The sequence below is a fragment of the Quercus lobata genome, chromosome 10 (assembly GCF_001633185.2).
Source record: "Quercus lobata isolate SW786 chromosome 10, ValleyOak3.0 Primary Assembly, whole genome shotgun sequence".
NCBI classification, from domain to species: Eukaryota; Viridiplantae; Streptophyta; class Magnoliopsida; order Fagales; family Fagaceae; genus Quercus; species Quercus lobata.
In genome coordinates, this window is record NC_044913.1 from 21,843,837 (window position 1) to 21,988,015 (window position 144,179).

General features: G+C 35.0%; 6 protein-coding genes, 1 long non-coding RNA gene and 1 pseudogene across 8 annotated transcripts; 6 read left to right on the forward strand and 2 right to left on the reverse strand.

Moving 5' to 3' along the window:
* Window positions 1-17,262: 17,262 nt before the first annotated feature.
* On the forward strand, window positions 17,263-29,813 carry LOC115963621 (inorganic pyrophosphatase TTM1-like). 2 transcript variants are annotated; one of them, XM_031082699.1, is made up of 14 exons: window positions 17,387-17,563; window positions 18,723-18,880; window positions 19,128-19,198; window positions 19,432-19,798; window positions 20,929-21,043; window positions 21,404-21,599; window positions 21,721-21,834; window positions 21,951-22,124; window positions 23,327-23,521; window positions 25,407-25,529; window positions 25,599-25,711; window positions 26,937-27,060; window positions 27,889-28,161; window positions 29,190-29,813. In XM_031082699.1, exons 4-14 carry the CDS (start codon window positions 19,459-19,461, stop codon window positions 29,406-29,408), a joined length of 1,986 nt encoding a protein of 661 aa, XP_030938559.1. In that variant the 5' UTR covers window positions 17,387-17,563; window positions 18,723-18,880; window positions 19,128-19,198; window positions 19,432-19,458; the 3' UTR covers window positions 29,409-29,813. The 2 variants fall into 2 exon arrangements, with proteins under 2 accessions (XP_030938558.1, XP_030938559.1); XM_031082698.1 differs by lacking the exon at window positions 19,128-19,198 and having other exon boundaries at window positions 17,263-17,563.
* A 6,508-nt stretch (window positions 29,814-36,321) lies between these two features.
* LOC115962684 (H/ACA ribonucleoprotein complex subunit 2-like protein) lies at window positions 36,322-39,539 on the reverse strand. Its single transcript, XM_031081568.1, has 4 exons — window positions 39,315-39,539; window positions 38,297-38,366; window positions 37,367-37,472; window positions 36,322-36,750 (listed from the first exon to the last, which is right to left on the reverse strand). The coding sequence occupies exons 1-4, from the start codon at window positions 39,448-39,450 to the stop codon at window positions 36,589-36,591; spliced, it is 474 nt and encodes a 157-aa protein (XP_030937428.1). The 5' UTR covers window positions 39,451-39,539; the 3' UTR covers window positions 36,322-36,588.
* Window positions 39,540-48,116: 8,577 nt separating this feature from the next.
* LOC115964507 lies at window positions 48,117-48,842 on the forward strand. Its single transcript, XM_031083805.1, has one exon. It carries the CDS (start codon window positions 48,117-48,119, stop codon window positions 48,840-48,842), a length of 726 nt encoding a protein of 241 aa, XP_030939665.1.
* A 391-nt stretch (window positions 48,843-49,233) lies between these two features.
* Window positions 49,234-49,746, forward strand: LOC115964508. Its single transcript, XM_031083806.1, has one exon. The coding sequence runs from the start codon at window positions 49,234-49,236 to the stop codon at window positions 49,744-49,746; it is 513 nt and encodes a 170-aa protein (XP_030939666.1).
* Window positions 49,747-58,588: 8,842 nt separating this feature from the next.
* On the forward strand, window positions 58,589-76,231 carry LOC115963647 (phenylalanine--tRNA ligase beta subunit, cytoplasmic). The gene is made up of 21 exons (XM_031082737.1): window positions 58,589-58,808; window positions 59,235-59,313; window positions 59,421-59,476; window positions 59,568-59,665; window positions 61,925-62,054; window positions 62,161-62,276; window positions 64,597-64,663; window positions 65,325-65,366; window positions 66,305-66,346; window positions 66,517-66,593; window positions 66,893-67,019; window positions 67,112-67,279; window positions 70,500-70,628; window positions 70,732-70,866; window positions 71,040-71,174; window positions 71,841-71,915; window positions 72,637-72,744; window positions 73,823-73,912; window positions 73,999-74,082; window positions 75,645-75,731; window positions 75,845-76,231. Exons 2-20 carry the CDS (start codon window positions 59,256-59,258, stop codon window positions 75,711-75,713), a joined length of 1,806 nt encoding a protein of 601 aa, XP_030938597.1. The 5' UTR covers window positions 58,589-58,808; window positions 59,235-59,255; the 3' UTR covers window positions 75,714-75,731; window positions 75,845-76,231.
* A 3,925-nt stretch (window positions 76,232-80,156) lies between these two features.
* Window positions 80,157-83,690, forward strand: LOC115964509 (annotated as a pseudogene).
* A 39,920-nt stretch (window positions 83,691-123,610) lies between these two features.
* Window positions 123,611-129,667, forward strand: LOC115965400. Its single transcript, XR_004086050.1, has 3 exons — window positions 123,611-128,724; window positions 128,818-129,112; window positions 129,212-129,667. It is a non-coding gene; the product is annotated as an uncharacterized LOC115965400 (long non-coding RNA).
* Window positions 129,668-138,027: 8,360 nt separating this feature from the next.
* LOC115962909 (protein MIS12 homolog) lies at window positions 138,028-142,481 on the reverse strand. Its single transcript, XM_031081789.1, has 7 exons — window positions 142,164-142,481; window positions 142,036-142,096; window positions 141,732-141,851; window positions 139,752-139,847; window positions 139,517-139,655; window positions 138,397-138,531; window positions 138,028-138,295 (listed from the first exon to the last, which is right to left on the reverse strand). Exons 1-7 carry the CDS (start codon window positions 142,298-142,300, stop codon window positions 138,234-138,236), a joined length of 750 nt encoding a protein of 249 aa, XP_030937649.1. The 5' UTR covers window positions 142,301-142,481; the 3' UTR covers window positions 138,028-138,233.
* Window positions 142,482-144,179: the final 1,698 nt, after the last annotated feature.

The window sequence follows — 144,179 nt, forward strand, 5'->3', positions numbered from 1 at the left end:
GTTCTATTATTTTACCACTTCATTTAAATATTCTTTTTTATTCTTTCTTTATGTTTTCCTTTAACTACCATGTACTTGTCTAAATAAACAAATAATTTTTTTAACACCCTGCTACAATGGGTTGCTCTCTAGCAGCCCACTATAGCTGGGTGTCAAAATTTATAGCAAATAGCATATTTATTATTTAATGTAGTGTGCCTTTTTGGAGTCAGATGTTAAAAATAACATTTTTAGCTTTTGAAACCTTTAAGTATCAGCATCAGAGAATTTTATCCTATTCAATTTTACCATCTCAAAAAGTCACTTTATTACTTATACCATACCATTTTACAATACCTCCAGCATCCAAAACTCTATTTTTATTAAAATATTATTTTTTAATCTTTCTTTATTATTTATTTCTAACCGTTACTTTTTTTCAGACTAGGCGTGATTCGTCATATTTTCCTGGGCTTTCCAACAGTCATTTTTTTTTTTTCCTCCCTTTCTCCCTTAACCTCTAGCACTGGTTTAACACACAAAGCCACACACAACAGAGACCCATGATGCACCGATCAACCTATCCAAACCCATCACCATACACACACACAAACACAAACCATCAACAAAGCCACACATAAACACAAACCACCAAACCATCAATAGAGCCACACACACACAAACCATCAAACCAGTTGGAGCCAACAACGGCCACCAGACCCGCCACCCAAGCCATCAATCAGCAAATCCAAACCACCGATTAGAAACCCACGCCGCCGATTTGAAACCTAAGCCAACGAAAATACCCAGAAAAACGCCGATGATCAACCCAGAAAAACGTCAAAGCCACATCGATCGGAGCTTGACCCATGATACACCGATCAACCTAGAAAATACCCAAAAAACATCGATGATCAACCCAGAAAAAGTCGAAACCACTTCAATCGGAGCTTGACCCATGATACACCGATCAACCCAGAAAATACCCAGAAAAATGCCCAGATCAACCCAAATCCAAAACCCATAACCCACGGCCCACCATGCTGATCCACCACTTGACCCATGATACACCGATCAGAGCAAACCACACCCACATCGGAACAAACCCATCGAAGCCATCGGAGCAAACAACATTGAGAGAGAGGAAAGGGAGAGGGAGAAAGAGAGAGAGAGACGAGGAGGACAGAGTTGAGAGAGTGGGAGAGTCAGAGTAGATGAGAGAGAAAAGGAATAAAAAAAATATATATATATATTTAGAATACTGCTACAGTACAATTCTAACTTTAGAATTGTACTGTAGCACTATTGAAAAAATTTTGCAATAGTTGGGTTTACCATTCTCTGATGCAAACGGTTTTGAGGTTTAAAATGTCAAATTGTCCTTAGATTTGGCAATGCTAATGCTCATGTGAATGCTCCAATGTGCTAAAATTTGAATATTTTATTACTTTTCCTCTCTTCTATTAATAAAGAAATAATCAAAATAATAATAATAATAAAGTATAAAAATAATAATAAAGAAAAAATATTTAAATAAAGTGGTGAAAGAATAGAAGTTATGATGTAAAGTGTATTATTAAGTGATATATTAAAATAGATAAAGTAAAAATGTTTTTTTTTTAACACAACTAATGCTAATTCTCGGAGGAAATAGCATATATTATGTAAGGCAAAGGTTGAGTGGATTGCTTTAAGAGGAATCATATACGCTTGAACCTACTGGCATGGGAGTTGGGACTAGTGGAGCTGGACCATGTCTTCCATGATGTTGACTGCTACCTAGATCCATCTTTTGGCTGGGAAATGGTGGATTCTCTTTGTATCAATACCTATTATGGGACTTTTCCCGTTTGAGTAAATCTGTGTACATAATTTATGTTATAAACTTTTTAACAATTCATTGAAGTGACAAAGATGTAATTGGTGAAAAAGTTATGATAATAACTCCACGACCAAATTGGCAACATATTTAAGTGTTATTTTGTGATTGGTGTATTCAATTTTTTTTTTTTTTTTTATATATATATAATTAAGTTCCTATAGTAGTCCCATGTATAAGTGTAGAGATCTACAAAATAATACCTAAACAAGTTGTGAAATTGGGTATGGTTGTAGGCATTTTGTTGCTAGTTCGGTCTTCCTCTACTGTGTTATAAATAACAGTTTGGCACCTATTGTGTACTGTCCCTTGGCACCTATTCATGAGCCCCTCAACCAGTGAGATAATTAGTTTTGATCCCAATTTTTTGGTATAACTAACTATAGAATGGACAAATTCAGGAGGCTAGTTATTTATTATTGTCACCATCTATACCTAATCTTATTGTACTTATCGATTCTACTTTGGAAAAGAGTTTGATCCATCCATTTTACTAGTTGCTACAAGAAAGGGAAACTGATGTTACTCAACCAGGATGGCCATGTAGATGATAATCTTAAATCCTCTGCACAAGCAGCTGAGGAGTTCTCATAATATATATTTGTAATTTTGGATAAAATTGTGTGATAAGTTTTTTTTTTCCCCCTAAGCATCGGCAACCATCTAATTTGGTCAATGATTAATAGTAAATAATAATCCAAATGGTGACATCTTCACCATTGTCTTTCCTATAAACAAAGGCTTCTTTATATGAGAAAAAATAGACACTTAAAAGCAATATTCTGCTGACAAGGATCGTCATCTCTAATTTAAAAGGAGTGTCTTTGCTCATTCAAAAGTTTAACAATTTTTCTTTAACATTCTTTTAATTTAGTTCAAGATCAAGCCACCAAACATCCGAAGTTTCTTTTAAAAAATTCCACATTAAATTAAGTACTAAGAACTATACATCCAAATTGGAAGTAAAAAAAGAAAAATGTTAATGCCACAATAAAATACATAATTTTTGCCACAATTCACTCAGGACGATAAAAATTATGCATTTTATTATAGTCCTAGCTTTTTTCTTAAAGGAAACAGTTCAAGATTAGGGTAATTATTAGGTACTCCCAGAGTACCATAAATGCATACTCCCTCTTCTCACATAACTGTGGGTCTCACTAATTAAATTTATAGTGGGACCTATAATTCATGTGAGAGGGGGGAATACGCATTTATGATACTCCCGGAGAATTCAATAATTTTCCTCAAGATTAAGCTATATAGCCATTGGATTGTAAAGCATCTTAAAAATCAATTAAGAGAAACTCCTTATATTAATGTTTTTAATAAAGAATTCTATGAAGATTTGTACCCTCTTTTATACCTGTGGGGCCCAATAATCTATGGGCCAGGCCCATTTGCTCGTGGAGAGTCCGAAAACCCAAGCCGAGGAGAGCTATGGTCCAAGCCCGATAACATAGAGCACAAGACTATTTTGGAATACAGCTGAGGACAGTTCAGTCCTCGGCAGATCCAAAATCCCACCGGAATAAAGGGGTAAAACTGGTATAGGACTAAACTTGAAAAGAGACCTAAAATATCTTGGGAAAGTTACCCTTATGACCCTTCCCAGATAAGACTCTGCACCTAGCAGAGCCGTATTCTTCAGCCTTATCAATCATCCCCAACAATTCTGGGATTAGACTGATGGGACAAATATCAGTCTTGTAAAGGTTGACCCTACACGTGGACGAAGGACAGTTAACGCAGACGAGTATAAAAGAAGAAAGTAAGTAAATCTAAGGGGAGGCCCCATTCCACCTCCAAAAAACAAAGACTCCATGGGGGAAAATATCAGGAGAACACCTGCACATCACAGAAAAACCCACTGTCGGGTAACCGGGGTAAGACCTTAATGACCCTCAGATCAAGTCCGAGGAGTCCAACCCCATAGGATGCGACCCTGCAGAGCTTAAATATTCAAACCCAACTCCTCTTGCTATATGAATTCCTCTAAAATCAAGACCGGAGCATCGCCCCGTGACCAACGGCTAGTTTTTCAAGTCCACTCTCTACAAATCATATTGTGAGGGATCTTTCATGTGCGAGCCCAACATCCTTATTGGGCCGCCAAAGAATCGTGTCCTTACAATATCTATCAATCAAAATTGATAGTTTGATACACTCTTTTTGTAGCTTTGCGATTTATCAATGCTAAATTTTGGGTGTATAGTTTGGTTTGTCAATATATGTTAAAGCCTTATTATGTTAGCTATGAAAAAGTGAGTGGGACATTTCATTTTTGATGAGTGAATTCTTTTTTTTTTTTTTTTTTTTTTTTTGAGAATGAGATGAGTGAATAATTGAGTGTAATTTAATGGAAAAATAAATTCTATGGTAAAATGTTTTTCAAAGAAAAAGTGTAAGGACAATTTTGCTTTTATTTCTAATGCCATTCTTGTTGTAGTGTAAAATGAAAAAGTAAAAACATGGAACACAACATGTGGAAACACATTGATAAAATACACAGAAAATGTAACTTAAAGTCATGTTTTTAGTGTATTTGGGCAATATGTATTTGCAAATAGTGTGTACAATAAACAATGTCCAATGAAAAAATGTCCATATATTAGCGAATGTATGATTATTTGTGAATAATAATAATAATACATGATGATTTGTGAAACTTTGACATGGGTAGCTCCAAGATGGGGTCAAAGATTTCAATGCATACACCAAAAACTGATTAGTATCTTGGTTGGATGATAAAAAACTATTATCGATAACGGATGTTATAAGTTGAAACTCTAAAAAAAAAAAAAAAAAATCTCACGAGATTTTAGAAATCATTAGCTCAGCTCTTAAGGGCTAATAACACTTTTACATGCTAGTATTATATTAGATTAATAAATAAGTAATGCTACATTCATAACATATTTTAAACAACAAGCTGTTAGTGGATAACATTACTCTCGTATATACCAACATAACTTTTTTACCTATTGTATGGACGCGATTTGTAACGACCCGTAACAGTATTGGGTTTGCACGTGAAAAGGCCCAAACAATATGATTTGTAGAGCGTGGGTGTACAGAACTGGGTTAACTTTTGTATAATAAAAAGATTCACTCTCACGTATATTGAAAGTCTAAAGTTGGCACAATGATCGCTTTTCTTTGGTGATCGGTACAGTTTTGTTTCCTCTCTTTTTGCTTTTTTTCTTTGTCTATCTTTTTCTTTTTCTTTCTTTCTATTTCGATCCCCCTCCTGCATGTTCTTCTTTTAGTTTATATACCACCCTTTGCCTTCCATCCTCACCGTACACGTGTAGGTTGGGTTCGGAGGATTTCTTTCTGTCCCATCCAGCACCTCTTAGAACTTCCTATGGGCAGCTGTAAGGCTGCCTCCTTACTGTTTAGGTATCACCTCCACATTAATGCGGCCAGAGAGTTGGTTGAGAAGTCATTAATGCGGAGGCAGCTGTGGTTATAGATATTTGTTTATCTTTTCCCTTTTACCCTTGGTCTGTGATCCTATCTGCATTGGTGACATAGTTCTGAGGCCCGGCGACCACAAGACCTCGCCCTGTTCGTTCTCGGACGCACAGTGCCGAGGAGCATGGCATCCTCGGACGAATATAGCGCCTCACCCTCGTGATATTGACTACCACCCCCTTCAGTAATTACCTTATGACCTGACTTGGCCTCTTCGGATGGATATGCATTCTCGGATGGGCCACAGGCCCAACACCCTTGACCTTAATGGGCCTATTGATCGAATGGCCCCCACAATAACCCCTCAAAATCCTACTTTTCGACTCCTCGGGAGAGAAAAGTGGATTTTGACGTCATAAGCCCGTACCTATGTGTGTTTTGGGGCATGCCCCTGACGCTTCAGCATCCCGATTTTTGCAGTATTAAATTTTGACAACGCTCCTGTCTCCCACGTTCGACGGTGAGATCTAAATCGAACGGTAGAAGGCTTCCCTTGTTTTGTGAGCGGGAACTTCACCGCTCACAATCCTCACATGACTATAAAGGCGTTCCCTAATTAAACCTGTACTTTACCTTCGATGATTACATGGTTCCAGAGCTCATACATTGAACCTGCCTTTCTCCAGTCTTCGTTATTCTCCTGGTGACTACAAATAATCATACGTTGTCCGAGGTCCTTCCTTTGAACCTGTAAGTCCTCTTGAAGTTTTTACCACTTTCGTTTCAAACCCAATAGTCCTTTCTACTAAGTTTTTTAGAAAAATGGGGAAACAAAAGAATTCATTTCGATGTCTCGTTGAGTCCGAGAAGGGTATTAGAAACTTTCGCTCTAAGTATAAAATCCCTCCAACGGTAGGGATGAGGTATGCAGCTTAAGGGGAGTAGGTTGATGCCAGGCAAACTGGGGAAGTAGTTATCCCCATGATTGCCTTTATAAAAGGCGGGATGACTATCCCCATGGGTAGTATTACTAGGAGTTACCTCAACTTCTTTAGGCTATCCCTCACCCAGTGTGCTCCAAATATGTTTAGGGTCTTGGGAAGCATAGATGCTCTGAATAAGAGAATGGACCTAAAGCTAACCCATTATGACGTGAATTGGGTGTACAACCTTCATCGCTTAACTGACTAGGGGTATTATCTCAAGTCGAGATATCCTGAAGTAAGGCTAATTCAGTGCCTCCCCACTTCAAATAAGAACCTAAAGGAGGATTTCCTTATTCTCTCTGAGGAATGGCACGATGGTTTGCCTTGTCCGACAGTAGAGGGAACACCAGGTGGGCGCGTAGTTATAGATCTATACTATTTAGTTCGTGAACACATTTCGTTTACTTTTATTATTTTTGTCTCCTACAATTTTAACCCTAAAATCAACGATTTTGCAGATATGCGCTACACGAAGCCCAATCTCAAGTTGGTCAATAAGGCGAGCCTAGATAAGTTATTGAAGGCTGAAATATACATGAATGAGGCTGACGGTTAGCTTCGGGCAGCACACTTAATTCTCGGCTATACCCCCCTTTCTTTTGCTTTCCAGGCGCCAAAGTGCATGATTAAAGCACGTGATCCTCGGCTTCACCGTATCAATGTTGCTTACGAAGGGTTCATTGTTCTAGAGGGTATTCCGCTTCCCCAGTACACACCTCGCACAGTGCCTCTTTTCGTAGCCAGCGTCTCGACGGGAACTTCTTCACCCTTACCTTCCCCCAGGAAAAAGGGAATAAAAAGGGGAAGGAAAAAGGAAAGAGGCGAGGAAACCGTTGTAACAGTATCTGAGTCCTCGGACGATTTTGGGATTTTTAATCAACCCACAAGCCCCGAGGAAGACCCTGACGAGATGGGGATACAAAGAAAACCCCAGAAAAGCTTGTTGGAGCTGATGGAAGGTCAGCCGGGAAAGACTGTACCTGTAAAAACGATACCATCCCAGGCTTTATCTCTTCCAGCTAGGTCTCCTCCTCCTGCTCCTCGCCACCCTCCTCGGTCATCTCCACAACCAGTGCTTCCCAACGCTGCTGAGCAGAAAAGGCGCAGAGAACAGAAGGGCAAGGAGGTGGCGGATACGAGCAAGTCTCGTCCCACTCGAGAGGAGGATGTCCAACGAGCTGCAAAGCAGCAGAAAACTAAGCACCAAGCCACGCGGGGCCAAGAGAAATCTGATTCCCCACATCCTGAGCCACAAGCATGGTTGCCAGCACCTATGCACGATGGGGAGCCCCTGCGAGATGATGCCTCTATAAGAGACTTTAACGGTGGCATAGGGTGTCACGTAGCCTTGGCCATAGAGGAAGCCTTATTGCTCCCGAAAGATATGGCCGAAATAAAGAATATGAGGAAGAATGAACTCGTCCTCGACAACAAACGATATTTGGGCATGGTAAGAAGCTATCTTCTATCCTTTTTCATTCTATGACTGTTACTCACCAATATGCACTTTTCATTGACTATAGTGTTAAACTTTTTTTTTTTTTCTACAGATCATCCAAAATACTTTCAAGTTAGATGAGATGCTCAATGCCTGTTCCGATCAGCTAGATGGCGAAAGGAAACGACGGGCAACAGTTGTACAGACCTTGACCAAATCTGAACAGGACTTGGCCGATGTAAGGAAAAAACTACAGGTCGAAGAGCAAGCTCGCAAGAGCGCCGAGTCGGCATTAGAAGGCTACCAGAAGCAGGTCGAGGACCAAGCAAGGCTTCTGCGCGAGGCGAATGCCGAGCTAAAGAAGACTTAGGAGCAAGCTCTTGTTCTTAAGAAGCACCTGGAGGAAACTCAAAAGCTAAGGGAGCGAGCTGAAAAATTCAAAGAGCAAGCCGAGAAAGCGAAAATCAACGTCGAACAGGCAATGAACGAAGCTGAGCAGAGAGGCTACGAAGTTGGTATAACTGAAACTGAGAAGGTTTTGAGGGCCGAGGTTCCGGAGGTATGCCGTATCTACTGCGCAAGAACTTGGAGCGAGGCTCTTAACCGTGCTGGGGTTGAAGCCTCATCTAAGTTATGTAGGCCAGAGAGCATATTCTATCCCGAGGCGATACGCCCCTCAGTTCTTCAACCCCATCAGGCTGATGCTCCTTCTACAGTTATTAACCTAAACGAGGAGGTTTTGCCTTACGATTCTCCTCCTCGCGGCCAACCGGAACCAGCTAAAGAGAGACTTACCCCTCCAGGAGCTTCCCCAAACAGGACCACCACCGCTTCAGAGGCAGAGACGGCCTCCCAGGGTTTTCAACGGGAATTGGACTCTACAGTTCTATCAACTGGGGGCTTTACCAAAGCCAAAGATGGAATCACAACTTCAGAGGCACACCTACCCGCCAGCCAGAACCCATAGATCCAGTCGAAATTAAAAAAGTAGAACCTGTTTTGTAACTTAATTAGACACTTAGTAGAGGACTTCCTTACTTATTTTCTTATCGCTCTTGCGGATCTATGTTATCTTTGCACTCGTACACTTTGTCATTGTAATTTTGGATGGGTTCATTTCAACCACCTTCTTAATTGTACGCCAACTTGCGTCCCAAGACCTCCCTCTGAATCCTCAATGAATGTTACGGGGCATTATTTCCCGTCAAGTTTATGATTAGAAGACCTATCACAACTCTGTTACTGTTCAATAATTCAATACATAACATAGGAGGTTAATTTCTACCAAGTCTGCGGTCCGAGGACCTGGCCTGACTTAATTTCTGTTCACCTTTTTAATATACATTATAGGGTGTTAATTTCCACTAAGTTTGCGATCCGAGGACCTGGCATAACTTAGTTTCTGTTTAACAATTCAATATAAATCACAGGACGTTAATTTTTACTAAGTTTGCGATCCGAGGACCTGGCATAGCTTAGTTTATGTTTAACATTTCAATATAAATCATAGGACGTTAATTTCCACTAAGTTTGCGATCCGAGGACATGGCATAACTTAGTTTCTGTTTAACATTTCAATATAAATCATAGGAAGTTAATTTCCACTAAACTTGCGATCCGAGGACCTGGCATAGCTTAGTTTCTGTTTAACATTTCAATATAAATCATAGGACGTTAATTTCCACTAAATTTGCGATCCGAGGATCTGGCATAGCTTAGTTTCTGTTTAACATTTCAATATAAATCATAGGACGTTAATTTCCACTAAGTTTGCAATCCGAGGACCTGGCATAACTTAGTTTCTGTTTAACATTTCAATATAAATCATAAGATGCAGGAGTACAGGATGTATGGTTGACGTAAGTTAAAAGAAAATATTTGAATTGAAACACTTTTATTAATAATAATACCTCTTGAGATTATTTACATTCCAAGGATGGAGTACAGATTTTTCATCTAGGTCCTCTAGATAGTAGGCTCCTATTCCCGCTACAAAAGTGATCCGATATGGCCCCTCCCAATTAGGTCCCAATTTTCCCCAATTTAGATTCTTAGTGGCCCCCAGGACTTTCCTCAGCACCAGATCTCCTATGGCTAATGGCCTCATCCTCACATTACTATCATAGCCCTGCTTGAGTTTATGTTGGTAGTAAGCTAGTCGAACCATCGCACTCTCCCTTCGTTCTTCAATCAGGTCCAAACTTTTCTCCAACATCGCATCATTGCTACCCGAAGAGAATGTACTGGTCCTTAACGTTGGGAATCCAGTTTCCAGGGGAATGACGGCCTCGGCCCCATAGGTCATGGAAAAGGGAGTTTCCCCCGTTGAGCGTCGGGGTGTTGTCCGATATGTCCAAAGCACATGTGGCAGTTCTTCCACCCACTTTCCTTTAGCGTCATCCAGCCTCTTCTTAAGCCCATTGACTATCACTTTGTTAACAGCCTCAGCTTGTCCATTGCCTTGTGGATAAGCCGGAGTGGAATATCTGTTTCTTATGCCCAGTTCTGAACAATACTCCCTAAAGGCATTGCTATCGAATTGGAGTCCATTATCTGAGACAAGAGTTCGGGGAATTCCAAATCGTGTAACTATGTTCCTCCAAACAAACCTCTTCACATCTACGTCCCTGATATTCGCCAAGGGCTCAGCTTCAACCCATTTAGTGAAGTAGTCTGTGCCGACTAGCAGGTACTTCTTGTTTCCTATGGCTTTAGGAAAAGGGCCGACAATATCCAGCCCCCACTACGCAAAAGGCCAAGGGTTAGAGAGAGGGTTAAGAACCCCTCCCGATTGGTGGATATTCGGAACATATCTCTGACACTGATCGCATTTCCTAACGTACTCCTGCGCTTCCCTCCGCATATTTGGCCACCAATAACCCTGTGTGAGGGCTCAACATGATAGAGACCTTCCCCCTGTATGGCTCCCACAAAGGCCCTCATGCAATTCCTCCAATATCGACTCTGCTGTCTCAGGAGGTACACAGAGCAGGTATGGCCCCGAGAAGGACCGTTTGTATAACTTTTTATCCTCGGATAACCAGTACTGAGGAGCCCTCCTTCGTATTTTCTCTGCTTCCACCTTATCATCGGGCAATACGTCACTTTCAAGGAATTTTAATATGGGATCCATCCAGCTTGACGACGGATTAGTTTGTCTGATTTGGCAAACCTCCCTTTCTGGTGAGGTCGAGGTACACAGGTCTTCGATGATAACCATCCGAGGAAAATTTCGTACTGAAGAGGTGGCAAGGGTCGCCAAGGAATCAGCGTGGGTATTTTCACCTCGAGGAATATGCAACAAGTCAAAAGATTCGAACTTCGTTCGTAGACTCCTAACCCGGTTCAAATACTCTTGCATCCTCGGGTCTCGGGCCTCCAATTCTCCTCTCACCTGGCCGACTACCAACCTCGAGTCTGAGAATAACTTCACTGCCTTTCCGCCCATTTTATGGACCATACTCATTCCCATTATCAAAGCTTCGTATTCTGATTCATTGTTAGTAGCCAAGAACCCTAGTTTTAACGACTTCTCGATGATGACCTCTTCGGGGGATATCAAAACCAATCCCAATCCTGCTCCCCGCTGGTTTGCGGCCCCATCCACGTACACTTTCCATAAAGATTCTCTTTGTGCGGATATTAGGCCAACCGATTTTTCATCCATGTGATCTTGATTCATATTAACTTCCTCTGGGCACTCGGCGAATTCAGCCACCAGATCGGCAAGGACTTAACCTTTTACAGAGGTGCGAGGCATTTATTTGATATCAAAAGCGTCCAGGATTGTGCCCCACTTGGCAATTCTTCCGGTGTAGTCAGCACTTCTGAGTATGGACTTGAGAGGCAGTTGGGTCAAAATAACCACAGTGTGGGCTTGAAAATAGTGCAGAAGTTTTCGTGTTACGTGGACTACCGCTAGTACGGCCTTTTCTAATGACAGATATCTCACCTCGACTTCATGGAGGGATTTACTTACATAATAAACCGGCCTTTGGACGCCATTGTCTTCTCGTATCAAGACGAAACTAACCGCATGAGGGGCTACCACCAAATAAGCATACAACACCTCATCCACTTCAGGGCTAGACATAATAGGTGGCCTGGACAAGTAATCTTTCAACTGCTGGAACGCTTCAGCACACTCCACGGTCCATTCAAATCCTTGGCACTTATGTAATAGGTGGAAAAAAGGACGACACCTTTCAGCTGACCTGGCGATGAACCGATTCAACACAGCAGTCATCCCAGTCAGTTTCTGCAACTCTTTTGGATTCCGAGGTGCTTGCAAATCATTAATGGCCCTAATCTGGTCTGGTTCACCTCAATTCCTCTATGGGTCACCATGTACCCCAAGAATTTCCCGAAACCTACACCAAAAGAACACTTCAAAACATTCAAGCACAACTTGTGTTCTCTCAGTATCCCAAAAATACTCGTGAGATCTTCCACGTGTTCGAACACTACTTTACTTTTCACAACCATATCATCAATATAAACTTCAATACTTCTACCCAGTTGTGGTTCAAACATTTTCGTCATCATGCGTTGGTAGGTGGATCCAGCGTTTTTCAAGTCGAAGGGCATCACCTTGTAATGGTAATTCCCAATCGGTGTCACAAAAGCAGTCTTTTCCTGATCGTCGGCGGCGAGTGGTATTTGGTGATACCCTTGAAAGGCATCCAAGAAACTCATCCTGGGGTGACCCACGGTCGCATCCACCAACTGGTCGATCTTCGGCATAGGAAATGGATCCTTGGGGCAGGCCTTATTAAGATCCGTAAAGTCCACGTACACCCGCCATTTTCTAGTCTTCTTTTTTACTACCACCGTGTTGGCCAACCATTGAGGGTAAAAAACTTCCTTGATAGCCCCTGCCTGCTTGAGCTTGGCAACTTCACTTCTAACCACCTCGGCATGCTCCTTCAATGGTCGCCGAGGAGGTTGTCTCCTGGGCATAACGGCAGGGTTCACGTTTAGTCGGTGACAAATGAGATTCGGGTCCACCCCTGGCGCTTCATACGGGTCCCATGCAAAAACATCTACATTGGCTCGGAGGAATTCCAGCAAACTCGCTTTCTCTTGCAAAGGCAATTTGGCCCCAACCTGGAAGAATTTTTCTGGATCATCAGCAACAATTGCCTTCTCTAAATCTTCACACTCTATCCCATTGGCTGGCATGTCTAAGCCTGATACTGGGAACTTTAATTGCTATAATCATTGTCGGCCGTAGCCGAGGTTTCTGCTTCTGGCCGATGCTGTATAGCCGCTACTAGGCACTGCCGAGCAGCCGCCTGACTCCCTACTATTTCCAGCACTTAGTCTCTGGATGGGTACTTCACCTTCTGATGTAGAGTGGACGAAACCGCTTTAAGGGTGTGAAGCCAAGGTCTGCCCACAATAGCCGTGTACGGAGAAAAAACATTCGTGACAATAAAGTCCACCTCCACCACATCCGTACCTGATTGCACGAGCAGCCTGATTAGCCCCATGGGAGTGACCAACCTTCCCTCAAAACTTACTAGAGGGGAATTATAGATTGTTAAGTCCTTTGGTTTCAAACCTAACCCTTTGTACAAATCTGGATACATCACATCCATAGCACTTCCCTGATCAACCATCACTCTTCTGACATCGTACTCGCTAATCCTCAACGTTACCACCAAGGCATCCTCATAGGGCTGTATGGTCCCAGCCATATCCTCATCTGAAAAGCCCAAAATCAGGGGGACATGTCTCTTGGCTCTCTTCAATGCTTGAGAGTGATCTTCGGCTGGGGATCGGGACACCGACAACACTCTGGAGGGGCAAGATCCAGTCCTTCCCGGGGCCGCAAAGATAACGTTAATCGTACCCAGGGGGAGCCTTGATGAAGTGTCCCCACGCACCTCGGAACCTGCTTGGCTCACCCTTCCATTGGAGTGATGCAAGAGTTGCTTTAATTTCCCTTCACGGACCAACTGTTCCAAGTGGTCCCATAAATTACTGCAGTTGTCCGTCGTGTGCCCATGATCCTGATGATAATGGCAATACAAACTCGGGTTGCATTTCCTAGGCTCTCCCATCATCTTGTTCGGCCATTTGAAGAATGGCTCGTTCTTTATCTTCTCCAAAACCTGTTGAACGGGCTCCCAAAATACTACATTAACAACCTGGGCGTCCGCCGAGCTCGACTACCCAACAAAGTCCCTTCTTGGTCGGCTGTTATTATAACGGTCCGACCTGAAATCGCTCCTCTCCTGAGGGATCACCTTGGCCTTTCCTTTCCCTTGAAGTTGATCTTCCTCTACCCTTCTGTACTTATCTATTCTATCCATCAGCTGGTGCACACTAGTGACAAGTTTACTCGTCAAGGATTTCCTCAAATCGTGATCAGCTGGGAGACCAGCTTTGAAAGTGGTTATAGCCACAGGATCATTCTTTCCTTCTATTTCGTTAAACATTTCCCAGTACCTATCCGAGTAACTCTTGAGAGTCTCGCCCTCTCGCATAGACAAAGTCAACAAGGATCCTAAAGGCCGAGGAGTTCTGCTGCACGTAATAAAGCGAGCATCAAAAGCCTGAGTCAGTGTTTTGAAAGATCCAACAGAATTGACCCTTAAGCCATTGAACCACCTCATCGCCGTCAGACCCAAACTCGATGGAAAAAACTTGCACATCAAAGCATCATCCCTGGAGTAAATAGCCATCTTCTGGCTGTAATAGCTTACATGTTCCACCGGATCTGAATGACCATCATACAGAGAGAATGTAGGCTGATTGAACCGCCGAGGATGGGTAGCGCTGTCTATGTTTCTCGTAAAGGGTGACTTGGAAATTTGACTCAGGGCTTTGTTCATGGCATCGTTTCCCAAGCCCCTGCTAGTTGGACTTCTACGCCTACGTCGATGGCGATGCTTCTCTTCATAGGAGAAAGTCTCGCTTTGCGGAGTTCTCGATCTCCGCCTGTAACTAGTTCCATCCGACTCCCCAGATGATGGTTCGGAGCAAGGTGGTGAACGTTCCCGCCGTACATGGCGCAACTCTCTCTTCAAGTCTGCAATCTCACGTTGCAGATTCCCATCATGCTTCGCATGGGAGACGTGACTCTTCCCCCATGAGTGGCTCCTGGTGGTACGAGTTATACGTACACTCCCTTCCCGGCCTTCTCTCCATTCGGGACTCCTTCGAGGACCACCATGCTGAGAGCCCCTTGACTCCGCCTGATGCAGGTTGACATCCTCCTGATGCGGTCCCACCGCGGGGTGAGGTGGACCCACTTCTTCCATCGGAAACGTTGCAACGAAAATCCTCTAAGCTAACACAAGCTCTCCCCACAGACGACGCCAATTGTATGGACGCGATTTGTAACGACCCGTAACAGTATTGGGTTCGCACGTGAAAATGCCCAAACAATATGATTTGTAGAGCGTGGGTGTAAAGAACTGGGTTAATTTTTGTATAATAAAAAGATTCACTCTCACGTATATTGAAAGTCTAAAGTTAGCACAACGATCGCTTTTCTTTGGTGATCGGTACAGTTCTGTTTCCTTTCTTTTTGCTCTTTTTCTTTGTCTATCTTTTTCTTTTTCTTTCTTTCTGTTTCGATCCCCCTCTTGCATGTTCTTCTTTTAGTTTATATACCACTCTTTGCCTTCCATCTTCACCGTACACGTGTAGGTTGGGTTCGGAGGATTTCTTTCTGTCCCATCCAGCACCTCCTGGAACTTCCTATGGGCAGCTGTAAGGCTACCTCCTTACTGTTCAGGTATCACCTCCACATTAATGCGATCAGAGAGTTGGTTGAGAAGTCATTAATGCGGAGGCAGCTGTGGTTATAAATATTTGTTTATCTTTTCCCTTTTACCCTTGGTCTGTGATCCTATCTGCATTGGTGACATAGTTCTGAGGCCCGGCGACCATAAGACCTCGCCCTGTTCGTTCTCGAACGCACAATGCCGAGGAGCATGGCATCCTCGGACGAATACAGCGCCTCACCCCCGTGATATTGACTACCACCCCCTTCAGTAATTACCTTATGACCTGACTTGGCCTCTTCGGACGGATATGCATCTTCGGATGGGCCACAGACCCAACACTCTTGAACTTAATGGGCCTATTGATCGAATGGCCCCCACACCTATTAATAACAACTTACTATTTATAATTGTTGTAAAAATATTGTGTCTTAACATTACTCTTAATACATTGTTTCAAAAGAGTATTTTTGGTCTTATAATATCTTTTTATGGATAAAGTAGAATTTATTTATTTTATAGATAAATTAACTAGAACCAACAAATAAAATAAGATTTGAACGAATAGAAATAAATTAACACAAACAATAAATAATTAAAGAAAAAAACATTTATAAGATGCTATGAAATGGAGCGGGTCGAAGCTATTTATTTACTGTACAGATCTATTGCCCATGTAGAGCTAAATATCTAATCCATTACCGTCATCTTTTCAAGCTCGTTTCAGGGGAAAATAAAATAAAATATTTTCAAGCCCCAAAGCTAATAAATAAATAATAATAATAATAATAATAAAAGTTTATGGATAATGTTCCATACTTCCATTACCGTTGGTTTAAAAAAATGGTCACTCATCACTCAGTTTTCATCACCCATCATTCATCACTCAGTTTTCATCACTCATCACTTATTACTTATCACTCATCACTTAAAACACCCCACTCTGTTTGGCACCATCACTCACTTGTCATCACTCAATATTTTTCAATTATTTGTGAGTCCCATACTTATACTTTGGGTAGCTTTTACTCTCTTTTTTTTCCTTCAACCCCCAGTAGCTAAATTCACCGAACCCAATGAGAAAAAAAAATTAAAAAAAAAAAAAAAAAAAAGATGAACTGAAGACCGAACAGTGAAAAAAAAAAAAGAGGAGAAAGAGACGCAAAAAAAAAAAAAAAAAAAAAAAGATGAACTGACGAAGAACTGAAGAAAGAATCAGTGAAGAGAAAAAAAAAAAAAAAAAAAAAAAGGAATGAACTGAAGACCGAATAGTGTGAAAAAAAAAAAAAAAGAGAGAGAGACGAACCAGTGAAAAAAAGAGAGAGACCGAATAGTGAAAAAAAAAAAAAAAAAAAAAAAAGAGAGAGACGAACCAGTGAAAAAAGAGAGAGACCGAATAGTGAAAAAAAAAAAAAAAAAAAAAAAAGAGAGAGAGAGACGAACCACTGAAAAAAGAGTGAGTCCGAATAGTGAAAAAAAAAAAAAAAAAAAAAAAAAAGAAAAGAAGAAAGAACGGAAGACCAACCAGTGAAAAAAAAAAAAAAGTCAAAGGTCAAAAGTTGCGGTTGTGGGTCCCTCCATGTGTGTATAATTACAAAAATGCCATTGAGTTATGAGTTATGAGAATTGAAAACAGCTAAAATGTGTTTTCAGTTTCCATAACTCATAACTCAAAAATCAGAGAATTGAGTGATGGAAACTGAGTCACGAATTATGAGTGATGGTGTCCAAACAAAAACTTTTCTGTGGGTCCCACAAATTTTGGATGATAAGTGATGAAAACAAAATCATATCACTCAAAACTCACTCATCCAAACAACACCTAAATTTTTCATCATTTATTTATACAAGTAATAAATTGTGATTTAGAGTCATATTCCCAATTTTTATATCAATCTCATGTAAATTTTTATGAAAAAAGTTTTTTTTTTTTTTTTTGGTCTTTAATTTGTACCATATCTAAATTTCACACACACTTCTTGGTTGGACCCATAACATCTCACCACGTGTCAGTCCCCACTCTCTGATGAGAATCACAATTAATTCCATCCCTATGAAGAAGATCTCCAGAACCATCTACTCCTGCCTGTTTTGATTTCAAGAAAACTCGAAGAGCTTCATTTTCATGGTAATCTCAGTTATTCTTTGTTTTTTTTTTTGTGAATTTAAATTCTGGGTCATTCTTATTTTTTGGATTCTTGTTCTGGGCAACTCTAGTTCCAGCTTTATTGCTGTTAAATTTGGCTGCTTTGGCTTTTAGCTTGATCAATTCCATAGAAATTTATTGGTTAATAATATTCTGACTATGTCACTTTCTTTTTTCTTTTTCTTTTTTTTGATGAACGACTATGTCACTTTCAAGAATAGTGTCATTGAGATGGTTTCTTGTGAAATTTTAGTTTAGCTAAGTAATACATATTGGGTCTTAAGCTGTGACGGTTTCAGTGGTACTAAGAAATTTTCTATATTGGAATCTACACGTGGGTGTATTCTTTTGTAAAAAAAAGGTGATTTTGTGCAATGTTTGAATCTTTGTTCTGCTTTGACAAGAATCATATCAATGCAAGAAACACCATATGAATTTGATTGGTTTTAGTTGTATCTGTAGACAATTTATTTTAATCAAGTGTTACTAAGTAATAATGTGATTTTTGAGAACTCTGGTGGATGAACCATTGGTACTTTTGTGGATCATCCGAGACATATTACCATTTTCTGTTTTACTAGTTTCTGAACTGTAAGAATGGCTGCATGTATGCCTCTCCTGAACATGGTATGACAGGGGGTTTGGTTTACTTCATCAATAATGTGGCACCTTCTCAATCAGTCCATTACAAGATTCACATTAATTTTGATTTTTTTTTTTAAACTAAAAAATTCATTAAAACAAAAAAAGGGCACTAACCAAAAACACAGGCTGCATACAAAGAGTAAAGCATGAAAACAGAAAAGAAGGAACTATTAGAGAAAGAGACATGATAGAAAGCATAAAAATAAAAACACAACTAGTGGAAGCTTCAAGGAATCCAGAAATTATAAGAATCCCACGACTGACACTGCAAGAGACTCCAAAGTCCAATCATAGAGAGACTGCAAAATAGATATTTCAGTTTCGCCACACTGTGATATCCATTTTAATTGATTGAAGATGACTGGTAGAAATGTCTCTTTTGTATGCTCAAATTCTTGTTCTTTTTTAACCTTTTAATGTGCTTTTGGTTGTTAATTGATGAATTTCCTTAACTCATGATTGCTAAATTACTATGCTGAATTTGATGTGGTAACAGCTTCTTGATTCATCTAGTACAAAAAGAAAGAAAGAAAAAGGGAAGAAGGCTTCTTGATTGTATTTTTGAAAGCCATTGGATACACAACTGGTGACTTCTCTGGACATCTAATTGATTAAATTCTCACTTTATGGATGAAGGAAGCAACCAAATCAATGGTGGGTGTTATTCACCATTTGCCTTTTATAAATATTTGTTAATTGTTTTTTGTGCAAAGTTTGTATAATTTGGTAAAACGGTATACTGGAATGCAAAATTCTATATATTTTGGTAAGAAGGTTACTAGGAAGGTCAAAGATGGAACAAGTCATCAATTTTAAATTCTCCATACAGTTATTTGATTGATTTTAGTTTGAACCTGCAATAAAGTGTTAAAGGCTGCATTTTCCAATCCCATCCTAATAGGCCCAGAAGAACATTGATACAGGAAGGAGGAAGTTGATACCAATATTTATTCACACTAGCCTATTATCAATGTATGTGGATGCTTTATACTTCCTCTATACTTATGGAATAGATTCCATGTATCTACTGATAAGTATGCATTCTGATATTCAATTAAGAACTTATATATCTTAGCCATGTATTTAAAATTACACTATAGTTTTCAGTTATGCAATTTCAATTGCTGTTTGATTTGCATATATTAAATACATTCTAATTTTAGCTTTTTTATTTTATATACTTCTTCTTTTCTCTCTTTTTGCAGCTTGGAAGATGTATGTTTAGATTTTAGATGGCTCTAGATCCTTCTTCTGGTGCTGTTTCACCTCGGCGACGTTCGGGTCTCTTGCGGGATCAGGTCCAACTGGTTAAAAGAAAGGACTCTGACCGCTATGAAATCATCCCAATCCAAGATCAACTATCATTTGAGAAAGGTTTCTTCATTGTAATTCGTGCATGCCAGTTGCTGGCTCAAAAGAATGATGGGATAATATTAGTAGGAGTTGCAGGTCCTTCTGGAGCTGGGAAGACTGTGTTCACTGAGAAGGTGCTCAACTTTATGCCCAGCATTGCTGTCATAACAATGGACAACTACAATGACTCTAGTCGAATTATTGATGGGAACTTTGATGGTAAAGTTGAATTTCTTCTGTTTTTCCCCCCCGTAATTTTTGTACGTTGAAGTGACCAATAATTATTGATGGGAAAAGTTGATGGATGCCCTAAGGACATTAGTTTAGGAAATATTTTTAGAAACTTTTTATGGGAAAAGAAAAAATCAACTGATTTTTTTGACAGCTTTCTAAATTTCCCATGAAATATTATCAAAACTTTACTAAAATGGTCCATTAACAAATGCCCTAAGGGCACCCATTAACAAGACCCTTTATTGATATCTGTGGATTTCTTACTGCCAATTCTCTTGAAAGTACTTATAGGCATTAATTACTGTTGCCTCTCAAGCAATTGCATTTTTATTCTACCATATTCCCATAGAGTGGGTGAAAATAAATGACATGCTTACTTTTTTTACATCTGGTTGAGGAACCCTCTAATTATTGGTGAAGTTGACTGTTAGGACTTCATAGATTCAAAGAATATGGGTGTACAACAAATAAATTAAAATTTTTAAGGATATCCCCAAGCTTACAGACTATTCAGATTGTTATTTGCCAATACAAAATTTGCATGATTGATTTAGAATCCATTTTCATCACTCTTGCTCCTACCATCTTTTTGTCCATCCCACTATACTGAGTGGCTGAGATATCAGTAATATAAACAGGTTGTATACTCCTGGATTTGAAGGAGCATATCTCTAGTTTGAGTTTTACCCACAGTTCATGATGGTAAAACACTAAAACTGACTAGTTAACTTCCTTTACCTGGATCTGTGGTTATGACTTACCTTCATGCGTGCCAATTGTATGGTAAATTGATTTTATTCTATTTTTTCATTATTTCAGCAACACATTAAGATTAAATTCCAGTTGAAGTTTTCTTAAATACTTGCAGTGAAATATGTTGCAGACCATGGGAAGGATAATTTTGATCATATGCCTATCACCTGTTGTTTAACTTTGTGGAAATGTCATTCACTTTCCTTTATTTTAGTTCTCCTAAATGTGTGTGTTTGTGTGTATTTTTTTTCTCCTCTTGGTCTTTCTCCAGAGCTTCTTAACTGCTTATCATTAAATTTGATGATTCAAGATGAGAAAAGAATGCATGATAGGGCTCTAATGGTTATCATGTTTTGTTACAGACCCACGCTTGACGGATTATGACACCTTGCTCGAGAACATACATGATTTAAAAGCAGGGAAACCTACTCAGGTCCCTATATATGATTTCAAGACTAGTTCTCGCATTGGATACAGGTTTTGTATTTCTCCAGTCTCTTTATCATAAAAACTCTTGTCTAGGAATTGTGCATCTTCAGATCTGCCTGCATGGAGAGGGAAATATGATTTAAGGAAAAAAAAAACTTAAATTAACTTCACTGTTTCCTAGTTGATTATGATGCATGACCAGAAAAGCTTGCCATTTAAGAAAATCTTTTGTGTTGATGTGTTATTTAGAGTTCTACTTATTTCATCATTCATGCATGAGCTCATATAATTTTCTTTGCTCATCATCATCATCTCTCTCTCTCTAGCTCATGTGCCTTTATAATTTAAACTAAGTCCAACATCTACATCTTAGTTCTCATTGCTTAGTCATGCTGATACTTCTTATAGGACAGTTGAAGTCCCCAGCTCCCGCATTACAATTATTGAAGGCATCTATGCCTTAAGTGAAAAATTGAGGCCTTTGCTAGATCTTCGCGTCTCTGTCACGGGTGGAGTTCATTTTGACCTTGTCAAACGGGTTTTACGGGACATTCAACGTGCTGGCCAAGAGCCTGAAGAAATAATTCATCAAATCTCTGAAACGGTTTTTTCACTGACCACATGCTAATTATTTTACTCAAGGGCTTTGACTGAGTTGCCTCAGTAACTAGATATTGAGCATTTGAAGCATCTATAATAATTCTTATAAATGTGTTCTTATACAGGTATATCCAATGTACAAGGCTTTTATTGAGCCAGATCTCCAAACAGCACATATAAGAATCATCAATAAGTTTAATCCTTTCACTGGATTTCAGAACCCCACTTATATACTAAAGGTGAACCTTTAGTTTACTCATTCAACCTGCAGTTTTTATAGTTTATTTGTTAGAAGTGCCTCATGAATTTGTTTACTTCATCTAACTATTGCACTGAGGGCTTTCTATTATTGTAGTCAACAAGGGATGTGACAGTGGATCAAATAAAGGCTGCTATTTCTGGAGAATATAAGGAAACTACAGAGGAAACATATGACATATATCTTCTACCACCAGGTGAAGATACTGAAGCGTGTCAGTCATATCTGAGGATGAGGAACAGGGATGGCAAGTACAATCTCATGTTTGAGGTAGGGCAATTGTAAAAGATATACATATAAGGGTTTGATTTAAGTTTTAGCTAAATCATACCTTTTGAATGCATTGTATTAGATTCTACACCTTAATTAGTTTTTTTTTTTTTTTTTACATTTCTACTGATTCATATCTCCTGTCCATTAGTCAACTTCCTACTTTTACATTTTTACTGTTTTGTCCCTTCTGACCATTAGTCACCTGTTGTATGTTCGGCCCTCACCTTTTGTATCAGTACATTAACAATGGGTCTCTATCAGACTTCTAGGGGCTACTTTATATTTTCTTCCTCCTCTGATCAGGAAAAAAGAATCTTCTGGACAGGCTTGAATTTAGGCACTCGTATGAAATTTGTGACACTTCAGACCTTATATGGCCTTTAATTGTATTATCTTGGATGCTACGCCTTATTTAGCTATTTGTTTACCTACTATTTGGTTTTATTTTTCTTCCATCCTAGCTGTTAGTTATGTGGTAGTCAACTGACGGACTGTTACTAAAGGCTGCGATGCCCTTCACCTCTTGTATAAAAGACTGCACCTGGCTTCAGTGGCTATGCATCACTTCACCTTCTCCTCATTGAGAAAGTAGATTCACTCATTATAGAGCCATGAAAGTTGTAGCATATACCATATATCATACCTAAAGGCCTTCTGTTTTTTCCCTGCTTACTACAAAGCCAGTCTACTTAAAAATTAAGCAGTTTTTTTCTGTAATTATACCTTGGTATTCATATTTCTCCATTTCCACTGAAAATATTTGTATATTGGTGTTTAAGAAATGTTCTTATATTTTGGATTGTTTGATATTTTGCAATAGCAAACAATCATCACCTTTTGATAAGAAATTCTATAAAGCTTTTGGACCTATTTGTGGAAGGAAGTACGCCAAAAAAACTGAAGCAGGAAATCAAGATGAAAAAGTTTAACATTGCATTTTGGGAGCTAGATCCTGGGCACTTTTGTATTACGTGTCGAAATTTCATTCATGACACCATATGATTGTATTGAACTTTAAGAATCTATAAAGTATTGAACATGAGCAAAACTAATTTCATAAAGTGATTGTGTTCTTGAGTGGCCAACTGGGCTTTCTGATATGTTCTAACTTCATAATTTGAGTTTTTCTGAGAGACCTGTGAAGATTGTAAAATGTAGGAAAGTTAAGTGTTCTCACCATTTCTGCTTGTTGTTTCCAGGAATGGGTTACAGATAGTCCATTTATAATATCACCTAGAATCACATTTGAAGTCAGTGTGCGCCTTCTTGGAGGGCTCATGGCCTTGGGGTATACAATTGCAGCCATTCTGAAACGGAGCAGCCATGTCTTCTGCAATGATAGGGTGTACGTGAAAATTGATTGGTTAGAACAACTTAATCGCAAATATGTTCAGGTATTCTGCCAATTACTACATTTGTTTGTCTGAATTGATTTTGAGTCCGTTATACTAATTCCACTCCTTATTAGTGTTGTGTTAGGTTCTTTTCTTGGTACCTGTTAATCATGCAATGATTAGTCTGGTTGAAATGTTTATGATAGTAAAATTATTGCATGACTTTACTATGATAACGGCTGACTTGCACTTAACCTATATGAGTTCCACGTCAAGTCCTTGTGTTTGACATAGCTATGTTGTACAACTGTCCTTAGTAGCTCTCTCTCTCTTATGCTGCCTCATATTCACACACATGCAAATTACAAGAACTGGGAGATATTCAAAATTGTACAAATTATCGTGAAATTAAGTTTATGAGTCATACTTAAAACTTTTGGAGAGAGTGATTGAACATAGAATAAGACATGAAACAACAATATCAAAGACACAGTTTGGTTTTATGCTAGGGAAATCTACCATGGAAGCTATTTTCTTACTTAAATGTCTAATGAAAAATTATAAATAAGCTCGTAAAGATCTTCATATGGTTTTGATTGACTTGGAAGTGTATGACAGGGTACTTAGAGAGGTTATGTGGTGGGTTTTAGAACAGAAACAAGTTCCTCTTAAGTATGTTAAGTTGATTAAGGATATGTACGACAAAAGTGTAAATAGTGTGAGAACAAGGCATCACAACTGAGGTTCCTATTATAGGTTTGCATTAATGATTAGCATTAACATCTCTATGCATTAGTGATGGATGAGATCACAAGATCGATTCAAGATGAAGTCTCTTGGTATATGTTTTTTTGCATATGAAATAGTTTTGGTGGAAGAAATTAGACGCGGAGCTAATGAAATTTAGAAATTTGGAGAAATACTTTAGAATCTAAAAGGCTATCAGCTAAGTAGGACTAAAATTGAGTATATGGAATGTAAGTTTAGTTAAAGTTAAAAAAAAAATGATGTCAATGTAAGCCTTGATGGTCAAGAGATACTAAAGAGCAAGGGTTTTCAATGTCTTGGCTCAATAATTCATAAGGATGGAGAGATTGAAGAGAATGTAAATCATAGAAAAAGCAATATGGATGAAATGGAGAAGTGCATCAAGAGTCTTACTGCTATAGTATCAAAGTTTATGTACTAAATTGGCTAAAATAAAAGAATAGGGAGTAGAAGTGCAGCTACCCCAAAGTTCAAGGGGTGTAAGTGCATTCACCCAAAATTTTATTGGACTGTTATAAGACCAGCTATGTTTTGTGGTACTGAATGTTGGGATGCTAAGAAGTAACATGTTTATAAAATAAATGTAGCTGAAATGAGAATGTTAAGATGGATTATTGGAAATAGAAGGAAAGAAAGGATTTGATTAAGGAAATTTGCTTAAGATAGAAGTGATCCTTGTAGATGGAAAAATGAGTGAAAGTCACTTAAAATGGTTTGGTCATTTGGAGAGGAGATAGATTAGTGCATTAGTGTGGAAGAGTGAATTGATTCAAGCCAAGGGAACAAAAAAGGTTAATATTTACCTAAAATAAGATTAGTAAAAGTAGTAAAAAAAAACATATCACTGAAATAGGTAACAAAGATTATGATTTTGGATAGAATAGAATGTGGAAAAGAATGCATGTGACCAACCCAAATTAGTCTATTGAGAATCCATAACTGACTCAAAAATTTTGGAACAAAGGCTGGGTTGTTGTTATTGTTCGGAACTACTTTGAGGGGAAATATTGAATATCCTTGGCATAACAGTTGGACAGTTGAAGCCTATTGTATTAGTAATATGCAGGATTGGATATATTTGTGCTCAGCTGTAGAATTTTATGTATGAATTGTTGCTAATAGCTTATTAGGTGAATTTAAGCTTAGCAATAATGTTCTGCCTTTTCTTTGTATAAAGGTGCAGGGAAAAGATCGTTCATATGTTAAATATGTTGCAGAGCAACTGGGTTTGGATGGTTCATACGTTCCTCGCACTTACATAGAACAAATTCAGCTGGAGAAGCTTGTTAATGATGTCATGGTACGACTCTCTTAGCTTTGTGTGCATATATACCTGACTTGTGCATGGTCTTAACTGGTCAGTTTACAGGCATTGCCAGATGATTTGAAGTCAAAGCTCAGTATAGAAGATGATTTGGTTTCAAGCCCTAAAGAAGCCCTTTCTCGAGCCTCTGCAGATAGAAGAATGAAGTATCTCAATCGGTATTCTCTAGTTCTAGCAAAAATTTTATAGATCTGCAATATGAAATGGGAGATGTTAAAACATATAATCAAAAAATTACTGAAGTAGGGAAAGAAATCACACAAAGAAGACATCTGTGTCGGTATTGATCATCTGTGTGATTAGTGATTTGTTACAGAACAGCCAGTGGTTCTAGTGGTTGCAACCAACTGGTTAATTACAAGTGATCATGCTTTTAGAAGCTCACATTCCCCCAAATTGCTCTATTTATATATTTCTCATTTTATTGTTGGGAAAGTTTTCATAACTATTTCATTCATGAAGAACTGGGACTGGTGAGGTCTCCTCTCACCATAGTTGTTAATATTTTATGATACATGTATCACATTTTTTATCATTTTGATACATATCTCATAAATGTCCATTAGTGTTAGTGTACTGCACAATACAATGTACGTATCTTATGGTCCAATACATAATATCGATACGTGGTGTATCACCCAATACACTCAACATGCTTGATATCACCTTTATGTTTTTGTCTGCTTCTTTTTTATATAAAAATTAATTAATTGTTTCTTTTGGAAAAATAAATTCAGATTAAATTATCACGATTAAGGTATTAAAATGTTCATTGTTAATTGTATAAAGTATTTTTAAAATTACTAAACATTTAATTTTACAATTTATAATGATTGAGAAGTATACAATAAGTAATTTCATACACGAGCATGTCATATATGTTATTATATGTAATGAAAGATAAATAGGAAAATAATGAAAAATATAATTAATAAAATTAAAAGAGTAAAACATTATAAATTGTGAAATGCTATTATTCTAATTAGTATTACGATGTTATCATTGTTTAAATTAGACACTGTCTAACATTAGTTTTGAGAGTGTTTGTATATTGTACAAAGAATCATAAAAACTGAAAAAAAAAAAAAAAAAAAAAAAAAAATCGAGATTTGCTTTTTATGAATTATCAAAGTTGACAAGAAAAAAAAAGGAAATGAAGCAAAATCTGAAGCTACAAAAAAGAATTTAAGATATACTAAAAATAATAAGAGTTGAAGGCAGCATGAATGCTTTAATTTCTTTATATATATTATTTTATTAATTTTCAAGGTGCCTGTATATCTTACTATACATGATACAAAAAGTAATTAAATAAAGTCAATTCTTGGTATAGTTCACGAGTTTGCAACTATGCCTCATGATAATACGTTACGTGTTGAGCAGAAGTTTATCACATTCGTTCACAAGTCAACGGGACAAGAACCTGCCCAAGCTGACAAAACTTGCTATCAACAATAGAAGGTTTGATGGGAGAACTCCAGAATCACCTGCAACACTTGGAAACCAAGTGAGTGTTTTTCTACCTTTAGAGTTGTCCAATGCTATTATTTCAGTCTCTTCTTTAACCACTTTGCAAGAACCTCCCAGTCTGTCTAGTTGTAGAGAATGGAATTGAGAAAGTTCTAGAAAAATGTGGATTCTTATCATTCTATTGTGTGGTTACCAAGAAACTAAAAGAGAAAGAAGCACAGACAAGTTTAGATCAATATTTCGTTGCCAACGAACTCTCTAGTTCAAACCGCACTCCCTTCCCCCATAATCAAGGCTGGATATATATATATATATGAGTATGAGTTGTGTTCAAGTTATATTTAGTATAACTTTAAGCAATATTACACCACATAATAACCTTTATCGGACATATTTTGAAATCCCACCATTGAATTACATGTTCTCTATGTCCTCAATACACATGTCAAAGTTCAAGATCATCAAAAATCAATAAGTATGTCATCTATCAAATATTTAAATTTGAAGTTTTTGTACTTTTGAAACTACGTATAAAAGATGAATTTAGGGATTGAATAGTAAATAACATCTAATTGGTACGAAATTTGGCACACATGTTAAGCACATAGAAAACATATAATCCAACGGTGATTTATTAAAATTTTAATTCAACAAAAGTTATTAGGTGGTGTAACATTATTTAAAGTTATACAAGGTATAACTTGAACCCCATCCACCCACATGATTGGTAAAAATATATTATTTTTTCCTGCAGATGGTTTTATTTCTTTTATTTTTTCCTCCCTAGTTCTTTCTTTTGCTGCCTGCATGACATCTATACGTGGCATTAGTTTTCACCCATCAATTTGTTTTTCGATTCCTTTAGGGAGTTATTACTCAACTCTCGGAACAAATTTCTACATTGAATGAGAGGATGGATGAGTTTACATCTCGTATTGAAGAGCTGAATTCGAAGATCTCCATCAGGAAAGTTTCAGCTAGTCAACAAAACTTGACTATGCAGGCTGAAGCTTGCAATGGCTCTGGACCCACTTCTCTTTTTGCGACTGGCTTGGGGAATGGTTCATTGACTGGCACATTATTGCCCAATTCTTCATCTTCTTCCCAATTGGCTAGGGAGTCCCCACAAATGGAAGAGGTATGGTGAATATCATCTGTCTCCATACTTGGTGGAAAAAAAAAAAGGAAAGAATATGTGACTATAGTTTCATATAGTATTTATGAAGTTCTTGTTTAATGAAATTTTAGCTGCCCAATGTTAAAATGCAGTAGATAGATTACAATCAGAACCTTCCTGAAAAAAATAAAGAAAAATAAAGTATTCTGTTTGAAAAGGAAAATCAAGGAATACTGAATATATCATAATAATTTTAAAGCAATGTGGTGAATAACTCTGTAAGGATGAGAGTTTAAAGTATTCCTTTTCTTATCGATAATGGAGATAATATGCAACATTGGATTCAATATTGCTAATAGTAGGCAAAGCAATTGTTTGGGTCAAATCATTATTGATATGTTCTGTTCTATGTGTACTTTTCTCGGAACATGACTTTTCTTTTGTTAAGTAATTAGAACATGAATCAAACGGTAGAATGACATGTAAAAGATTCCTTTTAATGTGGAAGGATGGAAGTAAACACATATGACTTTGAATTTGTTATACTAATAGAAAGCATTTTGTAATGAAATCTTTATTGGTTCATTCTATTCATTTACAAACAACAAAGCCATAAAAATGTAATAGCACCTATAGAATAACCTAAGCGGTCCCAGGTTTTTAAGTACCACATTTGAGGTTTTTTTGTGCTCCACTTCCCAAAGGAAATTGATAGAGAACATTAGCAGACATTCAACAAGGACTTTTGTTGTCAGCCATTATTTATCCAAGAATTTAAGCATATAGGGAATTTCTTTTCTCTGGTTGTCTCTTCATCCTTAGACAATCAGGAGTAATGGGCATTAAGTCTATTTGTCTGTCTGTCTATGTATCTATCTAACTACCTGTGTGTCTAGAGTCAGATCCATCCATTGCATCAAATCCTACATGCCCAAGTCACAGAAAAATGCTTTCCTTGGATGAATTTCTGTCATTGTTCATGTCTAAAATATGACTTTAGTTTAAATTTCCCTTGAACACTTGTGATTATTGGAACTGTTCCTGAACAGATACTTCTTATTGCCCGATCACAACGTCAAATCATGCACCAAATAGACAGTCTGAGCAATCTTCTGAATGAGTCCTGGGGAGAAAGGTCACGAAATGGAAGATCAGATCAGACAAACAGAATGATTGATGTTGATTCCATTGGCGTCCCTCTTATTCTAGCTTTGGCAATTGGTGGTTTAGGTGTCTTCTTGTTCAAGGGTTTGACATCACAGAAATAATTTTCTTGTCAAGTGCTTAATTATCTGTGTATACAATGAACATTGACATTAGAACCCATCATGGTAGAGAGATATTTGAACATCAATAGTTCTAAAGTTTGAAAAGTTATAGCCAAGTCACATTTTTTTAGGTTTTATAATAGGGTGGTCCTATAGTATTATTATAAATGTTGAAAATCTTGCCCCAAAAAGAAAGAGTGAATACCTGTAAGTTTCTAAATAAGTTCCTTCTTTTTCTTTCTTGCTGAATAAATGTACTACTGATGGCTGTATAAATATCACTGGTGACTTGGGGAGTGTTGTAAATATTGTATCTTCTCTAGTTTTCTAATACGGTTGTGAACTCTCTTCCCTATCCTAGGCATTGCTTGGGCATAATAAAGCCAATATGATCTTCTTTGATACTTTTTTGTTGTTGTTGTTGTATGGTACGGAATGAGTAGACTAGTATCTTACTTTACTTTTATAATCTCTCTCTCTCTCTCTCATTTGCTTTGTTGGATTTTTTTTTTTTTTTTTTTTTTTTTTTGAGAAACATTTGCTTTGTTGGAGTTGATTTGATGGTAATGATGAGAGCTATTAGTTAATATTGTCAAGGCGGCTCAATAAGATTTAAGGTCTGAGACAATAAAGAAACCTTAGCACATTAACTATCCAAACGCAACGGAAATAACTATGTAAAAAAAATATATATATATATATATATATATAGCCTTTTACTTTTTGTTTTATATTATACAAATAAACTACCTAAAATAATAATAATAATAATACAATTACAAAAGCAAAAATATATCACTCATGCAATTATTTTTGTTTGACTAAACTTTGCTTTTATCTAAATAAGTGATACTATAGAATACTTCTAATAAAACTATTAAGAGTACTTTCTCTACAAAAACTACAATTTTGCCTACCTAAAAGGATAAAAATAAAAAGTAAACGAAACTTAATCAAATAAAAAATTTAAGAAGATAGTGATTGGAAGAGATGAAAAATTGAACTAAAAATACAATGGTTGAAGAAGATGAAAGTTTAAACAAAGTAAAAATTTCGAAAACTAAATAATAAGAATCAGCTTTGTAAAAGTTTTTTTTTTTTTTGGGTGAGAAGAAGTTTTGTAAAAGTTATTGCAAAGCTTCCATTATTATATAACAGCATAGATATATATGTATAGATATTGTTTGTGGTTTTAGATTATTCATTGATTTTATTGTTTAGGTATAAATATCTAAATTAATGTAGGTGAATATGTAAATGCAAAGTTATACATAAAGTTAAAACCGTTAAAGTTGAATATGTAAAGTCAATATATATATATATATATATATATATATATTGTTAACAAAATTTAGGAATAAAAAATAAATAAGAAAAATAATAATTATGTAACCAATGACATGGCGGATGAAGTGGCGCAATATGAGCATAACAACAATAAATGCTATGTTTCAGTTTTTAGATATATATAGAATAGACTAGCCTCATCACATGTGCGAAGCGCAAGTGATGAGGCTCTTGTTTTTGGATTTAATGTCATAATTTTTCATTCACAACCAAATTTTCTATAACATATTTTATATAGTCGGGCATCACAGAAGGTAAAAAAGTTACCAATTCACAATATATGTAGTTGATAAAGTACAATACACAATATGATTCAATTGAGAAAGTAGTATATAAATTTGTTCAAAAGCTTACCAATTTTGACATGAAAATGTCTTACCATTAAGAAGAATACAGTATATAAAATAGTGAGTGTAGAAGAAAACAGTGTCGGTTGGAAATAAGATGAAAGAATGAAAAAGAGACTGGATGAATATTATGAGTATATAGTTTTTGGGATCTAATGTTATTAGCAGTTTTTCTTATGCATTCCATACTGTTGGAAAGGAGAAGAAATGAATAAATGAAAGGATAAGTTTTAGGAATTTTTTTATTTTTTGTGTTTTCCATAGAACGTGGGAATGTTTAGACAACGTCAAATCATGCATCAATTAGAAAATCTGAGCAATCCTCTGCATGAGTCCTAGGGAGAGAGGTGGCAGCATGGAAGAACAGAGTAGACAAACAGATTGGTTGATGTTGATTTCATTGGCGTCCCTCTTAATCTAACTTTGGTAATTGGTGCTTTAGGTGTCTTCCTACGTAGAGATTCTTTACTACTATTTGTTTTTGGTTTTTTCATGTCCTTTACTTTCCCTACATCTTTACTATTCTGTCTTTCATGTAATTCTTTCAAACTATCATCATAATTTCTAGGACTATCATCTTTCTTTATCATGTTTCTCTATTTTACTATGTCTTTTCCTATATCTAATCCTTTACGTAGAGTTCCATCTTTTCATTCACAATTCTGTCTTTCAAACATTTCTTTCATCTCTTTTACCATTCCTTTTTTTATTATTTCTTTCTCATTATCTATCAACTTCTCATGTAGAGATTCTTTCTTGTCTGTCTCTATTAGGCTCTTCTGTCTATCTATGTCTAGCTTTTTGCATATAATTTGTACTGAACTAGAATCTTGTCTATTATTTTGCTTTTCCACCATTTCTTTTAGTCTGTCATTTTCTATAGTACTTCTATCTTTTATACGTGTTACTCTTTCCTTAAAAGGGCCAGTTTCTTCGTCAACTAATCTGTCAGTTGCTTTTAATGTCTGTAAATTCTTATCTACAACTTATTTTTAATTACTATTTATAAACCAATTATCTGTCATGGTTTCTGTAAAAGATAATCTATGATGAGGTTCAAATTCTATTTCTTTTTCAAAATGTGAATTTAAAGCTTTCATTCTTATTTCTTTTTCAAAATGTGAATTTTTAAGTGGGTTGGTTGATTTTAACTCTTTCTTTAGTTGATCTGTCTCTTTTTGACTAACATTAAATATTTCCATTAATTTATTTATAATATCTTTCTTAAATTCTAATTTACTAATTTGTTTAATAATTCTATTATGTCTGTCACATTGTTTTTTAGTATGTCCATATCCTTTGCATTTATGACAAATAGTACTATTAACATGTCTGTCAGTTTTCTCATTATCTGATAACTCTATAGTATTTAAAACTGTTATGTCTCTTAATCTGTCTGTTTCTAAAGGTAAATTTAGAATTTTCATTTTTTTAATTAATTCTGTCAAACTATCATTTTGGGTATCTATTATAGATCTTTCAATTAATTCTAGTCTTTCATCAATTTTCTCTTTAAAACTATTACATTTTCTATCTTTTCTATTGACTACTTCTTTCACTATTCCTTCTTTTGCTTTTACTACACTATCACTATTTGCCTTTTCTTTTAAATTACCATAATTATTTTTCCTACCATTGTTGACTTTTTCTCTTTCATGTCTTATCTTTTCTTCTACTTCTATCTCTGTCACATGTCATAGGGTCTATCACAGGTCTGTCATCTGTCTTCTTTTGTCTTTTCTGTCACATGTCATAGGGGTCTTGGGAATCCCGGAATGCTTCCGGATGAGTTCTGTAGTTTGGAGAAGAGGATTCCATTACTGTGTCATCTTCATCGTCTGATATTTGGGATGCAGCTTCAAGCAGTTGCTTTTTAAGTTGTCGTCTGTCTGAAACAGAGGCAAGCTGGCACTGAACTTGACTCTTTTCTAAAAAGAAATTAGAACTTTCTGTCTGGGAGGAAGGGGTCTTTTTCTGTAATTCTTGGCAAATATGATCAAAATTAAACTTATTCCACCATTTTAATTTAAACTTTATGGCGAGCATAGGAAAAGGATACTGGGGATGCTTTTCTATCTTGTTTCCCATCTAATGATCCATGGGAGATCTGGAAACCTGTAAAAGAAGTCCAAAAAGCTATCATTTTTCTTTTCAACTTTAGTATATATAGCAAATCTGTCAATATTTTCCAAGGATTCCAATTTTCTATTAATTTTATCCAAAAAACTATCATTGTGTTTATTAGTCTGTCGGTTGATTTTATCTCTTGTTAAATTACTCCAATTATTTATGTTACCATTATAATTATAATCATCAATTTCACTGTCAGAATCAGTTTCATAATCCATATCACTATTAGACCAATTTTCATCTATATCTTTCATGCTATAACCTTCATCATAAACTATATCATCATAGTCCATGTTTCAATTAGTGTGTGCCTAGCCTAAGTGTGAACAAGCAAACAGATGATGAGCTGATAAATGTATTTATTCTCTTTCTAAGCAATTAATAATTACTGGCGGAACTATTACTAAGTCTTCAGAAGTAACCTGAGTTAAATAAAGTGGATTCAAGTTAATCTGTCGGTAGAATCTTGAACAGTAAAAGTCTATCTTAGAATCTTGAACAGTAAAAGTTTATCTTGAACAATAATAGTCTGTTTGCATGTGAATAATATTCTGTCAAAATATCTTTCAAAATATCTTTCTGGATCTGTTTGTATCTGTCTGGACTGTAATGGATGTGTCTGGAAGCTATTCATGCATGTCGGTGAATAGTGATCTGTCTCCAATGAATAGTGATCTGTCGCTGGTGAATAGTGATCTGTCGCCGCTGTCTGTCGGAAGAGTATTCTGTCTGCCTGTGCCTTCTGTCTATCTGTCTATCAATCTGTATCCGCGTAGTTATCATAATCTAGCGGATCAGTGTTATCCTCATACTGCTCATGCTCGTGGAGCACTCCATAATCATTACATAGGGCACAGTATGAAATAGGAATGAAAATAGGAACATGATCTTTGGTTGTCATCAATCTGGGATCTTTAACAATCCTTCTTTTCCCAATGAGCCTTCCTGCTGAAGGTCTTGGGCCATACACAACTATCCTGTCGGTGTAGCCATATAAATGAAAACCTCTATCTAATTCTTTCTATTCTTCATAAATCTTATTACTCATGAAAATAAACCATTCTTGAGCCAAAGCACCTGGATCATCAAGTGATAAGTAAGTATCACCTGTATACCAGTTATATTCAAGGATACCACACCAATCATGGATAAGAACTAAAATGTGTGCTGGCTGAGCTTCCATATAATAGCTAGTGTCCCAAATTGGAATCCTTGGAAAATATTGACAGATCTGCTATATATACTAAAGTTGAAAAGAAAAATGATAGTTTTTTGGACCTCTATGAAAGAATGAAAGCTTTAAATTCACATTTTGAAAAAGATATAGAATTTGGACCCCATCATAGATCATCTTTTACAGAAACTATGACAGATAATTGGTTTATAAATAGTAATTCAAAAGAAGTTATAGCTAAGAATTTACAGATGTTAAAAGCAACTGATAGAAAAGTTGACCCAATTAAGGAAAGACTAACACGTATAAAAGATAGAAGTACTATAGAAAGTATCAGAAAGGCAGACAGTGGAAAGATAGCTTAATAGATAATGATAATAATACTTTAACGAATTCAAAAGTAACTGACAGAGCTATATCTATAACTTACAAAGACAAAGAAAATGACAGACTAAAAGAAATGGTGGAAAAGCAAAATAATAAAGAAATAATAAAAAAAGGAATGGTAAAAGAGATGAAAGAAATGTTTGAAAGATAGAATAGTGAAGATGTAGGGAAAGTGATAAAAGGACAAAGAGGCCTAATAGAGACAAATGATAGAAGAAGAATTGAAAGACATAAAGATGAAGGTGTTATACGCAGAAAGCTAGAAAAAGAAATAGGAAAAGATGATAGTCCTAGAAATAATGATGATAGCTTGAAAGAATTGTATGAAAGATAGAATAGTGAAATAGTACGTAGGATGTTAGATACAAAAGAGATAGAAAGAGATAGTGAAAAAGTAGTCAACAATAGTAGGAAAAATAATTATGGTAATTTAAAAGAAAAGGCAAATAGTGATAGTGTAGTAAAAGCAAAAGAAGGAATAGTGAAAGAAGTAGTCAATAGAAAAGACAAAAAGTGTAATAGTTTTAAAGAAGAAATTGATGAGAGACTTAAAACAATTGATAGAACTGAAAATAACAGTTTAATAGAATTGGCTAAAAAGATAGAAATTTTAAGTTTCAAAGGTTTGACATCACAAAAGTAATTTTCTTGCCAAGCTGCTTAGTTTTTTGTATACAATGAACATTTACATTATAAGTTTATAACCCTTGATGGAGAGATTTGATTGTCAATAACTCCATAGTCTGAAAGTTATAGTCAAGTAACCCATTTATGTGTGCGTGTGTTAAGCTACTAAGCTAAGATGCTCGGCAGAAGCGATTTGCCACTTCCGTCTCTCTAGGCTTCATAATAACCTCCTATACAGAATGAAAAATGGGTCTTCTCCTCTCACCCCCTCCACCATATGAAATAGTGAAATACAAAAGGAATTTTCAATTCCAAAGAATTGCCCTTTTGTTTGAGGAGGGGGCTTCAAGTCCTGCATTGACAAATATCAGATAGGATCCTGCTGTGATCCTTCGGAGCCAAGCATCGTCCATTGGTTCTATTCTCGATTCATGATATACAAATTATCAAAACAAAATGGCTAAACAGATATCAACGACCCTAAGATTTTTGGCTTGAATGCATGCTTGTTTCCGGCATATTTAGAGTTATGTTACTGGCACTAATAAAATGTTTTGTTTCCAAATAAGGGGAACAAGAGCTGCAGATTATTATGAAATTGCAGAGGAGACCTGTTGGTGCAGACATTCAAAACTGCTAGTACAATCAAGTTGATGAGAATACATGTAGAATAGTCATGGTACATTGAAACTAATTTGATTAAAAAAAACTGAATCAAAACAAAAAAAAAAAAAAAAAAGGAAATCAGTATCAATAAGTATATATTATATATATATTTTTTGATAGGTAATAAGTATATATTATATAATAAAAACAAATTCGTGCAACTTGAGATTTTCAGGTTAGAAATAAGAAAACTGCTTCTTGGGCTGTGCAAAATAGAGAAGATAACAAAAAGGACTGAAAAAATGAACATAATAAAGCTTTCTAGCCTCATATTTAAAAGTACGCGTCCAAGACAATTAGCTAGCACCAATGTGTTTATCTTAGTGATTCAAAAGTTGGATCTAAGCTCTATGAACCTACATTGCTTGCTCTTAACACACAAAAGACACCCCAAATGCTTGGACATATGGAAAACATCTCTACCTCTACCCACTTCAAAAGATTACATGAAACAGCAAGATATTCTACCAGCTTAAATAAAGTACAAATGCTTTGTTCTACTTCAGAAAATAGTTGATGCAAGTTCAGACACTTCCGCAGCAACCTGCTTATAGTCTTCATTTAGTTTTTCCTGTTCCTCTGCACCTAATTCTCCTTTTGTAGGCTTGGTTAGCACGAGAACACAGCATGTTGGCCTTTTAGTGGCCCCTGCATTTGCGAGGTCCTGAAAAACCATTAAATAAGAACGGTTAATGACTTAAATGTAATTACAATCAACAAAATCACTACACATTCATATGGTAAGATATACTCAATAACCAAACTAATCAAAATAATTAAATAAAAGACTTAGTGATTTATCTGAAGGAACAAAAATGAGAGAAAATATCCAATTCAAAGAAAACCAGAAAAACCAAATCCAACCAAGGATACAAAGCATTTTACCAAGAATTCCTAATGCTAAACTTCTTTAAACCGGATTTGGTTCAGGAAACTTCTTTGAGCATACCTAAAGGCCTAGTCTATAGGCAATATTAAAACAAACAAGGTAGTAACATTCAATGCAAAGGCCAAGATTCACCACTGTAAACAGAAGAGGACCATTCACAACAACTTCTAGTAAAAATTTGAGTTTTCAATGATATTTTTGAATGAAAATAGAAATAAATGATAATCCTACCGTAAAGGAAAATAAAACTTTCCCAAAAGCCAGAGAAGGAACAAGTAGAACAAATTATTTGGACAAGTTTGCCATTCTCAAGATAGGAAGAAAACCACAAGGATGCAATGCCATGAAAAATATAGAGAAGAAGAAATTAAAGGAAATGCTGCAAACTTACTTCTTTTGAGGTAACGTATATATAGGGAATGTCAGCCTCTTCACATAAGATTGGAACATGAGTAATCACATCAATAGGTGATATGTTCCCGGCTATAACACATATTCTGCACTCAACATTGGGGACAACAATCAGTTACAACTTCCCTGTAACAAAAAAATAAATTCCAGGAAACAATTTTGCATATCAAGCTAACTTTTGACTATGCAAAATCAATCAGCCGAGATGTCTTTATTTAGCAATAATCTGAAAAGTAGGGAACCATCTCTCCCCACCCCACCCAAAAAAAAAAAAAAACTCGTTTATCTTAACCTCTACACCCATTTTATGTGCTTTGCAAGATTTCTCTATCATCAGCAAAAATTCCAACTATCTTTGAACGGTATGTCCACCACTTACATTCAATTCATGTATTTAATCTCTCATATCTCAAGAGATCTCACCAAGCTTCCACTTTCAATCTTGTTTTATGATCACATAAAAACAAAGTTGTAAAATTTATTTACATGCTATATAAAAGACTGATACAGTTCTCGCACATTTGAACAGAACTGTTATCAACAGAAGTACTGCAAAAAAAGTACATGCAATTATGCATGATACTAAACAAGAAGAATCATTTATATCAAGGAGATAACTAATAATTAAAGGGGAGCATGAGGTTTCTAACTCTTTAATTGACTTCACACACTGATCTTTTGCCACATCCTTTTGTTATTTATATCCTTAGAATAATTTAATGTCTTGGTAAAAGACATTTAGCTATGTTGAAGTACCCCTTTTCTATCGAAAAATGAGACTATGACACAAGGAGATGAAATGCAATCAATTTCTGTTCTTTCACTTTCTTTTTGAGAAAATTAGGCACCCTTCATTGACTTGAATTTTGAAAAGCCAACAGGAAGAAGAGGAATTTCACAGAAAACTGACCCTTTATGACCACGCCTGATACTCTTAACCACCTCCTTTACTCCTCTCTTCAAGCATTTGTGCTCAGCAGCTGGAAGAACAAATGTGAAATCAAGATAAATACAATAAACAACATACTAAAGAAAAACAATCAAAGTGAAGTTAAAAACACACACATTGACTGGAAAATTACATACACCTTGTGCATTTCGATCTTGTAGGAGAAAGAGGTGATATTTTTGAGCTAAAGCTCATTGGCTTAAAGTCCATAACTTTTTTTATTTTTGGGTTAGTAAAATTCCACAATTTCATCACCAAATTCCTACCCTATAAATAAACTATATCTCATACAGTTGCAGAAAATCAAGCAATAACATCTGAACATATGATAAAGGATTGTCAAGTGCCTTCATAAGAATTGCTGCAACATCTACCAGATGGGCTATAGCACAATGTTACATTGAAATCATTTTCAATTAGGCTTTTCAATTCACAATTTGGGCAAAAGATAAATTCCATAAATCTAATAACAGTAATCTTCACACTCCCAAACCCGAGGTTAACACAAATTAACCGCCTGGCTTAGCCTTATAATACCATTTTCCATGTACTCTTTTCAATTAAAAAGAAAGAAATAAACACAAAACCACAACAATTAGATCAATAAACACTCCTAAAAAGAAAATAAAATATAAGAACAACATCTTCGTACCAAAAACTATCTGAAAAATCAAACAAAACCCACATCTCCTTAATTTTAAGGATATAATAATTTCCAATCAGGCTTTTCAATCATCCAATCAAAACCCACATCTCCTATAATAATTTTCAATCAAAAAAAAAAAAAAAAGGATTTTCACATTGTTTAAAATACAAGTGTTCAAAAATACAACATGTGTTTCGATGTATACTAATTCTAAAAGGAACCGGCACAAAAGGAAAACAACCCATGTCTTTAGACCCTAAACCAAAAACAAATGACACAAGCACACACACATATATGTATGTAGTAGAGTTACATATATAGAAAGATATATACCTCTGCGGACGAGCTTGAGGGTGCGCTTGCAGAGCTTCTTTCCAGCAAGGGGTTTGGCAATGGGGGCGAGGGCTAGAAGTTTCTTCCTCTCCTTCTCCTTCTGCTGCGTCTTCTCTGCTTCGCTATCGCTTCCCATTTTTTTTTTTTTTCCCTCTCTAAGGCTATGCTTGGTGTGTAATGCGTTAGCGGAGACACTGAAACTAGGGTTTTTGTTTCACCACCAACTGGGGTTTATGTTACGAACTAGGGTATTCCTATTGCTTCCCACGTGTGTTGGGTCCACGCACGTGCTAAGCTTAGTTTTGTGCTTTACAGAAATTCTTTTAGGGAAAAATGAGAAATAAAAATAAGTTTATATATTTCTACAATTTCAATTATATTTTAATAATGCTTGGATATGCAAGATGGCTTCAAACACTCTGATTATTTCATTGGAAAACCTTTAATAAAGATAGTTTTTCACATTTTTCAGTATTTGGCAATATAAAAAAAAAATTAATCAACGAAAAACTATTTTTAATCAATAGAAAACTCTTATAAAAATAAGGCTTATTTTTTATAAGTTGTTTTCCAAAAAAAAAAAATTTGAAAAACAATATCTCTCTCACACAGTGCATAACTCTTATAAATATTATTTTCTTCTGACATAAGAAAAAATATTTTCTTTTACTCATTTAGCCTTTCTCACAATAAACTCTCTCACTTCTTCTCCTCCCTTTGTTTTTTCTCTTTTCTCACACCCTCACTATCACCCCCTCTGACTTTTCTCTTCCCACATACTTCTCTCTCTATCTACCTTTCTTCTCTTTTTTTCTCCCCTCTATAACGCTGTTCTTTAATAAGGTTTGTATTTTTTTTTTCTCCTTACATATCGGTCAACGGTTCTATAACAACTTTTGGCATATTTATCAAACTATTTGTACTGGATTAGTTTGTTAGTAAAACTATTTAACCTATGTGGCATTTTAAACTATTTAAAATGGAACTTAAGGTTATAATGGTTATTTTGAATTATGAGAATTATTCTGTAATCATAGCCACTAAAGGCTCTTCGGTTACATTAGCCTACGGGACAGATTCACGTTTCTGAAATTTGCAAAATCGAGCAATATGCCCTTGTCACAGACAAAACAGAATCTATTAAATTGATATTGTGAATGGGGTCCTTGGTTCTTATTGTAATTTTTATTTGAGTTTCCACTTCCTTGAGGTCTATTATTATTTTTAAAGGCTTTTTTTTTAGGCTTCAATTGAACATTTCTAGGAAAATGATTTTTGGGCATATTATTATTGGCTGAAATAAGGTTTACCTTTGTGGTGGAATTACCATTGCTCTCTTGTGTCATGAGTGCATCTTGTGCTCTAGCCTCCTCCTCCACACGGATGCGTGTGATCAAAGTCTCCAAGGATGTCTCATTTTGTTTGTGCCGCAAAGTCTTTTGGAACTCCCTCCAAGATTGTGGTACTTTATCAATTATGCCAGCTACCACCAAATTGTCTCCAATCTTTATGCCTTCAGATCTCAATTCTGCTACAATCATTTGGAAGTCTTGTGCTTGATCCACCACCGATTTTCCATCCACCATTTGGTAACGAAAAAATCTACTAGCAACATACTTTTTTGCACCTGCCTCCTCGGTATCATACTTGCTTTGTAAAACTTTCCAAATTTTCTTAACAGAATTGTAAGTTGTATCGTAATAATCATAGAAATGATCGGCAAGACAATTCAATAGATAAGAGCAACAATTATATTCATCTTTTGTATACTTATCTATTTTTTCTTGATGGAGAATATATTCTTCCTCACTCATCTCATCGGTAGGAACTTTTGACGAATTCTTGTCAGTGAAGATGTAGGAGACTTTGAGAAGACTCAAGTAGAAGAGGACCTTTCCTTTCCACCTCTTGAAATGGGCTCCCTTAAAGTGAAAGGGCTTGTTGAGATCTCCAACAGGCTCATTTGATTTCTCTTGTGTAGGTTCCATGTGTTGAATCTCCTTAAAATTGTTGGTGCAAACATAATAATAATGGAAATAATCTACTCTTCACCTCCCCCTTGCGCACGTATCTAGCCCAATATCTGAGACAATTCATGTTAGCCCATTAATCACCACAATTAAAAAGAATAAAATAGTCTCTCTCCTTTTCAATGGGGGATTAAACATTTTCACAACTCCTCATCTTCCATATTCACTCCCACATTTTACATTTATGTTGTAACATTTATTCATTTTAATTATTTAATATTAAAATGCCCCAACATTAACCAATGGCGGGTTGGGAAAATTCCAATCCGCCGTCAATCCAGCGATCTATAAATCTGGTTGATCGGTTGAAAATCTTAACTGTTTTAACTCAATTGGTTAAGCAGGTTGGATAGGTTGGCAATCTTAACTGTTTTCCTAGAGAGAGAATAAATGAAACTATTTCAATTAGGATAATTGTTTTCTCCCTCAAATAAAAAAAGGAAAGAAAAAAATTGTAATTTTTATTAAAATTAATTACAAATATTACATTTTTTTATTAAAACATTTCATAATCTGAAATTAGACGTGTACATAGAGAAGAATAATAACAAAGTATTAGAGAGTAGTTAGAGTTTATTATGGAAGAGAAATGTGAAAAAGAAAAAAAGAAAAAAAAAGGAGAAAGAGAAAGAGATGAGAGAAATAAAGTGGGAGCATATGTAAGGTAGAATTTTGCAACATGACAGATTACATAAAAATAACACACACACACACACACACACAAGTGGATTGGACAGGTTGGCGGGCCTTTGATTCAATTCGAAGACTCAAGGCTGCTTAGGATGATAACTCAAGCTGAAGAGGACGTGTTCTGAGAAACCAGCAATGAATCAGTCATGGAGATGGGTCAGTGGCTGTTGGTTGGAGAAGGATGTGTGAAGCAGGAGGCTACCGTCTTCAGCAGGGGGCGGCGGCGTCGCCAGTGCTAGGCCTTGGAATTGTTCATTCTCTTGTGGTTTGTAAATCAGATTGCAAATGGAGATTTTGTATTGGGTTATAAAAATTTGAATTGGAATGGGTTTAGTTTCTTTCTTATGTGTAAATTAAATTTTGTAATCTATATATAAAATAATAGGTGAAGCAGAGAGAGTGTGAAATTGAATTCCAAATTAGAACTCTAATTTTGTGCCATGTGTCTAGAATCTGAAATTGAAGTTGAATTTTGCATCATGTGGCTAAATGTATGTGGGCTTATTCTCATTAAAACCACTTCTATGTATCGGGTCAAGTGAGTTATTGTGCTAATTAAGTTTTTTCTTGATTTTGTAGTCAAACGCGAAAACCAAAGAGATTAACATCGGTGATAAGAACTTGGTTTGGGTACATTGTATAATTTCCAAAAATATAGCAAAGCCAGAGTTTGCATCTTTGTTATAAATTGCTTACAAAGTTTGCATTTTTACATTTGCACTGAGTTTCGGACTAAACTGCTTTCTTCTTGGTTCTGACATTGAGTTTTGTTTACTATTCACTTACAAAGTTTGCATCTTTACATTTATTATAAATTGCTAATATGTGATTAGATGCACATTATGCCTAAAATTCACTATCCTTGTATTTGGCTTTTTGTTTAGGTTTGGCACCTATAAAATGAAGAAAGCACTGCTGTGGACCGATGGATGATACTTTTTGCAGGCTGCAAAGGAACTTAGTGATCAATGGAATCTCACGCGAATTGGAGAAGACCCGGCTTTAGATGTCTGGATGGCAAATGTGAGTCACTATGTTTTTAAAATGTTCAATGAAGGTAAAGGTTATGAACAATGTAAATTTTTCGGAGAGAGATTTATTATTCTATATTTACGCAAGTTTGGTCGCCTTCTTGGAATGGATCACTCCACCCTGTCTTTCTACTGGAATTTTTTATTCAGATTGTTACAATTTAATTTGAAATTTTATTTGAATTTTCCTATTGTTGTTACTATCATATATTATCATTCCAATTGTTCAATTAGAATCTAAAATTGGAGTCCAATTTTACTATACACGTGTACAATCTAATTATTTTTAATTTTGCTGTCATGTGCAGAAGCTAATGAGATGAAATTAATAACACATTAAACACTCATGCTTTGGGAATCGATAGTACCAATCTAAATCTATTGGATCTGCTTCGTGATAATACAACTATGAAGGATGTATAAAAACACGCACAAACCCCTCTCTCTATAAAAAGAGATTGAAGAGAATTTTTTTTATCAGCCATGGAACTTCAGAGGTTTTTTCTTCACATAAATGCCTATCATGTTACAAAATGACCCATCGTAAAACTACAAAATGAGTACAACTCTGAGGGGTTTTTTTTTTTTTTTTTTTTTTAATTTTAAATTTTTTAAGCTGAGAAAATTTCATTCACCAATAGAGATTGAAGATTCAAAAGCGTGAATGGATCTTTTAGATAAACATTGTCACCAAGGTTCATCTTTCTGTGTAAAATATATATACTGCTAAGTTTTGCTAATGAAATTTTTTGGTTAATAATATGAATTTAGATTTAACTGAGCCTTTTAAACATGAATAAACTCATGATTAATAATATATCCATTCCCGTGCGGTAGCACAAGGCTACATACTAGTTTTTTAATAAAAAGAAATGACATATCATTTAAAAATGTCAAATCATAATTTCGTTAACCACATAAGCAACACTACTAATAAAAGTTAACAGAAAGACTTATATTGCTTATTTTGAAAACTTAAGGGACCAATTATGTATACTTGAAACTTGAGGGACTAATTGCACACATAGGGTAAACTTTAAGGACTAATAATGTAGTTTCACCTTTTAAATAACAATGACAAGTGGTAGTAGATTTTAATCTCCACATTTTATTTAGTTAGTGGGTAATGTGACAGTTTCTCATTAGAATAAAAGAAAATTCTAGGTAAAAAAGTACTGGATATAAGCCAAACCCATATGGAGCTTTTTATATGTAAATATTAATTTTTAATGTGGGTTCTAGTTAGCTCAACTAGTAAAATCTCTGATGGTTGAATAAGATTTAGGGTTCAATCCCTACCTACATTAAAAACTGATTGATGTCTTGGTTTGATGATAAAGAGCTATCATCAAGAGCGGACGTTATAGGTTAAAACTTATTCTCTCAAAAAAAGGATTTAAATATTAATTAAATAAAATTTATTCTTCTAAGAATTTATCATCCCTATTTTCAGTTATACTAATAGTTTTATTACCGTGGTGAATAACAAATCAATATCCCATAGATGTTTTAGGATATGCAATAATGTCCCTTTGAAATGGATTTACTATCTAATTTACCTCTTGTACTGTCGTTAGGGTTGGGGCCCAGGATATTAATGTCTTTAATAAAGTTAATACACCTAGTTCATTTCAGCCTTGCATGTATGGGCACCATTAGAATGTTAAGGGCAGCATCAAAGGCACACCTTTTAGTCACGTATGATGGGGAGTGCCAGAATAATGATTAAATTTATCATTAATTAATGATTTAGGTTTTCAATAATTTCATAGTCAGCACCAAGAGTTTTGTAGTTCAACTAACATGTTTTAATTTTTCAATTTTCAAATAGGGATATTCAAGATTTAAATCTCTATTCTCTAAACTATTAGTTCCCAAAATAATAATATTACCCTCCCTACAACTTAAGCTCGTGTTCATCATATCTGTCTCTCAAATTATACGACTGTAAGTTAAGTTTGTTTCTCTCCCAGCTAAATTACCAGACCGTAATCTAGAATTAATTCAGACAAACTCCAATTCATAGGCCTGTAATACGTTGTACTAAGTCATTACTAGAATCATAGTTATACAACTTAAGAGTTGTTGTGAATTACACGTTAAACCATAAGATAGCTGTGCCATAATTAATACACAAAACAATAATATGGTTCCGCTAACTTCACGCCTAAACTCACAGGCAATGCTAACCCAAATAAATCATTGATAACAAGAATTACAACTACAAATAAACTATTTGTGTGTGAGTAACTGTGTATATATAATTATATATATGCTAGTATATAGTCTCGTGCATATGTATGGGTATAATTAAAAACAATCACAATTATATAATTCAAATTATACATTTTGTTTTGAGAAGATGTTCAAATTATATATGATATTAGCTGATATTAGCTTACACTTTTTTAAATTATACATTTTTAAAATATGTAATGGTTTTTCATTATATATATAATTTAGAATTTAATTGTTTTAGACTTTTCGGTTTTTATACCTAATAATTCACTTGATACAAAATTTTAAAACTTAGATAGACATGTGACGGAAAATTGGACTCCAATTGAAATCCAATTTATAATCTAATTGGATTTGGACTCTTTGATTTTTACATCTAATAATTCACTTAGTACAAAATTAAAAATTAAAAAGGACATATGACGCAAAATTGAGAATCCAATTAGAATTTAATTGGGTTTCTCTTTGAACTTTTGTCTATTAATATATATATATATATATATATATATATATATATATTATAAAACTCTCAAACATAAATAGACCCAAAACTTTAATGCACTCAAAGGTGCCCTTGCACTAACACACTAGACAAAGCTTAGTCTTTAATACTCTTTACACTTTTGAGTGCGCTTGCACTATCATACTAGACAAAGCTTACACTTTAACCCTCTCAAAAGACAAAGTTTTGATTCTAACTCTCACATATTTTGTAAGACATATATATATATATATATGTGTGTGTGTGTGTGAGAGAGAGAGAGAGAGAGAGAGAGAGAGAGAGTGAAAAATAATTTATCTTCTAGTGTTTGGTTAGTGGTTACAACTTTGAAAATGTTAAATGTATTGTGATGGTGGTAATGGTTATGGTGTGGCCGTAGTAAAAGGCGATAGTGATGACATAGAGGCATTTCTAAACTCTAGACCGTAGTCTTCGAATTCAAATTTACATTTCAAGCTAGTAATAGTACTTTAAATTTCATTTGGAACAAGGTTTATTAAAATATTGTTTCCTACTCAAACAAGAATAAATTTCTTTTCAACACTTTGAATCAAATTCACCGAAGTTATTACTTGTTCTAATGTATAAAAGTAAAGCCATGATATTCACTTTAAAAAAGAGAGATATTCTCAAAGCTAGAAAAAAATCCCAAAACATTAAAACTGAAAACATGATATAACACTATAACAGACATATTCCTCGTACGCATATTTCCTTTCAAAAAGAGAAAAGAAAAGATAGAGAAGGATATAATTCCCATTATTTTAGATTTTGTTCTACTACACTTGTATTACTTGTAAAACACAACTTATCTACAAAGAAGTCTTGAGACACAAAATTTTGATAAAAAAATTTGGCGTCTACTAACGTGACAGATTATTAATGGTAAGTAGAAAAAAATGATATTAATTGTAAGCCCATATAAAAACCAGTAAAAACTTAACAACTCAATGGGTATGAAAAAAATTGTCAAATAATCCTTATTTACTTAGAGTATTTGTATCAGTTTGTACAAAAATTTATATTTATTTTAGTATAAGAACTTACTTTCGATTTTACATACTCACTTTTCAAAACACTTTGTAGGGACAAAGGCTCAAAATCATATAACGGGCCTTGGGCCCCATACGGGAAGATTAGCCATGTCCGAGGAAAAGAAGTGGGTGCAAAAAGGGCTCCTAGCACAGTTTTCGTGGATAGGGAGACATTTAAAGGGCGGTCCGAGGAGAAATGCCTCCTCGGACGTGATGAGTATGGCTCGAACGTGATGAGTCTACTAGAAGAACCCACCCTAACGGACATTAGTAGCAGGGAGGAGTCCCACAGACCCACGGGAAAGAAGGAAATGTAAGGTGTCTAAGGAGAGGCAGCTGCTGCCGCATTAAATGCGTTGCAGCTACTTTTCTGGCTGCATTAATGTGGAGAGGACCTGTAAACAGTGCTGTCTTGGCCACCACAACTCACAAAAGGCTGGAAGGGGGTGTCCGATGAGACAAGCACTCATGTAAGGGTCCGAATAACCAACAAGTGTAAGATCACGATGGCTTCAAGAAGACTATATAAGAAAGGGAGTCTCCATGAGAAAGGGGACAGAAAAAAGGGAGGAGAAGAGAGGAACAGTACAAACAACCGTAGTCTTTGAGCAGGGACCAGCATACATTCGTCTCATCTCCTCGAACTGAGAATCTATGAATATTAACAAGATTTGCTTGTATTTAATTGTTGTATAGCCCAACTTTAACCACTGTTTACTTCGCTAAGACCTAGTTCTATAGCCCACTCTCTACAAATTCATTGTTTTTGGGTTCCTTGGGCCAAGACCCCATACCTGTTGGGCTTGGACTCCAGATTGTGACCCTACAATTGGCGCCGTTTGTGGGGAGAACTTGTGCCTCAGCAAGTGCAACTATTAGATATGGAAGGATCAGGTCCGTGCCAAACGGGGCCCGTAGACTCCTAACGACAGGACAACTTTCTTAACCTCGAACAGGAAAGAGATCAAGACAAACGACGAGAGGGTAGTGTGAATACCTCCCATATGAGCAGAAGCCGTTCAAGAGGGAAAGGCCATGCATCCCAAAAGTGGGACGGTAATAGGGCTCTACAGCAAGAAATCGACGACCTGAAGAGGAAGTTACGCCGAGCACAGTGAAGGCATCCCTCCACCAGTCCGGATACCAGCGATAAAGAGGAAAATGAATACAGGCGAAGGTCGAGAACCCCACCAAGTAAAACTTTCTCCTATAAGGAAGAGCAATCTCACAAACGCAACCACAAAAGTTCGTCCTACAAGAGCCTAGTAAACGACGCTATGAGCAAAGCCCTGGACCGAATCTCCCAGTCACCCTTCACACGCAAGATAGAGGGGGCTGAACTTCCTCGGCGGTTCCACCAACCTACTTTCACCATATATAATGGTCAGACAGACCCCGTAGAGCACGTAAGTCAGTTCAACCAGAGGATGGCCATCCACTTCAAACTCGAGGCTTTGATGTGTAAAGTATTTCCATCCAGTTTGGGACCCATGGAGATGAGATGGTTTGACGGCCTCAAGCCGAACTCCATAAATTCCTTTAAGCAGCTAACCCAGGCCTTCGGCTCTCGCTTCATCACGAGTAGTAGGATTCCTCAGCCCTTGGATTCCCTCCTGTCCTTATCCATGCGAGAAGAAGAGACCCTGAAGGCTTACTCGGATAGGTACTGGGAGATGTATAATGAGATAGAGGGCAATTATGATGACGTTGCCATCAGTACCTTCAAGAAAGGCCTGCTGACCGAGCACAGTTTAAGGAAATCCCTGATCGGGAAACCGGTCACTAGCCCGCGCCAGCTCATGGACCGAATCAATAAGTACAAAAGGGTCAAAGAGGACCAGCAGATGGGTAAGGGTAAAGCGAAGGTTGTCCCTCAGGAGAGGAGGGACTTCAGGTCAGACCAATTTAGCAATAACAACCGACCGAAAAGAGATTACACGAAGCAACTTGGATTCGCCGGTGCTCAGGCAGTCCATGTTGTGTTCCGGGATCCATTACATTAGATTTTGGAGAAAGTCAAGAACGAACCATTCTTCAAATGGCCAAATAGGATGGCAGGCGACCCCACAAAACGCAACCAGAACCTATACTGTCAATACCACCAAGAATCGAGGCACACCACCGATGACTGCAGGAACTTGAAGAACCACTTGGACCAGTTGGTCCGAGAGGGGAAAGCCAAGTCATCTCTTGCATCATTCCAATGGCCGACAAGAATGGACGAACGTCGAGACACAGCAAAGCGCCTTGAGACCGCCCATTGGCACGATAAATGTCATTCTCGTCGCTCTAGGAAGAACAGGCTTCCATCCTTCCAGAGTAATGTTAATGGCCTGACTCCTCGCTGAGGTTGACGACCATGAGTCTAAGAGGGCTAAGGGGACGGCCTCACCCATGCTAGGATTCTCGAATGAGAATAAGGTTGGAACTATTCAACTCCATGACGATGCTCTAGTCGTCGCACTCAAGATTGGGGGATATGACGTGAAAAGGGTATTAGTCGATCCGGGTAGCGCTATGGAGGTAATGTACCCCGACCTATATAAGGGGCTGAACCTGAAGCCCGAAGACTTGACGGCATATAATTCCCCTTTGGTAAGTTTCGAAGGGAAAACCGTTACTCCGAGAGGCCAGATTAGGCTACCCATACAAACTGGCTCGGACATAGTGGAGGTGGATTTCATAGTGGTGGATGCATATTCGCCCTATGTCGCCATTGTAACTAGACTGTGGCTTCATGCCTTAGGGGCTGTTTCTTCTACCCTGCACCAGAAGGTGAAATACCCTTTGGAAGGTTGGGTCAAAGAAGTCATAGGGGACCAAGCCATGGCTCGGCAATACATGGTGTCCGCCATCTCACGATGGCCGAGTGCTGAACCCTCAACCTCTACCGAGAACGGCTTATAGCAATTAACAACCCCGGCCATGACAGGCAGGGGACCAGCCGAGGAGGCAAATTGCGAGGATTTGGAAAAGGTTCCTGTGGGCACTGATCTGGAAAGATTCTTTCAAGTCGGCTCGGAACTACCTCCTAAAGAGAAAGCATTGCTGATTGATTTCCTCAGGGAAAATGTGGACGTGTTTGCATGGGACGCCTACGAGGCCTTAGGGGTTGATCCAAACTTCATATACCATCACCTTAACACTAATCTGGCCGCTACGCCCAAGAAGCAACCCCCTCAGCGCCCGTCAAAAGAGCATGCTAATGCGGTCAAGGAGGAAGTGATGAAACTTAAGCAAGCAGGGGCTATCAAAGAAGTTTTCTACCCTGAGTGGCTGTCCAATACAGTCGTGGTAAAGAAGAAGAGCCGGAAATGGCGAGTCTGCGTGGACTTTATGGACTTGAATAAAGCCTGTCTGAAGGACCCCTTCCCTATGCCTCGGATAGATCGATTGGTGGACTCAACTGCGGGACATCCTCGAATGAGCTTCTTAGACTCCTTTCAAGGATACCATCAGATACCCCTGGCTACAGACAACCAAGAAAAGACAGCTTTTGTCACCCCCATCGGAAACTACCATTATAAAGTGATGCCTTTTGATTTGAAGAACACCAGTTCCACCTACCAGAGGATGATGACCAGGATATTTAAGCTGCAAATGGGTAAGAGCATCGAAGTTTATATAGATGACATGGTAGTAAAGAGTAAATTGGTGTCCGAGCATGTGAGGGACCTCGACGACATCTTTGAAGTCCTGAAGAGACACAGGCTGCGCCTCAATGCGTCTAAATGTTCATTTAGAGTGGGATCAGGAAAGTTCTTGGGCTATATGGTAACCCACAAGGGTATCGAAGTCAGCCCGACCAAATTAGAGCTATCCACAACATGCAGCCTCCTCGAAACCCCAAGGAGGCCCAAAAGCTCATCGAAATAATCGCCGCTTTGAACCGTTTTACCTCTCGTTCGGCGGATAGGTGTAGGCCTTTCTTTCTCTTGTTAAACAAGTGGAAAGGGTTTGAGTGGACTGAAGAATGCGCCTTGGCCTTCCAACGGCTCAAAAAGTATCTGCCTCGACCACCAATCATGTCTAGTCCTGAAGCCGACAAGGTTTTATTCGCCTACATCGTCGTGGCCCCTCACGTATTGAGCTTGGTACTGATCCGAATGGACAACGGCGTACAACAACCTGCCTATTACGTGAGCAAGTCGTTGTACGAGGCTGAGATTCGTTACCTCCCCCTGGAAAAGGCCATCCTGGTGATCGTTCAGGCCACGCAAAAACTCCCCAATTATTTCCAGGCACACACAGTCGTTGTTTTAACCCAACTCTTGCTCAAGTCTATACTCCGAAGTGCCAATTACACAGGGAGAATTGCTAAGTGAGGGACCATTCTTGGTGCCTTCGACAACAAGTACATGCCTCACAACGCCATGAAGGGCTAAATCCTCACGAATCTGGTGGCTGAGTTTGCTGAACCCTCACTAGAAGAAGGGAGAGGAATGCTAAGCATGGATGAAAAATTGGTTGGCACAGTCTCTCAGCAGAGGCCCACTTGTTGGAAAGCATACGTCGACGATGCAGCAAATCAAAGGGGCTCTGGGGTGGGACTAGTCTTGATTTCCCCCGAGGGGATTACCATCAAAAAATCACTAAGACTAGGCTTTTCGGCCACGAATAACAAGACAGAATATGAAGCCCTATTAGAAGGAATGTCTATGGTCGAGAAATTGGGCGAGAAATCCATAAACATGTTCTCGGATTCAAGACTTGTTGTAGGTCAAGTAAATGGGGAATTGGAGGCAAGGGATGAAAGAATGCAAGAGTCCTTAGGACAAGCTAAACGCCTGTAGTTGCGTTTTAACTCTTTTAGCCTACTGCACGTATCCAGAAGCGGAAACACCCATGTCGATTCTCTTGCCATGCTGGCCACCTCCTCGGCTCAAAGTTTACCTTGGGTTATACTTGTGGAAGATCTACATAGGCCCTCAATGGTGAAGGTCGAGATGATACATGTCCACAGCATCAGAGCGAGGCCTAGTTGGATGGATCCTTTAATATTATTTTAAAGGAGGATGTCTTACCCGAAGAGAAGAGTGAGGCCGACAAGATTAAAAGAAAGGCTTCCCGATTTTAGCTGTTCGAGGACTTGAAACTGTATAAGCGCTCATTTTCAGGACCGTACTTGCTCTGCGGACACCCTGACGCCATGGAGCTTATCTTAGAGGAATTGCACGAAGGAATTTGCGGGAGCTATACAGGGGACAGGTCCTTATCCCATAGAGCCATAACCCAAGGTTACTGGTGGTCAAACATGCAGAAAGAGGTGCACGAATATGTGAAGAAGTGCGATTAATGCCAGATGTTTGCCCTAAATATACAACAACCGGGCGAGATCCTTAATTTGTTGTCTAGCCCTTGGCCGTTCGCACAATGGGGCTTGGATATCCTAGGGCCATTTCCTAAAGCAGTGGGGAACAAGAGGTATCTTCTCATCGGCACTAATTACTTCACTAAATGGATTGAAACTGAACCACTGGTAAACATCAGAGACGTGGATGCTAAGAAGTTTGTTTGGAGAAACATCGTCACCAGGTTTGGAGTCCCTCACACCCTGATCTCGAACAACGGTCTTCAGTTCGATAGTAAGGCTTTTAGAAGGTACTGCAGTGAGTTAGGAATTGCAAATAGATACTCTACACTGGCTTACCCCTAGGGGAATGGGTAAGTCGAAGTTGTCAACAAGGTCATAGTAAATGAGCTGAAGAAGAGGTTAGATGACGCGAAGGGGAGATGGGTGGAAGAGCTGCCACATGTCCTCTGGACGTATCGAACCACGCCGCGCAGATCCACAAGGGAGACCCCCTTTTCGATGACCTATGGAGCCGAGGTTGTCATTCCGCTAGAAGCAAACTTTCCGACACTGAAGACCAGCTCATTCTGTCCTAATGGCAACAACGAGCTGCTAGAAAAAAGCTTAGACCTTATCGAGGAAAGAAGGGAAAGTGCAATGATCCAACTCGCCTAGTACCAACACAAACTTAAGCAAGGTTATAACGCCAAGGTATAGTTAAGGCCACTAGCACTTGGGGACCTAGTATTAAGAAAAATTTTGAGCATTGCAAAAAATCCAATATGGGGAAAGCTCGGACCAAATTGGAAAAGGCCATATCGTATCACTTCGGTGGCCGGCATAGGGGCCTACTTTTTAGAAGATTTGGATAAGCATGTTGTGCCACGTCCCTGGAATGTAAACAACTTGAAAATGTACTATTATTAATGAAAGTTCATACTCTTGATGTACCCTTCAATTGCGAAAAGCCTTTGTGTTACCTACTATGCACTTTCATCTAAGAGTTAAATAGAACCCAGGCTCTGCGTGGCTCTTCGGACCACAGGTTTGAGGGAAATTAACCACTACGCATTTTTATCTAAATGTTAAATAGAACCCAGATCCTGCGTGGCTCCTCGGACCACAGACTTGGGGGAAATTAATCACTACGCAGTTTTATCTAAGTGTTAAACAGAACACAGGTCCTGTGTGGCTCCTCGGACCATAGACATGGGGGAAATTAACCACTACGCAGTTTTATCTAAGAGTCAAATAGATCCCAAGTCCTGCGTGGCTCCTCGGATCATAGGCTTGGGGGAAATTAACCACTACACATTTTTATCTAATTGTTAAATAGAACCCAGGTCCTGTGTGGCTCTTCGGACCACAGGCTTGGGGGAAATTAATCACTACGCAGTTTTATCTAAGTGTTAAACAAAACTCAGGTCTTGCGTGGCTCCTCAGACCACAGGCTTGGGGGAAATTAACCACTACGCATTTTCATCTAAGAGTTAAACAGAACTCAGGCCCTGCATGGCCCCTCGGACCACAGGCTTGGGGGAAATTAACCATTACGCATTTTTATCTAAGTGTTAAACAGAATCCAAGTCCTGCATGGCTCCTCAGACTACAGGCTTAGGAGAAATTAATCACTACGCAGTTTTATCTAAGTGTTAAACAGAATCCAGGTCCTGCGTGGCTCCTCGGACCACAGGCTTAGGGGAAATTAACCACTACGCATTTTTATTTAAGTGTTATACAGAACTTAGGTCCTGCGTGGCTCCTCGAACCATAGGCTTGGTGGAAATTAACCACTACGCATTTTTATCTAAGTGTTAAACAAAACTCAGGTCCTGCGTGGCTCCTTGAATCATAGGCTTAGGGGAAATTAATCACTACGTAGTTTTATCTAAGTGTTAAACAGAATCCAGGTCCTGCATGGCTCCTTAGACCACAGGCTTAGGGGAAATTAACTAATTCGCATTTTTATCTAAGTGTTAAACAAAACCTAGGTATTGCGTGGCTCATCGGACTACAGGTTTGGGGGAAATTAACCACTACACATTTTTATCTAAGTGTTGAATAGAATCCAGGTCCTGCGTGGCTCCTCGAACCATAGGCTTGAGGGAAATTAATCACTCAGAAAGGATGCAAAGTCATGGGGGAAGAGTCTTTTTCTCTTATTCTTACTTAGCCGTATTACTTAAACTGCGAATAATGGATTATCATCGGAAATCTAGTAACACAATTGAGATTCATTCACAATGAAAGTAAAAGTTAAAGTAGTAAAAATAAAGTTCAAAGAAGAAAATATATCATTCATTAAACTCCAAAAAGAGTTATCTTACAAACATTAACAAAAGCCAAGGAAATAGAAAGCGGAACAAAACAATTGCAAAAGAAACCCTACACTAATGTCCTAGACTTTATCTTGGGTTGAACTTTTTGCAACGCCCTCAGCCTCTTGACGATCATCTCCTGCTTTGGGTTTGGGTTCGGCATCCTTGGCTTGCGCGACAATGTCTTTTATTGTGAGGGTGTCCTTAGATGACTTTTCTTTGGCTAGTGGTTGTGCCTCTTCGTCCCTCCCTTTCCCTTCAAGAATGATGGAATGGGGAGTAGTGGTCGGGGACTTGGGGTGGAAGGGAGCTCCTCAGGAGGATCCGAACCAGGAATCTCACGAATATCCTCAAGGAAGAAGATATTCTCGATCCTCCTAAGTTCGGAGTCCGCAGGAACTGCCGCCCAGTCCATGGCTACTCCCCAAGACTCGGTGACGTAGTCCCTGCAAACCACAGCCACCTCCTCGGTCAACCTGGCTTCAGTGTCTTTCACCCCGTGCTCATAAGAGGCTACCATCGCAGCTTCAGCCGCCTCTCTGGCCAAACGAGCCGCCTCCTTCGCCTGTTGCAGCTGTGCCTTAAGGTCCGAGACCATCGGTCGCGAGGTTTATTTATGTTAAATGAAGCTGCTGGCGCATGTCCTCGACTTGCCTCGTTGTGGTCTTAAGGTCCACTTCAGCGCTATCCCGAGCCTTGATAGCCTCTTTAATCTTCTCACTTAGGCGCTCTTTTTTCGTCCTAAGGGCACCCACAGCTTTCTCTGCGGTGAGGCGGGATTGAACCTCAGCGTTCACCTCCTCCCGGGAATTCTTCACCCACTCCTTGGCCACGAAGATTTGCTGGGTGACCTGCATAGAAGTAATGGAAGAATCATTAAAACGAAAACAACAAGTAGACGAGCACAGAATAGGGAACTTGAACAAGGGAGAATCTTCGTTTTACCATAGCGAGGTCTCTCTTCAATGACATGAAGAGGTCTGGTTGCCTAGTGGTTCGGAGTCCGTCCATGTCGCGAGGTAGAAAGAAGGGCTGCTGCAGGACCTTGGCGAGATACGATGCCTGTCCTTGCTGGGACTCCCAGAGGGTTGCCTCCCACTGGATAGGGGTGCCGTCCAATTCCAATCGGGGAGACCAAGTGCGTAGCTCCCTCCTAAGGGCAGCCTCATCTCGGTTGTCAACGGACTTTGTCCTTTTATCTTTGGGCTCTTTGCCTTTTTTCTACTGTTTGGCCTTTTGTGGGCCGACCTCGCCTTCCTCTAGTTCTTCGACTGGCCTTTTCCGCCTCAGGTTTGGAATGGGTTGCAGTGTGGGGTCAGTGGAAGGAGGAGGAAGGGTGGCAAGAACTTGCTCCTTAGGGGCATCCTTGGAGGATTGCCCTTTATTCTTGTTGGACATAAGACCCTTCAGACTGGATCTTGGCTTTAAGTCCATACCTTCCTCTTTGATTTCTTGGCTTGAGTCGATCCGAACAACTATCGGTTCAGGGGAACGAGCCACCGAGAAGCTGTCAAAATCCAAGCCAGAATCAAAAAGCTCTACGGGCCTTGTTGATACCTCGCCCTCTTCGTTGAAGTGGAAATGATCGATTTCGACTTCAAGGGACGAGTGCGTGGAGTCAATTCCCTCCCCTGAAATGACTACCTCCTGGGGAACGCGTTGAGTGGGCAGCTGGACTGGCGGTAAGTCTCTCCGGGCTAAGAAGCCTGGCATAGAAACGTCAATGCGGGCTAACCGGGGACTCCCAGCCCTTATCGCCTAACCCACGTCCACAAAGGCACGAGAAAGAGGCTCGTAGTCCAAGATGAGGTGAGCGGCCCGCAACTGCTTGTCCTCGGTCACAAAAATCTCGGACCTTAAGAGGTAGTTTAGAGCTTGGATGTTGACCAGACTGATCCTCAGAGTAGTATGTTCTTTATCTACAAAACATCCAAAGGAAGGGTTATGTTAGTCCGAGAAAGCAAGCAACTAAAACCGAGACCAAAACAAGTGAAAGGAAAACTCAAAACTAAGGTCCCCGCCGAGGGACCTGATCCTAAAGTGTCCCACCTGGTGCTCCCGCTCTAACTGGGCAGCGAAGACCGTCATGCCATGCTCCGGAGACAATCAAATAATCGTCCTTCAAGCCTTTGTTGGACTTGGGAAGGCAAGATATCAGCTTCACCTCATTGGACCTGGATTTCAGGTAATACGACTCGGAAAGATAATGGCACTTGTACAAGTGAACAACATCGTGCTACGAGAGGTCGAGATTCATCTGTTCATTCAGAGCGTCTACGCACCCTAGAATCCGGAACATATTAGCGGTGCACTGGTGGGGGGCCAACCTATGACCGCGCAAGTAATCCCTAGTTATCCTCCCCATGAGAATTGTCATTCCTCCTTCTATGAAAGCGATTATAGGAATGACGACCTACCACGTTCTCTCTTGGTTAGGATTTGGTCCGAGTAGCAATATTCTAGACCCACTCCTTGCGGGATACGGTATTTGGCCCTAAAACCTTCCATGTCGGTCGGAGAATCTACTAGGCTCTTAAACTTACCCATCCTATTAACCCTAGGTGGCATGGAAGAAGGTTTGCTAATGAAAGGAGGCCGAGGAGAACAACAAAGAAGGAGAGTTAGGGAGTACGGGGAAACGAACACTTAGGGAAGCGCGAGTTCTAAATCTCCCAAGCTTTCAAAGGATCCGCCGGGAATTCTTACAGAAATGGCTATGGACTTTTGAGTGTTTTGCGAGAGAATGTGCTGAAGTGCCCTGGAATGCTTGAGTGTCTTTTCTAAAAAAGGAAAAGTAATCTCCCTCAGAAGCCTCATATAGCGAAGAAAAAATAAACGGGATTACTCCCGCCCAAAGAATTGGAGGAACATCTACCGTTGATTAAGCGCCCCACCGTTGGATGCAAAGGGACATAGAGCCGCCTGGTGCAATTAATGGCGCCTTGTGGACTACGATACACCAATAGTAATAATGAGACACGTGAGACGGCATTCCCTCATGCGTGAATCGATAATCTATCCATTAAGGGTGTGTTTGTTTTGGGTGAAAATCACTTCTGAAAATGTTTTTCCGAAAATGGGGGTGTTTGGTTGGTCTGGAAAATTCTATTTTCTGGAAATTGATTTCCATTGACCGAAAAAAAATGGCTTTGACTACGGAAATCATTTTACACTTTCATTTTCACTTCAAAATATTTCCAGAAAAAGAGAGAGAGAGAGAGAGAGAGAGAGAGAGAGGAAGAACCGTCGACTGCGACCGAGATCGCGATCCAGTCCGACGACCGCGCGCGAGAGAGGAAGATCCGAGAAATGTAAGGTGTCTAAGGAGAGGCAGCTGCTGCCGCATTAAATGCGTTGCAGCTACTTTTCTGGTTGCATTAATATGGAGAGGACCTGTGAACAGTGTTGCCTTGGTCACTACAACTCGTAGAAGGTTGGAAGGGGGTGTCCGATGGGACAAACACTTAAGTAAGGGTCCAGATAACCAATAAGTGTAAGGCCACGATGGTTTCAAGAAGACTATATAAGAAAGGGAGTCCCCATGAGAAAGGGGACAGAAAAAAGGGAGGAGAAGAGAGGAATAGTACAAACAACCGTAGTCTTTGAGTAGGGACCAACATACATTCATCTCATCTCCTCGGACTGAGAATCTATAAATATTAACAGGATTTGTTTGTGTTTAATTGTTGTATAGCCCAACTTTAACCACTATTCACTTCGCTAAGACCTAGTTTTATAGCTTACTCTTTACAAATTCATTATTTCTGGGCTCCTTGGGCCAAGATTCCATACCTGTTGGGTTTGGGCTCCAGATTATGACCCTACACACTCTATATTAGATTATCTATTTTACATTATATTTTATTAAAATATATAAATTTCTTGATTTTTTTATTGTTTTCTTTTTTCACACGTAACAATCGCAATCCACTCTTTTCCTTCAACTTCATGATACATAAAGAAAAAAAATACAAAATTAAATAAAATCAGTATAAATTTATATAGTTACTATGATAACTTTACAAATTTACACAATTTTAGTTGCGACGTACCTAAAGATCCCAAACCCCACCCACAATCCCAAAAAAAAAAAAAAAAAATTCAGGGTAAATTGGGTATTAAAGGCCCCCTCCCCTCCAAGACCATATCAGCTCAGGCCGCAGCCCAACATGGAAAGATACGCCGTTTAACCTAATTCCAAATTAAAAAAGAAAAGAAAAAAGAAAAGAGAGACAGGCGACAGACGAGAGAGACTGAGGGATAGAGAGACCGGGAGATAATCAAGCATCAACCACCGGCGACTTATCCACCGACGCCGCCGGCCTCTCCAATCTCCATCCCGATTAACCCAATTTCAAGTATTTGCTATCTCTTTCAAAACCTAATACTGATATGATTTTTCTCTGATGCTCTTTCTCCACACCATACTTTACAGTTTGTGTGAATATTTGATTGTAGTGTTTTTTTTTTTTTTTTTTGAGGATGATTGTGAATTGAATATGTGAATAATTGATCTGTGAATCTGTGATTGTGTTTGTGAGTCTGTCACTCAGAGACTGAAAATCATTTTTGCCTGTAGTTCATTCTATCTGTTAGACTTTAAGGGTGGTCCAATAACTAAAACCGGCCCAAAGTTCAAAAACCACGATTCCTTTCCTCCTCGTCCAATTCACGCGAACAGAATCTGAACCACAGCAATAAAACCTGATCCTTGTCTCTCTCTCTTTCTATTGGGTTAGGGTTTTTCAAAAACGTTGTTCATTGTTATTCGTTTGCATATGCAGACTCAAATCCTGTAGTCCACCATGCCTACTGTCAGCATTGGAAGAGATCGTCTTTTCGAGGCTCTTGGAAAAACTTACAGTCAGCTCTCTCTCTCAACTTCCAATCACAAATTTTTTTATATTTAAATTCGTTTTTAGGAGATATTGATCACGTTGTGTTGGTTTGTATTGAATCAATCTCAACAGCACAAGAAGAGTTCGAAGAGCTTTGCTTCAGTTTCGGGATTGAACTCGATGACGTCGTAAGCGCTTGCATATCTTTCCCTTTTTGGCTATTAATTTTGAAATGCTTGATTTCTCTATTTTAATTATTATTTTTTTCTTTTTTTGAAGACTACTGAGAAAGCAATTATGCGGAAGGAAAAGCATTTGGATGAAGAATCTGATGGCGATGAAGAAGTTATCTACAAAATTGAAGTACCTGCTAATAGGTATTTTACTATTTAATATACAAAAACAAAGAACTTTTCAATTCACATATATATGTATGCATGTATCTATATGGTTTTTTGTTTATTTGGGCAAATCCAAGTTAAAGTTGCTCTTTATTATCTCTTAATAGAAAATTAGATGTGCAGAATTCGAATTTTAGTTTCTGTATAAAATGTGTCCTAATTTTATGAAATTTGAATTTTAAACTTCTTAATTATTTAATTTGTGTTTTATTGTAATTTTCAATTAAATAATAAAAGTTAGATTTTTTTTGGAACTATAGAAAACTGGATACTAAAGAGTTTATTCCAATTCTATATAAATGATAGATAGATGATTTTTTGAAGAGGGTGAAAAATGAGGTGGTAAGTTCAAATTTCAAAGGAGTGTGTAACTTATCAATAAAAATGAAAGAAAATACTTTAATATATAGATTTGCTAAAATTTATATTAGTTTTATGAGAGGGCTCTAAAATTGATTTATGGATACCATAAGAAAAGGATTATTCACATCAAATGTGAAATATCATCAATTGGATGATTCTTCTTGATATATCTGACCATTTATGGACTAGTTGTGCATAACTTGGCTGAAGGAACTTAAACTAAGTTTTTACTCATTGATTCATAAGTTTTCATAACTACTAGTAGTTTGGCTGTGCAATATATGGATTAATTAAAAATTACATGTAAATATAAAAAAAAAAAATATTTCTATTATTGTTGGAACTGTCTCAATAGTTATTGAGCAAATTGAAGCTCTGATAGACTTTCTTCTAGTAAAATAAATAAGTTACTTGATTCTTTTGATAATAGAATTTTAGTTTAAGCAGAATTTTTAAATTTTGAAACCTAGTTGAAAGAGTTTTACCAAGATTAAACTATCCTAACGATTAATAAGTCACTTGATATGTAATAGAGTTTAATTTAAGGTAAACTATCTTAATAATTAATGAGAATGTAGCCATTTGTCGCAAAGCAAAGATAGCCACCTGGATAGCCACTTGGCACAACCAAAACTTCTAATATCCAACTTTTATTTTTTCTATAGTATATATATGATGTTATTTTCACCAATAAATTTTACTTTTATTACTTTGTTATTATAAGTGATGTGTGTATATATATATATATATATATATTTTGATAAGTAATAAGTTTATTAATGGGAGTGTACAAGGGGTCAAACAATTCAAGGACAAAAATTACAAGAATCTAGAAAATCAAGAAAAGAAAAAAATGATTGGTTTCATAAAGCAGCCAACCAATCCATTAAAGTTCTAAAGAAAAATAACTTGAGGTTTGGTATGGATCTCTCGTTATCTTCAAAGCACCTACTATTTCTCTCCCTCCAAAGACACCACAATAAGCAATGGGGAACAATCAGCCAAATATACCCATTTTGATGACAACCAAATCTTAATTTGCCTTGCCAACATGCTAGAAGCCCCACTACAGATTGTGACATAACTTAGCTTACTCCAAACAAACCAAACACCATAGACCATAGGTCCATAGCAACTTCTTCTTCTATTTTTTCCCTTTTGAATATTTACTTCATACCAATTACCATATTGCTATGTCTTCATATTCTTAGCTCATTCATGAAAAAAAAATATATGATACAATATATTTGTGGTAATTGTTACGTTACTTTAGTAGTTGATTTTGAACATAGTAGACTAATTCTTAAAGACTTGTAGTCCATAAGTGATTAAATTATTAACTAATATTAGTAATTTGTCATAGGGCATTACGTCTATTTGAGATTTAAGAAAGGGTATTACATGGAAGTACTCATTTCTAGCTAATCCAAAAATAAAAATGACTTGACTTACAATTTTTGTGTTAAATTTGCAAAAGTAGGGCTTATATAAATGTTATATGAATTATAGAAAATGTTTTATATCAATTTATATGATAATTTGATTGTGTGATTGTTGTATTTCTCATTAACAATTATTTTTAAATTTATTAATTTTTTTTTTTAATATATGTGCTTCACTTCAATCAGGTGCGCACTTTGCACTTTGCGCCTAGGCTCTAAGAGGCTTTTGCGCTTATTGGCTTATGTGCTCACTGTGCTTTTACCAACACTGTTTTTGAGCTAACTCAATGTGGTTAATTAATTTTTAAAAAACCTTAGGAGTTAAGAGATTTTTATTTAATTTTTGTGGAATTGCTTGCTAGAATTTTTTTTTTGATTATAAAAAATATGAGAGCAATATTAATTATACTCCTTTGATATACATGCACAGATATGATTTGCTTTGCCTTGAAGGGATTGCTCAAGCGCTTAGAATCTTCAACGGGCAGCAGGAGATACCAACATATAAAGCGGCTAACATCAGTACAAAATCAATGCTTAAGATGCATGTGAAGCCAGAGGTTATTATCTTAGAAATTCACTAGTCTATTGTGGAGAAAAATTGCCCCTTAAATGACCTAGTAGATTTTATGGTATTCAAACCCATTTTTTTTTTTCCCCTTGCAGACGTCTTCAATTCGTCCCTATGTTGTTTGTGCTGTTTTAAGAGGCGTAACATTTGATACTGCAAGTTATAACAGCTTTATTGATCTCCAAGACAAGCTTCATCAGAACATTTGTCGGTAATGAATTCTGAATTCCAGATTCACTTATCATTTGTAACTTGGCATACTGTGTCTTCTAGCTGATTGCACGACTGCAGATTGAAACATTTTTGAATGATTAAAAGTTAAAGATTTTTGCTGACTATTGATCATATTTTTCCACTAAATCTAAAAATGAAATGGTTAGTCATTTTTGGTTCTAGTTTTTTCACAGTTTGTTTCAAGGTTGATTTGCATGGTTTATGCATGGGATGTATAAACAACATGGTAATAACAAATAATGCAAACATCAGAATGTATAATGGTAATCTTATGAAATATTCACAATGGTTTGCTTAAATGCATGTGGTTTTATATTTACTCTCAATTTTTATCTAAACTTTGAAAGATATATTTGTGCTTCCATGCTGTTTAGTAGCCTTGCACTTTGATGTAGGTGTTTATGAGTTGGGTTTGGTTGGGTTTAGTATCAACCTACTATCCAACCCAGTTATGTCAAGTTGGGAAGTTAACAACCAGTGCTTACTGAAACAAGCGGATTACCAACTAAACATTGTTTTTTTTTTTTTTTGATAAGTAAGAAGAAAATATTATTAATGAAAGAAAAGCAAGAAAAATACAATGAGTTCACGGTAGTGAACGAAGGAAAAAGGAGCAAAAAGACAGAAGCAGCCCCTAAACATTGTTTTCAGGTTGGCTATTGCATCTGATTAGTTTTGTTAGCTTGGTAAGTCAACAATGACCACAAAGAAGACTCTTAAGGGGGGCGGGGGAGAGAATTGGAATTAAAAGAGGGAGAGAGGGGGCTGATGAAAGAAGCAACAATGAGGGTGTTGATCTTTTCATTGTAATAGGCAGCCCATGGACATGGCTCCCTGCACAAACTCATCGAAGATACAACTGCATGCGTGTCTATGGTGTGTCAGTTTATTATTATTATTTTATTTTCAAAATTTTGACCATAGTTACGACATGACGGAGACACGATTGTGACACAATGACTAGAAAATTGAGTAAAAAAGAAGAAGATGGATTTGAAAACCTGGCACATGTCAGAACTGTTGATCAACTCTATTTAGTTTTGGAGGGCTGGGGGGAGATATTTTCATTTAAAGATTTAACCTATTGAAGATGGGCTTAATGCCTCGAAAGGTTGATGGGATGGGAGAAACAAATTAGCTAAGAGAGGTAGAGATGACACTTATGAGCTCTAGCTTAAATGGCACTCCCTGTCTTAGTAATAATAAGGTGGAGGGTGAAGTCGACCTACCAATAAAACATAAGGAAAATCTTTGGATTTACTTTGTCTCCAGTTGTTGTGTGTCATTGAGTCAGTGGTCTTCAAATTAATTTTCTTGATCATTTGACATCTTGTCTAAAGATTTGTTAAAATTAACAAAAGAAAAATGTATCTTTCAATGATGCCTCAAAGCTTCTGTAATGACTACCTACATCATGATACATAATTACATTTCAACTGTATTTACAGTATCTTTCCTTGAACCTTTTGCATGTCCAAGTGGATAGCAAAACACCTGGCATACACCTGCTTGAACCAGGTTCATTTATATAGTCAAAATGTTCTTTATTGGCTACAATGATGAAAGGCTGGGGTGGGTTAAACTATGTTATCCATGGGGAGATTTTTGCTCAAACATATGTTATATGTTATCCATGTGGTACTTATTTATCAAAAAAATGAAAAATGTTATCCATGTGGTACCTTCACAGCTCATGTTAGGATAAAATTTCTTTGTATACACTGGACTAACAAGTAGTAATCATGCGTCTTCGCCACTTTGATTCTGATGCTAAGCTGTATTACACCTATCACTGTCTTTATTATGAGCAGAAACTTGGTTTTTCTGTGCCATGTTCTGGCTAACCTCATATTGTTATATGTCCAAATCAAAGTACTTTCGTTGTATTACTTATCCAAAAAAAAGGTACCTGCATGGTGAACTTCTGTAGGATGTAGAGTTGTTTCAATCGCCAAAATGTTAAAAAATTGTTGGTATAAATACTATTAATTTCCTGTTGCTGCAACCTTGGTTTGTTGCAGTTGTTGATTGAAACTAAAATGGGGTTGGCTCTGTGAATTGTTTTACAACTACGGAGCATCTGTCATGTATCTTTTTCTGCTATTGTGTGTGTGTGCTGGTGACCCCACTTTAGTACGGCTTAGTATTGGTTGAGCTGAGTTTATATTGCTTTGTCTTGACTTTATGTTAATTTGTTTAGTATCATTTTTTTTTCTTTTGACTTTTCAATTGGAAGGTTCTATTAATATTTTATGTAATTTGTCTTTTCACATGCTTGCCTTTAACATTTGTTTTAGGCGAAGAACCCTAGTAGCGATTGGGACTCATGACCTGGATACATTACATGGCCCTTTCACGTATGAGGTAGGTTTTCTTAATAATAATTCTCCTGTCTAATGGCATGTTACATGTTTTCTTGGTGTTTTGTATCATTTGGTATTGGAGTAGTAATGAAACTAGTTTTGAACGTATGGGTATGGTAGTTCTTTCATTTGAGTTCCTACCTTTGTAGAAGGAAGAGGGAAGTTCCATTTCCAAGCCAAGAGTTTTTCTGGACTTACCAACCCTCTGGTCCTCCAACACTTAAAAAGCTGCATATGGAGTGGAAATAAAACCGTACTGACTCTACCTCCCTTATGAGTAGTCTGTGTGGCCTAAATATGAGTTTTGAGTTAGGAACTTCTTATTCTGAATGGTTGAATTAATTTATTCCTCAATATTTTTTGGCTTTTCTGATCCTATGATAGTTAAATTGGTTTTTATATTGTTAGTTTGAGGGTCTTGAAGATATTTTTTGTTTTTTTGTTTTTTTTTTGTGACTGGCTGTGGGAGAGTTTAATAGTAGTTTGTTAAGCATATCCACAAACATTTTCTGCTTTGGCAAGTTCTCTCTCTCTCTCGCCCTCGTATTTGTACTAGGTTGTTGTGCTTAAATCTGCTTTGTGCAAATGTTACTCGTAGGCTTTATGAAATGAGGTAAGACACATTACTGCATCAGTGACTCACAAGAATCTCTTTATTTCAGGCTTTGCCACCGTCAAGTATAAATTTTGTTCCACTCAAGCAGGTAATGTTTATATTTTTAATTCAATTATTTACCAAGGACATAGTTTTCTGTTGTTACTTTGTCAGCAGGACTGGTACCTGATAGGGTCATGAAAAAAAAAGATTTATGCTGGAGGGACTGAATGTCATTTTATGCTTCTGATTAACAGAATGTCATGAAATGCCTTCCTTAAAGACACTGTAAAAGAATGACTTTTTCATGTAAAATATAATTCCAGGTTGTCTAATGTGGTTAGTTTGGCAGGAATGTAATAACCGTATCTTTGAAGATAATGAGAGATTCTTATATCTTTTAAAACATCTTTTTGGTACTTTATTTCAGTTGGCTCAATGTATTTCAATTTCTGCTGTCTTACAATCTGTTAGCTTTAACTTGAGCTTTTTGTATTTTTTCATGTCTAGAGTGCTCATCGTCTTGAACACGATGTTCTTTTTATTCAATAAAAGTATTATTACCTATAAAAAAAATACGGAGTATGGAACCAATCTGGTTCCCACTGGCGTATTGCTTGACATCTAAGCTATCCTTTCTTTTGGTATGATATTCAATTATCCAAAAGTATCGAATCACGTGGTAGACAGTTTCCCGAAGCAGATAGTTTTTTCTCAATTGTGAGCCTCTTTGTTTTTGTTTCGGTGACCTTTTTTTTGGTTGTTTTGGCACACTTCTAGTTTTTGCGTTTCCCTTTGCCAATAAGATTCAGTCTGTAATATTAGCGAATTAACCTTCATATTACTTGGTTATGAGTTTCACTTTATCTGATTTATTTGAGAACTTCCTGTCATACTGGAACTTCCCATACTTTCATAGATAGCAAAGGTTTATGTAAATTTGCTTCTCACATTTTATATCTTATTTTGTTTTTTTAACGGAAAAATAATGAAGTCAATAAAGAATGTTTGAACTGATTGCTTGTAACTTCGTCTTTTGCAATTTAGGAGAAGAACTTCAGAGCTGATGAGCTGATGGAGTTTTACAAAGTGAGCCTTATATTGAGACTTTTTTTGTTAATATACCTTGACTTTGCAATATTAAATTATTGTAATATAGTCTTTGTGCATAATTCTCAGGAGCTTGAATATTTTATTTTACATCGTTCTTGATGGTATAATTGTTTCATTTCAAAATGTTTGTTTCACCGATTTGGCAGTCAGATTTGAAACTGAAGAAGTTTTTGCACATAATTGAGAACTCACCAGTGTTCCCTGTATTGTATGACAGTAGAAGGTATGATAGTTTCTTGATGTGTTTGCAAGTATAAGAATTCTTAGCTCTTTTACTGTACAGTTTATTTAAATTGCTGCTATTCCTTTATTATTCTATCAATTTCTTCCTCTTTTTTACTGTACAATTTATTGAAATTGCTGTTATTTAAATTGCAATTATGATGGTTTCTTGATGTGTTATTTTTTATATATTATTCTATCAATATCTTTTAAATATTGTATTGGTAATATAAAGTTTGATGCATTAATGTTTTATTTCTCTTTTTCTTTCCTAAATGTATTTTACTATTTTTTATGCAGAACTGTTTTGTCTTTGCCCCCTATTATAAATGGGGCGCATTCAGCAATCAAATTAGAGACGAAGAATGTATTCATTGAATGTACTGCCACTGATCTGACAAAAGCCAAGATTGTTTTAAACACAATGGTAGGCAATTGAGATGTTCCTGTTCAAGTTTTTTTTGGATTGGAGATCTGATTTGTAGTAGTTTAATGAATGATCTTCCTCTGTTCTCTTAGGTGACAATGTTTTCAGAATATTGTGAAAGAAAGTTTGAAATTGAGCCAGTTGAAGTGATATATTCTGATGGCAAGTCATATATCTATCCCGATTTATCTGTCTACAATATGGAAGTTTCTCTTTCCTATATTACTGGTGCAATTGGAGTGCCCTTGAAGGCTGATGAGGTATTGCAATATCTGTCCAAATAATTATCTACTTTCTTGATTAATGAAAGTTTAAATGTGTCATTCAAGGTGGTAGTGGTGGTTGCTGTTTTTGGTGTGTGTCTGTGCTTATCTATTTATATTTAAATTTATTGGTGGGGTTGGGTAGCATCAATTTTATAAAAACTGTATCATACATTGAAAAGGATCGTAAATCACAGAATGTAAAATGAAGCAGAATGAATATATCATAAATCTTTACTGAATGTGACATTGGATATATAATTTTTTGAACATCTTAAATTTCGATCTAGTAAACTTGTAAATGAAATATGCATTAGACACCAGATGAAATCAATGATTTACCAGAATTTTCTAATCAATCTGCTTCATGATTGATTCATGCTAGAGGGCCAAGATGCTTTGATTTCTTACATTTTTTGTAAACAAAAGATTGAAGTGTGAAAAATAAGAGATGTCCACACTAAAAAAATTAAAAATTTGAGATGACTTTATAAAATAGAAACAGATTAGAGAGGGAGAGAGAGAAATTGTTTCAAATGCAGGCCTCAAATGCTCATTTATGTAAAATGGGCATGGAGATTGGACACTGCAGCCAGCAAACGTTGCCAAAAAAACAAACCCTTAATACACCATACAGCTGGCTGCTTTTTGATGTGTTGTAGTACATGGTCAGGTAATCCCAAAAATTTTAAATAGATATTTGCTGGTACTCCCAAAAATTTTACACCAAAACACATTGATCCAAAATCTTTATTCTAGTAGACATACTGTAAATGATCACTTAAACGATATTTTTAACTTTTTGTAGCATAGTATTTATCTAGAAAAAAACTTTGGGTAGCATAGTATTGTTTGCATGATATACTAGAGGCTGCTTTCACTCCAGTTCTTTATGTTGCTTTCACTGTTTGCTCTTTCTATGCGTTGCTTACTGGCAGCTTATATTTGTATATTTTCGGTCTGTTGCTTGTTTTTACCATTCCCTTTTCCATTCATGTTTTAGTTGAATGCTTACGGATTTACAATTGTTAAAAGGATTACTGATTTAATCATAAACTGTTCTTCTGTAATGTTGGTGAGGAAACATTTAAGCTTTGAAATAACATTCATAATTTTATATTAGACATTTATATGTGTTTTCTCTTTTGACATGTTGAGGCAGATATATCTTTTATAATATAGTTGGCCGAATATTCTTTTAATTGGTATTAAGTTTCTCCCATGATGGTAGTATCCTTGATAAGTGCATAATCGATAACGTTGGAAAATTGCTTGAGGTATTAGTGTTCCCTTTTGAGTTTTACTGTTGGCGGATTTGACTGTTCTTGACTCAATGTGACTTTTCCTATGCGCTTCATGGATACCATGTAAGATCCCTTTGTAGTATCCTTGATAAGTGCATAATTGATAACGTTGGAAAATTGCTTGAGGTATTAGTGTTCCCTTTTGAGTTTTACTGTTGGCGGATTTGACTGTTCTTGACTCAATGTGACTTTTCCTATGCGCTTCATGGATACCATGTAAGATCCCTTTGTAGGTAATTTCTTATTTTTACTAGGATTATCTGATTATGTTCATCAACCATTTTTTTTAATCTAAAAAGAAACTTTTTGACGATGTTTAATCAATTCCATGGATGGTGCTGACCAAATATGTACTTTTTTTTGGTGTTTTTGGGGGGGGGGGGGGGGGGTCACAAAACGAGTGAAAGAGCCAACTGTGTACTTGTTTGAGCACTAATCAATCTGAAATCTGTAGGGTGGGTGATTGCCATTAATCTATTAATTTAGATCCTAATTTAAATGCTAAGGTGGACACTACAAATTATTTTTGAAGCATGGTGTTGATATTAGCATTTTGTAGTTTAGGATGTGTGCACCTTGGTATACTTGTTATTAACTCTAAAAAGTTTCATGTATAACAAATGCGTATTACACTAAAGAAATGCCGCAATTTAATTATGGATCACATTGATTGCTGATAACGAAAAATACACTTGGGGGGCTCAGATGCATGCCTTGTCGGTGAAGAAAGAAGTGATGCCTTTTCATAGGGTTCAAATCTAAGGACACTGGATTGTAGTGTGACTGTGAGAGCAGTAGCATTGGCATGTTGTGGCAGAGTATGTCTATGTTATTAGCTTTGTTAGTCTTAGCTTTTAAGTAATATGCAAGGCTAGAATTCTTGTTGGTAGATAATGTTTTGTTACCATAAAAGATTAATGTTTCTATTTATTATAACTTCTACTGCTCTAGGTGTCAGAAATAGGATTGTAGGAACTTAATGGAAAACTTAATCTGGTAGTGAATTGTAATTACTGGCACAGGTGCAGATATTGCAAGAAGAAAAATGTGCATTAAGTGAGAAGAACATGAAGTGGAGGATAGAACCACATGGGCAATAATGGTTGAACAAACCTTAATACTTCAATTTTCATTAACCAAAGTCTATCATTGTATTTATAAAAAATCAGATCTCTTTTTGTTTGGGTATGATGGAGCATGCTAGTAGACTCTTATCCTTCCTATTATGTTAGAATTGGGACTTTTCATGGTGGTACTGCTAGATATAAGGAAGTTGGGAGTAATAAACCAAGCTTAAGGCCATAGTTATAGGGTCAGTACCAAGGCTAGGCCCACTGTCTTCTGATTTTTTTTGTCAAATTCTTCGTAGTAATTTTGGTTCCTACTAATGTTAGCATCAACGTCTGGCCAACATATTATCAATACAAGCATACTTTTTTTGAAATCTTATACTATGGTAGGAGGGATGGAAAGTAGGAGGATTTGAGAGGGGAAAAGAGGAAAGAGAGGATTCTACCTCCCTTCTATTTTGTTGACAAGGGGAGGGATGATGCAAGTGAAATTCTGGATGAGGGTATATTCTTAATTTATTCCCTTCTATCAAACTCTTCCTTTTTAGTATATAAAAAGCCTAACCCTTCTCTGCCCCGCATGCTGTCAGATTTTTATGGATTGGAAATGGTGGAGCTGATGGGATTCATCCTTTCCCTTTTTCCCCCTAATCAATCAGAGGCTTTTTTTTACTTCCCCTCTCCCCTCCCTCCAAATTAACACGGCATTAGATTAGCAATTGTGTTTGTTCTATCATGTAGAATGTAGACACTTAGTTTATGTTTAATCAGGGTAACTGAATCATATGCAAGGCTTAGCTTGTTTTTTGCATTATCTTATCGCTTTCATTCTCTATCTTTCAGGTCACTGGTTTATTAAATCGGATGCAATTGCGTGCTGAAAAGTCTCTTTCAGATGATAATGACTCCAAAATTACTGTATCTGTACCCCCTACTAGAAGTGATGTTCTTCATCCATGTGATGTAATGGAGGTATTTTTGGCACCTGCGTATTTTTCTGATGTGTTTATCTGCATCAAATATGTTATGACATTCATACTTGTATTTTCATTGACAAGACATTTTTATTGCTAAGGATGTTGCGGTTGCTTATGGGTTCAATAGTGTGAAAGATATTGCAATTGCTAAGGGTTACAATATCTCAAAGGGCAGAGCTGTGTCTTTGAAGCCACTGCGCTTGGAAGAGTTTAGTCATATTATCAGATTGGAGGTACAGAACAGAGAACACTCATGTATATATTCAAGTTAGAATAAGAAAAATAAGAATGTTGTGACCTTTTTTTGATTAATAAGTCTATTCCTTGTATACAATCTTCTAAATCATTCTACTTGTTTATCCCCCCCCCCCCCCCCCCCTCTCTTACTGTAAAATTTTCCTATCAGATGGCTATGTGCGGATTTACAGAGGTCTTGTCATTTATTTTGTGCTCACTTAATGATAATTTCGCAATGTTAAATCGTGAAGATGATAAATCAACTGCGGTGATTATTGGAAATCCTCGTTCCTCTGAAAATGAGGTTTGTATTCTCAATCTTTTGTGCTTAAATATATTCTGGCAATGTGGGATTTGTCTAGCATGATTTTATGAAGGGTATGAATGTTGCTTGTGATTGTTGTAACTCCTATCAAACTGCCTTTTCTTTTAATTTTGTGTTTGTTTACTCTACTTAGGTTTTACTGAGTTTGTCTTTGGTCTCTCTCACTTTGACATATGTTTACTTTCTCCTACTTCTTTTTGAAAGTTTATTTTCTGTCCTTGCCATTATTCGTTTTACTCTATTTGCTTTAATCTACACTTGACCACATTTCATGAACTCCTGCATTTCCTCTTGAAGCTAGTTGTGATTGAAGTGGATGCATTTGTTCCTAAGTTGCCATCAAAGTTTCTTTCCTGATCTAGTCCCCCATAGATTCCATTTTGCCATTTAAGTGCAGCCATTTTCTTGCTTGAACTAATTTAAGTGCAGGATATTGAAGTGTGTCTAGCCCTAATATTTTGCATAGTTATGTTAACTGCTTGGCTTAGTCTATTTCAGCTGTCCATACTTATCTCATGTGTCTCTTGAAGTTTTTAATGTGCAAACTAAATATTAAAAAATATCGTACAACATACTTTATATTATATATTATATTTCCTGTTTCTTTATTTAACTGAATTCTGACACGTTCCTCCATTTTGACAGACTGCTCGGACCAGTCTTATGTCCGGTATATTGAAAACTATTGGACAGAGCAAAGCCCATCCGAAGCCCATAAAGGTACGTTGTAGTTTCTCAATGGACCATGTTAATAGAAAACCACATTTGTAAAAATATGAATGACATTTTAGATCTTTTATGCGTATCTTCTCATTACATTAGAGTGGTGAACATATTAGAAGCTTATATGGTACTTAGAGTCCTTGTAAGTGGGTTGCCATATGCCAATAGTAGTAATATTTCAACATAGGGATGTTAAAATGATCAGAATTGTCTTTATATGGTTAAGTGGGGTTTCAAGGTTCTTTATTAAAGTATGGGTGGCAATATATAATGCCACATGATATAATTAGAGTGGTATTAATCCATGTGTTGCAATATTTCTTGCAAATTTGGGGCTGTGATAACTGATACTCCCTCTGTCCCAAATTGATGGTCCAGTATTTGATTTTGGGATGTCCCAAAATTTTATCTAGCTTCTAAAATTAATACCCATTAATTTACTATTATGCCACTGCCAAACACAAGCACTTTAAATGAAATTTTTTTTGAGAACTTTGTTTAAGGGTTATTTTGGAAGCTGCTATCTTCTTAATTAAGAGACAAGACAATAAATGATCCCTTAAAAAGTTGGGTTTCCTAAACAAGACCAACAATTTGATTCAAGCATGCTGATTCCTGCATTTTATTGTATATTTAATGAAAATGTTCCCTTATTTCTGAATAAAATTATCCATTTACTTTTCAAAAGATGTTCCCTCATATCTAATTTTGGCTTTAGATTTTTGAAGTGGGTGACATAGTGCTGTTGGATAATACTAAAGATGTAGGTGCAACAAATCGTCGCCACCTGGCTGCACTATATTGTGGTGCTACTGCAGGATATGAGGTATATTGATGTCAACGTACTCAATTTGGTCATTACTATTTGTATATCAAGTTGCGATTAAAGAGTGAATCAGCACAATTTTATTTTATATGACTAACCTTTTTTTGTTATTATTTATCATTTGAAAACTTGGTTGTCTGGTACTGCATAATTTATATTTTAAGTAGACTTTTTGGATTTTTTTATGTTTACTTTGCACCTGAGTTTTGAGTGTCGAAACTGAGTATTGGTTATGGCTACTCTACATAATCAAGACATGGTTTACTCAGATACTCTTTCTGTAAGAAAACTCTCAAAAGTTAGTAGACATATTTAGATCTTAGTTTGCCCCAGTTGTTCTTGTTGAACTTTTCTAAATTTGTAGATCATGACTACTTAAGATTATCAACTCGACACAAGATAGACTTAGTTTAAAATCTCAAAAAAGGGAGAAAGAATAACGAAAATTAGAAAGCATTAAGACATTAAATGAAAGTGTAAAATATAAAATTAATCCTTGTAGTGATCCCATGTATGGCTCCTATCATTATCCTGTTTCTGCTTTTACTAGTTTAGTACTTTTCAAAAAAGAAGGGTAGAGGAAAAAGGAGGTTTGATAACTGCAGATCCTTCTTTTTTGGACAAACACCAGCCCTTAATACAATTGAATCATCTCCTACAATGTTTTCCTTTGTGTCTTTCTATCAGTCCTTGTCTCTAGATTATGCTATCTGGCTTGCCCACTTCTTTTTTTCCTCCAACGTTCCTACATGGTAAATAAATTGGTGAATTTCCTTATGGGGTGGTATAGGGGAAGATTTAAATTTCATCAGGTGGATTGGAATTGGGTCCTATATGGGGTTTAGGGGTAAGAAAATTGAACACTCAAACATGGTAGGCAAAGGCTAGTCAAGTGCTTGCCTAAACGTCCTGGTGGGTTACCTTTAGAGCCTAGGCGAGCAAAGGGACTCAGGGTTTTTTTTTTTTTAATAAATTATTATTATTATTATTTTTAAAAACACCCAAAAGATTATATTGTTCTTTTTGTTTCTTGGTAAATTGGTTCTGTTTTTTTAAACCTTTCAACTATAATGGGCAGGTAATTCATGGTCTGGTGGTGAGAATTATGCAAGTGATAGGGCTTGTTCCACCTGATGACAATACAACATACTACCTAAAGCCTTCTGAAGTAAGGGTTCATCTCTCTCCTGCCTATTGATGTTTCTTTTTGCTACTTTTGTTGGGTGATGAATTATTGCTTGATTTTTTTTGAAGGAACCTGAGTTTCTTTTGGGTACACAAGCTAGCATCATTTACAAAGGAAAGCAAATAGGAACTTCTGGCATTGTGCACCCAGAGGTAATTATTATTCTTTTTGACCTTGTGTTCTAAGGATTATATACTATGGATTAATTGTTGCAGCATAAAACTGCCTTGTTTTTGCTCTAAAAAACTCAGTAGCTTACAGAGTGCTTTGACAGTTGTGAATGTGCTTATAGTTTATTGAAAACCTGAACTACATGTACTTTATTGTAGTTCTGTGATAAACTGTTTGGGTTTGCATTATTTTTGAGGGACCCACAATGGACATACCTGTGAGGTGGAATTCCCTACCTAAGTATTATTTTTTGACATTTATTCAGCAGTTGCTGCATGATGTATTACTTTACAAGACAGGTCCACAATCGCCTATATGGACTTGATAATTTTGGTTCTTCCAACTTAGGGATGTATGCGCCTATGTGGTTGGTTTTCAGTTTTTGCTAAATAGACTCAATCTGTTTGAGAAAGTCCCCAACTGATGCTGATCAGTGAACCGGGATCCTCCAAAAACCGAATCAACTGGTTTGAAGAATGGGAGGAAATACTAATTAATTATATTTTAAAAAAAAAGAATGGGAGGAAGGACATATGCGGAGGTGGAATTAGGGACGAAGGACTGGATCTGAGATGGTGGTGCATAGATCAAGGCCATGACAGAGCAGATCTGAGATGCGGGTTGGGGCTGTGACAAAGCAGATCAACACCACATAGAGCTTTGTCCTGATGGAATGAAAGATGTTTAAGGGATTGAAGGATGGGATGAGAAAATTGAGGCTTATCTTCTTAGAGAAGAGAGATGAACTCGGAAGATGGAGAGGGAGGCTGTGACAAGGTGAGAAATGAATGGTGGGATACCTAGGGTATTGCACTGTGTGCAATTGCTCTCAATGGCTGAGATTGAGAGTTAAAAAAGAAACTTTTAATCACAACCCTTGAATTAAATAAGCTTAAAATAATTAAAAAAGTGAAAAGTTAAAAAGAGAAAAGTAAAAAAATTGAGAGTAATGAGGGGTAATTGCATCGGTGCAATACCACAGGATCCTAATCCTATCTTACATGAATCTTTGCACCTGTCAGGGTGCCACCTAGTAGTGGGGAGGCTTGGAGTTGTAGACTGTTGACATGACCTAGACCCAGACATCCTGGGTTTGTATCCTCACTAAAAGTTCCCTTGGATTGCCTGATACAGAAGGCCTTGTCTTGTTAGGTTCCATGTTCTTATAAAAAAATTAATATTTTGTAGGCATATAGACCATATTCTGAACAGATGTTATTTGGATTTTTTTGGTCCTCTTTCTAAGCTGAACGAAAAAACTGACATGTCGAAATTGAACAGTTGCACCCCTTACCCCTATCAGCCAACCTTTTTATTTCCTCTTAATTCATATTTAGGATATGTAATATTTTACTCTTTACAAGCATGCAAGTAATGTTTTGCGATGAATTTAATCTTTTCTGTATTTGTATCAGAACACTATTTTGTGTTAGGATTTCTTGCAATTGTTTTGTAAAGTCAATTGGTGACATCGTTTATCTCCTTTGTGGTTATGCACAATGACATTGAACTTATTTGAGAATATGTTATATGTGGCTTTCAGGTCTTGAACAAGTTTGACATTTCCGATCCTTGCTCATATTTTGAGCTCGACATTGCGTGCTTTTTGTAGGATTCTATAACAGCAGATGTATGTATTTTCAATCATTTATTCCTCTACTCAACTTTCTTAGGTTTTTACTAAATTTGAATATTTATCTTTTATTTGTGATTCCAATGCTCTATATATGTTAATAACTACAGGTACTTTGGCCTCGCATCCTGTGCTACATCATTTTGCTGCTTATCTTTGGTCTCTCAGCAAAATACATTGTGCCCTTGAGTTTGGAGCAATGCTAGGATGAGGGGGAAGCAATTGTTTTCAGTAGCCCAGGATTGGGTCTTGATATAATATAATTAATTAGACATATTTAAGGATTTTTTTTTAATGTTTATAGTTGTTTGTCTTGTGAACATCGTAAGCTATATATTGTTGGCAAACTAGTATATTGATTTTGATTAGAAGATTTTGTAGCCCTCTTTACAAGCTGGATGGATGCCTTTACCGGCCTTGAATACTTTGAAGGGGCTTTAAGGTGGAGAATTAAAGGTATACTTTTGGGTTACATACATAATGTGGCCTTCAGAATCGGTGCCTTGTGTAGTGGTCTCGAGGCCAGGAAAGTTTATAGGTGTGCACAGATGTAGATCCAATGGAATATGTTGGAAAAAAACAAACCTAAAAGGTTCTAAAACCTAATTATGTTTTTGTTGGCTTAGATCAAGTAAAAGTTAACAGAGGTATAAAACTAACATGACCATCTCTTTCTCTAAAATAATAATAATTATATTTTTGACATTGTCATTTTTATTTATGAACCTGTAAAGATTTTAGTAAGAAACCAAAAATTAGGAGTGAGTTTAGGGTGAGTTTGGTTCAGCTTTTTGTAAAAGTGCATAATGAAAAAATGGAGTTTTTAAAAAGTGCATAATGAAAAAGTGTATTTTTAAAAAGCTGAGTGTTTGGTAAAAACTGTTAAAAAGTGCTTTTTGAAAAAACTGAGTGTTTGGCTAGCACTTATAAAAGTGGAGGTTTGAGTTATAAATTACTAAAAAGGACAAGATATATATATATATATATATATAAGTGAATTTTTTGTTTTAATTATCTCTCTTAATGCAAATTATGGACACAATATTTTTACAAAAATTTCACAATAAAGTCTATATGACAAGTTGTTAATGGTAGATAAAAAAAATAATAATGTCATTAGTAGGTTCAAATGAGAACCAATAACAAATTACTGTGTAAAATTTATTATTAGAAGTGTTACGTTTACAACATTTTTTTCAATATTTTCACAATAAAATTTATGTGGAAAGTTGTTACTAGTTCTAATTTGAACCCATAACTGAAATTATTTTTTTACTAACCAATATTAACTAATAACAATCTGTTACTTAAAATTTATTGTGAAAATATTGTGAAAATATTATTATATTTCTCAATTTGGATTTTTTTATTTTTTATATTATTGTTTCTTTTTCCATTTCACGTTCACCCATACCAAGTTACCAACCATACGTTTAGTTTTATTTTTTTTCTTTTTTTTCTCTTCCACATGTTCTCCACTATCTCTACCCCTCTTTTTAACTCTCATTTTCTCCCTCATTCTCCTCATTCATCAGAACATTCTAGGAGGTCTTCTTTCTCCAGCTCCGTCTCTGTTGTTTTTTTTTTTTCTTTCTTTTTTAACTTGATTCCAAAACTCTCTCCGATAAGAAAAAGATTTCATTTTCTCTGTCATTTAAGAACATTTCAAGGAGCTCTCATCTTCGTGCTATTGCTCATCTTCGTCCCCAACCCAGTCTAGATGGGTCAGCAAGCTTCTGTCCTTTGTCTTTTTTTTTTGCTTTTATTGTTATGATTTGATTAATTTTAAAACTGTGTTTTTGAGTTTGTATTCTGGTAATCTGATTATGTTTGAGAGAAAGATTGTTTATTGTTATGATTTGTAGTGTTTGTTCTGTGTTTGTTCATGGGTATTTCTGAAATTTCATCATTAGCAACGATAACTATCAAAACGCGCAGTGCGCGTTTTCATTTATGGACCGTTGCCTCACCATTTTCCTTCCGCGTTTTGCCTTCAGTTTTTTCTAAAAGTTTAAAACGCAACTTTTATAAAAAAGTTGCATTTTGAGCTTGCCAAACGCAAAACTGGGTTGCACTTTTTTGAAAAGTGCTTTTTGGGCTTCAAATGCTGAACCAAACGGGCACTTATTCACAATTCTCTTTTGTTATTTCACGTGACATATCCAACATTCCCCCTAACCAACATTTTTATTCACGCAATTGCATCGTTTAAACTTTAAATTTCAACTTTGCACTGAACACCTTTGAAGTTCAACTTTGCACTAAACACCGTTTAAAGAAATAAATAGACGGCTCACACTAACACAATTTCACTATTTAAAGATAAAAATGGAAAGTTAGAATGAGAAAAGTTAGTTGAGACAGAGCAAGAGAATTAGAGAGATTTGTTTTCTTATTAAGGTTTTGCTTTAAAATTGGTTTTGATCAACGGTCACAATCATAATTAGAGAAGAAGAAGAGAAACGAGGTGGAGCAAACACAGTCAAAGAAGGGAAAATATTTTTTATTTTTTCAAATCCACAATTCTTACAAGTTACAAGGTTGCCAACGACTCATTCACCAACAGGCATAACCCCAAAAATTGAAAACAATTCGTTGTATAGTGTTGCATTTTGCTAAATGAATGAAATAATTAATTTTTGAATGTGAGTTTTAAAATATTCTTATGTATTTCTGTTTTATTTAATAAAGCCCAATTACTGGATCTGTAAATTCAAATGCTATTTGGGAAGAATAGAAAGTAGTTTGTTCCTCTTAATATTACCCAAATTCTGTTTTTAAATTTTAAATATGCTTGATTAGTTTTTTTACCTCCCTGTAATCGATGCTTTGATTTTAGTATTTTGTCTGTTTATCTGTTATTAATTGTTCAATCTACCTAGAGAGGTGTCATTAATTTTTCGTTGGTTGGAGTACTTGGTAGCCCCATAGCATTCTGCTGCTAAACAGGTTGAAATTCTTCTTTTTCCTTTCTTATTTGGGACATTCGGTACTTTTTCCAATTTGTTTGTAGGACTTACATTCATTCTAATAAATAAATGTTTCTTTACACAACTTATTTTATGTCATTTTCTGAGTTTGTGGCTATAATTACTTCTTACAGCTTTGCTTGACTTTCAAGGCCTTGAACAATTTCTAGAACAAGTGGCTTACATGAATTATGAAGTAGCTCCTTAGTGATTAATTTGTAGAAATTTGATCAAGAACAGTAGGTCCTAATATATCATCATCCTCAATAGAAAGAATACTTGCTGAATATCTTCCATCGACAACTGACAGAATTGTTGAAGACTTAGATTCAAATGTTTAGACAGTGCTAACATACCACTCCAAATGATTTACAATGCCATCAAGCTGCTAAACACAATGCATGGGAATAAGGCTCATCCACTAAAACACCCTATTATGCTACAAAACGGCATGAACCAAAATGTTCATGTTTTGCTACACTTCGTCCTTTTAATCTTTCTATAAAAATTCTATGTAATTCTGTCTCAATTTATATTTTTAGTATTTGATCTTGCTTTATTTGTGTCTGTGTTTGTGCTCTGTTGGTTATATTTATACTGCTCTCAGCTACAATAGATAGTTTGCAGTTCGCAATTTTGTTGTTGTTCGTTCATGAACTACTCTGGACCAGAGCAATATGTTTTTTATTGTTCTATTCATCATGGTCTCTTAAACTATAATTTATAAACATATATATATTTTTAATAAATATTAAGTATATGTGTATGGCCAAACTTTTCTTAACACAGCGACCCGCACATAGTGTGGATTATAGGCTAGATTTTGTAATTAACGAAGTATGTAGTGGTCTCGTATTTATAGACTATGAAGCACATGAGAAGGTCCCTTTTCCACTCTCACGTTTGACTGCCTCACACGATCCAGTTTTTCTCTTCTTTTATTTTATTTATATTACATGTGTTCGTATCATATGAGCACCCATGCCCCCCTGGGCTGTAGTTATGTGGTCTTATAACATTATGTCGAAAAGTTCCAATTTTTTTTTACCAAGGCAATGTATAATGAAATGGGTGGTGTATCTCACACTTGTTATTGCTAGAAGATGGTACACCGAGTCATCATTAAATCTTTTGCCAGAAAGAACATAAAGCCAACAAGAAAAGTTAGATGATGACTTGGTAGCCCACCCTAAATTGCTGATAGCAATTGAAAACCGGTGTTTCGAGGTGACTCTAAAATGGATTTGTGTCCCTCCCATGCTTGCTTTGTCACTTTACAATAATGGGTTTGATTGGCAGTAGTGCTTCAATGCCAATTATAACAAAGCAACATATAAATAAATTATAACGAAGTTTATCTACATTTTCATCCCACTTCAACTTGGCCACTTGGGGACTTAATTACGTTGCCTATAAATACCAGTGTGGATTGCTATTGTTATTCACTCAAGAGATGGCTATAATCTATGTCCCTACAAGGCTTTCCATCCTCTCCATTTTTATCCTTTTCTTCTGCACTACTCCTCCACTGGCTCTTTCTTTGGTTTTTGAGAAGCTCCAGTTTGCCACCAGGTGTCAGTGGTCCTGAGTCTTATGCCTTTGGCTTGTTGCAGGGACGAACCCAGGATTTCAAGCTGGGGGGGGCCGGAGATAAACGAAAAAAAAAAAAATTCAAATACACATCCATATAGTCACTGGCGGAGCCAAGAAATTTTCTTAGGAGGAGCAAGTTAGTTATGCCTACATTATGTTAATAGGTTAAGCCTATGTTGGCTCAAAATGCAAAACACTCAAGTTAATTTGGCCCAAATTGTGGCCAAAATTAAATTACTTTATTTCATAAACTAACTTTAAGTAAACTTGTGCCTACATTTTTTTCACTGTACTAAATTTTTTGTACTTAGGTTAATAGGTTTGAACTTACCTTTTTACATTTTAGAGCTTTTCTAGGAGTTACATCTAATGTTTCAGCATTTAGGATAAAAAATTGATTAATAGGTATGAAATTTTGAAGATTTATACAATAATTTTTGTTAAAAAAAGTGTGAACAATGAAGTGCAAATTACTATTTAAGTGCAATTAGATCAAATCAAACAATTAAACAATTATTTGTCCTACTATTATCATATATAAATAGATAATCTAATATTCTAATATAAACCACATTATTACATATTATATTATTATTATTATTATTATTAATTGTAGTGTACTGTGTAAAGAACATTAAATCACCGAAACAAAAGTAATATACCTTATTATAAATAAAAAAATAAAGAAAGACAAAAGTATTATATGTGAAATGCTGTACAGTTGTACAGCACTTCATTACTCAGTCTAGAAGCTTTCTAGTCGGTCAAAGTGAACTGCTTCAACGGTTTTGGAGTCTTGCTGTGCTGGGTTTTCTTTTCTTTTCTTTTTTACATTTTATTTTTTTAAGGTTTTCATGGCTTTTGAAAACTACTGGGCTGGCCGACTGGGGAGGCCTGAGCTAAAAACCAAGGGGGGCCCAAGCTAAAAACCAAGGGGCCCAAGCTTTTTTTTTGAAAATTTTACCTACTAATTTTTTTTTTTTTTGGACCCAGGGGGGGCCCGGGCCCCCTTTGGCCCCTTCCTGGGTCCGTCCCTGGTTTGTTGGGTGTACTCTATGCGGGTGTATATGACGGTCGAATTCTCACATCTCAAGGAGGAACCGCTAATTTCACAGATTTTGCCTTCACTGCACCAACTAGGTTGGTTTTATATATAAGATTTTTCATGACTTCACTAAAAAGAAAAGGATGCTTCATAAAATAAACTAGACATAAGAAATAACAAGTTATAATTGTATTTGGGATAAAGATCGAGTCTTGTGCACTAGACCCTGTTATAACACGTGCTCACTTTTGACTCTGTCATTTTCATGGATTCTGGAGCACTAGAATCAAGGCAATTGTCCTTTGAAATATGACACCAGATGGATGGAAAGCTTTTAACAATAGATGTTGCTTTAAGCTCAAAATAGGTCGTGAAGAGTCACACCATAGTGTTAGTAAAGCCTTAGATATTGCTCTTAATTAATATAATTTTTGTCGTTAATCTGATTCAGGTTGAAGGCAGCATGTGATGGCCAAACTAATGTAGATTTGCAACCCAAGTGTGGGAGGCCATTAGGTTTGGAATTCAGCATTTCAACGAACCAGCTCTACGTAGCTGATGCATAGTTTGGGCTTTCGGTTGCCGGACCTAAACGAATGCTTACAACCCAACTCGCCAACAGTGTAAACGGTGTGCCCTTTCGCTTTCTTGACGGTTTTGGACTCCACCCGATTACAGGAGATGTTTACTTTACACAGTTCAGTGTTACCTACTAGCTAAGGTACTTTCTACTGGTAATACTTTCCTAGACTCGGCTTTCCTCCCGTGCACTGGAGCTGACGTGATTCTGACACATGTTATTGCATCATGTCTGTATCGTGTCGGCGCCAATGCATAGGAACCAAGGCTTACACTACTTTTCTCACTTCTAAAAGAATTGAGCGTGGAAGTCAGTTACAAGAATTGGAAATAATTAAGTCTATAAATACACAATAAATTTTGTAATATTTTTCACAACAATTACGATGGTCGTAGATTGTAATTGGTGTATATTAAAAATAATGTTAATAGGAGTACTAATAATGAAAATGATGTTGCATGCATAATCACAATCTATATACGACCCTAATAAAATTATGAAATTTGTTCTATAGCATTGTTGATAATTTTATCTTCGTAATAATTGCTCTAACTAGTATATATTTTCAATCATGCAGAAATGCTTCTGTGGCAGTCACTAATAGGGCTGTCCAAGCAACCCGAAGACTCGGCCAAACCGACCAAACCGACCGGACCCGACCCGTCACTGCCAAATCCGACACCTCCGGCGGTCGGTGACGGTTCCTATTCTCTGAAACCCGACCTCGGCGGGTCGAGTGGCGGGTTTCAGTCTCTGAAACCCGAGCCACCCGATCCGACCGACAAATGCTAAAAAAATGCCAAAATTTCCTAGATCCGGCGACTTTCTGGTGTTCCTTAGCTCCGATCCGGCCACCCTTGGTCTTCCTTCGCTCAGATCCGGTGGTATTTGCTCAGATTCACTCAAATCCGGCCAAGATCTACTTTCCTCCTTCGTCGGATTTTCTCAAATCCGGCGATATATGGTTAGATCTGACTCAGATCAGCGAAGATAGGCTCAGATCGGCGAAGATAAACTCAGATATTTGGTTAAATCTGGCTATTTTTACTAAGATCGGCGAAGATAGACTCTGATCTACTCGAATCCGGCGCCTTCAACTCAGATCGGCGAAGAAAGAACTTCTCCTCCGCCCGCCGACGCTCAACATCGGACTCGACCGACCCGACCGCTCGCCCCCCTGAGCCCGACCGATCCGACCCGTGGTGGTCGGCGGTCGGTTGCGGGTGTGTTTTTGTTCCACCCGATCTAAGCGGGTCGAGTTCGGGTTGGGCACAAACCCGACTCGACCCGACCCGTGGACACCCCTAGTCACTAATAACGATAAAACAGGAAGTTTATTAAAATACGATATACGGACAAAACAGGTGATTGAATTGGTAACGGGGCTTTCTGGAGCTGCTGGGACAGCGGTTAGTGCTCTTGGTGACTTTGTTCTCGTTTCTGAGTACATAGGTAAAAGAATTCAAAGGTTTTGGCTCACTGGTGCCAAACGTAATACAACAGAAACTTTCTTAAGCTTCCAAGGATATCCAGACAACATCAAGAGAGCCGCAAATGGAGACTTTTGGGTGGCAGTGAATGCAATAAAATCGTCTACACAAGACACTGTTCCCATCAGGATAAGGATCGATCCGTTCGGTACTGTACAAACGGTGTCACTTGAGAATGAATATAACACCACGAAAATAAGTGAAGCTCAAGAATATCTTGGGAGAATTTATATAGGATCTCCAACAACGAATTTTGTTGGTGTCTATAGGCTCATCTAATCAAAGAGTCCTGAAATAGTGGTAGACGCTACTAAGTAAAAGTTGTACTTTTTAGTTGGTTAGATATATATCAGATGCTTCACACTCACACTCTCTGATAGTTTATTGAATAAACAAGAGGGGGTGAAGTAGAAATGCAATGTAATCAAACTTCTCCCCTGAAGGCACAAGTGATACTGCTAGTAGAGTTACTAGGTCATTCCTGACTCTATGGACTTGGTATTCATCTACCAATTGGCATACATAATACAAAGGTTTGTACTCGACCATGTGCAAACCCAAATTTCAATTTACCCTCCGTTTCTCCCCAATTTTCACTAACCCTAAATCTATGACCCATACTAAAGAAATTTATGGTTTTAATACTTTCAGTTTTTTTTTTAAAATTTTTTATTTTATGTATAACCTTGGTATCAATTTTAAAAAATAATTTAATAATCATAATTATCACTAAGCATTCATCCATTCTTTTAATTAAATTCTTTTGTGCGTGTGTGTGTGGTGGGGGGGGGGGTCTTTGTTTAGAAATTCCTAAATCTACCATACTCCTACCCACCCAATTTGTAGAAATTGGAAACCTTGCTCACACCTAGTCACTTAGTACCTAGGGTGGAGACATTAGATCGGTGAGTTCAATTGAAATTAAATTCTAGTCTTAAAACATATATCAACGGAATTTTCGAATTAAAATTAATTTATCATGCTCACATCGTTTAGGCATTGATTACAAGGGTTTATTTTGATCGTAAAATTTGATCTTTTGTGATGGGGTTCTTTGATCTTTGCATCCAGTGCATCACTTAGATCATTGTGAAATTCGATGTTTTTGCAATTCATTTTAGAAAAGGCTTCAATGACATTTACACTTATCTAAAGGAAACTTAGGATTTTGACCTTGTGAGGATCCTTGGTTTCAAAACAAGGTGTCTACAAAATGATTCTCATTGGTGTAATTGGGAAGGTGAAAGTCATTTTCTGATAGAGGATGGTGAATTGGCGAGTATATGGACAATTATGATAGGCCAAATATCCGTCATCTTATTTAAAGATATAGGTAAATTTTGGTTTAGAGGAATTCATTTGCGCTAACAAAACACTACTCTAAAATTGAATAAAATAGTTACCAGAAATAAAATTAGGAAGGATGATACTTTGTGATTGAGAGTACCTTTGTTGTTACAAGCATAAATATGTTTGAGTACAATACAATCATGACTATTATGCGACGACATATGATTTTGCCAGTTGGTGGATTGTTTGATAATTCATTAATCAAACCTTCCACCCCATCTTTTAATGAATGTCTTGTGTCTGTCTTCATTGAAAAGGAAATAGGCACTATTCATTAAAATTCTGCCTCGTAAAAGGTTTTATCAAGTTATTCATCTTAGTCTTAACCTTCACAAGAGTATTAAAGAATTATATATTACTTTTTAAATGCACTAGGAAATAATTTTTTTCCATGTACATAAATCACAATAGATTTTCAACAATAACTCTGTAGGATTTATATTTAAATTTCAACAATAAAATTACCAAAAAGAAGTCATTCAAAATGGAAATACCTTGTGATTGAGATTACCAAGGATTTTTTGACCAAATATTGTTTGGTTACTATAAAAATATATTACCTTCATTATCTAATACTTGGGCTTATAAATAAGTTTTGTAAACAATAGTGTGAAAACATCATTCCAACAACCACTTTGTTAAATTATAGCAGGCAAAATGTTTGACTCGATAAATAGAAAGACGATCATTGTCATGTTATTTGTTTTCCTCTCACTTTTCTTCATGAGCTCAAGTGCTAGAATATCACAATGGACCGATCCACAAAAAAATCTTCCAACAAGAAACAACCAAAATGTACCAGAAGGACCCAATTCTATACATAATCCAATCATTGCATGGACCGATTCTCTACAAAATATTCATGCAAGAATCAACCACGATGTACCAGAAGGACCTAGTCCAATAGGTAATCCAGTCAGGACATGGACTGATTCTCTTCAAAATATTCAAGCAAGAATCAACCATGATGTACCGGAAGGACCTAGTCCAATAGGTAATCCACTCGGAACATGGACTGATTCTCTACAAAATATTCAAGCAAGAATCAACCACGATGTACCTGAAGGACCTAGTCCAATAGGTAATCCAGTCAGCACAGGGATCGATCCTAAAAAAAATCATCTAGTAGGAAACAACCAAAATGTACTAGGAGGAACCAATTCTATACATAATCCAATCACTGCATGGACTGATTCTTTACAAAATATTCAAGCAAGAATCAACCATGATGTACCGGAAGGACCCAGTCCAATAGGTAATCCTATCGGAACATGGACCGATTCTCTACAAAATATTCAAGCAAGAATCAACCACGATGTGCCGGAAGGACCCAGTCCAATAGGTAATCCAGTTAGCACAGGGATCGATCCACAAAAAAATCATCCTGCAAGAAACAACCAAAATGTACCAAGAGGACCAAATTCTATACCAAATCCAGTCACTGCATGGACCGATTCTCTACAAAATATTCAAGCAAGAATCAACCACGATGTACCAGAAGGACCAAGTCCAATAGGTAATCTAGTCGGAACATGGACCGATTCTCTACAAAATATTCAAGCAAGAATCAACCACGATGTGCCAGAAGGACCCAGTCCAATAGGTAATCCAGTCAGCACATTGATCAATCCTCTACAAAATAACCGTGCAAGAGTCAAAGTTGATTTTTTCCCAAAATTTCAACCCCATTAATTGCAACATGGGACTGAAGACCAACTAATTGGCAATAAACTTGTCCAATTAAATTTTAATATCAATAAAATTTCTGGAAAATATAGCTATCCAAATTAAATCGTGTACATTCAATTGCATGATTAATTTCAAATTGATTATGAACATAACTAATTTGAATTAATTCAGAGAGGCTTTGGTCAATCGAAAACAAAAAAGTTTCGAACGAAAGATCTTGAACTCGGAAGTTTGGATACGTGTAGGGAAGGTGTTAGGCACCCCACAACGCCTATTCGAAAATAGTACCTCATTTTAATTTATTTCAAACATTATGTTTTTGGGAAGAAATAGTATACTTGGCATTTTGAAAATTTTTTTGAAAAAGATTTTGTTTTTTTGAAAACAATATACATATATAGATGTAAGTAAATATTTACATATAGCAAACATGTGAATATTAACTCCAAAGAATATTTGCAATCAAGACATGTGAGGTATGCATGTGAGTAACATGTGAGAGAACATTCAAAACATGTGAATAGAATATTTAATATATATATAGCATGTGAGTACTAGCTATCATAAGTAGGCAAGCTAATAACTCAACAAAGAGAGAGGGAGTTGAAAGAATATCACCTTGTTGTCATCCATAGTTTTTTCATTTTCATCATGCCAAAAAAAAAAGAAAAAAAAAAAGACAAATGTAGCTCATTAGTGCCGAAGAAAATGATAGGGATAATGTAAACTTAAAAGGTGTTCAAAGACTAGAGATAAGTAAGCCATGAACACAAATCTTTAACTACAACAATTCTAAGAAAATGCTCAAAATTAAAAGTATGAAAAAATTACAACATCAACTTTGATTAGTTTAGAAAAGAACGTTTCTTTTTTTTTTTTTTAAATGTTTTATTGTGAAGTTTTTGAGAAAAGCACTTTTTTTGAAAAAAAACCCTTTTTTTTTTTTAAAGAAATCCAACGTGGTAAAAGTACTATTTTTTTCTAAAGACAATTTTTAGGATTTTTAATAAAAAAGATGAGGTTATTTGAAACATTTTTCTTTAAAAACATTTTTTAATGTGGTAAAAACACTTTATTTTTGCAGGATATTTTTTGCATTTTTAAAAAGAAGGGAGAATACATTTCCTTGTAGGGAAATTTGACGTGGTAAAACACATTTTTTGAAAACATAGATTTTTTGAAGAAACATCCATTTGAAAACACTTTTTTTGTATAGGACAAACGTTTTTGAAAACATATTAATTTCGTATTTCCCTTTTTTTAAAAGAAAAGATTTTATTTTTATTTTTTGAAAATTCTTTAAAAAGAAGGGTTATTTAGAAAAGCATCTTTTTTTGAAAACACTCATTTTTATTTGAGTGACTTCATTTTTATGAAAAAAGGTTTGTGATAGGCCACAAACTGAATGACCCCTTTATGATAGAAATTAATTAATTAATTAGTCAAGTTATTAATTAATCAATTTATCATGCAAACGCGCGGTAGCACAAACAAATCACCAATAAACTAAATATGCAGCGGAAAATAAATAATACGGTAATTTGTTTACGAATGGGGAAAATCTAATGGCAAAAACCCCATCGGGTGATTTTAAGGTCATCACTCTCGAAACTTCACTATTATCACAACAAGCGGTTACAAGTAAAGGAATCCAAGTACCTTACCAATCTACAGTTGAACCCTTACCCCAATACCCAATTGGACTTGTTCTGTAGTGACAGTTCCCCTTTCTGATGCATGGCTCCCAAGTATGTGACTAACCAATTTGATGCGCGGATCCCAGTACGCGGCTTACTCCTTTGCACGAATCCCAGTACGTGACTAACTCCACAGCAACCCTTTGATTGTTGTAATTGATTTGCAGCAGCTTCACATAGAATCACCAATAAGATCTTCAATGTTGGTGTAAGAGACTTTGCTTGGTTACAGAACCCAAAAGCGTACAAGAAATGCAGCAAGAATTCTTTCTTTTATAGGAGGAGGCTAGGGTTTCACAAAGAAAACCTTATGAAGCTCTCTAGGGTTAGGTTTTTCTTTTTCCAACCTCCTTTAAATAAGAGTTTAATGGGCTCTCCTATTCCAAATAGGTTTACACAAACCTTGGGTTTTCCTAGTCCAATAAGGATTAATTATACAAACCCATAAACAAATAGTCTTTTAGAATAAAAACATTTCTAGCTATATTCTAAAAAACTCATAAGCTCGATCGATCTAGACATCGGTCGAGCTTTAATGAATCTCGACAGATCGAGCTTCTATCGATGAGGTATCGAGGCCTGTAGATTTGCCCTTTTCTTGAGCAGTTCTTAAGTAGTTTTCATGTCTTCAATTTAACCACTTGTAATGATCATCTTGAACCTACTTAAATTTACCCAAATACAAATAAAGTGTGTTTTGTCAAAGGATATGCCAATTACATAAAAATATGTCCCCAATAGTTTGGAAAAGATTTTTAAAAAGCATTTCCTTATAATAGTGTGTAGAGGAGTTGTTTTACTCAAGCATATTTATTTTATGGCAACATTATTAATGATGAGAAATGTAAAGAGACAATAATAATAAAATGCAGAAAATAAATTGCAAGGAAAGTAAAGTAGAGAAATTTAAATGACATAAAAGTAAAGTGCTGAAATATTGAAAAGGTGGATTACAAAGGTTTTTTTATGTCACCCTTAAATAAATTTTAATCTCTTTCAAGCCTTATGAGTTCTTCATCATAAAGAAGTGGGAGTTCTAAGCCATCAACCGTTCTAATGAGACATACCCACATTGTGCTTTATTTGAGGTTTAAAAACCATTTAAGAATGATAAAATAGATAATATTTTTTATTTAGGTGTCTAGGTATAGGGTATTATTAAAGAACATAGAAAATATTATTAAAGAACGCAAAAAAATGGATCATAGATTTATAGTTTGAGAAATTTGACCCAGATTTTACTTATAAATTGGAAACTTGATAGAATTGGATCCTTTCGATCGCAATGATTCGATAAACACGCTAGTTGGGATAGATGTACATGAATAATATCCATCCTATATAGGTATAATAGGTTTCCACCTTGTGTGGATAGAGGAAATTCGAAATTATGCGTATGAATAGAATTTTTAATTAATAATTTCAAGTTGATCCATAAAAATTAGAAATAATGAAATCAATTAAATATGATTTAAGTACTTTTCTTTATTCCAAATATATATCCGGAAAAGAAAACAAAATCATTTGTGGTCTCGTCCTCTTCACTCAAGCTAGATAACGCGTAAATAATTTTTCTTGCAAAACGAAATGAATGTGTAATAGAGAAAAATAAATTATGTTATATGTTTTTTCACCTCATATCTCGAAACAATTTTTTTTAAAAATAATATGCCTAGGACAAACATGGAGGCCTACGTAACTTTCTGAGGATGGATCGGTCATCACATTGTTAAAAGATGCTATGGTTGTTTTTGTTTGTCTAAATTTTTGGTTAAAATGCTCTCCTGGGTTTTCTATTGACCAAAGCCTCTTACAATTAATTTGGATTAATTATGTTTATAATCTATTTGAAATTAATCATGTGATTGCATGTACACGATTTAATTTGGATAGCTAACATTTAATACTTTCCAAGAATTTTAATGATATTAAAATTTAGTTGGAAAAGTTTAGTGTCAATTAGTTGGTCCTGGGTCCCATGTTGAAATTAATGGGGTTCAAATTTGGGAAAAAAATCGACAATTTAACAGGAAAATACTGGGCCAAAAAAAAAAAAAAAGATTGACCTTCGCCAAATTGCTGATCGACCTATGGTCCCTGAGGGTACAAGCAAAACTTATAAATAAGAGTTTTATGTTTATTTTACAATCATAAACTTTTTTTATTTTCATATTATTTTCAGACCCGACTACAATGTATGAGTTAGTCACCTGACAACTAGCGTAACCCATGATTTTCACCTTACAAGTGTGTAATACCCTACTAATAAAGTTCAAAATTATTCTACACTAGAAATTTAATAGCAAAAAAAAAAAAAAAAAACCTTTCACTATTCTCTTGAAAAAAGAAAAACAATTCAAAATCTTCCACATATATAAATTACAAAAATAAATTTCTTTCGAAATTGCAACTAGAAATAATGTTCACAAATTTAAATCTTCTAACAATTACTAAATGCTACTGTTAAGTCTTAATATTTTTCTTTATATCCATATCACTTATGTCAAATCTTATATCAATTGGATGTTATTTATTATTTGATTCATAATCTTATTTTTTATGTATAATTTTAAATTACAAAAACTTGAAACTTAAACTATTGATTCATAGCTATTACTCTTTGATATTCTAAAAATTTTGCAAACATGAAAGATATAGAAAGCAAATGTAATCTAATGATGAATTTGTCAAAATTCACATCCAATAAAAAGATATTACATAAAGTTGTAATCATTGGCTACAACTAAATTTGTAGCCAATCTTTGCCCTTCTATCTTAGTTAAATTGAAAAATTAACATATAATTGGCAATAATTCCAAAACATCAAAAAATTCATTGGACTTGAAACAATGCACATATCTAATCAAATTTCATACTTTTCAATTTTTATGACTATAATCAGGCTATATCCCTATAACTAGGACCATACATAAGCCATTGATAAGCCTTAGAAGAAACTAGTTTTTATCCAATATATACCCCCCATTGGTGGAGTATAAAACTTAGTCAAATTGTACAATTAATTTCTAGAATATATCCAATTTCAATTAAGCTCACAAAAAAAAAAAAAAAAAAATCATATATCATAAAATCACATTTTGAAACATTTTATTCGTTTCACAAAATCTACAAATTCTTGATTCAAGTTTGAAAGAAATAAAAACTTATTGAATAATCGATTGAATCAAATAAATACATAATATTTTAATAAGGATGAAATTCTAGTTATTTTTTTTTTCATATTAACGAAGCTAAAATAATAAAATAAAAATTTATGTGGAAAGATAAAGGAATATTTCATAAATAAAATATAACTTGCCAATAGAAAAAGTTACTAACATCATTCGATGCCTACACAAAAATACTATACTATAACCTAGAATCCATCGTAATCAATTCAATTACCAAGAAGTGGTTCCAAAGAAGTACTCAAATAAAATTATCTCAGGGTCAAACTATTTTAAACTACTAGATCAACAATAAAATAAAGATATCTAAGCTGTTTGCTAAAAACTAGGAGTATATATTACTAATAAGTATAAGGACAACTAAGGTTTCTAACGTATAATATATTACTAAACCAATGTCAAATTCACTATAAGTTAGTTTAGCTATTTGGTGATTGCCAGAATGAAGTTGGGGGAACATCATTTGAAGGTACTCCAAACGATCGATATTTTGGCAAATTAAAGTACTTCAAGGGCAGTCCAGAATTTTGAAACCAATACAGTGTATAATGAAAATGGTGGTTTTTATTTCACACTTGTTATTGCACACAAATGTAGACACACTTTGTGTACTGAAATGTTATTTTATAGAATTTCAAAGGAGATGTTACACTGAGTCATCATTAAATTAATCTTACTAGAAAGAACAAAAAGCCAACATGAAAAAGTTAGATGATGACTTGGTAGCCCACCCTAAATTGCTAATAATAAATGGAAACCGGTGTTTTGAGGCGACACTAATAAAATGGCCATGGATTTGATGAGTTTCCTGAGGCGGAGTTAAGGGGGTGCCAAGGGAGGCCATGCCCCCTATAACTTTTGAAATTTTCATTAATCTTCTTTTATATTTGGTAATAAATCTAAAAATTACACAAAAATTTATTCACCAACTTCTTCTAGAAAATTTCCTGGCTCCGCCATCACTTCCCTCCATGCTTGCTTTTTCATTTTATAATTGAGTTTGATTGGCAGTAGTGCCTCAATGCTTCTCTCTCTAGCTAGTAATGCAAAATTATCTGAAACTTTCTACAATCAGACATCCTTTCACAATTCACACCACCTCGTCTTGATATTAAAACCTTTATAGGATGAACATGCATGCATCATGTGAATTGTCTCCTCAATTTCCGAATTAAAAAGACGCAATGGATGACAATGTATGTGGACAAAGAGATAGCACATCAGTCAAAGATCCATTGAAACTGAAAGATAAGCAGTTATCTTTGATGAGCTAAAAATAGCAAAAATTCTATCGTAAGGAGACACAGGTGGCAAAGCTCAGCCTTCAACACAGACGTCTTTGCCGTTAATGCTTTGAACCCTTTCTTAATTTATCATCTCCATTGTCTCCCTATTTCTCTTCGGGTTAGGCTGCTGATGTCTACACTCCACGGTAGGATTAAATTATATTCCAAATTCGATCCCAAGTTCATCAAAACTAGTTTTCTTGTGAGTTCTAGTTAGCTCAATTGGTAAAGTCTTTTGTGGTCGAATAAGATATTTGTGGTTCAATTCCTGCTTACACCAAAACCAATTAGTATTTTAGTTTGATGATAAAGAGTAATCATTAAAAGCGGATGCCGTAGGTTAAAACTACTTCTAAAACAAAACAAAACAAAAAAAAAAAAGTCAAAATTCCAAATTCTGTAAAACTAAAAAAAATTTAAATAGAGGTAATAAATAAACTTATATAGTTGGTGGGTGGAGTTGGGACAGATGGGTTGAAAACACTATCAACCTGAACCCGACCCCACCCAAGACTCAAAATAATATGTCAATTCAACCCAATGCATCAACCCACAATAACCAACCCTAAATTTATGAATTTGAGACCAGTTCACTAAATTAATAATGGCCTATAAAGCGTTAGTTATGTTAGTGGCATTGATGGATCTTCTTTATAAGGAGAATCAAAGTTTGAATCTCCAGTTTATAATCCCAGTTTACAACTACAAATGTTAGACCCTTTTGTAATTATACTCTAGTTATATAATGTATTATAAACTCGGTTTAAAACACTATTATTATTATTTTCGTGTGTGTTCTAATAAGTATTACTGTTTACTTAAAAAAAAAAAAAGGTTTGAATCTCCAAACAACTACTTATTGCAACAATTAAATTTATATAATTAAATTAAAAAGGATTTACAAGTTTAAGGAATGATGACAACTAACATCTAATTATATAATTTCTGGATCAATATTCTCATGATTAGAAGTTTAATTATATACAATTGTAGTTGTCAAGTACCTCTTTTTGGTTGCTCGTGAATTGTAGGAAACATTAAATGGAATAGAAATACAATCAATTTTAAGAGAAATTATAAGGTCATCATGGTGGACAAGTGACGTGATTCACCATTCCACTAAAAGACTTCTACTTGTTTAAAATTGCTGAGTTAGATTTTTTTTTTTAAAACAGAAATTGATCATTGACTCAGCAATTTTAAACAAGTGAGTCTTTTAGTGGAATGGTAGACAAGTGACGTAGTCCACAAGAGGATTGTATAATTTCTTCAATTTTAGAGATGTGAATCAAACCCATCAACCTGACAAAACTAACCCAACTCAATACATAGGGTTGAGTTGAAATTTTATTTTGACCCTTGGGTTGGGTTCAAGTTGATAGATTTTTAAATCCATCTGACCCAACTCCACTCACCATTTATCTATAAGTTTATTTATTACCCTTGTTTTAATTTTTTTAGTTTAATTGATTTTGATATTTTGAGAACTAGTTTTGATGAACTTGGGAATTTGGAATATAATTTAAGTATATTATATGAACTATACAATTTAATGAAAAAAGTGTTTAAATAATTGATGAAAACCAAATTTTTTTCAAGGCATAAAACATGTATGTATAACCCACTGACCCAAGCCATGTGGGTTGGGTTGATTTCTATACATGTGATGGGTTGGTTGGAATGAAAATTTTTCAATCCAACAAGGTCGGGTTGGTTTGAAAAAATCCTCTAACCTAACCCATGCACATCTCTATTAAGAAGCATTTATAATGTAAGAAAATTAAAAAGGAAAAATTACACTAACTTCGCTAAGATTTACTCAAATAATACTGACCTCCCTCCTAATGAAAATTAGGAAGCATTTATAATGAATCTGTTTCATGGCTTAGATTAAATATTATAAATAAAAAATTCTATCTAGAAAATAAAATCTTAATCATGAATTTTTTTTTGAGAGACTTAATCATGAAATTGAGTCTAGATAGAATTTTAGATTTATATTTAATATGAACCATGAAATATATTCATTTTAAATTACTTTTAATTTTCACTAGGAGGTTGGAGGTCAGTGATATTCTCAATTGCATATTAAAGATTTTATTTTCTAGATAGAATTTTAGATTTATGTTTAATATGAATCATGAAATAGATTCATTTTAAATTATTCTTGATTTTCACTAGGAAGTTGGAAGTCAATGATATTTAAGTAAACCTTAAGGGAGATTAGTGCAATTTCAACATTTAATTTTCCTACATTATAAATGCTTCTTCACGTCCACCATAGAATCTAATCAAAACGAAATGGCTGGACCAAATAGCTACCAGCCAAAAGCCTTGTAGCTGAATTGGCACCTCCCCATGTACAAAGTGCTTAGGGGTCTGGGAGAAAAGGGTTCGAGCTGCGGGGTTAGCAGCATGTTATAATTATTTCTCAAAAAAAAAAAAAAAAAAAACCAAATAGCTACCAAAATTATATTGCACATTCAGCTCCTATCTAATTTAATCATTCTATGTTGCATCAACTGTGTTGTCTTATGCTCCATTTGTTTTAACATTAATGTTTTCTAAAGAATGAGTCATTTTCAAAAATTATTATTTTTGGAAAAATATCTAATTTTCATTTATTTGGTAGTAACCTTAAAATGAGATAGAATTATTTTCAATAGTTTCCATATTGCCTCTTCACTTTCTTTATTTAGCATGAGGTGAGATAAAGTTGCTTTCAGGAATTTTTTTATAAAAACAATCTCTAAAAATTTTCTCAAAAAAAAAAAAAATCTCTAAAAAAGTAAGTCATATTTTTAATAAGATTTTCCATTGACCAAAGATAGTATTCCTCTGATTTATTTATTTTTTGATGCTACCAAACATAAGAAAATTAAAAAAAAAAACTATATTCACAAAATGTTTTTCATCAAAACAAATGGAGCATAAAATGAAAAATTTCATGTGGATTTCGGTTAACTTTCAACTGGTAAAGTCTCTTGTAGTTAAATACAAGATATAGGGTTTAAACTTCATCTTGACCAAAAACCAATTAGACATTTATAAATAAAAATCCTATTACATATTTTAGACTTTTATTAACAATAAAGTCAGAGACATAACAAAAATTCACAACATTGTTTTACTTTGCCAACTAGCTCAAACATGGGCCAATTTTTTTTTTTTTTTTGGATTCATCAATAATTAGGGGAGAAAGGATTTGAATCTTAAATGCATCCATTGTAAACAGTAAACACCCAGAATTGCCCACCAATTGAGCTACAAGACTTTTGGCAATGACACAATAGGGGCTAGCTAACTTGGGAAAGTTATGAAATTATTGTGTCATTAACATCACTTTCTAATTTCTCTTTCTTTTATTGCATTATTTTAAATCCCCCCCCCCCCCAATTTCTATAAATGTTTACCAATGTCCACCTTTTTAAAAAAAAAAAAAATTTTTATTTATTTATTTAAATGGTAAGATATTTTACTACATTACCTGCCAATTGGTAAGATATTTTTTATTTATTTAAATGGTAAGTACTCCAATTGGTGCAAATTGTTTTCTCCCCGTTAGAGTAATATTCTCTATAATGCAATCACTTAAATCTACTTTCTACTTTACATTGAGTCTCTTTGTTTTCCTAAATGTGTCCAAGGCACAAACGAACAGTACTAAGACCATTATGGTTGATCAGTCAGGCAAAGGAAATTTTATCCATGTGCAACAAGCCATTGATTCAATCCCATCAAATAATCAAGAATGGATAATTATCCATCTTAAACCCGGTGTTTACAAGTAAGCATTAGTATATTAGTATAAACTACATAACTCCATTTTTCATTTATAAGTTATCCAATCTATTCAATCACTAATTTTCCTTTTCTTTTCTGTCTAGTGAAAAAGTAGAAATCTCTAAAGACAAACCATATATTATTCTTGAAGGAGAGAGTCGTTCGCGGACTGTGATCCAATGGGGTGATTTTGGGAGCTCGTTGGGAAGTTCAACCTTCAAGTTGTACGCAAATAATTTTATGGCTCGTGGAATTACATTCAAGGTTAAGTAATTCAAAATTTATTTTTCTTCATAAAATGTGTGTTTGGATTATCATTTTTGGACGAAGTTTTATTCATTTATTTGCAAATGTTCTCAAAAATAATATTTAGAAAAATTGACGTTTTAAAAATATGTACATATAGAGTAAGATTATAAACTAATTAAAGGAAAAAAAAAAACGCTAATATAAACACACATTTTTAGCCACCAAAATAACATTTTATCTCTTGATTTTCCTAATTAACAGAATACATTCAACCGTCTTATACCAAGGGATTTGTTGAGAAATAATGTTACATGGGCACCAGCAGCTTTTGTTCAAGGAGACAAAGTATCATTTTATCGTTGCGGCTTTATTAGCCTGCAAGATACGCTGACTGACTGGGAAGGTCGTCACTATTTTGAGAAATGCTACTTTGAAGGTGCCATAGATTTCATCTGGGGTCGTGGCCAGTCAATTTTTCAGGTTTGATATTTCTTTCACTAATACATATGTGAATTTGTAGTTACCTATATATGCATATTTTCAAAATTACACAACACTATTTAGACCGAAAAATGAAAATGCCCAAACGACTAGTCTATTAAGTGGGTTGATGACTCTTCATTTTCCATAATAAAAATGGACACTTTTTGGCTAGTTCATTAAGTGGGTTAATGACTTTTTATTTTTCATGATAAAAATGGACACTATTTAGACTAAAGAATGAAAAGGCCCAAACAGCTAATCCATTAAGTGGGTTAATAACTCTTCATTTTTCATAATAAAAATGGAGTATTAATATCTTCCCCCTTCACTTCTTCCTTGCGAATGTATCTAATCCAATATCTGAATCAATTCATATTAGCTCATTAATCACCAAATGTAAAAAAATAAAAATAAAATAACCTCTCTTATTTTTAATGTGAGATTAAATATTTTCACTAACTACTTATCTTCCATATAAACTCTCACATTTTTACATTTACGTTGTAATATAAATTAATTTTAATTAATTAATATTAAAATGCTCCAACACATTATTACACGTTTTATTTACGTATTAAAAATATAAATAGCGTTGATTCATCAAAAAATGTATATATTTAGACTTAATATTTTGGGTGCAAGCTAGCACAATAAATGTAACCGCATCACTTTTGAATGTTGGGACTGCTTATATCACAGCTCAAAGTCGAAACAATGACAACGAAACCAATGGTTTTGTGTTCAAATTTTGTACAATAACTGGAACTGGGCCTGCATTTTTAGGGAGAGCACATGGAAACCATTCGAGAGTAGTGTTTTACGGATCAGTGTTTGATGGTATAATTACCCCAAAAGGTTGGAATGCGTGGCACTCTATCGGAAAAGAGTAAGAAATCGTTTTCATTCTACATTCATCGTTTTTGTAAACAATATCGATCGGTCCGAATTAAACAAAGAGTCCAGGTCCTAATACCGTTTGGATTAGGATAACACAATTTTCACAACAAAATCTAAGATATATAATAAGTTATCATTGGTTTTTATTTAAGTCCACCATTGACATCATTTTTTTATTCACCGATAAAAACTTGCACATAAAATTTGTTGAACGCAACATTTTCCACGATGAGTTTGTGAACAAGACTCTCTCTCTCTCTCTCTCCTTAAGTTTTCAATTTTTTGTTGTGTAGGGAAACAATCACATATGCAGAGATAGGTTGCACAGGACCTGGGGCAGACATGTCAAAGCGTGTGAAATGGATGAAGAACTTATCAAAGGAAGAAGCGCAGCAACTTGTCAGTGCACGTCGGTTCATAAACCAGGAAATGTGGTTGCAAGAACAGCTCATGCACTAATATTCTCAGTTTCCCAAACGTAATTACCATTTGTTTTGGGTCATTTTCTGTCAAGAATCAGTTTTTTGTTTTTGTTTTTTTTTTGTTTTTCGGTTTTTGTGTGTTTGTATTTTTAGTCTTTTAATTATGAGCTAGTTTACAGTCATAAAAGCCGAGTCAAATTCGGACTCTTCATAACTAATTGAGAGTTCTTTGACAAAAAATTTAACTTAATTAATCCATTTGCATTCAATTAGATTTCTTGATAGTATCTTTGTAAGTTTCAACATTCATCTTACAAATCCAAAATTGTCAAAACTTTTATATAAAGTTTTTTTTTTTTAGTAGGTATTCCACAATGTAATTAAGTTTGAAATTTACAATCATAAATATTTCTTACATTAAGAACTTAACGAACAATTTTCCTCAAAAAAAGAAAAAAAGAAGTTAATGTACAAAATTGGCGAAAAATATTCACTTAGACCCCAAACAATGTCCCACACTTATTGTAAAAGGAGAGTGGGTACTCCTTTCGTAGGAGTAAATAATTTTCACGAAATTGACAATTTATTTGATAATGACTCCTTTTCTTATGTCATTAAAGTGATAAAGTAACTACCGCACATTTTGGGTGTGGTGGTCACTTTATAAGTATAAGTGCTTATGGGGTACGTGTGGGGGGTAAGGGCCAGGGTTTAAGTTTCCAAGAGGGAGTTTCACATACATATACACTTGGTTTATGCAAGAGTAGAATTTCTATCTTATATTAAAAAAAAAAGAAAAAAAAAAGTGATAAAATAACTAACCGGGATATAAGAGAAGTAAAACCACTGGAAGTTTCCTGAAGTTATTATTGGAAAAACAAATGTGACCTACATGGTAAAAAAACTAAGGATTTTACTAATGTGTGCCCTAAGGGCACACAAATCACAATAGTAAACCAATTTTGGAAAAAGTTTATCGAAAATTGAAAAAATTTTGACAGTTTTTTCAATTCCCAATAAAACTTTTCTAAAATTGGATTTGTTAATGTGTGCCCTAAGGGCACACATTAACCGGACCCAAAAACTAATAAGATAATCCTTATTGAAGGAGAAAAAGTTAATATAGGAAAATATTTTATATTAAAAAAAAATATAACTAGCCAATAGAAAAAGTTACTAACATCATCATTTGCTGCCTACTCAAAAATTTATTGCAACTCCAAAAAAAACTCTACTATAACCTAGAATCCATCATAATCAATTCAATTACGAAGAAGATGTTCAAAGAAGTACTCAAATGTACTCAAATCAATTATATCAGGGTCTAACTATTTTAAACTACAAGATCAACAATAAAAAAAATGGATTTCTAAGATGTTTGCTAAAAACTAAGAGTATATTACTATAATTAAATCAGGGTCTAACTATTTTAAAACAAGATTGTTAGGTTATAAAAATTTAAAACAATTGGCAAACCGTGAGTACAAACTTGTCTAGGTATAGAGTATAGAGTCTATAAGGAATGATTAGACAATGATCAAGGTGCTGCAAGTCAGAATACAAGAATAAGGATGTTGCAGGTTTAGGAATTCAAAACATGCCAAGTTCAACTGATCAAGAGAATCTGGCATGTTTCGAATTGTTTCATATGCTACAAGTCCTGATAAATTGTTTCATATGCTTTTGGAAAATTTAAGCTTGTTGGCTTGTGAAAGGAAAATGTAGGATTTTCGTTTCTCATGGTTTTTCACCTACAAAGTCGAAAACACGTGATGTATGGATGAGAAAAGATTTGCTAAGGTGAGTGTTGTTTACTTGTCCTTGATTTAATTCTTTCAATGATTTGTGGACATATTTACTTTCTGTTTTTGGTTGTCTTGTTTCTTAAGTTGTTTTGTTTATTCAAAAAAAAAAAAAAAAAAAAATCCAAAAACATTGAAAAATTTCAAAAAGACAAAAAAATTTCATTTTGGGTCTTTTTTTTTTTCTTTTTTTAGGATTACATGAATTAAATATCTCTCTTTTGGCTTAGAACATGCTTTGTATTGTGGAGAAACATAAAAGGTATGTGTTGCATAACTGAGTGTTGAGCTATTTCTGATTATGTTTGAGTATGTGCTAGTTTATACATTTACTCATGAGTTAATTAAGAAATTTGATATTTCTTGTTTGTGTATCTTCTATAGCTTATTAAGCACTATCATGCATTGTTGTTGCATTTTATTCATTTAGCATAATGTGTGCTTTTTGATTATTGGTCATAACATAAAAACAAAAAAAGATTTTTATTTTTATTTTTGTATTGCACAGCACTAAGTGTGTAATTAAGGCTGGCCAATGAAATTTGCATTTCATGACTATGTACATTGTTTAGCTTTGATGAGTTATTTTCTGCACTTTGCTAGTTTGTGCCATGTAGTGCTTACTTGTGTGAGTTGTTTATAGTTTTTTAAAAAATGATCTTGATTTTGATGTCACATATTTTGATCGTAAGGACTAGAAAATCCTAGGATAAAGGCATAAATAACCATTTCATTACTGTTACTCGCCAATCATGAACACCTGTGTGCAAATCATAAAAGCCTGCTCGGTAAGGTGTAGCATTTGCACAGTAAGATTAAACGAGGTGTAATTCTCAAAAGAATAAAAAATGTGTAATAAAGGTATTTTCTTTTCTATCTCTTATATGCCTATGCATGATATCTTTGATTGTGCTCAAAAGAAAAAAAGAAAAAAAGAAAAAAAAAGGCAAAAAGAAACAATATGCTTTTTCATGATTGCAAGCATGTTTTCTAGGAAATATGAGAGTTATATGATAGGTGATAATCACTTTCAAACCAATGTGATTGATGATGTAGAAAATTTGTTTGATTACTATCTATATATCACATTTTCTGTACTTTGTACACTTACTAGTTGCACACACTACACGCAAATCTTTGTTAAATTCTATACATATGATTATGTGTTGACTAATGTAGCCATCTTTAATTGCATATGATCTATTGTGTAAATGAAAATTTTGTTTCGAGTCATGTTTTAAAAAAAATTTTGGATCATGTTTAATTACATTGAGTCTCAAAAACTGCTTTCAAGTTGTTTTTCTACATAAAAAATTTTCAAATTTTTAAAGTTTTATATTTACATTGTTCGATCGATCAAAGATATTCTCGACTGATCAAAAATGTTTAGATTTTAGGCTAAAAGTTTATGCCTAATTCGATTGATGTCCGATCGATGTTTGATCGATTGAAATTTCCCAGGAATTTTCTTCGATTCCTCTCGATCAATTAAAGTGCAAAAATAATTTTTTCTCCTAATGGATCAGTTTTTTTTTTTTTTTTTTTTTTAAATTTTTTTTATGCATCAATTGTGTTTGGATTCACATGCACTGCATTGTTTTCTTTATCCATCTTGCATTTTTGCAATCATATCTCTCATTGGTTTCACACGCAACACGCATACACTTTGCTAAATTGAGTACTCAACTTGATTTAAAAATTGATTGATTAATTTTTGAGTTCAATATATTTTAGTATATGCTATTTTTTCTTGATGTGTGAACTGCTGAAAATTGGATTTTTTTTAGAGATATAATGGATAATAAATGTGCAAATATTTTCTCTACTCTTAAGGTTAATTTGAGTTCAAAATACGTTGACATATGAAAAGGCTTTGCATGCTAAATTTTTATATCATTGACATCTATATTGTATAGTCTTAACTGATTGTGCTTGAAATGCTTACATGCATCTGTTTATGGGTCACATAGTGTCAAGTTTGCATATGTTGAAAGAGAGAATATTTGTATTCATGTGTATCCTCAACTTATTTTTTAAGTTTGGTTTTTGTTGCTTTATTTTTGCTCACCTCCTAAATTTTCCCCAAAACTGTTTTTCCCAAAACTTGTTTTTTCAATTTTTATAGGGGGAGAAAGTTGTTTTTACAACTCATACTGTTCATAAGGGGAGTTTTTGCTTTTCATAGGGAGAGTTGCCTCTATTTTCTATAGAACTGAATTATTTTGTATGTCCTTGATTCTCTATCTTCTCTTAACCTTTGTTGTGTATGTTTACTGTCTACCTTTTGATTGGGTTGCCTTTGTCAATACATGACAAAAAGGGGGAGAAATAGATGAAATTTGGAAAAGGTTTTAATTGCGTTTTAACTATTTTTGTTTAGGGGGAGATGAAATTGTTTTTGAACAGGGGAGAAAATAAAAAGTTTTTGATGTATCTAACTTAGGGGGAGAGTTAGTTTGCATGTTTGTTATTTGCTGTTGTTGCATATTTGTTAATTATTATTTATCTGTCTTTATTTCCACACATGTGTTGATGTGCTCTTTTGAGTGTTTCAGGAAAGATAAGTACATTCTAATCTAGATCTTCTACCTCTTCTAGCAACTTTTGGGTTAGAAATATTAGATTGGAATTTGTGATGTATTTGAGCATTTTATTGTAATAGGGCTATTCTTTTATTTAAGCATTTCATTTTGTATGTAATTTTTTTCACGGATTGCCAAATGGGGAGATCATTAAGTTCTAAAAGTTTAAAACAATTGACAAACTATAAGCACAAACTTGTCTAGGTATAGATCATAGAGTCTATAAGGTATGATTAGACAATGCTTAAGGTGTTGCAGGTTAGATTACAAGAATAAGGAAGCTGCAGGTTCAGGAATTCGAAACCTGCCAGGTTTGACCGATTGAGAGATCAGATTCGATCTATTGAAAGACAAATTCTGTAGAATTTAATTAAAGCCCAACAGCCCGTTAAGCCCATTAAGTGATTAGGGTTTCAGATCTAATTCTCATAGTATATAAAGGAAACCCTAATGCACATTTTGAATGACTTTGGAGGTGTTCTTTTGAGTTCCAAAAGGTACTGTGCCTTCTCTTTTCAAAGTCACTACTGGAAATTATTCTCATACCATTAGAATCAGTAGATCTAAATTGCTGCTAGAAGATCAACAACTGCTGATGATTTTATCCTTTGAGTGGGATCTCAAAGTCACAAATGTGGTAGTTTATGTTTAGCAAATTCAAGATAGAAGAGTTCGTGGAGTTGGAGCTGCACGTGGTCGTGTTAGTAAATTCTATAAGAGGTAGCTTTAAATTTAGGGTTTAAATCTATTGTAATTTTCCATTCTATCATAGTGGATTGTTTACCTTGAGGATAGCTAAGTTAAATCATTCCCAGGTTTTTTTACCTTGAAACGGTTATTTTCATTGGTTTTCTTGGGTCATCATATTACTATTTTCTTTACTTTTCTATATTGCACATTAATTACCCCTGTGGCTCGTGAACTTGCTCAACACGCCAGGAGATCCGGAACTCAGCAGCTTTGGCAAGGCGTTACCTTCCATCTGTAGCTTCTTTTCTCCCCCTCACATGTGGGGTCCACCCCCTTGTGGGGGGGGGGGGGGAGGATGCATGTTTCCAAAACATGCAATACCTTTTTCAAACACTCCCCTTTACTCGAAATCATTACCTGGGATTGATACTGTCCGCAATAATAATAAATGGTCGGGATTAAAATTTACTTTTTCTAACTCTTAATCCCAACCATTTATTTCTGACACTGGGGGCCACCCTTTTGTCAGGGGGAGGATGCATGTTTCCGAAACATGCTAAACTTTCTCAAAGTGTTTGCGCGAAAATGGGAAACCATGCTATGCTAGAGGCTATATATATGTCAAACTAGAGGAGGGCGAAATGTTGTGCTGTATTGCGCATTGATTACCTCTGTGGCCCATGAACTTGCTCAACACGGTAGGAGATCCAGAACTCAGCAGCTTTGGTAAGGCATTACCCACCATTTGTAGCTTCTTTTCTCCCCCTTACATGTGGGGTCCATCCTCTTGTGATGGGTAGGATGCATGTTTCGAAAACATGCATTGAAGTTTGCTTTATAAAAACCCATTGGAGGCGGTGACCATCGAACCCGAGGAGTTTGTGGCATTGAGCGTGGGTCCTATTCGTGAGTGTCGAAGAACTCCACCACCAACTCCTTTGTTCTATTCCCGATCTCATGGAGAGGCCACGACGGCTGGTTCTCTCTAATTCTATTTCTTCTCTCCCATAAACTCCATGCGATGGTGGAGAATAATGCCACTGTGAATGCTGGCCCTTGCTCCATTACAACCTCAACAATATCCATGATTGATCTAAAATTCCTTTGATACAACTTCGCAAAATAGAGCACCGATTTCCATACTGCCTTAGCATGATCGCACAGCCACAAAGCATGCAATATTGTTTCTTGGTGCTCATTATAGAGGGAACACGTCTCGTCTACCTTGATTTGCCGTCGAACTAAGTTTTTCCTTGAAGGTAGGGAGTCCTTGACCACTCTCCATATAAAGTGTCTAATTTTTGGAGGAACTTTTATCTTCCAAATACCATTCCATAACTTCTTTCACGTCCCATCAAATGAAGAAGGAGACAAGTTGAGGGCCTCATTTTCAAGCATTTGGTAAGCCGATTTCACCGAGTAACTTCCATCAGGTGACCAAGGCCACACTAGGCAGTCCTCATGGCACAGACTACCCACATAGATTCTTCTGATCACCTCCACTTCCCAAGGATAAAAGAGAGTCTCCAACAACTCAACATTCCACATCTTGGTATTTGGGTAAAAAAGATCACAAACTTTATCCAAACCTCCCCCTAGTTTCAGTGATATCACCTTTCTTCCACCAGGTTTAGGTAGCCAGTTATGGTCCCAAATACTTATAGAACGACCATCCCCAATCCTTCAAACCGCCCCCTTTTGGATCACCTCCCTAGACTACAAAATGCTCCGCCATGCATAGGAGCATTTTGAAGAGACAGAAGCCTCCATGATGTTCCCCTCCAAAAAATATTTGGAGCTGAAAAACTTATACAGCAGAGTATCCCTTTTATGGTGCAACCGCCAGACTTGCTTGGCAAGCATAGCCTTATTAAAATTTTTTTAAAATTTTTTTTATTTCTATTAATTTAACAATCTAACATAATTTTTTTAGCTTAAAAAAAAGCATAGGAAGGGAAAGTGGACGTTACACAAATATATATAGAAAAAAGAAAAGAAAAAATTTATGAAATTTCACAACATTGTCCTTACAAAGACTAAACCAAAAGCATATTTAGAAAAAGGAAAAAGAACATTGGTTGACACTAAAATAAAGATGTAGCCAACATAAAGCATTCCCAAATCCATTCCTATAGATGACTTTAAGCATTTCATATGGATATGAGCAATTGATACATTGTGTGAACATTTTTTTTTTTTTTTGAGAAAAACATTGTATGAACTTAGATTAAGAGGATGTGCCACATTAAAGAGAAAGAGTACGTAATAGAAGAATTATTCAGAATCCTTGAATCAAGTAACTTGTCTGATTCTTTGAAAGATGATTTTTCTATCTTTTCCTTTCTTTTTTCTTTCCTCTTTATCTTATCTTTCTGTATTTTGCTCTCCGCCTTATGTTTTTCTGCATAAGGCAGTGTTCTTCAATATATATCCTTATTACTTATAAAAAAAAAAGGGTAAATATTTTACAATTTCTCCACTCTCTCACTCCCACCCTGCTCTCTCCCTCTTCTATCCCACAGACCAGCCCGGTACTCAGCCACCAAGTAGTGCAGCAACCATCAGAGGAACCATCTTTCATCAGCGCCACTCATCATTGGCTCCATTGTTGTCGGCGCCACTCATCATCAGCTCCACCATTGTTAGCACCACCGCCAGTTCTCTTCTCAGGTTCATGACCCAAATGCCAATTCGACCCAAACACAAATGCCACCCACCTCTCCCACCCTCTCAAGCTGACAGGTTCTGATTTCTAATCTGGGTTCGTGGGTTTTTTTTTGGCTATCTAATTTGAAATTTTGGGTGATGGTTTGGTTGTTATTTGGGTGGTTGATGGTGGTTCTGGGTGGGCTGGTGGTGATTTCTGTCAGGGTTGTGGGTGGTTGGTGGTGGTTTCAGACTGGGCTTGTGGGTTGATGGTGGTTTCAGAGTGGATTTGACGGAGGTTGGTGGGGGTTTCAGAGTGGGTTTGTGGGTGGCTGCGGTGACTATTTTTCTTCCCAATCTAGATTTTTGGGTCATCAGTGGTGGTTTGTGCAACTGTACTTGCATTTCATGTGTCTTGAGAACTAGGAAATTTTTTTCATTTTACAAGAAACAAACATTGAAAAATGAATTCCATTGCATTTTCAAGCACATGACCATTGTAAAATGAAGATGTTTTACTGAAATGTTTCTCATTAGAGTGTTAAGCTCTCATTTGGCACAATAACAACAATGTTTTTAGTGGAACATCTTCAAAATCCCTAGAAAGATAGTTCACTAGAAAATGATTCCTTTATCCACTTCATGTTCTTTCCCTAGACAAAACTAAGCATCCATATATCTTCATGGGAAGAAGGCACTCAAACATAGTTACAATCTCATTAATGTATTAATTCTGGAAGCACAAAGAAAATTTTATTTTAATTTAGTCTTATTTGATTTTGGAGTCAATTGTAATTATTAGGTCAATCATATTTTTATTTTCAGTATTACTAGATAATTATGATTATTAGTATTTTTAATTAATTTTATAGAGAAGGGCATTTTTGTAATTCAATAATTGGGATTTCACGAGTCATTTACATTTAAGATTCCTATGTCAATTACAATTAGGGTTTCCTGTTTGCAGTTAGAATTAGGTTTAGTATTCTTTATAAGCATAATAATGCACTATGGAGGGGATTATTTCACATTAAAAAAAAATTTATTTTGAAATTGTCCTAATGGTTTATTGCTGACTCCAGACAACCTTAGGTGAAAACTCTTAACGGTTTCCAGTTCCACTTGCTAAGTTGTCAACTCCAAGCAAGCCTAGATGCTTACTCCTAGATCATCTATCTTTTATTTTTAGGTTCTTCGATTTGTTGCCTGGTTTTGATTTGTCTTGTGCCATATATCCTATCATAGGACTCGAGGCCTTTTACAGAAATCACTTTAGCAACTCTAGATGTATGAGGGTTCTTGATAACTTAAGTTCTTAAGGATTATTGAATAGGGTTTAATATATAAGGGTTTAGGAAGGTTTTGGTAAATAAAAATTGAATCTTGACTAAATCTTGAGGGAATTTAATGGGTATATAGTATAGAAACAAAGAATTTGTGAAGTCCAACCTATGAGGAGAGAGTATTAGAGGATTCCTTATAGGTTTTGGAATCCCACACAAGTTAGAAGAATAATAAGCAGGTTCATTAATTCCTATTAGTAGTGTTACCATATTAATAAGAAAAGTAGGGAGATGCAATAGTCCCTATAAATTGAGTGTTGGTATAGCTTTTGTAGTGTGTGAAATTTTAAAGAGAATGCTTCATCTAATGAGAGAGTTAAGTGACAAAGCTTTGACTAGTGTGTTAATGTGAGAACACCTTGGGGTGTTTTAAAATTTAGGTTAGTTTTTAATTGTGGGAGAGTGAGAATTTGTGAGTAGTAATCCTTATAGGGAGGATAAAATGAGCTGGAAACCAGATAGAAATAAGGGATTTATGGTTAAAGATTATTACAGGCTTCTAGTGGGCTCTAATGATTTTTATTTCCCTTGGAAAAGCATTTGGGAGAAGAAGATCCCTTCTAGAGTGGCTTTATTTGTTTGGACTGCTACCTTGAGGAAATGTTTGACGATTGACAATTTATGAAAAATGAAGGTGTGGATATTGGATTGGTGTTATATGTGCAAGTGTAATGGTGAAATGGTTGACCATCTTTTCCTTCATTGTCAGGTTGCTAGGGATTTGTGGTTTATGGTTTTGTATTTATTTGGAGTAAGTTGGGTCATGCCTAGTCAGTTGTGGGTTCCTTGCTTGCTGGCAAGGCTGAGTTGGTCGTCAATGAAATGGTCATATATGGATAATTGTTCCCCATTGTTTAATGTGATGTCTTTAGAGGGAAAGAAATAATAGGTGTTTTGAAGATTCTGAGAGATTTATTCCTTACCTCAAGTTATTTTTCTTTAGAATTTTTTTGGATTGATTGTCTACCTTGCGGAACCAATCATTCTCTTCTATCTTTGATTTTCTTAATTCTTGTAATTTCTGTATTTGACCCTTGTAATTCTTGTAATTCTTTTCCATTTTTTTGTATCAATAAATCTTATTACTTATCAATAAATCCCTCCCACTATTATTTGTTCTTCTCTTGGAAATCCCAGCCTTATAGTAAACATTGATGATCAAATTTATTGATGCCAAGTAACCTCTTGACTCTAAGATACATTTGGCTTTCTACAAACTACTGCCATGCCATCACTCTGATCTCCTAAAACAGCTTCAATTGCACATACAAGTCCGTAATCTCCTCCTCAAACCCATCATAGGAGGTTCCCAAGAACTTACTAAACCCTTTGGATTTCCTCATCACCTAGCTCAAGTGCTTCTTTGGTCTAGGTGGGTTCTCTACTATTGCCTGTTTTATTTCCTCCCCTCATCAAAAACAGGGAGTGTTGCTCAACCCACAATAGATCATCATTAAAATGCCCAACTAAACCAAATCTAAAGTCAATTTTTTTTTTTTTTTACAAGATAGAATTTCTACTCTAGCCTAATCTAAGTGTATATGTGTGTGAAACTCCCTCCTGGAGACTTGAACTCCGACCATTGCCCCCATCCCCCACAAACATTTATACTTGTAGAATGACCACTGCACTAAAGGTGTGTGGTGGTAAGTCAAGAATATTAAAGCAAAGGCCTTGTTGCATCCCTCATTGTTCGCATCAAACTCAGTATCCACGAAGCTTCCGTTTTCCTCTTCATATCACTCCTTGTACTTTTCCGACACCTCACCAAACTCTGCCAGTGCTTTCCCCCTTTTGTGGAGATCTAGCATCACTCTAGTCCTAGGAGGAGGTAGTGGGAGCTTTGACAGCACCATTGGGCCACATCAAAAATCCACCAGTAGCAAGATCTTCCTCACATCGCGCAGTTACAATGGCCATGTTGATGCCATGTTGAAACGTCACTGGGGATGCAACTGACATTGACCATCACAAGGGGTCCTAGGTGGTAGAGTGTCGCCACTCACCAAGCTTGGCTCGTTCACATCCAACTCAAGTGGTAATGGTTTTGAAATGGGCTCAAGAAGTTTTGAGGTGTTTTTCCCTAGACCCACAACTAGCAAGTCGGGATTGGTTTGATGGTCCTTCGGCTAATTTGGGTCCCTAGTAGTCAAGCCCCAAGGAGTTGACCCGTGAGACCATTGTGGTCTCCAAATCATCTTGGGCTCCAAGAGAGGGGTGCTAATAATTGGGCCTTTGCCCATTTGAGATATGTTTGGGACCTTTGACGAGGCTTTATTTTGAGTAAAGGCCCGATATAGACACTGTATCTCCATTGGCCCACACTCGCAAATCACCTTCAAATTTAATTCCCACATGCGTGGACTTCAAACCTACCCCTAAATTTTACTCCATGCAAATTTTGTCTCCATCAAACTCTTGTATCCCTGGGATAAGGTCTCCATTAATTACAAAAACTTGAAAGGATTGGTTTGGGATTCTGTCTATGAGCGTGTGACTTGCAGCCCCACGGTTGACTTTGGGGAGGTTCTTGCAGTGGCTGTACTCTGGAATCCGTTGTGAAGTTGCTACTTGACCCTTTGGTGAGAACATTACTAGTCCTTTAATCACTTGCAGTGGCTGTGCTATGGAATCAGGAACGATATTATTAATGCTATTCCTCCCCCGTTCAATGATGCGTAACCCATGCATCCTCTTGCTCTCTTTGAAGATAACTTCAAAGGATTTCAATTGAACATTAAAAAAAAAAAAATCTTCCTCCCATTTCTTAGACTCAGGCAAAGTTCTAAATGTTTGGTTCTCTCTGTATATCTCTCATCTCCCTGTGCATCACTAAATCTATGAATTCTTTTTTTGATTAGCACTAAATTTAGGATTCACTGTAACTTCAGGGCTTTATTTATTGTGGTTGCTAAGGAACTGTGGTCTCTTATTCTATGTTTGTGTGGGAAGAGTTGGGTAAATCCTATATCAGAGTTAGAATTATTGGAATGTTGGGAGGGACGCTTTAACAAGAGCTACAATGCTCCAACATGGAAGGTTGAAGCAATTGGCAGGACCAAATGCAGACTAATTTAAATGGAATGAACTCCAAGTATTGAATCATCTCCCTGTTAGTTTCCCTAAATACCTTAGCTTAGCTGTCACGATTTGATCAACAAAGCACAAGACCCCCCCCCCCCCCCCAAAAAAAAAAAAAAAAAAACCCTAAACTCTAGTTCAAAAATAGACATTTATCCATTATTTTTAAATAAATTGGCTAATCTAAACTAGAAGAAAAGATATACGAAAAGAAAAGCTAACAACTTGTGCAACTCCTAAGCCATAAGAACAACACCCGACCCCCAACAGAATACAAGGAATCTTTAAACTTGGTATTTCACTATTGAAGCAATTGGCAGGACCAAATGCAGACTAATTTAAATGGAATGAACTCCAAGTATTGAATCATCTCCCTGTTAGTTTCCCTAAATACCTTAGCTTAGCTTAGCTGTCACGATTTGATCAACAAAGCACAAGACCCCCTCCCCCCTCCCCAAAAAAAAAAAAAAAAAAAACCTAAACTCTAGTTCAAAAATAGACATTTATCCATTATTTTTAAATAAATTGGCTAATCTAAACTAGAAGAAAAGATATACGAAAAGAAAAGCTAACAACTTGTGCAACTCTTAAGCCATAAGAACAACACCCGACCCCCAACAGAATACAAGGAATCTTTAAACTTGGTATTCCACTATTTGACAGATAAAAACTTATATTAGAACAGATTTAAGACACCTTAAAATACAACCCTTTACAAGGATTTTTCTTAGTTTTCCTAATAGAATTGGTATGTAAATCATGTAAATAGAAATTTTTTGTTTATATAAAATAAAATTATAGATTTTCTCATATAAAATAGAAAAGGCAACACCACCTTAAGAGCATTAAGCAATCAACATTTTGTTCTTTTAAATTTGAAGGCAAAAGTGACACCTACGAGAAAACAAGAAAGGCCCTAGATATGAGCACAATCAACAAGAAACAAAATAAAGTAACAGATTTACAAACCTCTCTTAAAATTACGGCATTCTTCCTTCTGTTGGAGGTAGCTATCACAGGAACTGGCGGTCGCACGGGTCATGCTCATGCACTGCATAAAAGACCAAAGAAAAATTATGGAAAACCTGCCCTGTACTTAGGAGTAGAACCAAAGTAAACGAGAAATTATAAAGAAAGGAAAAAAAAAAAAACATAGCATTTTTTTTTTTTTTCAAGTCCATTAACATAAGTTTTCACCCATTTCAACCTCTGTAGTCCTATAATTTGGCATGTTTTCAGATTAAATGATAATAACAAAATTTTCAGACAGTTAAGCGGGCAAACATATAAAAAATAATCTATCATAGAGATAAAAGTGAATATATTTGTACTAGGAAATTAAATTGAAATATAAATTACAAGAATGAACAATAGTACCTAGTCATAGAGTTCAAGTATAATCTCACAATAGTACCTTGTCATAGAGTACACACACACTTCTTGTTAACCCATGTTTGACACGGGTTTTTATTTTATTCATAAATTTGTATTTATTAGTCCTTAAATAATTACTACATTAATTTTAATGTGAATTACTTAAGAAATATAATGAGTGTTATCATTTTTTATTGATAATAATTATAAAAACTTATGATGTCTATTTCATAAAATTCATTACTTAGTAGAAGTTTATATTAAACTTTTATGTATGAACCAAGTTTTTTTTTTTTTTTAAATAAAAACTAAAAAGAAGATTTCAACTGTTAATCAACATGAAAGTAAATCCTATGATTATATATCCACCATCTCTCATTTAGAAAACTAAGGGGAATTTGAGAAGATTTGTTTATATACAAATGGGATATATAGTTATGTTTTATACTAAATTTTTCCATGTTAATTATGATTAATTTTTTTTATAACTTGGACTTCCCAAAATGTCTAAGAAAATTTTGACATAAGAAAATATTTCATTTTATGAATGAACATATTTCTATATTCACTGTTAATTTTTTTTAATTATTTTTTTTCACACTTAGACTATCAAAAACATTTCCCTCATCATTGGAATCTATAGTTATATTTTATATTTCCATATTATTTTTTTTAACATATTCACTGTTTTTTTTTTTTTTTTTTTTTTTCCATACACACACCAAAATATTTGTACTACCAATAATGTATATGGGAATAAATTAATTATCTTCATCATTGTCTCATTATGGGATATAATTATAAAAAAATTTAAAGATTATATGAAAATTAAGGAAAGAAATATTTATTAATCATAGCGTTTTGGATTCTCAACTCTATAGTACTTATCATTTGAAAAGTTTACTATCTTGGATAGTTTTAATGGGGAACAATAACGATAATAACCTATCAAATTATTGTAAAATGAAAATATTGAGAAAAAAAATGATGGTCATGTGTTGTTTAAGGCAAATATTAATAATTCAACCATGGAAAAGACTTTTCTTTTTCTCTCATTTTGTAGTACCTCCATGACAATAGCAACACCTTAATTAAAAACAATTCCTATCAACGTAATATTGAAATCATGGAAGAAAAGAAAGATCTAGGCCGAAGACATACCATTTCTCAAATCAATTATTGTACCTACAGGTACCAAAACCTCTCACTTCATCAACACACACACAATATATATATATATATTTATATATATATATATATATATATATATATATATATATATATATCCAAATGCAAATTGAATCTAAAAACAAATAAATTTAAAGAGAAAAAAATAAAAGTTTCTTAATGTCAAAATCTTCTCTTATTTCTCCCTTGTGAACTTTAGGCCATTATGCTTAGGGTGGGTCAATCATTAAGCATAAAGATCAAGTAAATTATGGCTCTTGCTCTCCGTAGCATGTAGATCAAGGAGGTTGCTACACCGCGCCCAAAAAGATTAACCTAAAGTATAACAATCAAAACACCAAATTTCAAGAATAGTGAATGTTGGAGCTTTCTAATATTAATTAATTAAAATGGATTTATATTACAACATAAATGTAAAGATGTGGGAGTTAATATGAAATATAAGGAGTTAGTGGAATATTTAATCCCACATTAAAAAGGAGGGTGACTCTTTTATTTTTTTTAATTGCAGTGATTAATGGGCTAATATGTATTGATTTAGATATTGAGCTAGATACATTCAGAACCATTTCCATATCCATTAGTAAGTAAATGACAATTTTTATTATGGAAAATGAAGAGTCATTTACTCACTTAATGGATTAGCTGTTAGACCTATTTATTCTTTTAGAAACTCCTTATCTCATTCATTAATTGTGTAACTCCAGCCCATCAGGTTTATGTTCGGCAATTAATCTTGTAACACCCATTATATCAGATTTATGGACTTAATTAATCAAATTAATTTGGATAATAATTTCACGAGGCTCATTGAGCCTATAAATAGACTCTCTCAGACCCATACAAGTAACATAATTACAACACCAAAAAATCTAGCAACTGCAAGCATTCTTGTACACTAAAAATATAGAGAGGTTTTTGGCAAGGAATGGTGTTCTGTCTAGTAGAGTTTTGGGCTTAAACACTTTGTGCAGAGGTTGTTCTAGCCATACAATATTTATTGGGCTATTGTATCCTTGGAGGAGACAAAGGTCTACACTAGTTACAAAATTTAGCCAACCAAGGATTTGAATCTCCTTAAAGAGAACAAGTGTCGCACCTTAGTCCAAATTAGTGTTGTGTATTTTCTAATATCAAATATATAATATTCAGTTTCTCTTTGTGTTATTTTTATTATTATTGTGAATTGCACCAATAGTAAAAAATAATAATCAATCTTTAACTGCAAAATGATCGTTCAACCTTAGTTATCATAAGCAAAGAAAGTAATCTATGAAAACATAGCATTAAAAACAAATCATAGATCAAGAATATAGAGAAATCGAAATATGAGATATATATATATACACACTCCTTTGATAGTAGATATAAAAAACAAACATGTAGTGATAAAAAAAAAATGTAAATATAAAACTATGTGTGGAAAGGGAAAAGAGTATTCATGATTCAAAAGTGTTGAGGGAGGGGAAAGGTTGGAAAAGAGGAAGATACCTTAAATGTTTTGGTAATTGAAAATTTTATTTGTAACTGTTAAGTTGCATAATTAATGTGATGATGTGTGTGTCTATATATATACACACATAATACTCAAGTTTCATGCAGAGGAAATCAAATAAATGTCATTGTATCCTAGTTAAATAAGAGAAGGTTATTCAAACCTTGAACATTTGCTAGATATGTAAGAATTTACTGTTATTTGTATTCAAGAAGATTTTTGTTCTTCTCTTCACTCATATCTTGAGTATTGTGAGAATCCAAGGGTCAAAGCATCAAGGATAAGGAGAGAAAAATAAATTACTTTAAAAATAAGAAGAAATAACCCCAAAATTACTTTATATACACTATAATAACAACAACAACAACAACAATAATAATAATCTCTTCAAAAAACTTGATAATATACTTGTGTTGGATCTCAAGCTCAAAAACATGATATTGAGCTTGACTTTGGGCTTGATATTGAGCTTGAGCTTGGCTTGACCAATGAATCAAGCCAAGCCAAGCCCAGCCAAGTTCAAGCTTCTATATTTTATAACAAGCTCAAGCTTAAACTTTATTTGTAGGCTCATATCAAGTTCAAGCCAAGTTTGAACATTCTACTTTTGCTGTCAAGTCGAGCTTGAACATTCACTACTCGACAAAGCTTGGCTCGTTTATAGCCCTAAACTCAGCCAATCAATTGGAGAGGTGAACAAGTGGTTTATGAAGGTCTTTTATTGCTCAGATTATGTGATTGAGGTCATACAACTTTGTTCATTTGCCATTGGTGGGAAGAAAATTAATCAAAAATAGGAACAAACACAAAAAACAAACTTCTTAATGTGACATACGGTCACACACAAACATAAAAACAAAAATAGGAACAACTGAGTAATACCTTGATCTAGGTTTATTATTGAGGCATACATCATACATGACAAACTTCTTAATTAGATGTTATAACTTATAACCTTAGCATGTCAAACATAGAGTAAATGATTAAACATACTCCTAGAATATAAAACCAACATAACTTTACCCTACTAGTAATACAGACCTCTCAGCCCTAAGAAATTTTTGCTAACTCACATAGGGAAACATATCCCCAAAGGCCCCATTGTTTTTTCAATTTACATCTGGTTATATGTGTTCTTATTACTAAATGCCAAAGAGTCTTAGAGTTCATGTTACTATTTTGCAGAATGTGGAATTACTGTTAAAGCCTTTGAATTTACATCCAGTCCAGTCAAAGACGATAATTGACAAGTTTGCTGCTGTGGGAATACTCCAGGTAATATTCATTCTTCTATACATTCCATCAAAAATTCAAATGGTTCACTGTGCTTTACATATTTAACACGGAATTCATCAATGTAAAATGCAATGGACTCCAATTGTTATATTAAGCACAATGTACTCATCCATGTGCTGTCAGACAACAAACTGGTATGATTAGAGATCAAGATATTAATGTCTATTTAAAATGTAATACATTCAAGATTTACCCTGGTAGGATTAGAGATTTACATATTAAAAAATGTATAAATTGTAACATAGGCACGAGGTGACTAAAATGTACTGAGTTTGATTACTGAAACTAAAAAAGTCGGAATAACGCTGGCAATAAGAAAGCAAGCCATAGTAATTATTATTATTATTATTATTATTTGGGGGTATCTTGCTTATAGAGCTTTCAACATTCTGAAAAGTTAAAGATCTTTTGAAGTCTTAAATAAACTAATGGTCTGTTTGGATGGAGGAGAGAAGGAGGGGGAGTAAAGGGGAGTAGAGTAAAGTTAATTAAAAATAAGCTAATTTTATGCTAAATTTACTCTACTTTACTCTATTCTCACTTCTTTTCCTTCAATCTAAACAGACCATAAATCTAAGAATAGTTATGCAATATTTGAACAGTTAGTTTGAAGGTATTTTCAGAGCAGTTATTCTGAATTCAGAGCTGTCTCATATGCTGGCATTTTGGGCAGGGATACCTAGATTATGTTAATAGGAAGATGAAGTTGAAAGCAGCAGAGTAAGATGTCTCTAAATGGATGTAAGTTGCTTGTTATTCATGTACATAACAGGACTGTTTAATGAATGTTGTACTCACAAGATCCAAAGATCCTATTGTTAATGCTAGGTTTGCAATTGAAATTTGTATGGTTTTTAGTCATACATTTACTAATTGGTCACAACAAAGATGTACCTCTATTTTTGAGTTTCACAATTTCCTTAGCTTTGCTTTATAATTTTTTGAACGGCTTGTGTTCATCATCATGAACATGACCCATTTGGTAATCCTACTCAACACACATTTTTTGCATTTCAAAAACACACATTTTTTGCATTTCAAATACACACATTTTTTGCATTTCAAATACACTTATACACATTTCAACACACTTTTTCATCCACACATATATCAAAAACACTCAAAATACCTTACTCAAACTTAGTTACCAAACAGGTCCAATTTTTCTCATCTTTTAATAGGTCTATTCTACTTATAAAAAAATAGAGAAAAAAGTCACAAGTCACAGCATAGTTGTTGAAGCAATATTATGTGACAATTTAGTTCATTGTCATGTTTCACTTGAGTTGCCCTGAAATCATGGTCCTACCGGAATAAAAAATTGCAATTTAAAAAAAAAGAAAAAAGAAAAAAAAGAAAAGAACCTGTCTGTTCATTAAAATTACATGTCTTTGATATTTTAATCTGATGAATTACTATAGGCTATAGCTCACTACAAGGCAGGCATCGGGGGGCAAAAAAAAGATGGAGCTGTGGATGCATGGAGCATTTATTGAAGACAGCTACAAACCAAGTGGATTATTTAAATCTTTACATGCTCTATAATTTGTTGTAAAAATTGTTAACGAATGTGATGGGAACTTTATGAATGTAACTTTTTTTTTTTTAATAAAAAATTCTATTAGAAATAAAAAGGCTCCCTCAAAAATTTAAAAATTGCACCTGTCACTCGGTCAAAAAGAAATTTTGGTTCTCTTTTTTTTTCTTGAATATGTTATTGTCTTTTTTGATTCAAGGATGAATTCCTAACTTTGTTATTAAATCTTCAATTTTGTAGTCATTCCGACAAATTGATATCAAATAAAATCTCTTATTTATCTATATATAATTTGTAGGGGTAAGGGTCCAAAATCATATATTGGGCTTTGGGCAAATAATTGTTAAGGGATTCCTAGTTAAAGTCTCATAAGCAGGGAATGAATGGAAGATGATCCGAGGAGGAATACCTCCTCGGATGTGACGAATGTAGCTTAAGTGTGTACTATAGCAATTAGAGGGACCCTCCAAAAGGCTTTAGCGATAGGAATGTGAACATACGAGAAAGAAGGAAACTAAAAATATCTAAGGAAAAACTGCTACCACCGCATTAAATGCATTACAGCTACTTTTCTGACCCCATTTATGTGAAGAAGACCTCTAAACAGTACTACCTTGGTTACCACAACTCACAGAAAGCTGAAAGGGGTGTCTGATGGGACAGACACTCAAGTAGGGACTCAGATGATCAACAAGTGTAGGATCAAGATGGTAAAAAATGGGCTATATAATGTGAGAGACCCTTCATGAGAAGGGGGGATCGAAAAATAGAGAGAGAAAATAGTATAGCAATCTAAATCATTTTAATATTCAAGAGTGATCATTATATATAGGTTTAACCTTCTCGGACTAAAGTTTATTGATATCAACATCCTTTATTTGTGTTTGATCGTCATGCAATTCAATACTAGCTGTTGTCCAACTCATGAAGACCTACTTTTTTGACCCATTCTCTACAAATTCATTGTATTGGGCTCACTAGACCAAGACTCCATACATTTCTGGCTTGGACCCCAAATTGTGACCCTACATAATTTATATATTAAAAATATATAATAATTAAAGAGTATCATTTATTGTTGCTACATTTCTATTGAGATACATTAGTGGTCATGTTATCATTTTCTTTTCATCCTTAAAAAGAGAAATTTATTAACGTATACAATATTGTATTATGTCTTTATACATTCTCAAAACTAATTGTAACTTACCAATAATGATAAAATAATCACTTTTTACTACCATGATTTTATACATTCTTGAACCTTTTTATTTTTGGAGAAAATATACATTCTTGAACTTAAATGTTAATTACAATAAAAAAATACATGTAATATAAATACCTTGGGCGAAGTCACTATTTATTTATTTATTTTGTTTATACTCATGAAAAAAAAAAAAAATTCTTATGTCACCATTGTATTCATAATCATATGCTACTACAGAATTCAGGACTAGGTTGAAAGGTCCAGTTCCGCTCCTACATAGTAAACCATATGTCATTTTCATTAATTTTAAGAGATAGAGATGATAAATACCAAGTTCGATCCATTTTGGGTGAGTATAAACTAAAAATAAATAAAGTTGTTATCTTTATTGTCTCCATACCTTAAAGTTGATGAAAATAACTTATGGTTCTTTAAGCCTTAAATTGGACTCTTCAACCTTGCATTGAATAATAAATTTGAAACTTAAAAATTTTAGTTCTACCAAAAGAAATTAAGAAAATATAATATATAATAACAATAGTTAAAAGAATATGGACCATATCAAAAAGAATAATATCAATCAAAAACATCAAAAATAATAAAATTATATATTTGTAAAAATAGAGAGATAGAAATTAATTTTATAAATTGTTTAATTTTAGAGAGAACAAATTATCTACTTAAAGAAAAAAATTATACATTATACCACATCTCAAAATAATTATATATTCAAACTAAAGCGTAGCATTTATTTTTGTTGCACCCTTATTGAGCCATAGCATTTTAGTCCAATATTTTGGTCTACTTAGGTCCATTTCAGTCCACTTATGAATAAAAAAAAAACTAAGTTACAAAAAAAAGGTAATTTTAGATTGAGAGTACCTATTCTAATATAAATCTATTAAAAAATATACATCTCAAACTCGTATTCCATTAGAATTGATTTGGCGTTGGATGCTAGTATTAAATGCTGTTTCAAATCCTTCTAGCCATCATTACCAACCATGGGGATATAACTAGAAATTATACCAAATGCAGACTTCTAAGTTCTAGCAAGAGGATAAATAATAATAATAACAACAACAACAACAACAAAAATAAATGCCAAAATAAAGGAAATTTAGGAATCGGGACAAACCAAATTCATTACATACAAGAAAGAAAAAAAATGAGGACAGTATATAAGTCATTGTAGGAAATAGAAAAAGCATATCAAGAAACTTTGATATGTTCTAAGTTCTAGCAAAAGGAAAAATAATAATAACAACAACAACAACAATAAATGCCAAAATAAAGGAAATTTAGGAATCAGGACAACCCAAATTCATTACATACGAACAAACAAACAAACAAACAACAAAAAACAAAAAAAAAGAAAAAAAAAAAAACAAGGATAGTATATAAGTCATTTTAGGGTTGCAAATGAATTAACCATTGAAAATTGTCCATATAGGTGTGAACATAGTACAACATGAAATAAACTCTATATAAATTAAAATTGTAACATATTTCTATCTTTCCCTTCAAAGAATGTAATATATTAAACTATTTGAAGTAACAAATTAAACAAGGATGATTGGAAGGATAGCAAATTAAATTCTTAGTCCATAGTAAACCACATATGCAAATGTTGTTTCACTTAAATGGATTGAGATTTAATTTGTTGATATTGATTGAGGGCTTAATATGGGTAAAATGATTTGTTCTTTTGAAACTACATCATTTAATTTGTTACACTCCTAAACTATATCCGTTAGGAGGATTCCAAGATGTTGGTTATCAAAGTTGAATAAAGATCTCATGAACCACATTAGATGCTTCTAAGATGTTAGCTATCAAAGTTGAATAAAGACCTAATGAATCGCATTAGATGATTCCAAGATGTTTCAATACCTTTACTCTTAGTCCGTTAGTAGCGGATTGGTCTGTCTGGACTTTAATAGGTAACATTGCTGGTCTTGCTGTGTCTTTTAATAGGTTTTTTTTTTTTTTGGGGGGGTCAAATCCTTTACTCGTTATTCTTTTTGTTGGGTCAAGAGAATTTATGACAACTTTGCACATTCCACGGCTAATATCAAGCAAGTGGGTCAATTTGACAATCAACTTTCCAGCAAGAACTTACATTGTAGGAAATATAAGTCATTGCAGGACAGTATAAACATGTTATTCATATTTTATTATGTTCTATATTACCATCTTGTTTCATAAGAGACTCATCCCCTATAGTAAAGAGTCCAAAATCCAAATACATAGGTACATACCAAAAAAAAAAAACTCCAAACCAACCAACCAATCCAACTCACCAGCAGTCTCACAAAATGACTATCAAGATGGCAATAGCTTAGAGAAATTGCAATTTAAATGGCACAACACTTTGAATAGAAAAGAAAGAAAAAATGCTAAATAGAAAAAAATATCATATAATTGTATTCTTGACATTAAAGCCACAAAGTACAAATTCCATCAAATAAAATATCTTGAACCAAACACAGACATTTAAACATGCTTTTATTTAGAAACAGAATAACAAAAGACCTAAAGAAAGCATACTTAAAAGCCATTTCCTATAGGACCAAATAACCTAACAAGAACTATGTTGGGGATAATACACAAAGTATTCAGAAAGAACAAAGTGAATAATAAAAATAAAAAAATAAAAAAACAAAAAAACAGAAAATAGATATTTTCTAGCAACAATAAACCCATACTCAAATTTATAACAATAAACCAATACTTAAATTTCTAACAATAAACCCATTCAAACCCATTCCTCATTTCTCAATTCTCTATAAATGAACATACAAATGAGAAAATATACCTTCAAACTTGAAAAATTTGAACTTCCGTTGGTAGGGACAAAAGGGATTTTGAAGGTATGGGTAAGGGGATCATCTGAAGCCAATTGTGAGGAAAGAGGAGAGCGTTTGAGGGTGAGGGTGAGTTTTGTTGCACGCCGAGAGGTTGATGGTGATTGATTTGGGTGTGTGAGGGTGAGTTTTGTTGCATGCCAAGGAGTTGAGGGTGACTGATTTGGGTGTTTGAGTAAGAGTGTTTGAACTTTGAGAGTGTGTTTAAGAGTGTTTGACAGAGAGTGTTTGAGTGAGGCGTTTGAAAGTGGCTGCATTTTTCGTTTAGAGTGTGCAAATTTCAAGTCTTATAAACTTGATTTCTACATGGCTAAATTTAGTCCAAGTGGAAAATTTGTCCACGTAAGGGTATGACAAACACCAGAAATCGAATTCTAAAAGCTCGAGTTGTAATCGGATCTCGAGTTTTAAAAACTCAAGATGTTAGTTTCCAATATTGTAACGTGACAACTAACAAAAATGTTTGATATTTAAGGCCATTTGGGAAAAAAATTCTTGCTTCTTTCAAAATAATTCAAGTTGTTTAGTTTTATTTAATCGTATTATAAATAATGTTCTTAACCCCAACAATGTACAGTATACAAGGAAAGAATGAAGTTATTTCTATTTCATACATTTTACATCCCTAATCCTAGGTTTTCATTTTTATAATATATTACATCTTGAAGTTATTCTATACTAAAAGAGTCAAAATTTGTCAGGGTATAGGAATGCACTAAAAGGACAAAACGACAAAGCAACGTATTCAATTCCATGTAAATTTCAGAATGTAAAGGGCAACATAGCCTGGATATTTTCTTTTCTTTTCTATTCTTTTTAATAAGTAACATACAAATTTTATTTAAAAAAAAAAAACACAGCCCACTACATAGGAAAAGTACTAAAGAGGCAAAAACATCAAGAAACTTAATTACAATGATCAAGCAAAACAGTAAGGGAAAGACAAGAAAAAGATGGTAAAACTAAACACCATTCAAGAAGAGTAAAAAAGAAAAAAGATTTAAACTTAAGAATGGACCATTTGCATCCCTCAAAACTTCTAGCATTCCGTTCCCACCAAATACACCACATCAAACAATGCAGCACAATCCTCCATATAGCTATATTGCGATGTCGCTTGAAATTGCATGACCAAGAATCCAACAAATCCACTTCCCCTTGCGGCATCACCCAACAAATACCAAACAAGCAAAATACCATACTCCACATATCATATGCTATAGGATAGTGAAAAAGGAGATGATCTACAGATTCCCCACACCTTTTGCACATATAACCCACTCAAGAATAAGAAAATGCCTCTTCCAAAGAGTATCCATAGTTAGGATCTTGCCTAAAGTAGTTGTCCAAGAGAAAAAAGCTACCCGGAGAGGAACCTTCGATTGCCACACCATTTTCCACAGGAAAGATTCGACACTAGAAAGGGATAGAGAATGATAATACCCACTCAACTCGAAACCTCAACCGTTGACGAGCTTCCAACAAAGTTTGTCAAAACCAACACCCCGCACTTTCTTGGAATAGATCAAAAGCATAAACAAATCTAAAGATTGTGACTCTTGATCATTCACTGAACAACGAAATTGTAAGTCCCAAAATATTCTCTCATTTGCGTAACCCATACTCTTAGAGACTGAAGCATCCCTTATCTACTAATATTATATAAATTTGGAAACGCCTCCTTAAGAGGACGATCCTTACACCACACATTATCCCAAAACTTTACTCGAGTATATCCTCCTTCCCACTTCTGAAACCCATAGCTTAAAAAAAAAAAAAAAAAGAAAGCATGGCTGGGGCTTTCACATTGTTGAATTATTAACAATGTCGGGTCAAAAAATTACATTTTGCCAAAAAGCATTCCCCGTAGAGTTAAAGTAATAAAGACATGTTCACCAAAAATAAAAGTAATAAAGACATTGTTGAATGATTGGCAATTCGGGGTCAAGTCAACCACGCGATAAGGTGGTCCCATGTGCAACTATGAACGCATGAACCTAATCTAATGACCAGTAGAACTGCATCTACTTAAATGTGGTATAAGAACTAAGAACTGCACAGGCTTTCACCCCACAAGCAAAAACCTCTCTTAGTTTCCTGGAGTTACTCACTTTGTCAATTTATTTCCATTGCAAAAAAGAAAATCATGGCTGCTGAACTAGTAAGAGAAGCATTTCTGTCTGCAACCCTTCAAATGTTATTTGACAGGATGGCATCTCAGGAGGTCGTGAAGTTCATCCGGGGAAGAAAAGTCCCTGCTACACTACTAACAAAGCTGAAGACATGGTGTCTTACCCTCAGCAAAGTGCTCAATGACGCAGAGGAAAAGGAAATCACAGACATAATTGTCAAAGAATGACTTGATGAGCTTAAGGATGCTGTCTATCACACAGAGGACCTTTTGGATGAGATCGCTACTGAAGCTTTGCGGTGCCAGGTGGAAGCTGATTTTGTTACCTCTACGAGTAAGGTACGCAACTTCATCTCTACTTCATTTGATCGGTCTGGGAGAAAACTAGAATCAAAGATACAAGAAGTCTTAGAGAAGCTGGAATATCTAGCTTTACAAAAAAATGTTATAGGTCTGAGAGAAGGTGTTGAAGGGAGATCTTCCCATAGAGTGCCCACAACTTCTCTGGTAGATCCAGAAACTATAATTTACGGTAGGGATGATGATGAAAAGGCAATAGTCAACTTGCTGCTCTCAAAGGATGTAGCCAGCAACAACCAGTCGGGTGTGATTCCCATTGTGGGCGTGGGTGGGGTTGGAAAGACAACCCTTGCTCGGCACATCTACAACAACCAAAAAATCATAGAACATTTCAGCCTTTTAGAGCATGGGTTTGTGTTTCAAAAGAATTTGACGTTCCTAAGATAACTAAAAAATATTCTTGAGGCCGTCAGTTCACAAATTTTGATACTATCCAAACTAAATTGAGGGACTATTTGATGGGAAAGATTTCTACTGATTCTTGATGATGTATGGAATGACAAAAGGGATGCTTGGGAGCTCTTGAATGAACCCTTTAAACGTGGAACATCGGGATGTAGAATTATCGTGACAACACGCAACGAAAGTGTTGCATTGATCACGCGCCCTATTCAAATTTTTAATCTTTATAAATTATCAGAAGAAGATTGTTGGCTATTATTTGCAAATCATGCCTTTGAAAAGGGAAAATCTAATGCATATCCAGAATTAAAAAGAATTGGTGAAGAAATCATTAAGAAGTGTGACGATCTACCATTAGCAGCAAAAGCACTTGGTTGTCTATTGCAATCTACAATAGATGTAGACTGGAATAAAATTTTGAAAAGTGAAATTTGGAGTCTGCCTATTGATGGGGTGATATTCTTCCAGCTTTGAGAATAAGTTACAATTAACTACCCTCACATTTAAAGCGATGTTTTGCATATTTTTCGATCTTCCCAAAGAATTATCTATTCACAAAGGAAGGACTTGTTCAGGGATGGATGGGAGAGGGTTTCCTGCAACAACACAACAAGAATGAAGAAATGGAAGTTATAGGCCAAAATATTTTGATAGAACTTGACTTGGAGATTATATTAAGACCAAAATATATCATAATCATGAATTTGCACTCCCACTAGGCCACTGCTACTATTACCAAAGAAACTATAATTTTTTTACCACTTTGCTAGGGGCAAAAAGGTAAACTACACTGGATTTGGATTCAAGTATTTTGGGACAATGTTTGTTTTTTTTTTTTTTTAATACAACTTTGAGATTATATTAAGACCAAAATATATCATGGATTTGCACTCCCACTACTGGTACTACTATTATTACAGTATTTCCAAAGAAGCTATAATTGTTTTGACCATATTGCTAGGACAAAAAGGTAAACTATGCCGGATTTGGACTTTTCAAGTTTGGGAAAGAAAATTTTTTTTAAGTAATTTAATAGTAGAAAGAGAAGATATTTGAATTATGTACCGGATGAACTAAAGGATGTATCGGGACAGCTTTCTTGTATGTGTTATTTGATGTATATGATAAACTTTTCTTTCAAATTTGTATGAAGTTTTTTGCTATTCATGTGTAGTTAGTAGTTACTACTTACTGCATGGCTCATTATCTTTTATGTTTGAATTAAAAGAGTCTTAAGTTTATTATATCACAAAAAAAAAAATAATAATAATAATTGTTGGAATTAGAGATGTTCATCACTTGAGTGCATTTAGATTGAGGAAGGAGGATCAATTTGCCAATCAACATGTGTCTTATCGGGTTTGAAATTGCACAATATATCAAACATACTAATAGAAAAGGATTAGCTTATTAACTGTTTTTTTTTTTTTTTTTTTTTTTTTTTACTTAGAGTTTGCAACCATCAATTTCAAGACTTTAAAAGACCTAAACAAATAATCTGGCAATCACTCAAAACTCACAACACAATGGAATGATGAAGCAAAAAAATGAGAAAAACTCAAACAAATACTTTAATGATAGTTCACAACAATAATTTAGCTCGATGGCAATAACTATGTAAAAAATAATAGATTTTTTGGCGACAAGTCTAAATTTATAGATGGTCATGAAATTTAGGGTATATTTAACCCTATTTTTATTAAATAGATTTTTGAAACTAGCCATGGCCTTTCAAGTCAAATTGGGCCAATCAACACGTTTTATGTTTTTGTTTCATCTTGTCTTTTAACGGTCCGTTAAATAATTTGTTGTTCTTAGAGTCTGTTTAGATACTGTTTATTTTGCTAAAAACTGGAAACACTGTAACAAAATAATTTTTAAATGTGTGAATAGTGCCGTGAGACCCATTTTTAATAAAAAATTTGCTGAAAAAAGATGTTTGTGAGTCCCGTAAACAGTGCAAAGGACCCACTGGTGTGACATAAAGTCACAGAAACATGCTTCTCCCAAAAAAAAAAAAAAAAAAAAGTTGCAACGCAGACGCAAGACGCAAGACGCAGACGCAATCCAAACCTGTACTTAGTGTCCAAGTTTATTAGGTGTGCAATATTTTGTTATTTTAAAACTTAACAATATTGTATACCTTAATTGCTTTTGACATACTAGTAGTGTCTCCTACTACCCAATTGTGTAGGATGATTTTGGGCCAACCCTAGAAGTCAATAATTATAAAAGAATAATTACATAGAATTTATTTGGTAATAAAACATCATTTTTTTCTACTGTAACTCAACAAATTAGAAAATAACTCAATTCAAACGTACAATATTTTAACAATAGTGGAAGTTTTTGAAAATGGTTCATAGGTATGAAGAAAATATACTTTTTTATGAGAGTAAATGTGCTAATTTTCTATACATTGATGCCTTAGAATTTTCATAGTTGAAGACTTATTTTTCTATTTTGTTTTTAGCAACCCTAGCCTATGGAAAATTATTGTATAGTCAAAGACTATAAAATAATAGCCATAGTTTATGGAAAATTATTGTATAGTCCCGGACAATACTCCTTTATTCACACGATTTTGTTAATGATAAATAAAAAAATTTATGTTAATAGTAAATACATATATTAGAAGTAATTAAAACTTGTTAATTAATTTTGTTGTGAAATTGTTGTGTAAACATGACCCTATTTTAATTACCTTTTTTGTCTTTACTGTCATTGCCAAAAATTTGAGAAAACCATACACTACACCATTTTTGTGTGAGCTAACCAAAGAACATCCTAAAGTGACATGTGGTCTGTCACCATTACCCTGCTAATATTTGTCTTTCACATCTTATAAAAATATCACCACTAGCTCTAGTAGAGCTACACAGCCTACATTACACTACTAATAACAAACCTTCACACTCACACTCACACATTTCATGTTTCATGTTTGTGTTCCATCTTATCTTTTAACAATCCATTAAATAAATTTAGCTTTGTTGTTCTTAGTGTCCAAGTTTATTAGGTGTGCAATATTTTCTTATTATTAAACTTAACATTATTGTATACCTTAATTGCTCTTGACATAAAGGTAGTGTTGATATTCTTTTAGCTCCATAATTTTTCCCTAGTATGAAGGAGATGAATTGCCTATAAGTTAATCACCAATAAACTCCTAGTACCCAATTGTGGAGGATGATTTTAAGCCAACCCTAAAAGTCAATAATTATAAAAATTAAAAAAATAGTTACATAGAATTTATATTGTATTAAAACCTCTCTTTTTTTCTAGTGTAACTCAACAAATTAGAAAATAAGTCAATTCAAACATACAATAATTTCGCAATTGTGGAAACTTTTGAGAATGGTTATGATGAAAATAGACTCTCTTTTTTTTAATGGGAGAAAATGGGCTGATTTTCTATACATTTGATGCCTTAGAATTTTCATAGTTGAAGACTTTATTTTTCACCAGTCTATATTGTTTTTTTTGCATTCTTTGAACTTATTATTTTACATTTTACTTTTCTATGAAAGATAATTGACGTTTTCAGGTAATGTCTTGATATGTCTAAATTCTCTAATTTCTTTTTTTTTTCCTTTGTATGTGTCTTAGGAGATGCTAGGTCTGCCACATCCTTGAAAGATATTAGCATAAAAACTATTTACTCGGAATTCATGAGTTAGCTTTTTTTTAACCTAAAAAAAATTATGTTAGGTTGTTAAATTAATAGATTGGAATTATCACAATAGATTGCGTTGTGCCCTTGTGAGCCTCACGGACGCACACAAGGGAACTCCAACATTGAAGGAGGTGAAAATTGGAATTATCACAATTTTCATATCTTTCACGGACCCACCAACAATGGTATCAGGTTTGAAGTCCCACTCCTCTTTTCTCTGCACCTAGAGGTAATAAATGCGCACTAAAGACCCTCTAGGCTTAGCACAACATTTCGCCCTCAAATTGCTGTTGATTGTTTTTTTTTTTTTCTTTTTTTCTTTATTTGTCATTGCCAATTTTTGGGAGTACTATACCAACAATGCCTAGAGTGACACGTGTTATGTCTCTTCACGTCCTTATTTCATATTAGCTCTGGTTCTATATATGGCCTCCACTACACTCATACACTCACACTCTTACACTCTTTGATTGTCATTCTCTTGCTCCCTCTCTCTACTATTGGTCTTTTTTTTATTTCAAAATCTTCACCCTCACCATGACCCGCCTAGGAAGGATGGCCAAAGCTTGGAATATCTTGAACAAGAACGAAGGTATTATAAATCATATTCTTCTTCTTCTCTTCTTTATCAAATTTTTTTTTTGGTTGGTTTTTTACTAAGTTTTGTTTTTTCTTTTTAAAACAGGTTGGGACTTCACCGAGTGCAGGATGAAGTTGAAAAAATTTCTTTATGGAAATAAATATCAAACTCATGGTATTTTTAAAAATTTGTTTTTTCCTTCTTGTTACTAATTTTTTTCGTTTTGCTTTATTTCTTTTTTGTATAGAGTGTCTTGCCAAAAGTATAGAAAAAAAGGTCAAAAAATTCTTGTCTGGAAAGAAATATATGGGAAAAGTTCAAGGGACTGACGTTTCTTCTAGGGTGGCGAAGGTGGATGCTAGTTCAGGAGATCATCAAGAAGATGCAAAGAAGAAAAAGGGTAAACTAGTGAATCAGTTCTTTTTTGTAGTTGTTATTTTGGCTTTGTTTGGAAACATTTTGGTTTTATATTTGCAATGTGTACTGGTTTTTTTTGTAGGCACAGGGGTCATGCCATTACTTTCCAACGTCATGGTTGTTGAAGGTGCTGTCGAGATCGACTTAAAAGGAGTCGGGAAGATTGTGAGTGTCCATGATAAGAGCCTGACGGCTGGCACTGCAAAGATTGGTAGCTCAATGCTTGGCTTGGATGGCATTGAGACCATGGAAAACGTGAAACAAATTTATCAAAAGTGCAAAAGTTAGAGGGTAAGATGGATGCTGGATTTCAAAGAATGGACCACAAAATAGAGGAGGAGTTTAGAAGATTGGAGCTTTTGATCAAAAGCAAATGTGGAGGAGTAATTATTCAATTTATAATTATTATAGGTCAATCATTTTTTTTTTTTTTTTTAGTATTAGTAGTTAATTATGTTTATTAGTATTTTTAGGTTCTTCAATTTGTTGTCTAGTTTTGGTGTTTGTCTTGTTCCTGTATCTTACCAAATTATTCTTTCCAAACAATTACTTTTTGACATTTTTTTTATACTTATTCTACAAAACATTCTATAAAAAAAAATGAAAAAATGTAGTAACAGGAAGGAAAAAAAAAATTATACCATAGGTTTGATATTTCTCCCCATAGATAAACTTTTTCAGCTTCATATAAAGATTTCATAATTTGTACTGGAAAAAAAGAAAAAAAGAAAAAAAAAAAACTATTGTTCAAGACTATAGTTCGGAACTATACTTAGGACTATACTTATAAGTATAGTTCGAGTCAATTGTAATTATTATAGGTCAATCATTTTTTTCTTTAGTATTAGTAGTTAATTATGTTTATTCATTTTTTTAGATTCTTCAATTTGTTGTCTAGTTTTGGTTTGTCTTGTTCCTGTTTCTTACTAGATTATTCTTTCCAAACAATAACTTTTTGACATTTTTTTTCTACTTATTCTACAGAACATTCTATAAATAAAAAAATAAAAAATAAAATGAATGAAAAAATGTAGTAACAGGAAGGAAAAAAAAAATTATACCATAGGTTTGATATTTCTCCACGTAGAGAAACTTTTTCAGCTTCATATAAAGATTTCATAATTTGTACTAGAAAAAAAACTATTGTTCATGAGTATAGTTCGGAACTATACTTAGGACTATACTTATAAGTATAGTTCGAGACTATACAATAACGGCTCTTCAAAAGATAGTCATTGGAAGTAAAAAATTGATGGAATTTGTTTTAATCTTGAAACGTAGGCTTTTAAGCAATTGCAGTAGAATATTCTATATGGTTTTAAATGCCACTATTGATTGTTTTGATGGGCAAATTGGGCAAAGTTTACACAAAAGTGAGATTTCTTGAACAAGAGGTTGTGCAAGCAAATACTAAAATAGAGAGGGTCACCACCAAGAAGCTAGATGATGTTATTTCATCTCAAAAGAGCTTTTCAGACAAATCCGGATTGGGATATACCGGAGAAAGTAGCTCATCTGGAAATGTCACTAAAGAAGTGAAGTTTATAAAGGCCAAAGAATCAGCCGATGTTGGTCCTACTGCTAAGAAGCCCAAAATTGAGGAGAAGAGAAATGTGGGGAACGAACGGTTGCTGAATACCAGTAATCAATCTGTGGGTAGGTCTGAATCTCGTGCCAAGTCACGCCCACGACCACAAAGAGGTCTTAGAGCAACTTATGTGTGTCATTATTGCGGACTTCAAGGGCATACTCAACCAAATTGCCAAAAGCTGAGAGCAAAAAATAGTGCAACTTCTCAAAGGTCAAGAGGACTTAAAAATGATAGAAGAAATTGGGCAGGTGAACAATCTAGAGATCAGAATGGTGATCCCGGAATGATGAACGTGATGAAGATGATTGGTGCATTCACCAACTGCTTGGAAAGCTTCTCACGAAGGTTTGAAAGCCCTAACTCCCGTACCCAATCCTATAAGGAAATCACCCCAAACGCAAGTGACGTGTGGGTGAAAAAGGGTACTCATGCATTTCGGACAGCTCACCATTCAGTGTTTCTATCTCACATTTGGCCTCCCTATATCGGATTAGGAGACTTTTGTAGTCCTCCTCTGCCTTCTTCATTTTTCTCACAGTAGCCTTGGCCACCCTTGTGTACTCACCCGACTTCTCCAGGAATGAGTTATAATTCTCTTGAAGATTGGTTGTGCTTTCATCTTCTTCAGTATCTGACTCTTCAACAATTCCCAGTGATTCTTCATCACTATGTTCTCCAAGGTCTCGTACAAGCAGATTCAACTCGTCTGAAGACTCAACATGAACTCTTCCTAAATTAATATGAGATTAAATTATATAAGGTTGTGGTGTAAAACCTATGTTTTATTCTTCTAATTCCAACATGTCATATCAGCTTATCATATATTTAAGAATAGAGATTAAATTCAATAAGGACAGAATGTAAAACCTCTTATTTACACCATCTAATAAACAAATGTCACATTAGCTTTTTAAAATAGGGCATCAAGGACTAATACATCTAGTAACACCTGATTAAAGCCCCAAAACCCCATTCATCGTCTCTGTCAGACCCATTCTTTAACCACAAAAACCATTGGCCATGGTTGAGCAACCTTTGCTCACTACTGTCGTCGCTCACCAGTGATCACCATCATTGATCTCTTGTCCATACCGGTTTTGTCTCTCTCTCCTCTTCTCTGTTCCCATGACAGTGAATCTCACCTTATATGAATGAACCTCAAATCTTTAGTGTGATTGTTCAAACATGGGCTTTACACCACAATAGGTTTTCTTTAATTAATTATTTAAGTAGAAGAAGAAAATTTGAGTTTCAGATTCATATTTGGAGTGATTGGTATGAATCTCAAATCTCAATGTATCTTAGTGTGATTGGGTATGATTTCGTATTTGGAGTATTGTTAATCTAAGTTTTCCTCTTTATTTCATTTGTTTATTACAGATTACTTAGAAGACTTCCATGGAAGTCTTGGACAAAAACATTTTATTTGAGTTTTGTCATATAAAAACACATTTTAGTCTCCGTAGGTTTCAGGCGACTTCTCCAGTTCGGCGAGGTAGTGTGTTCAAACTTCACACAGCAATAGGTTTTCTTTTTTATTTGCTTTTTTTTTTTAAGTAAATAATGAATTATACTGGTTTTTAATGGGTTGTCCGGTGAGATAGTACGGCGGCAAATGGAGGTCCAGCGAGGATTGTGGCTGGAGACGCAGGAGCTGAGGAAGGACTAAGATTTTAGGGAAAACATGAAATAGAGTTTTTTTTTTTTTTTTTTTTTTGAGATGTTATTTGGTGTATTAGGATGTATCGATTTTACAATAAATTTAAGTAAAAATATGATGTGACATGTCCTTATTGGCTGGTTTGAACCAAAGGACTTACATCCCGTCCTTATTGAATTTAATCTCTTAAGAATAAGCACAATAACACCCAATCAATTCTAATACTCATATATAAAACCAACCAAATTGGGATTTTATTGAGATATTATTAGATGCGATAAGATGTACTAAATTTTAAGTAAAATGATAATATGACAATCTCTTATTAGATGGTGTAAAACATGAGTTTTATATCTCATCCTTACCAAATTCGAACTCAATTAATAATGGCTTATAAGTAATGTGAAGTGTCATATATTTTAGTAGCATTGATCAATGGATCATCGTTATAACAAGAATCAGAGTTTGAATCTCCAAACCATTGCGTAAAAAGACTTGTAGGTAATGATGACAACTAACATCTAATCATATAATTTCTGAATCAATATTATAGTCTAATTTTCTTTTTCTTTTTCTTTCTTTTTGGGGGGGGTGGGGGTGTTGTTAGGAATAAGGATATTTGTTAAATGTTGTAAGTCCCTTTTCAAGACTCACTTGGTCATGCAATACATATCCATATCATGTGAAAATTTTATACCATATATGTCTTTTAAAGCAACCCTAATTGCGAATTTTAAGACATTAAGTAAAATGGAGATGTAGTCAATTTTTAAGAGGGTGTATCAAACCCACTAGTTCGACAAAATTGACCCAAACCAATGCCTCAGGTTGGTTATCATGGGTTGATGGGTTGGATTGGATTTGAATTTTATTTTGAACCTTGGGTTGGGTTGGTCGGGTTTAGGTTAATAGTTTTTTCAACCCATTTGACCCAGCTCAACCCCTTATTTATATAAGTTTATTTATTACTCCTATTTTAATATTTTAGTTTGAATGATTTTGGAATTTTGAGAACTAGTTTGGATGAACTTGGGAATTTGGAATATAATTTAAATATATTATATGAATTATAAAATTTAATGAAAAAAAGTGTTTAAATAATTAATGAAAACTCAATTTTTTACAAGATATAAACACATGTATGTACAATCTACTAACCCAAGCCAACCAAACCAGACCCATGTGGGTTGGGTTGGGTTCTATACATGTGATGGGTTTGTAAGATTGGGAATTTTCAATCTGACAAGGTCAAGTTGGGTTGAAAAACCTCTTCAACCTGATCCATGCACATCCTTAGTCAATTTCACGATGAATGTTTTATTTTCAAGATCGATAAAATTTTAAATTTATAATATTTAGTATAAACCATGAAATAAATTGTTTATAAATGCTTCCTAATTTTCACTAAAAGAGAGGTAATTCTCATTTGATTTAATCTTGGCGAGATTGATGCAATTTTCCCTTTTAATTTTCTTAAATTATAAATTAATGACCATCTTAGAATCTAATCAAAACCAAATAGCTGCCAAAATTGTAATGCACACAGCACATTCAACTCCTAGCTAATTGAATCATTCTATATTGCAACACTTGTGTTGTCTTAAACTATATTTGTTTAGGGGTAAGACTTAGGTATAGTACTTAGGTGTTGTTCTTTAGATTCCCCTCTTAAGATTCTACAATTTGGATTTTTTATCATGAGAAGGAAGTGTATTTTTTAGTTAAGTAGCCACATGGCTGAATCTTAAGAGAGGAACCTAAAAAACAGCACCTAAGGTATTATACCTAAGTTTTGTCATTTGTTTTAACATTAGAATGAGTCGTTTTTCAAAAATTATTTTTTAAAAAACTCTCTCATTTTTCTATATTTTTTAGTGACTTCAACATGAGATAAAATTGCTTTCAATAGTTTTCATATTGTGCCTCTTAACTTCTTTTATTTAGTGTGACGTGAGATAGAGTTTTATAAAATAATTTAGTGAAAAAAAATCTTTAAAAAATAAGTTATATTTTTAATAATATTTTCTATTGACCAAAAATAGTTTTTTTTTTCTTTTTTAAGTTAGCAAACACAAGAAAATGCACACAAAAAAACCCTACTTTCACAAAAAGGTTTTTTTTATCGAAACAGACATAGTGTAATTTAAAAATCTCATGTGAGTTCTTGTTAACTCAACTGGTAAAATCTCTTTTCGTCAAATAAGAAATCTAGGGTTTTAATACTACTTATACTAAAAACCAATTGGTGTTTTAGCTTGATGATAAAAGCAATTATCACAGAATGAATGTCATAGATTTAAATTATATTGTATCTATAAAAAAATCTCATTAAATATATAAGACTTTTATCAACAATTAATAAAGTTAGGGACATAACAAAAATTAACTATAATATCACAACATTCTTAACTTAGCCTACCACTCCAAACATGGGTCTACTGAAATTTCTAATTTAATTTTTTTTTTCTTTTTAATGATGTGGTTGTCTTTATTTATTTTTTTTTAAACATCAATAATTAGGAGTAGGAGTAGGAGTGGGGGTGGGGGGGGGGGGGCATGGCCCCCCTTGACTTTTCAAAATCCTTTGTAGAGTAATGATATAGGCACAAACTATTTTACAACATTTTTACAAAATATTGATATAATCAACTTCTTATTGGTTTTCATCTAGGCCCACAATTAATATCGCTTTTTCATTTACCAATAATCACTTACCACATCAGTAATTTGTAAAAAAAATTTAAAAGAGTTTGTATCTCTATCATTATTCTTTACTAAAATCATGTAATCCATTTATTTAGATGACTAATGTGCATAAGCATAATCTTTGTTTCTTCTAATTCCTCTTATGCCATAAATAATTCATTAATTCAAAGTGTATTTAATGTGTTTCATAAAAATAAAAAATTATATATTATTAATGCACTTTTTCCCCTAATTACTCTTATTCCATTATAGGATATCTTAGGAATATATAAGTAAATATTTTTAATACAAATTTAAAAAAAAAATCATTTAGAAAATAGAGGTATGGACATTATTTGTTTTCCTTTTTTGAAGAAACAATAAATGTTGATTTCAAGGGTTTTTTTTTTTTTTTTTTTAAGAAAAATGTTGATTTCTTAGTTGAGAGTTAAAAATCTTTTTAATTTTTATTAATGTCATATATATGTACTTTTTTATATATAAGAAAATAGTATATGTTAAATCATGTTAAAAACATATTTTCTATGCGTGTGTGTAGGTTATTCTTTGCCCCAGAAGAAATTTTTTGGCTCCATCAGTAAGTGGGGTGATTTGAATCTTAGATGCTACTGTTAGAAATTCCAAGAACTTCTAACTAATTGAGCTACAAGACTCTTGGCAATAACGCAACAAGTTAATTTGGGAAAGTTATGAAATTATTGTGTCATTAACATGACTTTCTAATTTCTTTTATTTCATTATTTTAATTTTTTTAACTTGCTAAATTTGATAAATGTCCAGCTTAGAGTCTAGTCAAATTTAAATACCTGCCAAAATTATATCACACATTAAAATCCATTCCAATTGAAGCATTCTGCCTTGCAAAACTGAAAGATTTAAATAGAGAATTAGTTGATCTTCTTAAATCAACAAAGCCACTGTAAGCTCTCCAATTGTAAATGTTTTCTTCCCATTAGAGTATTTTCCATAATGCAATTACTTATATCTACTTTCTACTTTACATTGAGTCTCTTTGTTTTCCTAATTGTGTCCAAGGCACAAACCAACATTACAAAGACCATCATAGTTGATCAGTCAGGCAAAGGAAATTTTATCCATGTGCAACAAGCCATTGATTCAATCCCACCAAATAATCAAGAATGGACAATTATTCATCTTAAACCCGATGTTTACAAGTAAGCATTAGTGTATTAGTATAAGCATAACCCCATTTTTCATTTATAAGTTATCCAATCAATTTCAATCACTATTTTTTTTTTTTTTTTTCTTTTAATGTCTAGTGAAAAAATTGAAATCTCTGAGGAGAGAATAGAATGATGACTGTGATCCAATGGGGTGATTTTGGGAGCTCGTTGGAAAGTTCTACTTTCAAGTTGTTAGCAGATAAACATTGATCCTACAAATCCAACATTGCCAAAGCTTATTCTATGAAGTTCTTTTTTTTTCTTTTTTTCTTTTTTTTTTTTCAAATAGGCAAAACCATGCTTACAAATGTTGTAAGTCTTATAACCATAAATATCTTCTTATATCAAGAAGTTAACAAACGAAATTGACGTGAAATTATTCATTCTTATGGGAAGAGTCTTCCCTTTTCTCACCGGTGTGTGGGCCTCGCCATGAGTCCCACATAGGGACACTTATTGTTAGAGCAAGGAGAAGCCTTCCATAGGAGTAAATAATGTCTCGAGATTGATAGCTTGTTTGATAACGACTACCTTCCTCATGTCATTAAAAGTGATAAAGTTGCTGCTAATTGGGATAAGATAAATAAAACCACGATTCATGAATTTAACATAAGAAAAAAGACAAAACTTAGGTACAGTACTTAAGTGTTGTTTCTTAAATTTTTCTCTTAAAATTTAGTCATGTGAGTTGTTTCTCATGGGATGGAAGTACATTTTTAATTAAGTACAACCACAAAACTGAATCTTAAGAAAGAAACTTCAAGAACAGCACCTAAGTACTATACCTAAGTTTTGCCCTAAAAAAATGTGACCTATATGGCAAAATAACTAATATATATAACAAATAAAAAATAAAAAATAAAAATAAAAAAACTAATAAGGTATATATTAGTTTCCCTAGCATATAAAGAATAGAACTGATTATTTTATTTTCCTTTAACAAAATCAATTATACTATTTTAATGGCCATGTCAGCATTTAGCTTGTCAGCATTATACTCTATTTGCCACGTAGGATATTTATGTTAAGTGAGTAACGGTAGGAACTAAAATGGAACACATTTTTCATTCAGGGGCTAAAAGCGGTAAAATGAAAATGTAGACACCAAAATAAATAAATAAAAGTCCAAAATATAGGGACCAAAAATGCACTTATGCCTTCAATGAAAGGTAGAAGCTATTGCCACTAATATTCAAGCTTGGGGCAGTAGAGTCTGCAATTCCGGACCAAAAACTACTAATTATAAGATGGCATGAAACCCCGAGTCAGGTCCAACCTAAAGATGGCTGACTTTAAGTTTACTCATCCATGTCAAGAGGCCGTGGATCTTCTTCATGGACCTGATTCTATTGGTTCAGAAAATCCACGTATCCAATCTTGAAGCCCAACATAAGTTCCGAACCAATAGAATCAGGTCCATGATGAACTTCCTGATTCTATTGGTTCCTCGTCATTATACTAATCAGTGTATGTAACTTGACCTTATTATCAGAATGTAAACCATATACTAAAATTTTGAAGTTTCTCACCAAACAGAAGGTAAAGGAACAAGCTAGTGGCCAGTGTCATATAGTATACGAACTGCTAATGTCTTCAATAATGGACATACCATTTACCATAAGTAAACACCCAATCATTATTTGGTGTAAAATTTTCCCTTTTTTGGCAAAAAAAAAAAAAAAAAAATGGAGGTGTGGGGAGGATTTTGGGTGGCCGAACATTAGACCTCTGATTTTATTTTGGAGGCTCTTCAGTCATTTAATGTCTAAAGATTGCTTTATCATTAACATTGACAATCAGAAAATTAATGCATATCATTTACTTTCATGTCATAGATGACTACAACTAAACCATAATGCTAATTACAACAATCACAAAGTAGATTCAATTGATAGCATGGGAACAATATACTAAAGTTTAGCACACAACAGTCCTAATCCAAGACTCATGGAACACAAACTGCTCACAAGCTCTTCATTTCATCTAAAAATTCCTGAATTTCTTCCAAACTTGCATTAGAGAAGCCTGCAAAACAGAAGTATTTCTTAAAACATGGAAATTTGAATCCCAGAAGTAAATGATACTTGCAGCGGTACTAAAAATCATTAACTTGCTATAGATGATACCCTTGCTATCAGTCTTAGACAAATCTCTGTTAGAATTGTAAATCCTCCCCGTTTTAGTATATTCAGTCTCTTCCTTCCCTCTGGTCTTCAACTTTACCATTCGGGTACGGAGTTCTGATGCAGTTCTCTCCATCTCTGTGGAATCAATAACCATAAGAAGATTCATCTTTTAGAACTTCAGCAAAAGGAGTTAACTAAGACTGAACAATTAATTAACAAAGATTTGCAACTTATATGTATAAAATTTTTATTCGGTAGCCACCAAAATGTAAACAGCAATAAAATATAGCATATTTACAAGATCAAAAAGCTCCACACTGCAAAACCAATACAGGATACAGAAAAGGTGGTGTTTTTTTGAACCTTAGCTCTATCCCAACCAGAACGAACCCTCTATATCCTGAGCCAAGGCCCAAGGGAGAAATAAAAAGGGACACGCACAAAAGTACAGCACATATTTCTGCCCTTAACTGAAGTTCATGGGGACTTGACTACTATTATCCGAATATTTTTTCCATAAAAAGGGCAGAGGGTCAGGGGGTTAGCAGCAGCAGCAAACTCTTAGGACTCCAGCACATGATGTCTTAACCACCAGTATGGTTGGTAATGGTAACTAGAACTTCATTATAAGTTTTCAACCGGCTCTTACCATGATGTCATGGAAAAAAAAAAACTAATGAAATAGAAAAAACCATTCGCCTAACTCTGGATAAAAGTGTGAGCAGTAAAACATATCAGGAAGTTGCAAAGTGCATATAACAGAGAGCTTCTTAGAATGTGAATGGCTGGAAGATCCCCCCAAGGGTCAATGTGGCAATTGGTTGATTATCAAGCCTCTTATATTTGTACGGACTAGACTTCAAAAGAAGCATGAATGTGGAGATGATATTGCAGAGACTAAGGTCATTCTCATTGAACAACTAAACTCTAGGTTTGTCAATGTAAATTACTAAGAAAAAAAATTCATTAATGTTTTATTAACAAATAACCAATAATGCTGTAACTTGTAAGAATAAATTCATAAAACTAAAGCTGTTTTTATGTGCATGCCTAAAATTAACTTGGAATTCACAGTCATCTCAAATCAAAGAAGGCATATTTGGAAGGCTTATCTAATTACCCTGGAACAGGTCATGCATAGAGTTCTGCTCATATAATTGCAATGCCTCATTGACAACCCCAACACAATGATTACTGGAAGTAGACTGCCTTTTAAAAGCTTGGAGCTCACAGTTCAGCACGGCAGACTCCTTCCCAACCTGTACATGATATATTCATCAATAAGGAAATACAAATGGGGACAAAAAGAAAGAACAGCAAACAGAATTGCATGCAACATGCTGGAATGTTGTTACCGCAGTGAGCTTGTTCCTCAAGGTCTCCAACTGTGCATCCAGATCTGGATCGCAGAGTGCCTCTTGACCCATCAAACCATTGCCACTTGATTCATCCTAAGAAGACATTTATTTATGTTTCTTTGAGAAGACTTCATTCAATAATAGATTTAAACAAAAATTTATAGCACAGAAAAACAAAAAATTTCTTCATCATCAAGGGCACACAAAGATATAATAACAGAAAAGGATATAAATACTTACAAACATGGTTTACTGAAGACAGTTACAGACAAGTGACAACACACCATATGTACAAGTACAACAACAAATTTCTTGACACAAAATGTATCATGTGAATTGTTTTCCTTGGCGGACATCATTCTTCTTTATTTGCTCTATATATATTTGAGTGAAAATTTTGATGATAAAAAGCCTAAAATCCATAACTAAACTGAATGGATTTTTCCATGAATATGGAAAATAATATGAGGTGCAGCTGAAGAATATATTTTGCAGAGATGCAACAAGGAAAGAAAGTGTTTGGACCTCCATGTCTTTGAGTAAGTGTACCAAATAGTGGGTGGTTGCAAAATTCTGTTGGAATATGAAGCAGAAAAGTGCAACTCTATGCTAAAGAAAATTATAAACTCACAAGATGACCAAGAACTTTTCTTTTTTATTGATAGGATATATATGTAACCATTGGGTCTTAAACCCAAAACCTCACCCTCTATCAGATTATTAAGGAAGAGGAGATGTCATTTGAGCTAGATCTCACTAGCCATGGTGACCAAGAACTCATGTTCATTATCTGCAGAATTCGAAGTACATTATACCTCCCAACAGCTCTAACATACAACCAATTGGCAACACAAACTTGAGATGAACCAAGTGTGCTATGAAAATGCATAAAAACTATCTCTTAATATTAACAAGTTGAGCATCAGCAATATTTTTTTACAATCAAGTGGGAAAGAATATAGAAGTGGAATGCAAAGGAGAGACAATGCCAATGTAATATGATGTTGGAGGGACTGAAAGCGAACCGTGAACCCAAAATTACAGGGAAAGGTTGATTCTAGCACAAATGTGACGAAATCAATAATATACAAAGAGTAATTGGAAAGTGGGAGACCTTGTTGACACAGTATGACTAATTAGATGTATAAAGTAATAACTCAGATGTAGGGTCTGTTTGGATAGAACTTATTTTACTGAAACTGAAAACTGAAAAAACTATAGCAAAATAATTTTTAAATGTGTAAATAGTACCGTGGGACCCATTTTTAATGAAAAAGTTGATAAAAAGTAGAGTTTGTGGGACCCGTGAACAGTGCATTTATGCACTGTTCACAAAAGACCGGTCAACAGTTGCGGCTGAAAAAAAAAAAAAAAAAAAAAAAAAAAAGAGAAAATGCAGACGCGGCACTTAAACATGCTATCCAAACATACACGTAATTAAGTGTGAGAAATACAAAAGACTTGCAATGCAACTAATTGTTTCTTAAGAACAATATGTATGAGCATTATTCTATGGAATGCGGATCAACACAGAATGTGTATGCTATCCTTGTCTATATAATTATGGTGGTAGGCTAATATACAGATAGCTTTCATAATTTGCTAGAACAGAATGTGATTAGAAGGCGTTACTTTCATAATTAAAACAGGATGTGGTACCCTGCAACTGCAAGTAGTACTAGCCAATATCTCACTGCTAGAGAAGTTACATCAGTATATTTATGTTACAAAATGCAATAATTCAAACCCACAATCAGTCAAAATTGTTAGACTAAATGATTAAATTCACTATCTCCTATCAGCTTAAGCTATACGGAGAATCAATAATTTGATATGGTATCAGAGCAAGAGGTTAAATTTGCACATATTTGACAAATATTTTACACAAACGACAACAATAACAGCTTGCAGCATTTAAAAATATAAAAGGATAAGAAAGTAATAACCAATTCCGGCGAATCAACAGAGAAAACATACAGTTTTGGGTAAAGAAAACCCTGGAGGAACACCAAAACAGTGGCGAAGACAGTACTTCTCCCACATAGCAAGCCGCTTATCCAAAACCGACTGAACTATTTTGCGTACCCTAGCAATACCCTACACAAAAACAAAAAAACACCCAAACAACCAAATCATCAAACACTTTCCGCGCAACATAAAAGTAACAATTTTGGTTTCATTAGCAGTTCCTATTATCCATAAAATCTACCCATTTTTGTTCAATTGTTGTTGATGTTGGTAGGTGTGAATTAGGAAAACAAGATTGAAAAAGGAAAATTACCTGGGTTAGATCTTGGGATCTATCGTTGTTGGTGTCGGTGTTCAACAAAGTTGAAGCTTGTCTGATACAGATATGAATTAATTTGTTAGCGATTACTAGAGAGAGAGAGAGAGAGTTGTTGTTCTTACTTTTGAAAGAAGAGGAAAGCGTCGTCGACCAAGTCGTCAACGGTGTTTAGGGTTTCGTTGATGAAGAGTTGAGGGTTTACATTCAAGGATTCGAATACTGCCTCGCTTTCTTCACTGCCTCCTCCTTCTCCATCCATTTCTCGAAGAAGCTATTTAGTTCAGATCTCACAATGGACAATTTTCCCGCCAAAAAGATTAAAGACTAAAGACTATGGGTTCACACTTTACACAGCGGGAGCGAAAATGACAGTTGTTTTTCAAATTTGAAAATGGGGGATTAAGAAGATAAGGATTAGTAGGACTGCCTTTTTTGTCTTTTTTTTTTTTTTTTGATACAAAGGTTTGGGCCAGTGCTATTGCTAAGACAATTGAAAATTATCCAAATTAGGGTGCGTTTGTTTCGACTTCAAATGAATTCCGGAAATCAATTTCCGAAAAATGGAGCGTTTGGCTGTGACGGAAAATATTATTTTCCGGAAATGAATTTCCTGTTGACCGAAATTTGAAGCATTGACCACGGAAATGAAAATCTGCCTTCATTTTCACTTCAATTGATTTCCGTGGCTTGCAAAACGCAGAGAGAGGGAGAGAAAAAACAGAAAACACAACACGCGAGCTTGAAAGAAAGAACAAAAAAAAAACAATCTACCTCACACCTAGTGCTCCGATCCGGCGAACGATCCGACGAACGAGCGTTTGAAGTCGATTCAAACGCACCCCAAACGGCGATCGAACCTCACACCCAGAGCGCCGCGAAGATCGCGCCGTCGCGAGATCGCGCAGTTGATCGCGATCTCGCCTTCGACTGAGATCGCGAGATCGACGGCGCGATCTCACGAAGCGTCGATCGCGATCTCGCGAAGCGTCGATCGCGAGATCGCGCCGTCGCCGTTGATCGCGATCTCGTGCCGTCGCCGTCGCCGTTGATCGCGAGATCGTTGATGATTTTTTCTGGATTTGTGTTTTCCTTCTTCTTTTCCAAACACCAGAAAATATTTTCCGGAAAATTTTTTGAAATGCAACCAAACACATGGAAACATTTTCCTTTTCCGGAAATTAGCATTTCCGGAAAATATGTATTTTCCGGAAAACGATTTCCAGCAACCAAACACAGCCTTAGTTGCATTTGGAATGCATATTTTTCGCGAGGTCTTGCGTTTTGCTGAAAAATGGTGGGTCTTGTGTACTGTTTACCGCAAGAACTTTTTCAACAAAAATAATTTTAAAATTGGGTCTTACAGTATTATTCATATATTTAAAAATTATTTTACTATAGTGTTCTCAATTTTTAATAATAAGCAGTATCCAAACAGACCCTTAGTCTTTATAATGTAGTTTTCCTCTTCTAACACTAACACTATATTTGGTTGGAGTGAATTTAGAGAGGATGGAAAACATAGGGAGGAAAATGTTGAGGAAAACAATGTTTTCCACTGTTTGGAAAACTAAAGAAAATAGGAAGGAAGAAAAACCCAGGAGATTATTTTCTCTCCCAGGCCCACAAATCTCTTCGTCCCAAATCGAAAGGAAAAGCCTGGAGAGAAAATTCTCTCATAGCACTTTTACCGTATTGCCCTCTCCCACCTACCCTCATTCATGACCTTCTCACCTACCCACCTGATGACTCTTGCCCACAAACCCTTATCATTTTTTTTCCACTTCTCATCTTACCTTCACAGCACACCAACGTCTAGTAGTCCAGGTTCTCTTCTCTATTATTATTATTTTTTAAAAAAATTTCAACGTGATCTATTGTTTCTTGTCCTCATTATACTCCTCATTCATCTATTGTTCCTTGTTGATTTTTTTGTTTCGTATGACATTCAATTTTTTTTTCATTCGTTTATCTTTGAGGTGTGTAGCATATGCTAACCACCTTTTTGCTGGTTACAAAATCCTTTGCCCAATTAAATTTATTTGTACACTATTGTAATTTTTACTTTATGATAATAAAAATAATAATATAAATTTATATATATATGATGTGGTAAATTTTATATTATTTAATGAGTACAA

Excerpts from the sequence above, each read along its gene's own strand:
- LOC115962684 (XM_031081568.1), bottom strand. The coding sequence starts at position 39,450 with ATGGGAAGCGATAGCGAAGCAGAGAAGACGCAGCAGAAGGAGAAGGAG. Across the intron at positions 38,367-39,314 it reads CCTCAAGCTCGTCCGCAGAG|CTGCTGAGCACAAATGCTTG; the intron begins GTATATATCTTT and ends TTGTTCTTCCAG. Across the intron at positions 37,473-38,296 it reads ATCAGGCGTGGTCATAAAGG|AATATGTGTTATAGCCGGGA; the intron begins GTCAGTTTTCTG and ends TGTTGAGTGCAG.
- LOC115963621 (XM_031082698.1), top strand. The coding sequence starts at position 19,459 with ATGGCTCTAGATCCTTCTTCTGGTGCTGTTTCACCTCGGCGACGTTCG. Across the intron at positions 23,522-25,406 it reads TTAATCGCAAATATGTTCAG|GTGCAGGGAAAAGATCGTTC; the intron begins GTATTCTGCCAA and ends CTTTGTATAAAG. Across the intron at positions 28,162-29,189 it reads AGTCCCCACAAATGGAAGAG|ATACTTCTTATTGCCCGATC; the intron begins GTATGGTGAATA and ends GTTCCTGAACAG.
- LOC115964508 (XM_031083806.1), top strand. The coding sequence starts at position 49,234 with ATGCTAGGATTCTCGAATGAGAATAAGGTTGGAACTATTCAACTCCAT.
- LOC115964507 (XM_031083805.1), top strand. The coding sequence starts at position 48,117 with ATGAGCAAAGCCCTGGACCGAATCTCCCAGTCACCCTTCACACGCAAG.
- LOC115963647 (XM_031082737.1), top strand. The coding sequence starts at position 59,256 with ATGCCTACTGTCAGCATTGGAAGAGATCGTCTTTTCGAGGCTCTTGGA. Across the intron at positions 59,314-59,420 it reads GGCTCTTGGAAAAACTTACA|CACAAGAAGAGTTCGAAGAG; the intron begins GTCAGCTCTCTC and ends CAATCTCAACAG. Across the intron at positions 62,277-64,596 it reads CTTCATCAGAACATTTGTCG|GCGAAGAACCCTAGTAGCGA; the intron begins GTAATGAATTCT and ends CATTTGTTTTAG.
- LOC115962909 (XM_031081789.1), bottom strand. The coding sequence starts at position 142,300 with ATGGATGGAGAAGGAGGAGGCAGTGAAGAAAGCGAGGCAGTATTCGAA. Across the intron at positions 139,656-139,751 it reads TGAGGAACAAGCTCACTGCG|GTTGGGAAGGAGTCTGCCGT; the intron begins GTAACAACATTC and ends TATCATGTACAG. Across the intron at positions 138,532-139,516 it reads TATGCATGACCTGTTCCAGG|AGATGGAGAGAACTGCATCA; the intron begins GTAATTAGATAA and ends TTGATTCCACAG.